This window comes from Pelobates fuscus, chromosome 7, assembly GCF_036172605.1.
Source record: "Pelobates fuscus isolate aPelFus1 chromosome 7, aPelFus1.pri, whole genome shotgun sequence".
NCBI classification, from domain to species: Eukaryota; Metazoa; Chordata; class Amphibia; order Anura; family Pelobatidae; genus Pelobates; species Pelobates fuscus.
In genome coordinates, this window is record NC_086323.1 from 13,454,027 (window position 1) to 13,598,205 (window position 144,179).

General features: G+C 46.8%; 1 long non-coding RNA gene across 1 annotated transcript; it reads right to left on the bottom strand.

Moving 5' to 3' along the window:
- Nucleotides 1-47,435: 47,435 nt before the first annotated feature.
- On the bottom strand, nt 47,436-112,494 carry LOC134568532 (uncharacterized). Its single transcript, XR_010084036.1, has 3 exons — nt 112,293-112,494; nt 111,197-111,347; nt 47,436-48,088 (listed from the first exon to the last, which is right to left on the bottom strand). It is a non-coding gene; the product is annotated as an uncharacterized LOC134568532 (long non-coding RNA).
- Between the last annotated feature and the right edge of the window lie 31,685 nt (nt 112,495-144,179).

The window sequence follows — 144,179 nt, forward strand, 5'->3', positions numbered from 1 at the left end:
TAGGTCCCCCCCTTATTCTAGTTTAGGGCCCCCCACCCACCGCTCAGGGGTGGGGGCCAGGGGGGAGGACATTAGGTTCCCCCCTTATTTTACTGTAGGGCCCCCACCCACCGTTCAGGGGTGGGGGCCGGGGGGAGGACAGTAGGTCCCCCCCCTTATTAGTATTTAGGGCCCCCACCCACCGCTCAGGGGTGGGGTCAGGGGGGAGGACATTAGGTCCCGCCCCTTATTAGTATTTAGGGCCCCCACGACCGCTCAGGGGTGGGAGCCAGGGGGGAGGACATTAGGTCCCCCCTTATTATAATTTAGGGCCCCCACCCACCGCTCAGGGGTGGGGGCCAGGGGGGAGGAAATTAGGTCCCCCCTTATTCTGATTTAGGGCCCCCACCCACCGCTCAGGGGTGGGGGCCCAGGGGGAGGACAATAGGTCCCCCCCCATTATTTTACATTAGGGCCCCCACCCACCGCTCAGGGGTGGGGTCAGGGGGGAGGACATTAGGTCCCCCTCCTTATTCTGATTTAGGGCCCCCACCCGCCGCTCCACATGCCCGGCCGGTTCCCCTGACTCCCGCCCCCCCCGGGACCCTCTCATCCCTTACTGTCCTCTTCTTACCCCCTACCCCCCTTTCAGCTCTTTGCCCCCCTCTTCCTCCTTTCCTGCCCCCCCTTCCTCCTTTCCTGCCCCCCCCCTCTTCCTCCTTTCCTGCCCTTCCCCCCTTTTCTGCCCTTCCCTCCCCTGGTGCCTATCCTACTCTATCTGTGTCCCCTCTGTGTCCCCTCTGTGCAATCTGGCCCCCTGAGTCCTTTCCGCTGGCTTCTAACTGTTTGCCGCTGCAGCAGGTTTGGGGATTTTGGGCCATTTGGGCTCTCGGTGGTGTGCTGCCTCTTGCCCATTACGCTGGCTCTGGCGGACTCTGGTGTTCTTGGAGGTTCCCCTTTCTGGTGGCATGGTAGGCATGGGGTACCCGGCTCACGAATAGGTGGGTGGTCTGATTATTCCCGATGTGATGGCCAATGCTCTGTCTTGTTCATTATAGAGCGTACTTCGGGCGGAGGTGTCGCAGGGTCGATTTATGAGGCAGTGGAGGTGTGGTCGCTTGGTCCAGCGGTCTGATGAAGCTGGTCCGTGGGTTGATCTCTGAGGCGGCGTGGGGCCCGCTCCAGTAAGGTGGGAGTGATCGGGACGGATGGGAACGTTTCCTTGGGGGTTCCGGGATTGGACTGCTCATCTACGTGTTTGGTTCCGTCTATTACGGGCGTTGGGGGCGATTTCTGCGATTAGCAGGGCTTGGCTTCCCGTTCATGTTACGGTCGTCGGCAAGTGGGAGGGTGTTTTGGTGGAGTTGAGTAAGAGTTGGAACGGACTTCCTTCGGGTTTCGCCGCTCGACGGCTGTTGTCGTTGGGACGGGTAAGTCGGTTTGCGGTTGGCTGATTCGTCGATAGAATCTGTGCAATTCTTGGATGTTGCGGGGTTGACTTTCTGCATCCTCTTGAGGTAGATGGAATGCACGGGGTACTGGTTGGGTTCCTACCATGATGTAGTGGGTTCCCAGGATAGTCTGAAATATACCGTTCCGATCGGAGATGGTGAATGGTCCCGTCATTTGCCTGTTTTTCATTGGGAGTGCTGTTCCGTCCCCTGGATTCTTCGGCCTCCTCACCCCTGTTTGATTCTCGGAGATGGGTTTTCTTCCGGCGTCCATTTCGTTGGGATGTTCCGCTTGGGGGCTCGAATTCCTGGATGAGGATGGTGGGGAGTTCAAAGGGCATTCATTCTGGTTGGGGGCGGCTATGGACGCAGCCAGGCTTGGTGTGCCTGCGCCCATGGTTCGGAGGGCTCGAATGGTGGGAGTCAGGGTGGTGGGTTCTTTAGGTTCACCCTGCTGGTCTCCGAATAGATTTATCTCCGCGATTACGGTCCCCCCCCCTCCCCCCGGAATGGGGATGGTGGGATTCTCGTATGTAATTTGGGCCAGGAGGCAGGGGCGAGTGGTTGGATCTTACGCCTTCGGGAGCGGAGGTTCGGTGGTCTGGTAACGGATACATGAAGGGGGTGTGGCTCTTCCTCATACGGGGTCAGCGGTCCCGCCTCCTAGGAGTACCAGGGGTTTTGTCATCTCTGGGTGGAATGACATGGGTTCGGTGACGGTTTAGGAATTGGGTGCTCTTCAATCTGGCCATGTTACGTATTCTGTTTCTTCCCAGAGGTTCTCAGGGGCTTGGCTGAGGCTATCGCCCGTTCCTGTTAGCAGTGCGCTCAGCAATGTGAGTGCCCTGGTGCGCTGCTGTCGGAATTCGGACGAGATGGGTTTCTAGGTTTGTCTTGGGGGATTCCAGTTCGCCTTAGGGTTTGGCCGGATGTGGCCTAGTTATCTCTAGGGGATGGGTGCGCTTTATAGAGGTCAGAATAGGCCTATGTTCATCTAGCGCTGCGAGAAGTGGTGGAACAGGCCATGGCTGGTTGTGGTGGGGTCTCCCGCTGATTTTAGGTGTAAAACAGCGGGGTTGTGGCGGGGGTATGTCCTTGCCAATTGAGTTTGAGGGGTTACGTTTAAGTATATGGAATGAGATGAACAAGTTTTTAAGGTCTCAACCTCCCCTGCTTCAAAGGTTTAACATTAGGTTGCCTGAGATCTCGTGCCCATCGAGCGTGGATAAGGTCGGCTGATGGCGGGCATTGGAAAGATATGATTTTTATGAGAGGATGTGGTGATTAGGAACCACTGGATGTTTATTGGCAAGGACGGTTGGGTCACTGTATAACACTATGGGTGGAGTTATATATGTATATATGTTAATTTATGCTTATTTATGTCTTACGTTTTGGTTACAGAAAAAGAAGAGATTTAATAAATAAAGTTATGGATGTGTTATGCAGTAATTTAGTTTGTGATAATAAATGCTGTGGCCTGTTTCATCCATACTAAGTGGTCTGTCGTTATTGGGGGGTTGAATGGGGCTGCATCGCGATTCCCCACTACGTACATACATGTGAATAAATCCCCTTTACAAAGCATCGGTAACATACTCCTCCATGTCTTGATTTTCTACAGACAGCTGGTAAATCTGGCCACGAGGTGGAATGCCATCAGGTTGGAGTTCGATAGCACAGTCATAAGGACGGTGTGGCGGCAGAATACATCTTAGAATTCCAGGTACTAAGCAGGCAACAAAGAGGCAGAAGATGTGCACAAAACGTTTACTAGTTTCCGGAGACAAGTAAATGTGCATTGCTGGGACCAAGAGAATATCTCAGATTTGTGCCAATCAACTGTGGGGTTATGCTTTTATAGTAATATGTGTAATATGGAGAGGAAATCACCTGGAGTTGGTTCATCTCGTGGTGGAGAGCCCTTACAGCCAAAGATATGGGCTCGGTTTCATTGGTTACGTGGTTAGGCTGTAGTGGTCTGCCATCGATGGCTTCGAAAGCTAGCGGAGAGGTGCGAGGCTGTAAGGGTATAGCGTGCTCTGATGCAAAGGCACTATCTATAAACAAGTCTGCAGCCCCAGAATTGAGTAATGCCTGGCATAGCAGGCTGGCCGGGTCTTGGGTCATAAACAACAGAAACAGTTCTTTCTTCCAATATGAGGGAAGCTTTGTTTAGCAATCAGGCCCCAATTGAGCCACAGCAAAACATGAAAACCAAAATAAACACCTACTCCACACTGGAGACTAACTAACATAGAGTACCCTGTCTATGCAGCTAAGCTGACCCCAGTAGTTAAACAAATAAAAATAAAAGGTTGCAAAATACCTTTTAGGCCCCAGGGAGAGTGCGCAGCTTAGCGGACAGGGGCACATGTATGAGTGTGGGATGGATAATGCATGACTGGCTATATGCTACATGTGGGAGTGTGAGATGTGAGGAAGTGGGTGGTGACAGATTAGACTGACCTCAGTGCCACTTAGGAGCCGGGCAAGCAACAAGTTTCCTGCCTCCTCCTGTTGCTGGGCTTGCTGGATTGTTGGCCTGGGGCCCTGGATGCTGGATCCTGGTTTTACAGCCATCCTGTCTGCCCTCAGGGCTGGTACGGCTGCTGCAGACGGTGGCCTCCAGCAGCCTGGCGGTGAGGTTCCCCTCCCCAGCGGTCTGGCTCCCTCCCTGGGCACCCTCCATGGCTCTCTCCATGGGCACCCACCCTGGGCACCCTGCCTGTGTCTCCCCTCCATGGGTCTCCCTCCCAGTGGCTCCCCATGGGCGCCCTGGTCACCCATCATGGGCACCCTGCCTGTGTCTCCCACCCTGGGCTCCCTCCCTGTGTCTCCCTCCATGGGCTCCCTGCCTGTGTCTCCCCTCCCAGTGGCTCCCTCCCAGTGGCTCCCTCCATGGGCTCTGTGCGCCCCAACTCTCCTCCTCGGGCAGGATCTGCAGCCCGAGTCTTGAAACTGGGCCGCGCGCCTGGACCACGTGGCGCGCGGCCTGCTCCGCGCCCGTCCTTCCGCCGCCCCTGCTGTCCGGGCGGCGGCATCTGATGGGGACCGCGCCCCCCCTGGAGGTAATGGGGGGGCGGAAGCACGGCAATCGACCCAAGCGGCGTGTGGGAATGCCGCCCGGGGTCCTCCCCTCTCGGCCGGCAGTGGTAAGTGGGCCCTCTGTGGGGCACGCGGGGTGGCTCTCAGCCACTGCCGCCGGGTGGGGAGGGGTCCTGGAGTATAGGGGCTATACTTGCTCCCTCCCCCTCCCCTCTATTATTATTGTGTCCCCCCTTTATTTCTGTCCCCCCCTTTATTTCTGTGTCCCCCTTTATTACTGTCCCCCCCTTTATTTCTGTGTCCCCCCCTTATTACTGTGTCCCCCCCTTATTACTGTGTCCCCCCTTTTTTCTTTGTTGTTCCCCCCCTCTATTATTGTCCCCCCCTCCTCCTTGCTGTCCTTCTTTGCCCCCCACCCCTCTCTCCTTCCCCCCACCCCCCCTCTCCTTACCTGTTTCGGCAGCCTCCTGTCCTGGAGCGTTGGCTCTTCATCTCTCCACTGCTGCTTCAGGCTTTGGGTGTGAAAGGGTTAATGCTGTCTTGGACTCAATTCCCTCAATTCTGTATCTCTCGGTCACCACATCAATTGACGGGAGAAACTTGCTCAGCAAATAACAGACACACGAAAGGTGCATGACAAGTTCTCAATTTGTATTACTGTGAATCGGGCATTTATACAATTGTATTTACATGTGTCATGAGATATGCCATTCAGAATATAAGATTGATTACTTCCTTAAATATCACATGTTAAATAGATAGATAAGACCTTCTTTGAATATGTCTGGATCCGAGGCCAGACATCCTGAGTATTTAGCATTGTCTTACATCCTATAGAATTGTAAGTCTGTCACACTCAATCATATTAGATCATCCTATACAATTGTATACTAAGCATAGTATCACATTGTCAGACATCCTAAAAGGAAAAATGTCATTGTCCAAGTTTTGCCACACTCAGCATATCTATGACGTACATTAAATTTTAGCATACAAAGCAAAAAGTAGTTTAACAAGTCAGCAATAATGATAATACATCTTATAAAATGATATGAGAAATTAACTAATATTTCTTACATTTCCCCTCTTTGAGCAAAAATAAAATTTGCTCATGTTATTGATAAAAATCTTACCAGGACAGAGAAACCTCCACATGGTATTTTCAGGGGTGCTAGTCACTCCCTGCGGGACTTTAATTAATTTCTTCACCTCGATTCCCATGTGGTAATTCCTAAGGCCCAGTTTTAAAGATGGGTTGATACCCTCCAGTGGCAGAGAGGAGAATTTCCAATTGTTTCTGTTCTGAATTAATTTCTGTATTCTCTTCCTCAATGTACAAATAAGGTGGCAGTTATAAAAATTCATACACAATAAAATCAGAACTACAATAACAAGCGGATAGAAGAATGATTTCATTATCTGGGATCCAGTATGGGACCAACCAGTGAAAGCGTCATACCATTGATGGGCTAAATCATTCTGAATTTGTGAACTCACCTTAAGGAGTTCTCCTTTTAAGATATGTGTGGCTACCTGTGTATGTAGGTGCCCACCAGGTTAAATTTCTGGCAAAGAGATCATAAACTGGTACTGGTAATGTGTTAAATTGACAAGCTAATTTAACATCCTTTGATGATGCATGATATAATGTAAAATAGCAAAAGCATGAAAAATATGAAACATCTGTGTGGTTAAGCATTCTTCTAATCTTCTCTAATTTAAGAATCATTAGTGTGTTTTCTAATGCCAATCCTTGTTGTTGCATCCATAAATACCTGATGGCACAAATACTCCAATTACTTAGACCTGTAGTGAATTTCATAGTTGCAACAGTTAAATTATCTAAATAATTATACATAGATTTATCTAAATCCAATCCTGTAACCTGTGATTTAACAACAGTTGGAGCCCAGTTTGCAGTAGCATGGAAACCAGTCCCTATATGCATGCTGGCTGTGTTTAACTTATTCTTGAGGGTCTCCATATCTATAACTATTTAGTATACCCATAGTGGTTCCAGCACCTCCTAACAGTGTGTCATACCATTCCCTTTTCTGCCTTTTGTTTGCTGTGTTACATAATGTTACAACATTTGTCCCCTTCTCCAATTAATGGTACCAGTTATATAATCATTATTAAAAGTAATACGGCCTGTCTGTTTATATTGATATGCAACCTTATTAATTTTCTTATAATATATATATATATCCCAAAACCTGTTTTTCTTCTTACCATCAGAACTTCTATTAAATAATGTGACACAGATCTTGGTGTAATTAGCAACCTTAACTATGCACATTTCTGCGTTATAAAATCTAACAATATTCCGTGAACCTTCAAACAAACATAATGCATCCGTTTCATTAGCTATGGACACATTCCATATGGGTAACTGGTACTTATAAGGGTTACTATTTGTCCAATTCATCCAAATGCGTTCAGTGAATGAATGATTGCATATTACATGCTGATAGAAAGGTGGTGGAGAAAGGTTCTTGAGGGAGCGTGTGTGACGAAAGCTAGATGAGGGGCTAAGGCCTAATTGGGCTGGGGGTATTGAAGAATTGTTCATCATGTCAAAGTCCTTTTCTCCAGAAACAAACAGGTTTCAAACTTGCCATTGACTTGTACTCATAATGGTATTCAAGGAACAATATCAGAGGGAGTATAACAACTCCAAAAAGCATAGCGAAAAACATAATCTTGGTCTCAGGTACGTATGATCCTCTCAATCTACGATACGGTGTAAAAGCCATGATGCTTCGCTAAAGGGAACTTCTTCTGTTTCCGAGCGAGGAGTGGTGTTGTCTTCCTTGGTTCCCCTCTTTGGACACAGCTTCACTCGGGATGCGTGAATCCAGATGTCATCGGAATCTGTGAGGACAGCGGTTCTGGATACAGCAATCACAGTAGCAGGTGGTCCAAAAGGGTATCCTCCTTTGCTGGTTCTGTTCAGCTGACGGATATACACCTTGTCACCGGGCTGGTATGGATGAGTAGGTTCCTGTGAAGGTAAGGGAAAACTACGAAGACACTTTGTCATACATACCATTCAGTTTTATCAACAATTCCTGTACATATTCTTGTATTAGCTGTAAATCCCCAGACATTATAACAAGCGGTTCCCTGGCCCAGGGTGTGGGAAAAGGTCATCCCATCAAAAATCTCAAAGGGAGATAATTTAGTCACCTTGTGGGGATTCATTCTTATATCAGCTAAAATAGCTGGTAGATATCTAGTCCAATTTACCCATGTTCCTGGGTAAATTCTGGGCTTTTCCTTAATAGTCCTATTCATCCTTTCAACTACCCCTGTACTCTGTGGATGATAAGGTATATGAAACTTCCAGGTAACTTGCAAGAATTTAGCAAGTTCCTTGGTAACCTTACTGGCAAAAACCGAGCCATTATGAGAGCCAATACTGCAGAGAGCCGCCATACCTGGGAATAATTTCAGCAACAATAATCTTCACTACAGTCCTAGCATCTTCCCTAGATGTCACAAAGGCCATCATGCCATCTACTAAACTGATCAACTATGACCAGTAAGTATTCTTACCAATTTTGGATACATGAATAAAATCAATCTGTAAGTGTGTAAAAAGAGCAGCTGGAGGGGGCAAATGTCCGTGCTGTGATTTGTGTGGAATATTAGGATGTGTTCTCATACATGGTTCACACTATCTTACAAAAGACTGTTTGCTTCAATTATGCCTATTCTCCCCTCTTTAGAGAACAGATCATTCTGATCTTTCTCTAAACCTTGTTTAATCCAAACATTATGGCTGCAACTTCCTTTTGCCACTTTGTCAGCCAAGGCATTTCCTCTGGAAATGTCATCACTAATTATGAGGCTTAGATGGTATAGACAGAGTCAGAAGCAGAAATGAGAATAGCATGCAAAACAAACAAGACCAGAATTAACAAGACTATAGACAATAGACAGATTCTGGGTATTAAGAAAAAGAATCTCATAACCACTTAAGCGCTGGGCTGTCATGTGTTGTGTAGTGAGATTTGTTATCAGCTGAGTGACCTGGTGACTGGCATGAAGTTTTGTAGGATGCCCTAGTGTGATAGTAGTAGCAGTTTCAACAGCCATTGCACATGCTGTCAATGCTCTGAGACAACCGGCATACCCTGTGCTCAAGCTACTTTGGAAAAGAATGCTATGGGACGCATACCGCCTCCTTGCTCTTATGCACAGACCGCGGCCATGGTTTTACAGTTTGTCCTGAGCATACAAATAAAATGATTTACAATAGACAGGTAGTCCTAAAGCCGGGGCTTGTACAATAGCAACCTTGAGGGCAATATATGCAGCTATCATGTCTGGTGACCAACAGACATTTTCAGGGCTGTCAGAACGTACAGCCTGCCTTAGGATTGAGTCATAATGGGAGCATTCAAGGATCCATTGGCAGCAGTAATTAATCATGCCGAGGAAGGTGAGCAACTCCTTCCGAGTAGTGGGTGTAGGAATCCTCTGAATGACCTCAATACGTTTTGGACTCAATTGTCTGGTGCCTGAAGCCAGAACAAAACCTAAGTATTCAACCTTTGATTTACACAATTGCATTTTGTGTTTAACAACCTTGTGACCCACAGTTGCTGACAGTATCCACAGTGCTTGCCTCATAGCTAGGGCTACATAATAAAAATCATCAAAATATTGCAAAAGGACGGAACCAAGACCGGGGTCCATGTTTTTTAGAGTATGTTGGAGTACCAACGAATAAACAGCTGGGGAATCCACATAGCCTTGGGTAAGCGTGTCCAGGTAAACTGACAGCCTTCAAAAATTAAAATAAAAACCATAAGTAGCTGTGTCTCTTGATCAATAGGTATAGAAAAAATGCATTACTTAAATCAATAACAGTGAAGCAAGTGGCATCATGTGAAATGGCTGTAATGAGGGATGTCACATCAGGGACAATGGGTGCAATGGGCACAATTAAACCATTCAGGGCTCTAAAGTCCTGAACTAAGCGATATGCTGGCCAGTGGTGTTGGGAGTGGGTCTGGTGTTATTCTTATCTACCGGGCATATTTTGAGAATTGTGGGGTTGTTGGGGTATCTGGGGTTTCCTGGGGTGTGGACACTCATTTCTCCAGTGGCCATACTGGCCACAGTTAAAACAAGTGTTCCTGTCTATTCCTCCTTGGTTACCCCTGGCACTATAACCCTGATTTCCCTGTCTCCATCCCCTTGCCCCTCTTTGACCACCCCATCCACGGGCGTTATGTGCTCCATCCCATGTTCGCTCTCAGCCTGTGTAGGTGGACAGTGTTGCAATCCCTGAGCATAATAAGCAACCTTACTTCCTAAAAACCTTCTTAAGTCAAAACAACCTGCATTTTCCTTTTCTATATCCTTGGTAAGAAAATCTTAGCCACCCAAATTGGCCCAGTCTGAAATCAATTATTTCACAAGCAAAGAATACTGTGGCAACATATTACCAAGGCATGACTGTATTTTAAGGAGATCCATATCATCTCCAGACATTAAACCTGCCTCATCCTTCCAACACAAATCATATTACCAATCTCTTCCTTCGCATCTTGCTTATATGCCAAAACAGTGAATATAGACTGCTTATTCTTCCATAATCTCAACATTTCAACTTCCACCTCATTCTACATTTTAGCACATCCTGCTGAAGTACTAAGCTCATAAACAACAATTAATTTAACAGTATCTTTGTAGAAACACATAATCGGTACCCAGCAGATATGCCAATACAGAAATCACATTTATGGGCACGCAACTACACACTCTGTCTCCCTCCTAGGAAACACGGATAGACACAATATAAAAGCAATCTTAAACTAACATCTCAAAATCTCCAATCCCATATAGCTATATCAGACCACAACTCCAACTATCCTCAGCCAAAACGCTAGTATTCAACAGCTAGTAAAACAGTTATTTGCTAGGTTATTTAGCTGGCATTCTTATCAGTATCACTAGACTGTAACAAACTGATTCACATATAATTTTAAAACAATACAGCAACATATAAATTAAACCACTTTCCAGTTAAACTTCACACTTCACACATTATCACAATCACCATTTACACAGAATAAACCGTTAACAGCTGTAATCACAACATATTTTTATGGTATACCAATATTAGATTAGATTCATTTTAGGGATTCTTATGTATACATTTTCTTAATTAACTTCATTACTTTACTCTACTATAGTATTGTATATAAAGAAAGGATCCATTTATATAGCGCGCTCATAACTCAACTATTTGTATAAAACTTCCATTAACTAATCTGAGATGCTTCTGCATCAACTTACATCTTATAGAAATTGAACAAACATCTGGATCAGATTACACAGACATGGTTTCACCAGAATCTTTCAGAACTCTCAGAGACTTAAAAAAAAATTATTCTATACCATGTTTAAAAGGCATGGCAAACCTTAGACCGGTCAGTCTCCAAGAGCCTTAGTACAACAGGTAGAAACCTTTGTCAATGATCTCTGATCCAGGCTATATACCACAATTTAAAATAACACATAATGTGAGACATAGAAGACACAAGCAGTAGTTATTGTACTGGATCATCTAAGGCATCTGTAGCAATAAAAAGGTTAACTTACAGCACAAAATAAAGCATGTGTTGGACCGCTGAAAATTTAAAATGTTACTCTGTTATTTTCAAACAAAAATCATATTTAGTATGGATCCTTTGCAACAAACACACAGGGCAGGGAAGATGTGCTGATTGGTGTTCTATACAATTAATCCCATATGGGGAATTAACTTTCAAATACTAATGAAGTGTCTCTTTTTTTTTGTCTCGGTATAAAATATACTGAGCTCATTATTTAAACAATTTAACACATTTACACTTATCCCACTCTCATAGAAAGTGTAGTGGGCTTATGGTATTTTAAAGCAACAATCATACCAGGCACACAGATCCCATGTGAAATAACTTACAATAAAACTTATACTTCTATGCGACAGAAAGAATAAAGCAAAAAGATTTAAGTAGGTCTATCAAGTACAACCTGTGAGTCATTTCTTTTCTAATACACAGTACTGCTATCTTGCAAAAAGATAAGTCCTGCGCTCACTCCCATCACTACTGGGCAGCAGCAAGGACTACAACACACATCAGCCCCAATATATCATAAAAACCAAAGAAAAACAAGTTACCTGCGTTCTCTCCTTAATCCCTATGTATTTTAAAAACCTCCATTTGTTTAAAAGTACTGCTATCTTATATATACACATATATATATATACACACATCTATACATATATACACACATATATACATACATACATATATACATACACACACATATACATGTACACATATTGGTCACTCAGGACCTGAACTCACATTTCCCATACTCAGAGTGGGGACACTACTAACTTACCAAAGTGTGTCCCCAATATAGACAAACAATCACCCACAAAGAACACTTAAGACAAACAAAGGTGACCGGGAGAAAGAGAAGTTTGGGTTATACTTATAGATCTATAAACCGTGCTCCTCAGAACACCTATAGTCTTAATAAACCGGAGACCTCTTATGGTCTCAAAAACCTGTATCTACCTGAGATACCCTGTATCTATCTTAGATACTAACCTGGGTTACCAAAACCCTATATATTTAGACCAAATGTCTAATAAACCGGAGACCTCTTATAGTCTCAATATAAACTGGAGACCTCTCATGGTCTCAATATAACTAGAGTCCTTACACCTTTCCTACTGGATACAGTCTTACTAAACCAAAGGGAATCATAGACAATCAGTGTCAATTAAGACACAAAAAGGCTACTTACCCAATGGTTTTGCTGTTTGCTGATCCCACTTCTAGACACCAAGCTGAAAGGGTTAATGCTGTCTTGGACTCAATTCCCTCAATTCTGTATCTCTCGGTCACCACATCAATTGACGGGAGAAACTTGCTCAGCAAATAACAGACACACGAAAGGTGCATGACAAGTTCTCAATTTGTATTACTGTGAATCGGGCATTTATACAATTGTATTTACATGTGTCATGAGATATGCCATTCAGAATATAAGATTGATTACTTCCTTAAATATCACATGTTAAATAGATAGATAAGACCTTCTTTGAATATGTCTGGATCCGAGGCCAGACATCCTGAGTATTTAGCATTGTCTTACATCCTATAGAATTGTAAGTCTGTCACACTCAATCATATTAGATCATCCTATACAATTGTATACTAAGCATAGTATCACATTGTCAGACATCCTAAAAGGAAAAATGTCATTGTCCAAGTTTTGCCACACTCAGCATATCTATGACGTACATTAAATTTTAGCATACAAAGCAAAAAGTAGTTTAACAAGTCAGCAATAATGATAATACATCTTATAAAATGATATGAGAAATTAACTAATATTTCTTACAGGGTGCAGTTGCCGGATCCGTCCAGCAGGTGGCGTCTGAAGCTCCAGTTGCCATGGGAACTGCGCTGCAGGTGATGGACTCCTTTTTTCATGCTGCTGTCTCTTCTATGGTGCCGCCAGCAGTTCCTGGGGTGCCGTCAGGTGAGTAATGTTTTCCTGTGCTGGCTGGGGCGCCTGCGCTATGCTGGTTCATGTTGGGTTTATTAAAATAGATAGATAAAAAAGTTAATTTTCTAAAACCTAAACAAAAAAAAAATCAAAGAGTAGCGGTCAGCCGCGCTCAGTGTAGTACTCTACTGGCGCGACGGTGCGTCCACCAGTGGGTGGGGGGCAGTGCGCTTGGTCCTCAGCGCGGCAATTGGAGGGGAGTTGGGCCTCTTCCTCATTGGGGGCTGCGCCACCTCTCCCCTGCGCACTTGCGCAAGGTATTCCCCTTTGGCCCTTGGGGGGGGGATGCTCTTCCCTTGGGGCACCAGGGGGGGTAGGACTCGGGCGGCAATGATCTATAGTTCCGTTATGGGAAATTCCTAATACATTGGGAATTGGGTTTGGGGTTCACTATTTTGGAGAGCGTGGTTGGGGAGCGGGCTGCGCGGCGTGGCGCTGTTTTGTTACCAGGACACCACGTGGGCTGCATGTCATACTTATGGTGGCCTGGGTTGGTGGCGCTATGAAAACCATTTCTTTAGCACCTTGCGGTTTTGCCCTCTGTAGCGTGGGATCAGATGGACTTAGGCCCCTGGCTCTCCATCGTAAGCCGCCTGGCGGCGCATAAAGGGGGTTTGTCCTCCCTCTGGTGGAGTTTAGTATCCCAACCGCCTTTCCGTGGAGGCTGAGGAATGTGTTCTATTCCCATGAAGCGTATTCCTGCTGAGGAATGATTATGGCAAAGATGTAAGTGTCTCGATATGGGGGTTTCGAGACGTCTCCTCACTGAGTTTACGAGGGACGCATATTGGATCTTTAAACTCCAAACCCTATCGCCACACGGTCTGAATGAGGGGTTTTCATATACCCCTTTCATTTAATGAACACTATTTAGTAACTTTACATGTTTTTTTGTGTTAATTATGATTAATAATCACTACTATCTAATAATTATTTTGGAGCTATTATTATTTTTTGGTTTGTTAAGTGTTTATTATTTAGGGACCATTAAGCTACATATACATCTCCTTAGATAACCTTAGTGATGCTACATTGGTTATTACTATTCATCTGACTGTTTGGAGTAAGGGATCCATTCAGGGGCGGACTGACAGAGGGAGGGGGATGACTAGTGGCAGAGGGATGGGGGGACTAGTGGCAGAGGGAGGGGGTGACAGACACATTGATAGAGGGAGGGGGTGACAGTGACAGGGGGTGACACATCGGTCATGGACCGAGGGCCCGAGGCAGCCAGGGGCCCGGCCGCACAGCCATGCTCCAGCTGGAGAGATCAGAGATCTCTCCAACTGGAATGGCAAAAAATAATAAAAAATAATTTCCTTTAATAGGTTGCTGGGGCCCCTGATGCAGCGCAGGGCCCCAGCAACCTACCGCTCTTTAAATCTCCCCCCCCCCCTTAAGACCTGGCAGCTTCACCAGCTCTCTGCCAGGTCTCCTTCTCACTGTCCCGTGCGGCTCTGTGTGATGAGGAGAGGGGGGCCAGGAAGTGACCTCACTTCCTGTACTCTCCTCTCACACAGAGCGATCAGCAGGGGAAGGAGCAGCAGCCAGGGAGACCAGAGGGAGCAGAAAGAAAGGTAGGTACTACTTACCCCCTTACCTCCCCCCCACTGTGTCACTACTCACCCTCCCTCTCTCTGTCAATGTGTCACCCCCCTCCCACTGTCACTGTCACCCCCTCCCTCTGTCACTGTCACCCCCTCCCTCTGTCACTGTCACCCCCTCCCTCTGTCACTGTCACCCCCTCCCTCTGTCACTGTCACCACCCTCTCTTTGTCACTGTCACCACCCTCCCTCTGTCACTAGTCACCCCCTCCCTCTGTCAATGTGTCACCCCCTGTCACTGTCACCCCCTCCCTCTATCAATGTGTCTGTCACCCCCTCCCTCTGCCACTAGTCCCCCCATCCCTCTGCCACTAGTCATCCCCCTCCCTCTGTCAATGTGTCACCCCCTCCCTCTGTCACTGTCACCCCCTCTCTCTGTCACTGTCACCCCTCCCTCTGTCACTAGTCACCCCCCCACTCTGTCACTACTCACCCCCTTTCTCTGCCACTAGTCCCCCCCTCCCTCTGCCACTAGTCATCCCCCTCCCTCTGTCAATGTGTCACCCCCTCCCTCTGTCACTGTCACCCCCTCTCTCTGTCACTGTCACCCCTCCCTCTGTCACTAGTCACCCCTCCCTCTGTCACTAGTCACCCCCCACTCTGTCACTACTCACCCCCTTTCTCTGTCACTAGTCACCCCCTCCCTCTGTCACTAGTCACCCCTCCCTCCCTCTGTCACTGTCACCAACCTCTCTTTGTCACTGTCACCCCTCCCTCCCTCTGTCACTGTGTCACCCTCTGTCACTAGTCACCCCCTCCCTCTGTCACTGTCACCCCCCCTCCCTCTGTCACTGTCACCAACCTCTTTGTCACTGTCACCCCCTCCCTCTGTCACTATTCACCCCCTCCCTCTGTCAATGTGTCACCCCCTCCCTCTGTCCCCCCTCCCTCTGTCAATGTGTCTGTCACCCCCTCGCTCTGTCACTGTGTCACCCCCACCCTCCCTCTCTCACTAGTCACCCCCTCCCTCTGTCACTAGTCAGCCCTCCCTCCCTCTGTCACTAGTCACCCCCTCTCTCTGTCACTGTCACCCCTCCCTCCCTCTGTCACTAGACACCCCTCCCTCTGTCACTGTGTCACCCCCTCCCTCTGTCACTAGTCACTCCCTCCCTCTGTAACTAGTCACCCCTTCTCTCAGTCACCCCTCCCTCCCTCTGTCACTAGTCACCCCCTCCCTCTGTCACTAGTCAACCGTCACTGTGTCACCACCTCCCTCACTGCCACTTGTCACCCCTCCCTCCGTCACTGTGTCACTAATCACTCCCTGTGTCACCCCCACCCTCCCTCTGTCACTGTCACCCCCCCTCCCTCTGTCACTGTCACCAACCTCTTTGTCACTGTCACCCCCCTCCCTCTGTCACTATTCACCCCCTCCCTCTGTCAATGTGTCACCCCCTCCCTCTGTCCCCCCTCCCTCTGTCAATGTGTCTGTCACCCCCTCGCTCTGTCACTGTGTCACCCCCACCCTCCCTCTCTCACTAGTCACCCCCTCCCTCTGTCACTAGTCAGCCCTCCCTCCCTCTGTCACTAGTCACCCCCTCTCTCTGTCACTGTCACCCCTCCCTCCCTCTGTCACTAGACACCCCTCCCTCTGTCACTGTGTCACCCCCTCCCTCTGTCACTAGTCACTCCCTCCCTCTGTAACTAGTCACCCCTTCTCTCAGTCACCCCTCCCTCCCTCTGTCACTAGTCACCCCCTCCCTCTGTCACTAGTCAACCGTCACTGTGTCACCACCTCCCTCACTGCCACTTGTCACCCCTCCCTCCGTCACTGTGTCACTAATCACTCCCTGTGTCACCCCCACCCTCCCTCTGTCACTGTGTCACTAGTCACCCCTCCCTGTGTCACCCCCTCCCTCTGTAATTGTGTTACCCCCTCCCTCTGTCATTAGTCACCCCTCCCTCTGTCACTAGTCACCCCACCCCTCCCTCTGTCACTGTGTCACCCCCTCCCTCCCTCACTTTGTCACTAGTCACCCCCTCACTCTAGTGACAGAGTGAGGGAGGGGGTGACTAGTAACAGAGAGAGGGAGGATGTGACTAGCCACGTGAGGGGGACCCTGAGGGTGGGGGCACCCTTAGGGCACTATAGTGTCAGGAAAACCGCTTTGTTTTCCTGACACTATAGTGATCCTTTAACATTTATTTAATGCACATATATTTGTGCATTCAAAGGGCCTGGGATCTAATTTTGCCCGGGGGCCCCAAAGGCTCTCAGTCCGCCCCTGGATCCATTATTGCTTTTTATATATCTGATACTTACTACATAGTAGGACTTTACATTTGAGTGTACTCTTTATACCATGGATGGATAACGGGTAAATGGGTGCGTTATGCACCCCAGTGTATCCATTCCCAAATTCTATGTATGTATGAGGAGTTTCTCTTCTTTTCTTAATGGACCCCGTTTTACCCTTATAACTACACATTAAGGTGTTACAACATTACAGCAGTGAATAGCCATTCATAGGTTACGATTTGGTCACCCTTAGATCTACTATCTAGGGATACATAAAGGGAATCAACACAGTAAAGGAGGAGACTATATTTAAAAGAAGAAAAACTACCACAACAAGAGGACATAGTCTTAAATTAGAGGGACAAAGGTTTAAAAATAATATCAGGAAGTATTACTTTACTGAGAGGGTAGTGGATGCATGGAATAGCCTTCCAGCTGAAGTGGTAGAGGTTAACACAGTAAAGGAGTTTAAGCATGCGTGGGATAGGCATAAGGCTATCCTAACTATAAGATAAGGCCAGGGACTAATGAAAGTATTTAGAAAACTGGGCAGACTAGATGGGCCGAATGGTTCTTATCTGCCGTCACATTCTATGTTTCTATGTTTCTATGATCAGAATGGCATTTATGTTCTGCCTGTCAATTTTCGTAACCTTCGTCAAACTCCTCCCCCTGTTGCACTTGTTGCGGACCGTTTTGCACACAAGGGGATAAAAACCGTTTAGGCGATAATCCCCTTTCCCATAGACCAGCAGCTACTGCAATCACCAACCTCCCGAACTGCAAACTGCCCGTATTCACCAACTCTCGAACAGCAGACACACGAACCCTGGAAGCAGCCGAACAGGAAAAGCAATACGAACAGCTTACACTCCTAGCAATCAGCATACAGTCAAATTCCCCCCAAGAATGAGACAACACTTCAGCTTCAGGGTTAAACAGCAACAACACTGATTTATTCACACACAGGCTTATATGGGATTCTCCCATGCAAGGGAGGGATTTACAATACACCAATCCAGTTTAAGGTACAACCCACACATCTCCTCCCTCTAACTTATCTGTTAACACAATTAACATGGACATAGTTTTACCCAAGTCTTGGATGTACCCTAAATCCAGTATCTGGGACTTTAAAGTATTGACCGACCGCACAGGCAAAGTAACCGAAAATAGTTCCATAAGGTTTGGCCTTGCGGTCGGTCTCTGTTAGTGTATTAAAAGTCCCGAACGGGGACTTCGTGCCATCCGCGGGTTTCTTTGGGTTCGTTGGATTCCCCATGTAAGAATTAGTCTTTCTACCGAACGGCGTCTCGTTCGGTAGTTGAGGCACAAATCCACGGAAGTCTGGAGGTCTCAGCGGTGTTTGCTTAGTCGAGTGTCCGATTTTAGTTCCAGACACTCGACGGCAAAACACTTCTGTTCGGGAGCTAAGATGGCCGCCGCCACGTGTTCGTTTGACGAACAAAGGCCACCCAGCGTTTGTCAATTAAGCTGCGGTTAACCGCAACTTCTGGGCGGTCAATTGACGGCACACTCCATCTCCTAGGTGGTCCCTCATTCGTTAGTTTGTTCGGTAGATAAAATCTACCGAACACCCCGTCAGAAAAGGCACGAATAAGCCTTTCTGCAGGGAAAATAAGTCTTTTAAAGTCTGGTCCATAGTCCAAAGGCAGCAGACGAGCAACCAGGCTTCTCCAGTTCACAGTGGCGAAGTTGGTTTCGCCACAGCACTGTACTCTCGGGCTGTGATAATCCCGCCCACCTAGTGACGTCTTTGGGACTCACTAGTGTCGTTAGTGATGGGGGTGTAGCAATAGCGGATGGTATCCGCCCCTTCCCCTCCCCGCCCATGTGACATAGCGTTTGACGCAATAGTCACGTGGGGTATGCGGAAGTGGGTCGGGCTGCAGTGGACACTATCGTATGGCAGGTGGGCGGAGTCTAGTCCGGACCAACGAGATGTGAGTGTCCATTATGGGAACCAGCTGGTAATAATGTTCAATCATGTATTGGACATTTAAGGAAGCGGGAGATGCTGGTAGCTTTTGTATTTTCCCCTGACGACGGCGTCTTGATACGCTGAAACGCGCGTCGGGCTTTTTCCTTTTTCCTTTTTTTATTTTAACTATGCACTTGGCTTGTGGGGGTTAGCACTTAATTATCTTTTTAGTCCCTCCATAGGACTGTCACCCCCTCCCTCTGTCTACGTATTAGTAGGCATTAGCTCTATGCTATGCTGAGGTAATAGGGATTCTACTCAGGTAGCATTTAGCTGTCAGTATGCAACAATAGCAAGAGAGGTTCCAGATGATCTATGGCTGTGTAGTGTATAAATGGAGTGTCTTTATGCCTGCTAGATACCTACAATGAGTCTCTGTTAGATCTCTTTACCTCACTCAGAGCAGGCTACATATACTTCTTTTTCATTTTTCCTTTGTGGATTATCCCTGTCTGTTACCTTTAGCTCTGGACATAGACATTTTTGACCTACTATACCTGTGTACCTAGCAGGCAGGAGACTAAGGTTTTTAGCTTTATTAATAAACTATGATATATATTTTTAATTATAAGCACATTTCTATAGGGTTGTACGTCTTTTTCCTGGCACAATACCTACTGAAGGGTTCTTCAATAATGGGAAGAGGGCATAACTTGGCTTTGTGGCGGTCACCTCGTTTGCCCACTCGCTGGCAAATGTCACATGAGTTGCAGTACTGCCTTTAGAGATCCCTGGCCAGAAAAAGGCGTGGGTCAACCGGTATCGGGTGCGTGTCATTCCCAGATGCCCAAACAAAGGAATGTCGTGAGCAATCCTAAGCAGTTCTTGCCTATACTTTTGGGGGACTACTAACTGTTAAGTCGTTACTGTGACCGATCCAGGGCCGGCCTTTGGGGTGTGCGAGCTGTGCAGCCGCACAGGGCGCCATGCCAGTAGGGGGCGCCATGCTGCTGACACAGCTCACACATGGCCCCAGTGAAAGATGTGAGTGAATGCTCAGAGTCAGAGCTCTCCCCTAATGCTGGTCACGCTGCACAGCAAAACCAGCATTATAGGAGTGCTCTGAGCACCCCTAACACAGCACCCGGATTTTATTATCCTCCACTCTGGTGTATTAGAGAGCCGGGGGCGGAGCTACACGACCGGCGGGGGCGGAGCTACACACACTGAACCATCTGCCTGGTAAGTGAGAGGGGGAAGCAGGAAGGAGTGCCTGCTCCCTCACATAGCTTCACACTGCCCTGCTCCCCCCCACCTACCCACTGGGCTCCTGCTCCCCCCCCAAACTATCCACTGTGCCCCTGCTCCCCCTTACCTACCCACTGGGCTCCTGCTCCCCCCCACCTACCCACTGTGCCCCTGCTCCCCTTTACCTACCCACTGGGCTCCTGCTCCCCCCCACCTACCCACTGTGCCCCTGCTCCCCCCACCTACCCACTGGGCTCCTGCTCCCCCCCACCTACCCACTGGGCTCCTGCTCCCCCCCACCTACCCACCGGGCTCCTGCTCCCCCCACCTACCCACTAGGCTCCTGCTCCCCCCACCTACCCACCACTGTGCCTCTGCCCCCCCTTACCTACCCACTGGGCTCCTGCTCCCACCTACCCACAGTTCCCCTGCTCCCCCCCACCTACCCACTGTGCCCCTGCTCCCCCCACCTACCCACTGGCCTCCTGCTCCCACCTACCCACTGTGCCCCTGCTCCCCCTTACCTACCCACTGGGCTCCTGCTCCCACCTAATCACTGTGCCCCTGCTCCCCCCCACCTACCCACTGTGCCTCTGCTCCCCCCCACCTACCCACTGTGCCCCTGCTCCCCCCACCTACCCACTGGGCTCCTGCTCCCACCTACCCACTGTGCCCCTGCTCCCCCTTACCTATCCACTGTACCCCTGGGACTGTGTGCAGCACAAATATCACACACATATATGACACAATACAACCATTACAAATATTACACACAACCTACACGCCTAACGCACACAGACACCACGTAAACTACATAATATTATTATGCACCTGGTAGAGGCGCTGACCAGATTCTTAGCATACTGAATCACCAGAGATCATCATGCCCCCCTCCCTACAAGGTAACAGGGAAGAGGGAATACATTTTTGTTTTTAAATAATTATTAATTTAATAAATATTATATATAAACATAACAAATATTGACATACACTACACATGGATGATGGGGTATGACTGGGGGGGGCGCATCACTTGTCGCAACTCCTCCATAGTGGTTGCTCGACTGGCCTGGGAGGCTTGATCCAGTTTGTGTGCCCACTCAGCGTGGGAGTCTTTTTCGGGTTTGCGCAATCCGCGAAACTTGCGCCGGTATGCCTCCGGGGTAATGGCGTAGCGTTCCAATATAGCCAGTTTTACCCGGGCATAATCTTTGCTGTCCTCCCTGGGTACAGCCCGATAGGACAGTTTGCCTGCTAATAACGGCACCCATACTGCCTGCTCCAAATCATGCAAATCACATAGCCTTTCAAAGTCTTGCAAATATACGTCAATCTCATCCTTATCCTCTCAAAACATTTTAAACGCATGGTATGGGATTTTAGGCTTTACCTGGTTGCTGACCGAAGCAGTAATGGATTCTGCTCTGGAGGGTGAATCCTGCGTCTGTGTGCCATCACATACTCCTGCACATCCGCCATCACTACGATCAGCATGTCCAGTGGTACAGGCTGGGGTAAAAATTCCAGCCTGATCCTCATTTCCCTCTGGTAGAGGGTCTCTTCCATGGCTGGTGGGGGTGTAACGTTGCGAGCTCTGTCTCCCTCCATCAGCTCGGCAATAAGCACAGCTTTTGATTTGTTGCTGGCTATCTTACCCCTGACTTTTAGCAGTTCCTTTAACGTCTGCCGCTTTAACCCCTTAAGGACACATGACATGTGGGACATGTCATGATTCCCTTTTATTCCAGAAGTTTGGTCCTTAAGGGGTTAAAGTAGTATAATCTGTCTCAATTCACTTCGGTATTCGGTTCTTTTGTTGCATTCCAATTGCCATTCCCTTTTCCTGTTCGGCAGTTTAGATTGCACGAATCACGCTTTTCGGCTGTAAGGTTGGATCCCGTCGCTTGCCACCAATTGTAGCGGAGCTGCAATATTATAATCCCAGGATCTCCGCTGGTACAGAAGGTAATCCACAGTCAAGCGCTGAAAAGTTAGGCAATGTCCCAAATCCCCCAGTAACCGGACGAAACACAGTTCTGGGAGTCAACTGAGGTCTTTATACACAGCTTCAGTATTTATGCAAGCCCCCATGCAAGGGGTTTCCTTACTGACATAGCAGGGGTAAAACAGTAGGGGACTACATGGGGGACTTAACATTCTGAGCATTTCTCCCATCAGGCACTGCTGGACGAGAGGGATACTCCCACTGGAATATACCGTTAAGTGGATTATTCCTCCGTGCAGCAGAACCAGCATTTTACTTTAAATCCACAACTTTAACAATAGTCACGTTATTTAGACGAACGGACGTTCGGTAGATAGCTGGGGTCTGAGTGCACATTTCGTGGGAATACCGCTCGGATCCCAGCTAAAACAACCGAACGCCGTACAAAATATACTTTGCCCTGGAGTTCGTCTAAAAGTACCGAACACCGATGGGGAACCACAATAGGGGAAGACCGGAGCTCCTGAACGGCCTGGAAGTCCAGCGGTGTTCGCGCCGTCGAGTAGCCGTTTTCAGTTCCACGCGCTCGACGACCAAACACCGCTGATGAGACAAAGGATCCAAGATGGCCGACCGCCGCGTGGTCGGTAGTCGAACAACGGCCACCCAGGAAAGCACTTAACTACCGATTGCAACAATGTTGCAATCCATTAATTGGTGCCACATGACCCTCAGTGTGTGGGCTCTGGTTCGGTACTTGGTTCGTTTCACGAACAGCCGGTAAAGTTGCTGTTTGTGAAACAACAATGTAAATGCTAGCGGCTTTCGGCTGCTAGCATACGAATGCTATAGTAATTACATGCAAACAGACATTTCAATACAGTAAGCGAAATACATTTTAAACATAATAATGCAGCAGTGTTCTGGACAACCTTTAAAGTCATAGCCATATAGTCTGAAGTGGCTAGGTTTGCCACAGTCTTCAAAGGTAATAATGACACACAAGTCCTTTGCTGGGTACAGGATTAACAGCACTGTACAAACAGTACATTATGGGACTTTACCAATAGCACTCCCACCAAAGAGCCTGATAGGGTTCATCTGGCAACAAGTGTGGACACCGGAGCAATAATGTACTTTAGTTCAGCTGATGAAAGTACCCCCAATGGCTCCAATAGATTTAGTAGACTCCCCCCCCCAAAGCCAGGGTAATATTCTGGCTCAACAAGATTGACTGGAAAGAAAACACAAGGAAACACAGGGCTTTCTCCCATGCCATTTATTATAACCCTAACTTAGGAGATCACAGTAGACATGTGCATCAGTGAAATTTTCATTTTGTACAAATGATTTCGTACTAGAAATGAAATTTGTTAAAAAAATATATTTGTTTTCGTCATTTATGGCGAAAATAACACTGCTCATGCACAAAACAAATAATAATAAAATAGCAAGGAGGGAGCCAGCAGCGCTACCAGCTCCCTCCGTGTAATAATATTAATTCCTCCCCCCACCCACTGCATTAAAACCTATGGGGTCCACTATGACCCCCATATTAATAAAAGATAAGTTAAATCCTCCAGCATGTCGCCTAAACAAATGTAAAACTACTAGTGACTGGGCAGCAAAAATTCCAAAGAACTTTTCCACGCTGTGTAAATGACTCAGAGCATTCTGATTGGTTGGATTCCAAGCCAACCAATCAGAGTGCTGTGACAGGTAAATGTAGAGACTTACCTGTCAGTCTCTTCATTTACTTGTCAGAGCTCTCTGATTGGTTGGCTTGTAATAAACCAATCAGAGTGCTCTAAGTCAAATTGTAGGGCATGTAAAGGCTTAATAAGCATCGTTGCAATACCCTTAGACTGGCTGGAAGCGATCATGATCGCTTCCAGGGCTCAAAGGTGCCACGGACATCCAGGGTACGTCAGCAGTCGTTAACAACTGTTTTTTGTCTGACGTAACCTGTATGTCCGCGGTCACTAAGGGGTTAAAAGGATCTGGGACAAAACCAGAAGAAAGAGAGCCGTTGAAGATGTTTGTTAACGATGGCACCAGACAAGGGGCTAGATATCTGATGAGATGTGACGGGATGGAATCAAGCAGACATATGGTGGGACGAGAGGAAAGGAGAAGCGCATCCACGTCCTGTTTAGTAGCTGGAGAGAAGCCTTTGAAGGTAGGGAAGGTACGGTCCCTGTGAGGTTGAGGTAGAGAGGGGAGAAATATGTTCTCATTCTTATATAAAATTTAATTGGTGTAAATATACTATTTATTATATTATCTTGTCAGTATATTTTTCTGTTTGTTTGTTATTTCCACTGCACTGTTTTGCGTAAAACATAGTTACATAGTTACATAGCTGAAAAGAGACTTGCGTCCATCAAGTTCAGCCTTCCTCACATTTGTTTTTTGCTGTTGATCCAAAAGAAGGCAAAAAAAACCCAGTTTGAAGCACAATTTTGCAACAAGCTAGGAAAAAAATTCCTTCTTGACCCCAGAATGGCAGTAATAGATAATCTGGCATGAGGATAAATATTACCATACGTGTAAAGCAATGTGATATGTATTTTTTTTAATTTTTTTTTTTATATTCTTTATTTTTGTTGTGCAGATAATTACAATGATGCCTGCCATACCACAACAGCAAAAACAGGCGCAGGAATTTCAACATGGTTAAACAAATGTGTAGCATTAGAGAAACAGCACAATTTTTTAAAGGTAGTGTTAAACAAGAAAACATGCATTTTAGGATACGTTAACCTCGATTTAAGAATTGCATAGCATGCCTATTCTGGTACCTGTGCTTTCACTGAGTGTTAGGCTTATACTAAACAGGCTATTCTAAGAGCTGACTGCTGCATAGCATACTATGGTTGTATATGAAGTTGAAGATCAACGTTTATCGTATATACTAGTTTAACAGGTTTATATGGGCTGATTGAGTTAGGTCAGCGCTGATATTGCCTGCTAGTCAAATTTAAAGGGGAACTTTCGTTCCTACAGGCAGTGGTGTATCCTGGTTTTGTGCTGCCCTAGGCAGGACAAAACTCAGGCGCCCCCCTCCCGCCCACGCCACCCCCACCCAACCCTTCCCCCGTCCCGCCTTCTAAATACACACACACACATTCACTGACAAATACGCATACACTAGGTAACAGAAACACACACACACACTAACACACACACTCACTAGCAGATACACACACACTCACACTAACAGACACACACACAGTCTAACAGACAAACACACTAACATACACACACACACACACTTACAGACACACACACACTAACACACACACTGACACACACACACACACACTAACAGACACACACACACACACACACAGACCCACACACTAACAGACACACACAGACACACTAACAGACATACACACACACTAACAAACACACACTTACAGACATACACACACACACTAACAGACACACACACACAGACATACACACACACTAACAGACACACACACACTAACAAACACACACACAGACACACTAACAGACATACAAACACACTCACTCACTCACATATTTAATACATTTTTTTTAAATTTAACCCCCCCAGCCTCCTTACCTTTGGGAATGCTGTGGGGGTATCTGTCTCCCTGGTGGTCCAGTGGCTGCTGGGCAGTGCGGGTGGGTGGGCGGGCGGCGAGGGAGCACTTCCTCTGAGCTGTCTGCTCAGCTCCCTCGCGCGCCGCAGAGTGATGCTGGGAGGCGGAGCCGGAATATGACGTCATATTCCGGCTCCCAGCCTCACTCTGCGGCGCGCGAGGGAGCTGAGCAGACAGCTCAGAGGAAGTGCTCCCTCGCCGCCCGCCCACCCACCCGCACTGCCCAGCAGCCCGCCGGCCGCCCAGCATGCCTTGTTAGCCGCAAGGCTAACAAGACATTTGCCTTGGGCATTTGGGGGCGGCTTTTTTTGCCGCCCCCTGAAAAATGCCGCCCAAGGCAAATGCCTTGTTAGCCTCGCGGCTAATACGCCCCTGCCTACAGGTGAGTTTTTATTGCTACAACAGCATAAACAATCAACACATTGTTTTGTAGTTTGGGACAGTAATATGGCAATTGTAGAGAGAACTATTGCGTTGACATATGGTGAGAGTATTAAGTGGATCAGTGTGCAATCTAACATGTCTGCAGCTAAAGAGAAGTTAAAACAGTAATGGTAGCTGTAACGGACCGTTTCCCTTACAAGAGGATAAAACCCAGTTTAGGCGATAATCCCCTTTCCAGATGCACAGGCAGCTACTGCAAACACCATTCTCCCGACTGGAACCACACGAACACTGGAACAGCTGAACAAGAAAAGCAGACATCGGCTTACACTCTTGGCAGTCAGCATACAATCCCATTCCCCCAAAGACCGAGACGACACATCGCTTTGAGGGTTAAGCAAGACTCTGGACTGGGACACCCAGTCTGGCTTTTATTACAAACAAGTACATACAGGACACTCCCAGGGGGAGGATGAATTTAACCAATCACATGGATGTACCTCCCACACATTTCCTCCCCTTAGATTAACACTTAACACAATTATACCGTACACCTCTTTCCCCAATTCCTGGATGTACCCCAAATACATAGGCTACACCTCTAAAACAGGTATCCCCTGATAGCCCTGATCTGGGTGAGCAACATACTCAAAAATCACCCAGATCGGACCAGGGGTTCGGGAGTTATGAGCAGGCAAAGTTTTGACCGACCGCATGGGTAAAGTATCCGAAAACAGTTCCATGCATTTTGGCCCTGCGGTCGGTCACAAACAAGGGAATGAAAACAGGCGAATTGCCTGTGTTATAGAGCCTGGAGAGGGTTTGAATGAATTCCCTTGTTTGAGGGGTTCTTTCTACCGAACGGCGGGCCATTCGGTAGTTTCTATACGAAATCCTGGAAGTCTGGAGGTCTCAGCGGTGTTTGCCTAGTCGAGTGTCCGATTTTAGTTCCAGACGCTCGACGGCAAAACACCGCTGTTCGGTAGTTTAAGATGGCCGCCGCCACGTGGTTGTTTCCCGAATGGCAGCCACCCAGAGGACACATAATACATTACATGGATTGCCAATTACCTGTTTGCAACATTGTTGCAAACGGTAATTGGAGGCACACTTAGTCCTGGGTGGTCTGGTTGTTCGGTAGTTTCCTCCATACAATGAATGGAGTGATTCTACCGAACAATCAGATGAATGCTGTACATATATATATAACCCAGGTTAACTGCATACAAAAATACATACATGACATGAAAGTATTAAAGGCAGGATTACTGTACTACGCTCCACAGTCTTAAAGGTACAGTAGTCCCAAAAGTTCCAATATGTCCATCGCTGCTTTTAAAAGGGCCAGCAGCAGCAATACAAATTATTACATGCCCAAATATAGTTTTTAAAGTGCAGCATGTCCAGGGGCCATAGTCAGCGGGCAGGAGGCTAGCAACCAGGCCTCTCCAGTTCACAGTGGCGAAGCTGGTTTCGCCACAGTAGCATACTTTGAATTTGTAACAGGCTTATCTCAACAGAAGAACTAATGGCATGCTGCCCCTAGGAGGCTCTAAGCAGGTTGCTTGGTTAGATAGGGAGTAAGTATAGAGGTGTAAGTGCCTAGTAGGTGAGTGGATATCTGCCAGAAAATGGTTACTGGTACTTGGGCTGTATTTGTGAGAGGCAGCCAGAGTGATGAGGAATAAGTCTACAGTCAACCTATGCCAATAGTTGGTAGATCAGAGTGCATGAGTATGCAGGGACACTTCAGGCTCTGGGACCCAGGTGAGAGTAAGCAGGTTTGATCAGAGACCGTGAGCAGGGCTCTCCACAACACCCTCGGCTTGTTGCTAGGTTCAGGCTTGGACTGGCATATCTGCGACCACCCTGCTGCTTTTAGTGCAGGTGAGTTCCGCCGCTTGCGTCTCCGCCATTTTGGGGCCCTCACTGCCGGTACTATTGTGGATGCCCGGTGGAGCTTTGATGCCCGGGGACTGTGTGGAGGACCCTGAACTCCTTTTCCTGGGGCTCTCCGATCAGTAGTGTGGCGGTAGCCGGTCTGCGGTGCTGTGACTGATGGTCGGGAATCCCTCTCTTGGGGTCTCTGACGCGCAGTTCGTTGTCTTTGCCGGTGTCGGGCCTTAGTCATCCCCAGTGGCCTCTTCCTCATTTGTGGTACCGGTCGGCTGTCCGTGCGGTGGGTCGCAGTTCGGCTGGGTAGTCGCAGGTTCCGCTCTGGGACGACGGCACTGAGTAGTGGGGCAGGTATGTGTAGCCTGCGCTCCAGTTCCCCCCAGAACCTTGCAAAGTGTTTGTCCAGCCTTGCTTGTATGTCGTCTGCCTCTTTGATGGGACGCTCGGTATCTGTAGCGTCAGCCATCTTAGCTGAAGCTTCGTGCTCATTTTCTTCCCCCAAGGCAGTCTGTGACACCTCAGCACGCCTGGGGTAGCCTCCGCTTGACGGACCGGGATCTCCCCCACCGGTCCATAGGGGGGGTGACGGGACTTGCTTGTGTTATGTGCTTCGTTGGAGTGCCTCCAGGTCGGGAGAGCGGCCGTCTCACCCGCCCGTTGCATGTTAGGCCTCACTATCGGTCCCGGTGTCAGCGGGCCTCTAGCGGGTCTCTCATCTTCCCCCTGCCCTTCCACTGTTGCAGGGTGTTTACTGTCGTGTGGTGGCGCCTTTTTTCTCCGCAGATGCAGCTTTCTGTCGCTTATTATATCAGCGTTAAGCAGGAGCTTTTGAGATGCACGTCTAGTCGCCATGATGGTTAGGCCCCGCCCCCCGTATTTTTTGTTTTTTTATGTAATATCTGTCTGTGAATGATAACGTTTTCCTTTAGAAACAAAAATATTTTTTTGGTAATAAAGAGTGTATGGTATTTATTCATTCATGACTGCGATATTATTGGTATATTTTGTTAGTTACTGATGTCTCCATGTTGCCCCAAAAGCAATGTCTCCTCCATACCTCCCAGCATTTCACATAGACAAATTGTTTCTTTGCTGAAAGAGATCAGACTTTCTGTGGCTGTCCAATCACAGGCTTCCCAATGCAGCTCAATAAGTCTTTGCAAGGCAGGTGCTCTGGGCAATTGCTATTTCTTGAGTTTATCTCCATTGAGACAAACAAACTAGGAAATAACATGCCGCTGTGACTGCCAGGTGAGTTAGGCAGCCGCCTTGGGGCACTAAAGCTCGGAGGGCACAGTGTCCAGGTGACCGGCAGTAGGGGAGCGCACAGCACAGTCCTCCCACCTGCTGGTTACAGCATGTAACATGGCCACGCTATTACCACAGTAGAGGAGCTTCTGGGGGAAAGAGGCACACAGGGATTGATGGTGGAGAAAGAGGCACATGGGGGCTGGGGGAGGGAGAAAAAGTCTCACAGGCTGGTAGGGGAGAAAGAGGCACACAGGGGCTGGTGGGAGGGGGAGAAAGAGGCCCACAGCGGCTGGTGGAGGGAGAAAGAGGCACAAAGGGGATGGTAGGGGAAAACCAGACACAAAGAGGGACTGGGAGAGAAAGCGACACAAAGAAGGGCTGAGGGAAGAAATATAGACACACAAAGTTGTCACGGACATCCAGGGTACGTCAGCAGTCGTTAACAACTGTTTTTTGTCTGACGTAACCTGTATGTCCGCGGTCACTAAGGGGTTAAAAGGATCTGGGACAAAACCAGAAGAAAGAGAGCCGTTGAAGATGTTTGTTAACGATGGCACCAGACAAGGGGCTAGATATCTGATGAGATGTGACGGGATGGAATCAAGCAGACATATGGTGGGACGAGAGGAAAGGAGAAGCGCATCCACCTCCTGTTTAGTAGCTGGAGAGAAGCCTTTGAAGGTAGGGAAGGTACGGTCCCTGTGAGGTTGAGGTAGAGAGGGGAGAAATATGTTCTCATTCTTATATAAAATTTAATTGGTGTAAATATACTATTTATTATATTATCTTGTCAGTATATTTTTCTGTTTGTTTGTTATTTCCACTGCACTGTTTTGCGTAAAACATAGTTACATAGTTACATAGCTGAAAAGAGACTTGCGTCCATCAAGTTCAGCCTTCCTCACATTTGTTTTTTGCTGTTGATCCAAAAGAAGGCAAAAAAAACCCAGTTTGAAGCACAATTTTGCAACAAGCTAGGAAAAAAATTCCTTCTTGACCCCAGAATGGCAGTAATAGATAATCTGGCATGAGGATAAATATTACCATACGTGTAAAGCAATGTGATATGTATTTTTTTTAATTTTTTTTTTTTATATTCTTTATTTTTGTTGTGCAGATAATTACAATGATGCCTGCCATACCACAACAGCAAAAACAGGCGCAGGAATTTCAACATGGTTAAACAAATGTGTAGCATTAGAGAAACAGCACAATTTTTTAAAGGTAGTGTTAAACAAGAAAACATGCATTTTAGGATACGTTAACCTCGATTTAAGAATTGCATAGCATGCCTATTCTGGTACCTGTGCTTTCACTGAGTGTTAGGCTTATACTAAACAGGCTATTCTAAGAGCTGACTGCTGCATAGCATACTATGGTTGTATATGAAGTTGAAGATCAACGTTTATCGTATATACTAGTTTAACAGGTTTATATGGGCTGATTGAGTTAGGTCAGCGCTGATATTGCCTGCTAGTCAAATTTAAAGGGGAACTTTCGTTCCTACAGGCAGTGGTGTATCCTGGTTTTGTGCTGCCCTAGGCAGGACAAAACTCAGGCGCCCCCCTCCCGCCCACGCCACCCCCACCCAACCCTTCCCCCGTCCCGCCTTCTAAATACACACACACACATTCACTGACAAATACGCATACACTAGGTAACAGAAACACACACACACACTAACACACACACTCACTAGCAGATACACACACACTCACACTAACAGACACACACACAGTCTAACAGACAAACACACTAACATACACACACACACACACTTACACACACACACTAACACACACACTGACACACACACACACACACTAACAGACACACACACACACACACACACACACAGACCCACACACTAACAGACACACACAGACACACTAACAGACATACACACACACTAACAAACACACACTTACAGACATACACACACACACTAACAGACACACACACACAGACATACACACACACTAACAGACACACACACACTAACAAACACACACACAGACACACTAACAGACATACAAACACACTCACTCACTCACATATTTAATACATTTTTTTTAAATTTAACCCCCCCAGCCTCCTTACCTTTGGGAATGCTGTGGGGGTATCTGTCTCCCTGGTGGTCCAGTGGCTGCTGGGCAGTGCGGGTGGGTGGGCGGGCGGCGAGGGAGCACTTCCTCTGAGCTGTCTGCTCAGCTCCCTCGCGCGCCGCAGAGTGATGCTGGGAGGCGGAGCCGGAATATGACGTCATATTCCGGCTCCCAGCCTCACTCTGCGGCGCGCGAGGGAGCTGAGCAGACAGCTCAGAGGAAGTGCTCCCTCGCCGCCCGCCCACCCACCCGCACTGCCCAGCAGCCCGCCGGCCGCCCAACATGCCTTGTTAGCCGCAAGGCTAACAAGACATTTGCCTTGGGCATTTGGGGGCGGCTTTTTTTGCCGCCCCCTGAAAAATGCCGCCCAAGGCAAATGCCTTGTTAGCCTCGCGGCTAATACGCCCCTGCCTACAGGTGAGTTTTTATTGCTACAACAGCATAAACAATCAACACATTGTTTTGTAGTTTGGGACAGTAATATGGCAATTGTAGAGAGAACTATTGCGTTGACATATGGTGAGAGTATTAAGTGGATCAGTGTGCAATCTAACATGTCTGCAGCTAAAGAGAAGTTAAAACAGTAATGGTAGCTGTAACGGACCGTTTCCCTTACAAGAGGATAAAACCCAGTTTAGGCGATAATCCCCTTTCCAGATGCACAGGCAGCTACTGCAAACACCATTCTCCCGACTGGAACCACACGAACACTGGAACAGCTGAACAAGAAAAGCAGACATCGGCTTACACTCTTGGCAGTCAGCATACAATCCCATTCCCCCAAAGACCGAGACGACACATCGCTTTGAGGGTTAAGCAAGACTCTGGACTGGGACACCCAGTCTGGCTTTTATTACAAACAAGTACATACAGGACACTCCCAGGGGGAGGATGAATTTAACCAATCACATGGATGTACCTCCCACACATTTCCTCCCCTTAGATTAACACTTAACACAATTATACCGTACACCTTTTTCCCCAATTCCTGGATGTACCCCAAATACATAGGCTACACCTCTAAAACAGGTATCCCCTGATAGCCCTGATCTGGGTGAGCAACATACTCAAAAATCACCCAGATCGGACCAGGGGTTCGGGAGTTATGAGCAGGCAAAGTTTTGACCGACCGCATGGGTAAAAACAGTTCCATGCATTTTGGCCCTGCGGTCGGTCACAAACAAGGGAATGAAAACAGGCGAATTGCCTGTGTTATAGAGCCTGGAGAGGGTTTGAATGAATTCCCTTGTTTGAGGGGTTCTTTCTACCGAACGGCGGGCCATTCGGTAGTTTCTATACGAAATCCTGGAAGTCTGGAGGTCTCAGCGGTGTTTGCCTAGTCGAGTGTCCGATTTTAGTTCCAGACGCTCGACGGCAAAACACCGCTGTTCGGTAGTTTAAGATGGCCGCCGCCACGTGGTTGTTTCCCGAATGGCGGCCACCCAGAGGACACATAATACATTACATGGATTGCCAATTACCTGTTTGCAACATTGTTGCAAACGGTAATTGGAGGCACACTTAGTCCTGGGTGGTCTGGTTGTTCGGTAGTTTCCTCCATACAATGAATGGAGTGATTCTACCGAACAATCAGATGAATGCTGTACATATATATATAACCCAGGTTAACTGCATACAAAAATACATACATGACATGAAAGTATTAAAGGCAGGATTACTGTACTACGCTCCACAGTCTTAAAGGTACAGTAGTCCCAAAAGTTCCAATATGTCCATCGCTGCTTTTAAATGGGCCAGCAGCAGCAATACAAATTATTACATGCCCAAATATAGTTTTTAAAGTGCAGCATGTCCAGGGGCCATAGTCAGCGGGCAGGAGGCTAGCAACCAGGCCTCTCCAGTTCACAGTGGCGAAGCTGGTTTCGCCACATTTCTCCCCTTTGCCAATTAGACTAACAGGGTACCTGACTTTCTGCCGGTCAGTGCCCTGGTTAGTCCAGCAACCCACCCACAAAACAGAAATAACAGAGCAGCCCACCCACACTAACCGGTTACTACATCTGGGTGAGGAAGAATTTTGTCCAGGTTCTGGTGTTTCACCGCTGCTGGGTGGGAGACTGGTAGGCTGCCTTGGTGGGTTGCTGAGGGGGCAGAGACCAGCGGTACTCTGTCCGGTTGCCAGCACTACCACGGGAGTAGTCTGGTGGGCGCCTGGTTGCTGGAGACTGACTGTCTCCCCTTTAGGTGCACAGCTCGACTGCCGGAGGGGGAGACCGACTGTCTCCCCTTTGGATCCATCACCCTGAGGCTGGGGAACAGGACCGACCGTCCCTATCCCTTGTGCTGTGAGTGCAGAGACTACAGTCCCATCTGCACAGTTGTGGGGCTTAACATCTCCCCTTGGTGGGTTAGGCTGCCGTGGGAGAGAGGGTATAACAAGCTCCTCTCTCTGGACGGTGAACTGCTGCTGGGGAGAGGGGTTAGCAGGCTCCTCTCCCTGCCACTCTCTCTGCTGGGGAAAAGGGAGACCAGCTGTTTCCCCTTTCATTCCCTTGTCCTGCGGTTGGGGTGCGAGACTGACTGTCTCTGCTCCCTGCAGGACACACTGCCGCTGGGGAGGAAGGACGGCACCTTCAGCTCCCTGGGGTACACACTGCCGCTGGGGAGGGAGGACGCTGCTCTCCTCTCCCTTCACTTCACACTGCCTTCCTGGCACATCACTTTGCTGCTGGGGGGCAGGAACAACAACCTCTGCCCCCTGTAACTCAGCCTGCCGCTGGGGAGGATAGACGACACCATCAGCTCCCGGAGACACACACTGCCGCTGGGGAGGGAGGACGCTGCTCTCCTCTCCCTTTACTTCACACTGCCTTCCTGGCATATCACTTTTCTGCTGGGGGGCAGGAACAACAACCTCTGCCCCCTGTAACTCAGCCTGCCGCTGGGGAGGAAGGACGACACCTTCATCTCCCTGGGGTACACACTGCCGCTGGGGAGGAAGGACGACACCTTCTGCTCCCTGGGGTACACACTGCCGCTGGGGAGGGAGGACGGTGCTCTCCTCTCCCTTCACTTCACACTGCCTTCCTGGCACATCGCTTTGCTGCTGGGGGGCAGGAACAACAACCTCTGCCCCCTGTAACTCAGCCTGCCGCTGGGGAGGAAGGACGACACCTTCATCTCCCTGGGGTTGCTCACAGGACCAGTCTAAGAACTCTGCTACCTCGGGTACTGCTGGTTGCTGTTGGGCGGGGGGACCGGTTGTCTCTTCCCAGGCCTCATTGATGAGTCGCAGGTAATCCCCCTCCAGGTTCCATTCCTTGGTGACCAAATATCGTAGGTCTGCCTCGAGGTCCACAGCGCCAAAGAGACCCAGCATGTTCTCCCGGATGCCGTACAGGTCCCAAAAACGATAGTCGGCATCTTCCCCAAAGTCCTCGTCACCACTATTATCCCAAAATAGACCGGGGCCAGTGTATTCTCCGCCTTCTGGGAACTCATACTCTGCCATCCTGGGGACACACTGAGCCGCGTACCACTGTAGCGCCTGGTATGCGTCGTCGAGCACCAGTTCTGCGTATACTAGAATCTCGAGTCTAGTCACCCACTTTTCTGTGGTCTGTTTTCTCAGGAGGGGCATCCGCTCTGCCATTCTAGCCAGAATTCGCTGCCTTCTGCTGCGGCGCTGATCCCCTCTTGAATACTGTACTTCCTCTAGGGCTTCGTCCCACAATCCGGCTCTGGCAGTCTCTCTGTACATCAACATGTCCTCTTCTGACATTGCTCTAGACCTCCGGAATATGGAACCGTACAATCTATCCTGCAACTTCTCCTCCATTTTCTGAGTTCCTTTGTAGATAGGGTCGCTGTACGGATACTAGCGTTGCCCTCAATTTGTAATCCAGAAATAGTGTTGTCTGTAGCTGTCCCTCTGGTTGTAGGAACGATCCCGCCGCTTGCCACCAATTGTAACGGACCGTTTCCCTTACAAGAGGATAAAACCCAGTTTAGGCGATAATCCCCTTTCCAGATGCACAGGCAGCTACTGCAAACACCATTCTCCCGACTGGAACCACACGAACACTGGAACAGCTGAACAAGAAAAGCAGACATCGGCTTACACTCTTGGCAGTCAGCATACAATCCCATTCCCCCAAAGACCGAGACGACACATCGCTTTGAGGGTTAAGCAAGACTCTGGACTGGGACACCCAGTCTGGCTTTTATTACAAACAAGTACATACAGGACACTCCCAGGGGGAGGATGAATTTAACCAATCACATGGATGTACCTCCCACACATTTCCTCCCCTTAGATTAACACTTAACACAATTATACCGTACACCTTTTTCCCCAATTCCTGGATGTACCCCAAATACATAGGCTACACCTCTAAAACAGGTATCCCCTGATAGCCCTGATCTGGGTGAGCAACATACTCAAAAATCACCCAGATCGGACCAGGGGTTCGGGAGTTATGAGCAGGCAAAGTTTTGACCGACCGCATGGGTAAAGTATCCGAAAACAGTTCCATGCATTTTGGCCCTGCGGTCGGTCACAAACAAGGGAATGAAAACAGGCGAATTGCCTGTGTTATAGAGCCTGGAGAGGGTTTGAATGAATTCCCTTGTTTGAGGGGTTCTTTCTACCGAACGGCGGGCCATTCGGTAGTTTCTATACGAAATCCTGGAAGTCTGGAGGTCTCAGCGGTGTTTGCCTAGTCGAGTGTCCGATTTTAGTTCCAGACGCTCGACGGCAAAACACCGCTGTTCGGTAGTTTAAGATGGCCGCCGCCACGTGGTTGTTTCCCGAATGGCGGCCACCCAGAGGACACATAATACATTACATGGATTGCCAATTACCTGTTTGCAACATTGTTGCAAACGGTAATTGGAGGCACACTTAGTCCTGGGTGGTCTGGTTGTTCGGTAGTTTCCTCCATACAATGAATGGAGTGATTCTACCGAACAATCAGATGAATGCTGTACATATATATATAACCCAGGTTAACTGCATACAAAAATACATACATGACATGAAAGTATTAAAGGCAGGATTACTGTACTACGCTCCACAGTCTTAAAGGTACAGTAGTCCCAAAAGTTCCAATATGTCCATCGCTGCTTTTAAAAGGGCCAGCAGCAGCAATACAAATTATTACATGCCCAAATATAGTTTTTAAAGTGCAGCATGTCCAGGGGCCATAGTCAGCGGGCAGGAGGCTAGCAACCAGGCCTCTCCAGTTCACAGTGGCGAAGCTGGTTTCGCCACAGTAGCATACTTTGAATTTGTAACAGGCTTATCTCAACAGAAGAACTAATGGCATGCTGCCCCTAGGAGGCTCTAAGCAGGTTGCTTGGTTAGATAGGGAGTAAGTATAGAGGTGTAAGTGCCTAGTAGGTGAGTGGATATCTGCCAGAAAATGGTTACTGGTACTTGGGCTGTATTTGTGAGAGGCAGCCAGAGTGATGAGGAATAAGTCTACAGTCAACCTATGCCAATAGTTGGTAGATCAGAGTGCATGAGTATGCAGGGACACTTCAGGCTCTGGGACCCAGGTGAGAGTAAGCAGGTTTGATCAGAGACCGTGAGCAGGGCTCTCCACAACACCCTCGGCTTGTTGCTAGGTTCAGGCTTGGACTGGCATATCTGCGACCACCCTGCTGCTTTTAGTGCAGGTGAGTTCCGCCGCTTGCGTCTCCGCCATTTTGGGGCCCTCACTGCCGGTACTATTGTGGATGCCCGGTGGAGCTTTGATGCCCGGGGACTGTGTGGAGGACCCTGAACTCCTTTTCCTGGGGCTCTCCGATCAGTAGTGTGGCGGTAGCCGGTTTGCGGTGCTGTGACTGATGGTCGGGAATCCCTCTCTTGGGGTCTCTGACGCGCAGTTCGTTGTCTTTGCCGGTGTCGGGCCTTAGTTATCCCCAGTGGCCTCTTCCTCATTTGTGGTACCGGTCGGCTGTCCGTGCGGTGGGTCGCAGTTCGGCTGGGTAGTCGCAGGTTCCGCTCTGGGACGACGGCACTGAGTAGTGGGGCAGGTATGTGTAGCCTGCGCTCCAGTTCCCCCCAGAACCTTGCAAAGTGTTTGTCCAGCCTTGCTTGTATGTCGTCTGCCTCTTTGATGGGACGCTCGGTATCTGTAGCGTCGGCCATCTTAGCTGAAGCTTCGTGCTCATTTTCTTCCCCCAAGGCAGTCTGTGACACCTCAGCACGCCTGGGGTAGCCTCCGCTGGACGGACCGGGATCTCCCCCACCGGTCCATAGGGGGGGGTGACGGGACTTGCTTGTGTTATGTGCTTCGTTGGAGTGCCTCCAGGTCGGGAGAGCGGCCGTCTCACCCGCCCGTTGCATGTTAGGCCTCACTATCGGTCCCGGTGTCAGCGGGCCTCTAGCGGGTCTCTCATCTTCCCCCTGCCCTTCCACTGTTGCAGGGTGTTTACTGTCGTGTGGTGGCGCCTTTTTTCTCCGCAGATGCAGCTTTCTGTCGCTTATTATATCAGCGTTAAGCAGGAGCTTTTGAGATGCACGTCTAGTCGCCATGATGGTTAGGCCCCGCCCCCCGTATTTTTTGTTTTTTTATGTAATATCTGTCTGTGAATTATAACGTTTTCCTTTAGAAACAAAAATATTTTTTTGGTAATAAAGAGTGTATGGTATTTATTCATTCATGACTGCGATATTATTGGTATATTTTGTTAGTTACTGATGTCTCCATGTTGCCCCAAAAGCAATGTCTCCTCCATACCTCCCAGCATTTCACATAGACAAATTGTTTCTTTGCTGAAAGAGATCAGACTTTCTGTGGCTGTCCAATCACAGGCTTCCCAATGCAGCTCAATAAGTCTTTGCAAGGCAGGTGCTCTGGGCAATTGCTGTTTCTTGAGTTTATCTCCATTGAGACAAACAAACTAGGAAATAACATGCCGCTGTGACTGCCAGGTGAGTTAGGCAGCCGCCTTGGGGCACTAAAGCTCGGAGGGCACAGTGTCCAGGTGACCGGCAGTAGGGGAGCGCACAGCACAGTCCTCCCACCTGCTGGTTACAGCATGTAACATGGCCACGCTATTACCACAGTAGAGGAGCTTCTGGGGGAAAGAGGCACACAGGGATTGATGGTGGAGAAAGAGGCACATGGGGGCTGGGGGAGGGAGAAAAAGTCTCACAGGCTGGTAGGGGAGAAAGAGGCACACAGGGGCTGGTGGGAGGGGGAGAAAGAGGCCCACAGCGGCTGGTGGAGGGAGAAAGAGGCACAAAGGGGATGGTAGGGGAAAACCAGACACAAAGAGGGACTGGGAGAGAAAGCGACACAAAGAAGGGCTGAGGGAAGAAATATAGACACACAAAGTTGTCACGGACATCCAGGGTACGTCAGCAGTCGTTAACAACTGTTTTTTGTCTGACGTAACCTGTATGTCCGCGGTCACTAAGGGGTTAAAAGGATCTGGGACAAAACCAGAAGAAAGAGAGCCGTTGAAGATGTTTGTTAACGATGGCACCAGACAAGGGGCTAGATATCTGATGAGATGTGACGGGATGGAATCAAGCAGACATATGGTGGGACGAGAGGAAAGGAGAAGCGCATCCACCTCCTGTTTAGTAGCTGGAGAGAAGCCTTTGAAGGTAGGGAAGGTACGGTCCCTGTGAGGTTGAGGTAGAGAGGGGAGAAATATGTTCTCATTCTTATATAAAATTTAATTGGTGTAAATATACTATTTATATGTGTCAATTTCTTTTGAAATCTGTACAATATATATAACGAAAAAAATAGGATACGCTTTTAACACATAAGGGGTTCTGGAGTTTCCATATAAAGGTCAGTATTTTTTCTTTTTTGTCACCATGATTTTTTTTTTCAGTTCGTTTTTTTATGCAATGTTTTAATAATTGGGGACAGTTCCTGCCTATTGTATCCCTTTTAGGGATGTGCATGGGCAAAAAAATCGGTTTGGTCTGGCGCTTCCGAAATTCGGGACTTTGGCAGTTCGGGACTTTGGCACTTTGGTTCGGTTCGGCAATCTGAAATTCGGCACTTCTGCAATTCCCTAAACCTAACCCTACCCCTAACCTCAACCCCAGCCATAACCCAAACCATAACCCTAACCCTACCCCAACCCTAACCCCAACACTAACCGTATCCCCAACCCTACCCCTACCCTAAGCCTACCCCTAACCCTAGTAGGGTTAGGGTTAGATTCCTGTCATCATTACCTTAATTTTCCCTCCCTCTCCTGTTTTGCCACTTTTCAGAAATCCAAAGCACTTCGGCATTTCCGAAACTCCCTACTTCGGCACTTCGGTTTGGTTTGGTACTTCTGAAATTTGTCACATCCAAAGTTCGTCAATTCGCCACTTCTGCAATTCGGACATTCGGAAGCATCCGAATTGTCGAAATTCAGCCTAATTTAAATTCTGTTTTGCCACTTTTCAGAAATCCAAAGCACTTCGGCATTTCCGAAATTTGGCACTTCGACAATTCGGTTTGATTCAGCACTTCCGAAATTCGTCACTTCAGCAATTCAGTTCGGTACTTTCAAAGTTCAGCAATTCGGCACTTCGGCAATTCGGAAGCATCTGTGTGGCGGAACCAACCTCGCCACTGTGCACTGGAGAAGCCTGGTTGCTCGCCTGCTCCCGTTAGACTATGGCCCCTGTTCTTTTTCCCTGCAGAAAGGCTGGTTTGTGCCTTTCTGCGGACTGTTAAAGCCATGCTACCCCAGATAGCTATGCCATGGAGCCCAGCCGTATACTGAAAGACTGTATGAAAGACTTTGGCTCCATGGCGATTGAACTGTATGTATGTGATCTGAGCGCCATCCAGTAATAATGTGCGCTCAGATCAAATCTATCTGGGGATAGGTAGAATGTCTGTATTTTATGTAATAAATGTAGCCTTGTGTATTTATTGTATTCTACTGTCTTTTTACAGCCATGTGCTTAATGGAGTTTTGAATCTGTCCTTGGAGATAATTGGATTACTTCTCAATTATCTCCTGGATAGAAGACTCTGTGATACTGGTTTTGGGCAGAAAAGCCATGCTTTATTTGGTCACAAAGGACTTCGATCTATCTTTTGAACCAATGGACCAATTTGGATGATTTTGACATATGTTTGTATTTGGAGTATGCTGATTCGGAAAATGTAAGTGTTTATGTGAATGTGATGCATACGTTCAAAGTTATGAATATTGTGTAAAAACTGTATTCCTCTGCCTGTGATAATGAGATTACCCATTGTGTTCAGTAATAGGCAGAGGGGAGGATTTTGTGTGGGAGTGTCTGTGTGTATTGTACTGATTGATTGGTTGTTCTGTAAAACCCTGTGGGCTGTACTATGTTTGTGGATTGGGAATAAAAGAGGCTGTATGTGCCAGTACAGTCAGTTCTGCTTGACCTCACAACGAAGTGTCGTCTCGTTATTGGGGGAATTGGATTGTATGCTGATTGCCAGGAGTGTAAGCTGATTGTATGCTTTTCCTGTTCAGCTGTTTCCAGTGTTCGTGTGTTTCCTGTTCGGGAGTTGGAGGATTCGTGTAGTTTGCAGTTCGGGAGATTGGTGCTTGCAGTAGCTGCCTGTGCATTGGAAAGGGGAATATTGCCTAAACGGTTTTTAACCTCTGGAGAGTGAAACGGTCCGTTACAATTGGTGGCAAGCGACGGGATCATTCCCACAGCCCAGAAGGACAGCTACAAGGTAACACCATTCCCTGGATTTACAAATTGAGGGCAATGTTAGTACCCGTACAGCGACCCTATCTACAAAAGAACCAACTTCAGCAGAGCAAGCATGGCGCCCAGCTACACTCAGGAGGAGTTTGACGATATGCTGAAAAGTCTGCTGGTTTACTTCGGACCCAATCCAGAAGAGAAATACGTACAGAACACGAGGAGAAGAGTGGCAGAGTACCTGCAGTTCAAAGCAGATGTGGCCAAAAAGGAGTTACAGGGAGCTGAAGGTGCCGTCCTTCCTCCTCAGCGGCAGAGTGAGTCCCAGGGAGCTGAAGGTGTCGTCCTTCCTCCCCAGCGGCAGTGTGTATCCCAGGGAGCTGAAGGTGCCGTCCTTCCTCCCCAGCGGCAGTGTGTATCCCAGGGAGCTGAAGGTGCCGTCCTTCCTCCCCAGTGGCAGTGTGTATCCCAGGGAGCTGAAGGTGCCGTCCTTCCTCCCCAGCGGCAGTGTGTATCCCAGGGAGCCAAAGGTGCCGTCCTTCCTCCCCAGCGGCAGTGTGTATCCCAGGGAGCTGAAGGTGTCGTCCTTCCTCCCCAGCGGCAGTGTGTATCCCAGGGAGCAGAAGGTGCCGTCCTTCCTCCCCAGCGGCAGTGTGTATCCCAGGGAGCTGAAGGTGCTGTCCTTCCTCCCCAGCGGCAGTGTGTATCCCAGGGAGCTGAAGGTGCCGTCCTTCCTCCCCAGCGGCAGTGTGTACCCCAGGGAGCTGAAGGTGTCGTCCTTCCTCCCCAGCGGCAGTGTGTATCCCAGGGAGCTGAAGGTGTCGTCCTTCCTCCCCAGCGGCAGTGTGTATCCCAGGGAGCCAAAGGTGCCGTCCTTCCTCCCCAGCGGCAGTGTGTATCCCAGGGAGCTGAAGGTGTCGTCCTTCCTCCCCAGCGGCAGTGTGTATCCCAGGGAGCGGAAGGTGCCGTCCTTCCTCCCCAGCGGCAGTGTGTATTCCAGTGAGCTGAAGGTACCGTCCTTCCTCCCTAGCGGCAGTGTGTATTACAGGGAGCTGAAGGTGCCGTCCTTCGCACCCCAGCCGCAGGACAAAATAGTGAAAGGGGAGACAGTCGGTCCCCCCCTTCACCAGCAGAGAGAGTGTCCGGGAGAGGAGCCTGCTACCCCCTCTCCCCAGCCGCTGAAAGGGTTCCAGGGAGAGAAGTCGGTGTCAGGCCCTACCTGCCGGCATCCGCTACCCTGAGACTTCCGGGTAGACGGAGCGCGGCCACACCCCCTTCTCTGACGCGGTCGTCCCCACGCTACATAGGGAGACCGCGCCAACGTCATAACGCTGGATTATTTTGAAAGCCTCCCGCGAAGTTCGAATCTACAAGAAATACTAACTTACCTTCTCTGTGTACCGGACCCGGACTGAATTAACGTTGACCCTCCTTCTCCTCTCCTCGACCACGGACTTGCCTTAGGATTTCTCTCTTGCCTTCAAAAGCTTCGTTCACTCTGGGAACAAAACCTCACAGAACCTGGACTACCACCCCTACAAAGCTAAGTAGTACTCATCTTCCTTAACTGGATTCTAACTGCTCTGCAATTCTGCCTACACTCTATTGCTTCAATATAACTAATTATCCTGCAGCCTATTTACTAATTCTACTTTGGATGTTCCTCTCTGCTATGGACTAACTAGTGCCTTCTCCTAAATTAACTGCAAGTTCTGCTGCTGCTTGTCTTCTGCAAACGAATTAAAGAGACGGTACAAGTACTAAGTAAATCTTTATTTCATTTTCTACCATTTAATTAAAATAATCAGTTATCTGCAGTTGTGTTCCATATTGTTACTGAGTAAGCATTACAGTCGGTGACCACCTCTCCCCAGCGGCAGCTTATTTCCCAAAGGGGAGACCCTATTCTCCCAGATGGGGCAGAGGAGGCAGTCAGCCTCGCCCCCCAGCAGCAGGACAAAATATTGAAAGGGGAGACCGCCTGTCGTGCCCTCTAGCAGCAATACTGGGTCCAGGGAGAGGAGCCTACTACCCCCTCTTCACAGCTGGGCTCCAACCAGACTACTCCAACTGAAGCGCTGGCATCAGGGCAGAGTACCGCTGGTCTCTGCCCACTCAGCAACCCACAGATCCAAAGTACCCGTACCCCACAAAGCCGTGATGGAGCCTTGGAGAAAAACTGGCTGCACGTTTACCCAGGTGCAGTAACTCTTTATTGTGGAAGGGCTGTACTGCTGATTGTGTTCTGTGGGTGGGTTGCTGGACCGACAGGAGATCAGATACCCTGTTAGTCTGGATGGTAAAAGGGAGAAATGTGGCGGAACCAACCTCGCCACTGTGCCCTGGAGAAGCCTGGTTGCTCGCCCGCTCCCTTTAGACTACGGCCCCTGTTCTTTTTCCCTGCAGAAAGGCTGGTTTGTGCCTTTCTGCGGACTGTTAAAGCCATGCTACCCCAGATAGCTATGCCATGGAGCCCAGCCGTATACTGAAAGACTGTATGAAAGACTTTGGCTCCATGGCGATTGAACTGTATGTATGTGATCTGAGCGCCATCCGGTAATAATGTGCGCTCAGATCTAAGCTATCTGGGGATAGGTAGAATGTCTGTATTTTATGTAATAAATGTAACCTTGTGTATTTATTGTATTTTACTGTCGTTTTACAGCCATGTGCTTAATGGAGTTTTGGCTCTGTCCTTGGAGATAATTGGATTACTTCTCAATTATCTCCAGGATAGAAGACTCTGTGAAAATGGTTTTGGGCAGAAAAGCCATGCTTCATTTGGTCACAAAGGACCTCAATCTATCTTTTGAACCAATGGACCAATTTGGATGATTTTGACATATGTTTGTATTTGGAGTATGTTGATTCGGAAAATGTAAGTGTGAATGTGATGCATACTTTCAAAGTTATGAATAATGTGGAAAAACTGTATTCCTCTGCCTGTGATAATTATATCACCCATTGTGTTCAATAATCATATCACAGGCAGAGGGGAGGATTTTGTGTGGGAGTGTCTGTGTGTATTGTACGGATTGATTGGTTGTTCTGTAAAACCCTGTGGGTAGTACTATGTTTGTGGATTGGGAATAAAAGAGGCTGTATGTGCCAGTACAATCAGATTCTGCTTAACCCTCAAAACGAAGTGTTGTCTCGTTCTTGGGGGGAATTGGATTGTATGCTGATTGCCAGGAGTGTAAGCTGATTGTATGCTTTTCCTGTTCAGCTGTTTCCAGTGTTCGTGTGTTTCCTGTTCGGGAGTTGGAGGATTCGTGTAGTTTGCAGTTAGGGAGATTGGTGCTTGCAGTAGCTGCCTGTGCATTGGAAAGGGGAATATCGCCTAAACGGTTTTTAACCTCTGGACAGTAAAACGGTCCGTGACAATCTGAATGTCCGAATTGCCGAAATTCGGCCAAATTTAAATTCGCACCGAAACGAATTGCACATGTCTAATCTCTTTATCTCTCTTTTACAGAGGAATTGTCACTTCTCTGGAAGTAACAGTTCCTTGATCCGCCTCCTAGTAAACTCTATTGCAGCATTTCTCAGGGGCAACAAAGTCACAGAGCTTAGTACATAAACACACATAACTTCACTTCGACTTTGTGGCGACTTTGCAACATCAAGATGTATTCATGCACACTGGAGTTGCTCTACGAACACATGCACACTCAGTACCGTACATGCGCATGTGTGGTGTATATGGCATTACGGGGTTACTCTCTTAACCCTTCCGACATTAACGCACTTAAAAACCATTTTGGAGTTGACCTTGCTCTCGTTGGCTATGAGCTTTTTGTTTCAAAGCCCAGCTAATCTCCCTTTTGCAATTTCTATTAAAGAGAACAAAAGGAAAAACATTTTTTACTTTAGTTAAATTCCCCCAAATACATTGAATACATTGTATATTATAGAGTTACATGATGTGAAATATTGCAATTTACTCAGCTCCATTCCAGCGCTGTGTTCGGAGGTTCATAGGTGTTAATCTTCTTATAACGCTGGTTCACCTTCACTCCAATAAACTGTATTGAGTGATTTGCCCTGCTAGCGGACACTTCCCCAAGCAGGACCATAAACACACTGTGTGTAATGCTGACTCGCTGGAGTGTCATATCATTCCTATAATCCCTAGTAGTGCAGTGATGTCTAGAGAGTTACCATAGCAACCACAGTGCATGCGCTGTGATTGCTATGCTTGGAAAGGACCTCTCGTGTGAGTCTATGCCGAAGATTTGACTGAGAAGTGGGAGAATGACCTATTTTTAGACAGGTTTTTCTCCTAATCCATACATTGCTAGAAAAAAACCATCACTTTGTATATACAGAATTCTCCGCTCTTTCAACAGAGCATAATTAAAAAATAGTGATTACAGGTGTCCTTTCATTTAATATAAACGCTACGGCTGACCGGGCATGTCAATTACAAAAAAAAGGATTTGTTTAAAAATTGACAGCACAACTAATAGCTAACTCTAAAACATAATATTTCACATCACAGTTTCAATGGGTTACCCAGGTGTAGCGGAGCAGCAATCCTAAGATACAATATCTCCGCTGGAATCCTCAGGAGCTGGAGGAAAGCGATGTTCAGTAATTATAGCCCATTCTCCCAGTAACTGGACGACACACAGTTCTTGGAGTCAACTGTTTTTTATTTGGCCACACACGGCTTTTTATGCATGGCCTCTAGCATGGGGTCTCCACAGCAACATTGCAAGGGTTTTTCCCAGGAGTCTCTAGGACTGAGAGATAATTGAGCTCTAAACCAGTAGCTCAATTATCTCTCAGTTACAGGAAATAACATATAATATTGAAAATCACCCAAAAACATAAGAAAATAGTATTGGAACCCCACAAGTCTTATATTCCCGAATAGCCCAACATATCCAAAAAAGCACTCAGATCGGTTTGGTGAGATGAAATCGCCATTCGGGAGAGGTTTTGACCAGCCGGCCACGAGGTGATACCCCAAAAGAGTTTCATAGATTCGGGAGTTCCTGTGCGAACACCGACGAACGTTCCCCCTGGCCCATAAGTAGCGAATGCTCCCCCCAGTCAGTAGATCATATATCCTGAAGTGGTTTGTTTAGTTGGTCAGGAAAGTATACAGGCAGCAGTACCATCTTCGCCGGGGTTCGCAAGAATGTGTAGCTGAAAGGAGTCCCACGAACTCGACGACCAACTACCGCTGCCTGTGTTCGGGAGACAAAATGGCAGCCACCCAGAGAAAGCACTCAAGTTAATCCTTTAATTGCGGTTAACAGCCAGGGGTGGTCGGTGTTCTGAGTCAATAAAGAGCATGACTGTGGCAAATCTAGCCACTTCTGGACTACATTCAGTACAGGTTGTCCGTAGGCTGAAGATATACTGTGTAACGTTAAATGTATATGTATTGTCCTATGGCCGTTCGCATGCTGGCAGCCGTATGCTGCCAGCATACAAAGCATTCATACGACGAAACACGGCTATCCTGGCCGTTCGCCGTACGAATGTGGACTCCCCAGGTAGACCACACACTCACAGGTCGTGTGGCACCAATTAACCGGTTGCAACATTGTTGCAATCGGTAATTAAGGGCTCTCCTAGGTGGCCGTCGTTCGACTACCGACCATGCGGCGGTCGGCCATCTTGGATCCTTTGTCTCTGCAGCGGTGTTCGGTCGTCGAGAGCCTGGAACTGAAAACGGCTACTCAATGATCCGAACACCGCTGGACTTCTAGAGCGTTCGGGAGTTCCGCGTTCGGTACATTATATGTCCCGTACTTATTCGGTACTTTTAAACCCACTTTAATGTTTAACTGTATTATGTGCGGCGTTCGGTCAATTCAGCTGGGATCGGAGCGGTATTCTCACAAAGTGTGCGCTCCGACCCCAGCTATCTACCGAACGTTCAATTATTCCGAAGTACCGAATATTGTGTGAATTATGGATTTTAATGTCAATTGTCGGTTTTGCTGCACGAGGGGATAATCCACTTAATCGTCCATTTTAGTGGGAGTATCCTTCTCGTGCAGCAATGCCTGTTGGGAAAGTCACAATGCATGTTGGGAGAAATCCCCTGGAATTACTGTATGGAAACCCCTTGCATGGGGAACTGTATAAATATGCTGCCTGTGAATAAACCGAGTTAGTTGACTCCCAAACTGTGTTTCGTCCGGTTATTGGGAGGATTGGGAATATTGCCGTGCTTTCTATTCTGACTGTGGATTTCCTGAATGTACCAACGGATATCGTATGCTGTTACACTGCATTCCGTTACAATGACCACAGAAGTTCTGCTTGGTTCCCGAACAGGGGGATACAGGTCTGTTCGGCAGAACTAAATATAGGTTTGGGCAACCCCACGGAATGATACCAGGTCCGCCAAACCAGGATATACAGAATTCCAGAGCGGTTCAGGTATATTGTAGGGCAGAGTTCCATAGACCTGCCATTTAAATAATCAGAACAGAGCCCATCGGCTCTCAGAGACAAGTTTTAACAAGCGGCGAGTTAGATCTCTATTTATTTTGTTTTCATATTGGTTGATGTCTAAATACATGATGGTATGTTTTACTCTGATACAATCGCACACGGCCAGAGATCGGAAAGTGCGGTGTCGTTCAGACACAGTGATTTGACACACCTTGATAATAATCGTCAGGATGTTTTTGTTTTACTTCAGCCGGTTGAAAATTCTGAGAATCTCTCTAGAACACTTCGGAACACTCTGCCCCTCTGAGTGTTCTCACCATTCTCATTATAGTGGGCAAAACACTTTGTTACAAACTACAGGTGCAGGAGAATTCTTCAAATAGACAACATTTACTAGAGCAATTCGGCTTCAATATTGGGATAGAGCCCATTATCATACATTAGTGGAAGGGTTTTGGATTATGAAGCCAAATATCTTCTCTCGTTATCATGAAACATGCCCCCAAAAATCTATGACAATTTACAAATCAAATATAAAATGTTCATATAAATAGAGTAAAGTAAAACCTTTTTTTTAGTGTGCTCCAACTTTTTGCATTAAACTTACTGCCCAGAAGGGGGAGCTGTAGTTCTACAAACTAGTAATACTGAGCACAATGGTTAATTGTCCCTGGAGTAGCTTGTTTGAGTGATTTATCCATTATATTCTTCGAACTTCCTTTTCACCAATGTCTGAAAAAAGCATAAAATTAAAATATAATATCAGAAATTCCCAACAGGGTGCATATAATATCAATACAATGAGAGCAAACATGTATAATTATACCTTACATGATGTGATATTAGACCTACGTGATGAATATGTCATAAAACATAAATTTAGAAGATGTTAAAACGTACCATAAAATCAAATAAAAAAATTTCATTATAAGTAATGTTTTTCTTGTACATCTGACATACGATTCAAAGGAAGTTTACGGGTCAGTGGTGTTATGGTGAGGATCTAAAATCTGATTTCATAACGGAGTCAATGCATGCGAACGGGATCCAAAATGGGTCTCTGGGAATTTATTGAAAGGAGGAAGTAATGTAAATGTTCAGAAATGATTCTACGCTTAGTCAGGTAACTAAACCACAGGGTTTTTGTTTGCAACTATTGTGATGCTGCAACACTAAACAAATTATTATTTTGTTTGCTATTCATTTTTATTTTGTTTATCAAACATAGGCCTGAATTTTACATTTTTGGATAAGCTTTCCAAATGATTTTTAATATTTTTGGATAAATAAAAAAAAAATATTTTTTTTCAAAACTTTAAAATATAAAAAAAAATACTTATTTTCTGTTTATATATTTTTCTCGCATTTAATGAGGATTTAGTTGGGGCATTTGTTATAAGAATGTGAATTTAGCAAACATTGCAGCACGTAGTCCTAGGTATCTGCACATCATATGATATGACCGGCACGAAACAAACAAATGAAATGACAAATGACAAAAAAATGACAAGAACAGATCTGTAAAATGCAGTGGGAGAGGAGGTGTCGGGGGGGGGGGGGGGGGAGGGGAAGGAGGGAGGGAAAGAGTTGTTTGATAAACATAAATAGGTGTTTAGCAATATGTAGGATCTAAGGTTACACACAATGACACAATGACACAAGACGGGGGGAGGGGGGGGGGGTCAGGTGTAAAGAGACATGAGATCCCCATCAAGTCAAAACGTTGGGACTTTTTCTCTGTGTACCAAAGATAACATTTATGGGTTTATAATTAAAACATGTCTGCTTTTCTATAAATCGTTATTTTAACGGAATTCAGCGACCAACAACCCCGACCCGCGACGTATGCAGGCTACCGGAGCCGGGGAGAGGCTTGCTCTTGGAGTTCCAGTCCCCCGGAGGAGGGTTCCCTGCAGCACCAAGCGAGATCCAACCTGGCGGTGAGTGGAGTGGACGGCCGCCACTCCACTATCCTGCCCAACGGAGCCTGACAAGCACATGGCACATCGGCAAGTCTGGTCCTGTTCCCCCCCCTCTCCAGACCGGGGGGGTGATCCCGGTCCATGCCCCAAAATTACACTCAGAGGCACAACTAGACCACCATGCTGGCCCAAGGCCCGCGACCAAGATGGCGGAGGCCACGTGTGCGGGGACCGAACTGCAGACCCTGAGGCAGATAGCAGATACAACCTGGCATGGAGCACAAGGCTGCAAACATATAATGACCCACACCATAAAGCGGCACCCAAGTCCGGAGACACATCGGGCGCAAGGCACTAAAGACCCCGCACAACGCACTACTCACGTGTACGGAGCTGCTCATGAGACCGCTCGCCCTTCTTCTGGGCTGGGCGCTCACCAGGAGGAACCCCTCTGCAGCCTGCCATACTCCTTGGGAGACGACCGAGACCCGGCAGAACCCAGGGCCCACGATCCTGCTGATGGGATCAATGGCGAAAGGGCACGAGCGCCTGCTAAGGCCTCAGGCTGAAGGCTGGTGGCCCACGGTAGCGGTACCACAGCAACACCGGGAAAACTTAAAATCAAGCAATATTCATCTCGAGACGCAAGAGCACACCCGGCGGAGTATGAAGACGAGCAATGGGAGAATAAACGGACACACTAGCCACTGCCACGCGGACTTACAACATGCTTATCCAGGACTTGGGCCAAAAACCCTTGAAACTGCAGCCCGGTACATATTTGTAAGCTGCTTTGACCTGTCTGGTCGACTAGCCGCACACACTTTGGGGCTCAGCGGGCAGGGCCTGTACACATCGGGGCACAGCTGGCATACTCCTTTGGGCAGCATGCAGTAACAGGCGGGACATAACTAATCGATGTAGTTATCTTGTACACTGTGTTCTCTGCTTGTGTGACATAACATATGTCTTCTTAATGTGTCCAGTCATGCATGAATACTCCTTGGCCCATACTAAACAGCAGTATCTTAATTTTGATCATATTGTTTTCGCTAGGTTAACTGTATCAGTGTTATCTGTTAGGCCCACAGCCCACATGCCTCCTACTGTTAATTACCATAATGAGTTAACATATCCAAAGGCTAGTCGGGCTGCAACCATAACGCTTCATATAAGCTGAGAGCCAAGACTGGGGATGGCAAACTAGCATGTTAACTTGCCGCTGATACCTATCCCTGCAATCAACCCCAGTCTGGCTGACATATGCTACTGTTGAAAAGACATACCATGACTTAGCAACATGAGGCACTAAATTGGGTAATGTAAACTGTACTGACCTACCTGTTAACTGTTAACACTACTAAACTGTATAGCTTGTTATGCCCAGTTAGACCAACAAGAAGGCTTACTTTGCCTGCCTAGCAACTACTACGTGCATGATGCTAAATTCTGATGAGCTAGTTTAAATCAATGCTATTTTAGTCTTCACAGATAAGCCTTAGCTCATATCACTCAACCTGATGGTTCTATTTTCTACTGGAAAGTTTACACTCGCTGTATGGCATCTTAATTTAGCCTGTTTAAAACTTGTTTCCATTAAGCGACTTACAAAATATAAAAACAAGGCACTATTATCCTGGAAATGTAACTAACAACGTATTCGATGTATTAACCCCAATATGTGCATTACCCATGCATTTCCCTTTCTCTATTCTGTATCCCTCATATGTGCCTTAATAAAAGAAAGATTTACAAAAAAAAAAAATGTCTGCTTTTATTTGCATTGATATTTCTATTGTGTAACGTTTGTCATTATATGTAGTGATATTTTCACAATAGGTAAAACCAGTGCTCCACTCCTGTTACAAAATGCATTTTGTAACTGTTCCTTTAAATGACAAATTGCCCTGCTTCCCTGGATTATAGAGGAACATTTTTGCCAGCCTCCTCCCCCATGACTATGGACCGGGTGTGTATGGCCCTTTAAGAACAGTCTGTGAGCATATTGGGGCTTATGGACTTTTTATGGGACTGGTGCTGGCCCTTTAAGCACCTTTTTGGGACATAGAGAAAATTGGGACAGTGCCCCTTTAAGACAGTGTCCCCAGACTTGTTTGGGACACTGCCCCTTTAAGCCTGTGTCCCCAGTGTCCCCCGACTTGGTTAAAACCCTTTGTTCCTGGCTATTTCCCACTTGGTTCAGTAAATGAGGCTTCCAGAACCAAGTACCACACAGGCGGACCACCCAGAAGTGGAAGTGTGCAGTCAATTTACCTCCCAGGTTGTGGGATTGCTGTAGGTAAATGGCCGAACGCTGGGTGGCCGCAGTTCGTGCAAATGAACACATGGCGGCGGCCATCTTTGTTCATGCGAACGAGGTCAGCGGTATGTGTAGCCAAATTCATGGAACTGAAATCGGCTACACATTTCTGCGAACACCGCTGACCTGTACCTTCTCCCATGCTGAACTTTCAGCCGCAGAGACGAAGTCCCGTTCGAAGATTCGAGCACACGTTCGAATGGGACTTAGTCATTTTTTCAGCCTGAAATAGACCGACTGCACAGCCCAAATCTATGGAACTGTTTTGGGCATGAAAATGTGCTTGCGGTCGGTCATAAAGGACTTCCGTCTAACTTTTGATCTACTGAACGGAGTTTTATGATTTTTGAGTATGTTTATTTTTAAAGGATGCTGATTAATAATATGAAGATTGGATCTATGGTTTTAAAGTTATAGTACTGTGATGTAATTCCAGTAAAATACAAGTTTAGCAGGCTAAGATTGCCACAAGGCATATGTATGTATATGTGTTTGTAGTATCAGTTAGTTAATTACACGTAGCTAAGATACTGTCATCACTGTACTGACCAGGTGCAGGAATGTAAGAACTGGAATTACGCGTCCCTCTCCTTTGTATCAGATGAGCCACGTGGTTAGACCGGATGGATGAGTTTAGACTCTATTCATTAAATAGGTTAAGGGTATGTGTGGGTGTAGTTAATTGTGGGAGGAGCTACAGTGCTATATAAGGAATGTACTCTATGTATTCAGGACTCAGACTTTGCTGTATTTTGGTGACGCTAGTCCCTCTGAGTCCCGATCGGTGATCCAATAAAGAATCTCTTCCTTCCTGAAGAAACCTGTGTCCATCTCTCTGTGCTTGGCTTCCGTCAGTTTCTCCGGTATCATTTGGTGCATTGGCCGGGAAGCTCATCGTTCAACGGTAGCTGAGAGGCAGAGGCGTGAGACGGTCTATCTTTGCCCACGTTCTCTACGGCTGCACCCCTGAACTTCTGCGTGGACCTCCCTTCGTCTCGGCGCCACTGGTCTGTTGTCCAGGAGATCATCGGCCTCTACGTGAGAAGTGCTGGGGTGTCCCCGTCGATGAGTGTGAACTCAGGTTCAGGAACGAGGAGGTAAGACAACTGCTGTTTTAGACGGCAGGACCCACTAGGGGTATACCGATTGTGCGGTAGGCCCAAAGGGGTTTTGAATCTGTGTATCTGCCCCCTCTGTCGGAGGGAAGGAGCGAAGGCGCACCGCTCGATCGAACGCTCTTTAGTCAGACCGTTTGATTTGGTTAGTCAGGCGGGGTCCTGGTGTAAATAGCCCTAGCCGGACACCGGTGTCTTGTCTAGACTAGCGTTCTAGGGTGTATATTACGTTCGCTAGGTCGGAGGGACCGGGAGACTAAGCGGCGCCTGTGTAAATTCGGTTCGCTAGTTCTCATCCTATCTGGGCTAAGTGGGAAGGCGTGTAAATTTGGAACCCACTAGACTTTTGATAGTACGACTAAGAGGCGCCTGTGTAAATTCGGTTCTCTAGCTCGTTGTATAGTGCGACTAAGAGGCGTCTGTGTAAATTCGGTTCTCTAGCTCGCTATATATGTGGTGATTGGGCAGTGTGGCTAACCAAAACGGGTGTATATAGTTTTAGGTAGTCCATTCAAGGTACTGGCCAATAGTTTAGTTGGGAATTGTAAATGTGTTAACGATTGTTTTAGTAAAGTGTATATCTTGTTAGATAGCGCGAGCTCAGCCGTCTAGCGAGAGTGTTAATAGTGTGTTGCTGTATTATAGTGCACGGTACCATAACCCTGTATATTTACTGACATTATATAATAAGTACTAATCATTGTCGTCCATTGCATGTTTAACACCATAACCACTAATAATTGTATTGTGACCTTAACTTGTGCTTTGACCTATGCTAACCGTACTGTAACCGCTATTTGTAAAAGACGATGTTACTGGGGTGTGTTATAGACGGGTAATTCGTATATAGAGAATTATAGCGTGGGTGACTGTATAGTTACGCCAAAGGGCATAATATTGATTATATAGTGACTGGTGTAACAGCTGTGTGTGTACGGGAATTCCCTGAGTGTTTATTGTTATTGTGTACGTTTCACTTGGTAACCGTACCACGTGGTGCTGTTGCCAGAGGAAACGGGTGTGACTGTTGAATAGTACGCGTGTATAGTATTCGTTGTCGACGACGTTCCATTGTTAAGTATGGGTGCGTCGCAGTCAACGATTCCGGATCCCTTAGGATGTATGGTTAAGAATTTTAAAAAGGGATTCAAAGTTTGTGATTTTGGGGTAAAGATGTCTCCTGTACGTTTGGTCACTTTGTGTACTAGGGAGTGGCCTACTTTGGTTGCGGCATGGCCGCCACGTGGCAGTTTGGATCTAACTCTGGTACAGCGCTTACACGTGGCTGTATCGGGTAGGCCTGAACTTTACGGCCAGTTTCCTTATATTGACTGTTGGAGACAGGCCGTAAATGACTCGCCAAAATGGCTCCAGACATGCCACGAGGAGCAGTGTCGCCTCATGGTAGCTAGGACTTGCTCGTTCACTAGGACTGGTGTTAGGCCCATTTTGGACACGCCCCCTGAGTCCGAGATCCCTTTGCCGCCCCCTTACTTTCCGTTAAGAAGAAGTGACGCAAACGCAGGAAGTCCTGCACCCCTCCCCTCATTACCCTCATCCACTTCCGCTTCCTCCTCCAGTACAGGATCCACCCCCCCTCGTACTAAATCTCCCCTTCCGGAACCAGAATCCACCCCCATTAGAAACGAATATCCTGATTTGGCGCCACTTCAGACTTCCGGTCAAGCTTCATCTAGCTCGGCCCGAAGTGTTCTATTCACTACCTTTTCCCAAAACCAACCTCCCACATCCCCATACCCTATATCTCCCCGACCGGAACCCATGACTGACGCTTCCCTACGTAGCCCCATCCAAACCCGACAGTTGACTGGTGCCCAACAATTAAAGCACTATCAGATGCCTCTTCGCTTAAATCCCGGGTCAGCTTATATCGATGCCGCAGGTCAAATGGCACACGCTGACCCTGTCTTCGTATATGTCCCTTTCACCACTACCGACCTTTTAAACTGGAAGACCCATAATTCCTCGTATACTGAGAAACCACAAGCCATGACTGATCTGTTCACCTCAATAGTACAGACGCATAATCCGACATGGGCTGATTGCCAGCAGTTACTAATGACTTTATTTAACAATGAGGAAAGGACAAGAATAAATCAAGCCGCCATTAAAGCATTAGAGGATAGAGCCCGTGCTTTGAACCAAGCTAATCCAGCAGCATGGGCCGCAACACACTATCCCAACACTGATCCCGATTGGAACGTAAATGGTGCTGATATGGTTCAACTCAGAGCCTATAGAGACGCTATAATTGCTGGCATGAAAGCCGGAGGAAAGAAAGCCATTAACATGTCGAAGACAGTTGAGGTGATCCAGAAAAGCGATGAAGCGCCCAGTGTCTTTTATGACCGATTATTGGAGGCGTACCGCTTGTACACCCCCTTTAATCCGGAAGACGCAGACAATTCCCGAATGGTTAACTCCGCCTTTGTCAGCCAAGCTTACGGAGATATTAAGCGCAAGCTACAAAAGTTAGAAGGGTTTGCAGGTATGTCAATCTCCCAACTAATGGAGGTAGCTAATAAGGTCTATATGAATAGGGAAACAGAAAGCAAGAAAGAGGAGGAGCGCAAGATGCGTAAAAAGGCTGATATGCTAGCGGTAGCGATCGCAGGCGTAGATAAACGGGGCCCAGATAGAGGCAATAATAGATGGAGTAGGGAGCCTTTGAGTAGGGATCAGTGTGCGTATTGCAAGGAAGAAGGGCATTGGAGGAACGAATGTCCGCAAAGAGAGCAGTACGAGAGAGACCAACCCAGGGCAGGCTACGGAAACTTTAGAGGCAGAGCGAGAGGTAGAGGAGGTCCCGGAGAGAGTAATGGTTATAGAGGGAGTAATGGGAACAGAGGAAGTGTTAGGGAAGACAGGTATATTCCAGCAGCGCAAAGGTCTCGCGATAGAGAAGGTAGGGACTTTGTAGGATTGGCTGACACGGTCATGGAGGACTATTGATACCGACCGGGCTCCATCCCCCTTGGTCGAGCGGAGCCTATGGTCGATGTATCAATAGGGGGGAAAAGGAGTGCGTTCATGATCGACACTGGTGCTGAACATTCAGTGGTGACTAATCTAGTTGCTCCTCCATCTGGAAGGACTATTACTGTGATAGGAGCAACTGGAAGAAGTGCTGAAAAACCGGTTCTTAAAAGTCGACTCTGTACATTGGGAGGCCACGTAGTAAAACACCAATTCCTTTATATGCCTGAATGTCCAGTCCAATTGCTGGGACGTGATATGCTATCAAAATTACAAGCGCAGATTACGTTCCTACCAAATGGAACAACATCCTTAAAGTTTAATGGACCTTCAGGTATTATGACTTTATCCGTACCAAAGGAAGAAGAGTGGCGACTTTATACAGTGTTGACTAGCCAAAACCCTAGGAGTGATGAGACATTGTTTAACATACCAGGAGTTTGGGCAGAGAACAACCCACCAGGACTGGCCCGCAATATTCCACCAATAAAAATTGAACTGAAACATGGGGTTTATCCAGTGAGCCTAAGACAATATCACATTCCGCAGAAGGCTAAGAAGAACATCCAATCCTATCTGGATAAGTTCATACGGTATGGTATCCTAAAATTCTGTACTTCCCCCTGGAACACCCCATTGCTGCCTGTTCAAAAGCCCGGTACAGATGAGTATCGACCTGTACAGGACTTAAGAGCAGTCAATGATGCGGTTGTTAGCATACATCCAGTTGTACCCAATCCATATAACCTGCTTGCTTTAATTCCGGGCGGGGCTACTTACTTCACAGTCTTAGATCTCAAAGATGCCTTCTTTTGCCTCCGAATTGCCGCAGAAAGCCAATGTATTTTCGCTTTCCAATGGGAGAACGCTGTAACGGGCTCAAAACGCCAAATGACTTGGACAAGACTGCCCCAAGGGTTTAAAAATTCACCTACCCTATTTGGTTCAGCCCTAAGTCAAGATCTATTGGATTTCGAGTCCATCCCAGGAGAGTGTGTATTGTTACAATATGTAGATGACTTGTTGATAGCAGCAGTTACAAAAGAAATCTGTCAGCAAGCAACGCACGATCTACTACACATTCTCTGGAAGGCAGGATACAAGGTGTCCAGGAAGAAGGCTCAGTTGTGTTTGCCAACTGTCAAGTATCTGGGATTCCATATCTCTGAAGGTCAAAGGATTATGGGGCCAGAGAGAAAAGAAGCTGTCTGCCAAATACCAATACCCAAGAATAGAAGACAAGTGCGAGAATTCTTGGGGGCAGCAGGCTTCTGTAGGATATGGATTCCCAGCTATGCGATACTAGCAAAACCTCTGTACGCAGCTATCAAAGGTACAGAGCACGACCCCTTCTTATGGACCCAAGAACAACAAACGGCATTTGAAGATGTGAAGAAGGCTTTGATGAGTGCCCCAGCATTAGGTCTACCTGATCACACACGACCATTCTACTTATATGTACACGAGCAAAGAAGAATGGCTGTGGGAGTATTGACACAGTACTTGGGATCATGGCAAAGACCTGTTGCCTACATGTCTAAGCAACTGGATGCAGTGGCCAGCGGACTTCCACCTTGTCTAAGAGCCGTAGCTGCAGCCGCCCTGCTAGTAGCTGAAGCCGATAAACTCACTCTGGGTCAAGAACTTTATGTACGAGTCCCACATGCAGTACAGACGTTGTTGGATTACAAAGGAAATCATTGGTTTAGTAATAGCCGTATGACCAAGTATCAAGCAATGTTGTGTGAAAACCCAAGAGTGCATTTAGAGACTGTAAACACCTTAAATCCAGCTACCCTTTTGCCACAACCTACTGAAAGTCAACATGATTGTTTGGAAGTAATGGATGAAGTATTCTCAAGTAGACCAGATCTTCGTGATTTTCCCATCCAGAACCCCGATGTTCAATATTACACCGACGGCAGTAGTTATGTGAAAGAAGGGATCCGCTATGCAGGATATGCAGTGACAACAATAGACAAGGTGATAGAAGCTCGGCCACTGGCGAAAGGAACATCAGCACAAAAGGCAGAATTAATAGCACTAACACGAGCGTTACAATTGGCTGAAGGTTTTAGAGTAAATATCTATACGGACTCTAAGTATGCGTTTTTAACCACTCATGCCCACGGAGCTTTGTATAAAGAAAGAGGACTACTGAATTCAGAAGGCAAAGAAATCAAGTACGCAGCTGAAATCCTACAACTATTGGAAGCAGTGTGGGAGCCGAAAGAAGTCGGTATCATACATTGTCGAGCGCATCTGAGAGGAGATGGTGATGTAACCAAGGGAAATCGGATGGCAGATAGTGCAGCTAAGCGTGCTGCTGAATCAGGAAGACAGGAGTATGTAGGGCATATAGCTGCTCTTATACCAACTCCACTGTCCCAATGGACTCCAGTTTATACAGCTCAAGAAGAGGAGTGGTTAAAGACTGAACCGGGAAAGTATTTGGAGAACAAGTGGTATCAGCTAGAAGATGGAAGAATAGTCATACCAGCATCACTAGCGGTAGAAATTGTCCAAAATTATCACAACGGGACACATTCTGGGAGAGACAGTACTGAAGAATCTCTCAGGAAACATTTCTACATACCAAGATTGTCCAACTTGACTCAGGCCATTGTACGCAGATGTGTAACGTGTGCTAAGAATAATGCAAGACAAGGACCAGTAAAGCCACCAGGAGTCCAGTTTATGGGGGGACTCCCCATGTCCGATCTACAAATAGACTTTACAGTGATGCCTAAATCGGGTGGACATCGTTACCTGCTGGTAATTGTGTGCACCTATTCAGGCTGGGTAGAAGCATGTCCTACTCGTACAGAGAAAGCAGGAGAAGTTGTGAGATTCCTGCTACGAGAAATAATACCCCGATATGGACTACCCTGTTCTATAGGATCGGACAATGGTCCAGCTTTTGTTCACCAGTGCCTACAACAACTGACTCATATGCTTGGTATAAAGTGGAGGCTTCATACTGCATATAGACCCCAGAGTTCTGGTAAGGTAGAGAGAATGAATAGAACTATAAAGAACCAGTTGGCTAAAATGTGTCAGGAAACCCAACTTAAGTGGAACGTTCTCTTACCCATAGCTTTATTGCGAATCCGCAGTACCCCTACCAGAAGGATGGGCCTCTCTCCTTTTGAAATCATGTATGGGCGACCACCTCCCGTACTTGGTAACTTAAGGGGGGACTTGAGTCAGTTGGGAGAAGGAATTACCCGGCAGCAGGTTGTAGAGTTGGGTAAGACTATGGAGGAGGTACAGAAATGGGTACAAGATAGATTACCTGTGAATATTTATCCCCCTGTTCATAGTTATCATCCAGGAGACCAAGTGTGGATTAAAGAGTGGAATAATGTACCGTTAGGGCCCAAGTGGAGAGGTCCTTATGTTGTTCTTTTGTCTACCCCTACAGCGATAAAAGTAGCCGAAGTAACTCCGTGGATACATCACTCCAGGGTTAAACCAGCAGCAGTCGATTCTTGGCAAATTACAGCAGATCCAGAGAATCCCTGCAAGATCCGGTTGAAACGCACTACTCAGTCGGAGTAACGAGGAATTATTGTGGATTACAAATTTTATTGTTACAGGTGTGAGTGAGAAGGCCATAATAAAGCCTGTCCGCTTACCATCACATAGTGTATAAGCCAGGAAAGTCTCGAAGGGACACCTGTGAAGATGAGCAGAACTCCATTCCCTGCAGCCCCTCACATCCTGGAAGCTGAGGCGCCATCGCACGGACGAAGACTGAGGATGACGGCGAAAGATGTGCTTTTGATAGTGTTTATTTATATGTGTTTTTATATTCAGGAAGGTAGAGGTACCGACACTCCTAGCTGTGAGGTATGCATTAAGACTACGAGAACAGGTAACCATATTTCCCAAACCCTAATTTGGCATTCACAATACGAATGTAAAGGAGATGTATCGAGATGTAGATACTTAAATATAGATTATAGTGTGTGCCATTTAGGAGTAGGAGAACCTAAGTGCTTCAGTCCGGAGTATCAGCCTCGTACAATTTGGTTGACTCTCAGGAATGGAGATCCTCAGGGGACCCTAATTAATAAAACGGTGTTAGAATCCGTACATTCTTCGGGTGTTCTGCTATTTGATGCGTGTAAAGCGATATCGAGTGGTAGAAAGCCGTGGAATGTATGTGGGGATCTTAGATGGGAGAGGACGTATGGGTCTAATGATAAATATATTTGTCCCAGTAGTAAAAATAAATATGTGAGTCCTAGATGCCCAAATAAAGACTATAACTTTTGTCCATATTGGTCTTGTGTGGGGTGGGCGACTTGGGGACAGACAGTAGATAAAGACATGATAGTGACTAAGTTGCCGACTAGCCCTTATTGTAAGTCTATGGAATGCAACCCAGTCCATATACTTATTAATAACCCCGACAAGTTCCTAGATAAGTATGGAAATTTATTTGGGTTTCAGATATACGGGACGGGTTTAGATCCTGGGACATTATTGTTTATAGGAATAGAGACTGATACGGTATCCTCCCAGACTCATCAAGTATACCATTCCTTTTATGAAGAGATGAGTATAGATAATAAGATCCCCCATAACGCTAAAAACCTGTTCATTGACCTAGCTGAAAGTATTGCCGGTAGTCTTAATGTTACCAACTGCTATGTGTGTGGAGGTACTAACATGGGAGACCAATGGCCTTGGGAAGCAAAGGAGGTAATGTCCGGTTCTGAGGCAGTTGACCAATTAATATCTACACAAGCCGATTATCATATGAGTGTTAGAGGTAAATCTGAGTGGAGATTAAAGACCTCCATCATAGGTTATGTTTGCATAGCAAGGAAAGGAATAATGTATAATACTTCTGTAGGAGAATTAACTTGTCTAGGGCAAAAAGCTTATGATGATGATACTAAAAATACAACTTGGTGGTCGGCTTCAAATGTCTCAGAACCATCTAACCCGTTTGCTAGATATGCCAGTTTAAAGGATGTGTGGTTTGATCTATCCATCACATCTACTTGGAGAGCCCCAGCAAATTTGTACTGGATCTGTGGTAAGAAAGCCTATTCGGAGCTGCCACAGGACTGGGAAGGGGCATGTGTGTTGGGTATGCTCAAACCATCCTTCTTCTTGTTACCGATTGAAACAGGTGAGACTTTAGGTGTTAAAGTGTATGATGTGAATCATAGGAAGAAAAGGGGACCCATAGAGATAGGCGCCTGGGAAGATGATGAATGGCCTCCCCAGCGTATTATAGATTATTATGGGCCAGCCACGTGGGCAGAAGATGGTACCTTTGGTTATAGAACCCCAATTTATATGCTCAACCGTATTATAAGATTACAGGCGGTGGTTGAGATTATTACTAATGAGACCTCACAAGCACTCAATCTTCTAGCGAAGCATAATACCAGGATGAGGACAGCAGTGTACCAAAATAGATTAGCCTTGGATTACCTTTTGGCAGTAGAGGGAGGTGTATGTGGGAAGTTTAACCTGAGCAATTGCTGTCTTCAAATAGATGACGAAGGGCAAGCAATAGCTGAGCTTACTAGCCATATGGTTAAACTAGCGCATGTGCCTACTCAGGTATGGAAAGGGTACAATCCAAGTAGTTGGTTTGGTAGCTGGTATGAGTGGTTTGGAGGGCTTAAGGCAGTGGTAGGTGGAGTCCTACTGATTTTACTGTTGTGTCTACTCCTACCGTGTCTTATACCCTTAGTAGTTAGGTCTGTGCAAAGCCTGATAGGAAGTATAGCAGAGAGGAAGGCTGCTGCACAGATAATGGCGATATATAAGTATAAGGCTCTAGATCAGGGAGAACCAATGCAAGAAGATGAATGTTGAAGATTCACATCATAAGATAAGTCTGGTCTGGTTCATGGTAACCTGAGGTATATGCAAACCAAGGTTAAGTGATGCCTCAAGTAATTGTGAAATATCAGAGGCATCAAAGGGGGGAATGTGATGTAATTCCAGTAAAATACAAGTTTAGCAGGCTAAGATTGCCACAAGGCATATGTATGTATATGTGTTTGTAGTATCAGTTAGTTAATTACACGTAGCTAAGATACTGTCATCACTGTACTGACCAGGTGCAGGAATGTAAGAACTGGAATTACGCGTCCCTCTCCTTTGTATCAGATGAGCCACGTGGTTAGACCGGATGGATGAGTTTAGACTCTATTCATTAAATAGGTTAAGGGTATGTGTGGGTGTAGTTAATTGTGGGAGGAGCTACAGTGCTATATAAGGAATGTACTCTATGTATTCAGGACTCAGACTTTGCTGTATTTTGGTGACGCTAGTCCCTCTGAGTCCCGATCGGTGATCCAATAAAGAATCTCTTCCTTCCTGAAGAAACCTGTGTCCATCTCTCTGTGCTTGGCTTCCGTCAGTTTCTCCGGTATCAGTACATGTATAAAAACTGTATTTTTCCTGCTTGTGATAATTATGTTAACAATTGTGTACCATAATTATATCACAGGCAGAGGGGAGGATTTTGTGGGTAATTGCTGGGAGTGTTTTCTGTAATGTACGTGTGTTATTGGTTGTTCTGTAAAACCCTGTGGGTGGTCCTATGTAAGGAAAACCTGCATAAAAGAAGGCCCTTTGGTGCCAATTAAACAGAATGACTTGTCCCCCTATCTTGCAGCCTTGACTCATGTTTGTAGGAGACAGCTATAATCACTACAGGGATTGCTATGTTCTTCATACTCCCTTTGCCACTGAGCTCCTGTAAGAGCTCTTGTTCCTGATCCTGCTTCGTTCTACAGAAGGAAGAGGTTCACCTACTGGAACCTGGAGCCTGGTCATAGGTCCAGGGTGGATAGCAGACGGCGAGATCCTAGCCCAGCAGCGGCGGTTCGTGGAGTCTGCAGTGCTCATAGTGTCTACGGTGCTGATGGTCCTTTGGTGAGCGCAAGGAGCATCCTTTCTACGGTCCAACTTCCAGCCAGCCTGGAGCCAACCGTAACAGCTCCCTTCAACGGCCCGCGACGAGTGGGTGCTAATGCGCGTTAGACCTCCACATTGGAAAGGATTGAATCAATGCTTTCCTATGGGGAAAAATCAGATGCTGGAGGTCCTCATGCAGAGGGTGAGCACATCCAGCATCAGATACTGGACCAAAGGTGCGTTTCGATTCAGGGAGCCCTCTAGTGGTTGTCTGGTAGACAGGGCTGCAGTGTAAATATTGCAGTATCTCTGGAACTGCAATTTTAAAAAAAAAAAAGTTTATTTTAGGTGTGAAGAGATTAGACAAGCAGGTTGACACTGCCACAACAGCTAGGGCAAACAGATATTTAGACATTTTATAACAGTAGTATGGCATCAAGAACATTGCACATTTATTATGAAGGAAGTAAACAGGTTTAAATCGTAAGTCTACATGACACAGCAATAAAGAGACAATACTGGTATACGTGATGGGTAGCATGTAGGTGTGAGGAGCTGAAGCTATCTTTGCCTACAGTGTCCCTTTAACCCCACGCAGTTGAGCGCTTTCTAAATTAAAGGGACACTATCGTCACCAGAACACATACAGATTAATGCAGTTATTCTGGTGAGTATAGTCAGTCCCTGCAGGCATTTTTATGTAAACACTCAGGAAAATGCAGTGTTTACATTGCTGGATAGTTACACCTCCGGTGGCCGTCACAGCGATGTATTGATTGAATGCATTTCTATGATAAAATGCTAATTGGACATCAAGGCCATTTTTGCCATTTCGCGTGTGCAATAGCCTCCCAATGCTTTTCTATGGGAAAGCGTTGGCTTAGCTGAGATTGTCAAAATTGAGCTCAACCACGGAGGGGGACCAAGGCGGGGCCAGCTTCGGCAAAAATGGCGCGGCGCTGGAAAAAAGTGAACAAAATCACAGTTTTAAAGTAAAGAGACGGAGCTAGGGGGTTATTTTACCCCTACAGTGTACGGAATGTTTATAGATTTGCGTTCCTGACACTAGAGTTTCTCTTTAATTACACATAGAACCAGATTCCCGATTCCACAAAGTGTAAATAAAAACATTTCATACTTACAACACGAGGAATGATGTTAAATAGGTCAAGAAATGCTAGTTTAAAATGTACAAATCGTTTGAGTTCCTTCAGACGACATAACGATTCTGTTCATATAATTATCCTGCACCGACAGCGATGCAGGCAGACTGCATTCCCACATCCGAGCATTCATATTCATCTGCTTCGAAATAAGGTCAGACCTAAAATGACAGAAATCAAAATAGTTATGTAATTATATAAGGCAAGAAAACATTCTTTAGATATTCTCTGCCAGCTGGATTCTTATTACATGATTAGAGAACTATTTCAAGAGACATTCCTGCATAGATCCCTGTCTCCCTGCACACAGTGTATAATAACTGCAGCTATAAGGTTATGGTGTAAGGAGGTCCCCTGTCTCCCCGCACACAGTGTATTATAACTGCAGCTATAAGGTTATGGTGTAAGGAGGTCCCCTGTCTCCCCGCACACAGTGTATTATAACTGCAGCTATAAGGTTATGGTGTAAGGAGGTCCCCTGTCTCCCCGCACACAGTGTATTATAACTGCAGCTATAAGGTTATGGTGTAAGGAGGTCCCCTGTCTCCCTGCACACAGTGTATTATAACTGCATCTATAAGGTTATGGTGTAATTAGGTCCCCTGTCTCCCCGCACACAGTGTATTATAACTGCAGCTATAAGGTTATGGTGTAAGGAGGTCCCCTGTCTCCCCGTACACAGTGTATTATAACTGCAGCTATAAGGTTATGGTGTAAGGAGGTCTCGCTGTCTCCCTGCACACAGTGTAGTATAACTGCAGCTATAAGGTTATGGTGTAAGGAGGTCCCCTGTCTCCCCGTACACAGTGTATAATAACTGCAGCTATAAGGTTATGGTGTAAGGAGGTCTCGCTGTCTCCCTGCACACAGTGTATTATAACTGCATCTATAAGGTCAGTAGTGGGGAAAGTGATGGAAACCATGTTAAAGGATAGGATTGTTGAACATCTAAAAACACATGGATTTCAAGATCAGAGACAACATGGGTTTACTTCAGGGAGATCATGCCAAACTAATCTTATTGATTTTTTTGATTGGGTAACTAAAATTATAGATAAGGGTGGTGCAGTAGACATTGCTTACCTAGATTTCAGTAAGGCTTTTGACACTGTTGATCAGAAAGAAGGCTTATCAATAAACTGCAATCTTTGAGTTTGGATTCCAATATTGTTGAATGGGTAAGGCAGTGGCTGAGTGACAGGCAACAGAGGGTTGTAGTCAATGGAGTATATTCGAAGCTTGGGCTTGTCACCAGTGGGGTACCTCAGGGATCTGTACTTGGACCCATTCTCTTTAATATTTTTATTAGTGATATTGCAGAAGGTCTTGATGGTAAGGTGTGTCTTTTTGCGGATGATACTAAGATATGTAACAGGGTTGATGTTCCAGGAGGGATAAGCCAAATGGCAAATGATTTAGGTAAACTAGAAAAATGGTCAGACTTGTGGCAACTGACATTTAATGTGGATAAGTGCAAGATAATGCATCTTGGCCGTAAAAACCCAAGGGCAGAGTACAGAATATTTGATAGAGTCCTAACCTCAACATCTGAGGAAAGGGATTTAGGGGTGATTATTTCTGAGGACTTAAAGGTAGGCAGACAATGTAATTGTAACGGATCACCTGGCACCCCGACTTGGTACCTCCGTTAATGGATGCTCCTAGTGCTTCCTGAGGACTCCAAGCACTCTGGCAGACACCACAATCACCGAATCCGAGAAACCTTTAAATTCTCCCAAGCATATGAATGCTGTAGACCATTGAATAGGAACCATACGAATAGGCTTGTACTCCTAGCAGTCAACTGGAACAGCATGCAATAAATCCTTCCCCCCAATAATGAGACGACACATCACTTTGAGGGTAAAACAGGAACTCTCGACTGGCTCATCCAGCCCGGCTTTTATTATAATAATACACATACAGTCCACACCCAGGGGGAGGCATAAAATATCCAATCACATACATGGTTCAGCCCACACATCCCCTCCCCTCAGATAACATTAAACCCAATTATCCGGTACACTTTTTCAGCCAAGTTCTGGATGTACCCCAAAACCCGGGGGTACACCTTTAAATCCAGCATCGCTGGATAGCCCTTATTCAGGGGGACAACATATCCAAAATTCAAGTAATTCGGATGAATGGTTCGTGAGATATGGGGTTCCAAAGATTTGACCGACCGCATGGGTAAAGTATCCGAAAACAGTTCCATGCATTTTGGCCCTGCGGTCGGTCACAAACAAGGGAATGAAAACAGGCGAATTGCCTGTGTTATAGAGCCTGGAGAGGGTTTGAATGAATTCCCTTGTTTATGGGGTTCTTTCTACCGAACGGCGGGTCATTCGGTAGTTTCCATACGAATTTCTGGAAGTATGGAGGTCTCAGCGGTGTTTGCCTAGTCAAGTGTCCGATTTTAGTTCCAGACACTCGACGGCAAAACACCGCTGTTCGGTAGTTTAAGATGGCCGCCGCCACGTGTTTGTTTCCCGAATGGCGGCCACCCAGAGGACAAAGAATACATTACACTGATTGCCAATTACCCGTTTGCAACATTGTTGCAAACTGTAATTGGAGGCACACTTATTCCTGGGTGGTCTGGTTGTTCGGTAGTTTCACTCAATATAATAAATGGAGTGATTCTACCGAACAATCAGATGAATGCTGCATACATATCCCAGGTTAAACTTAACACACAAATACACATATAATATTACAGGCAGTACACTAGAATATGTATCACAGTCTTAAAGGGACAGTAGTCCCAAAAGTCCCAATATGTCCATAGATGCTGTTAAAAGGGCCAGTAGCAGCAATATACAGTACAATATGCCCCAAATAACCCAGGGGCCATAGTCAGCAGGTAGGAGGCTAGCAAACAGGCTTCTCCAGGGCCCAGTGGCGAGGTTGGTTTCGCCACATTTCTCCCCTTTTCCAAACAGACTAACAGGGTACCTGACCTCTTGCCGGTCAGTGCCCTTGTTAGTCCAGCAGCCCACCCACAAAACAGAAACAGCAGTACAGCCCACCCACAATAAATGGTTACTACACCTGAGTAAGAGAAAAACTTGTCCAGGTCCAGGTGCCTCACCATGGCTGTGTGGGGGACTGGTAGGCTGTTTTGGTGGGTTGCTGAGTGGGCAGAGCCCAGCGGTACTCTGCCCTGGTGCCAGCACTACCCCGGGAGTAGTCTGGTTGGAGCCTTGCTGGAGACCGACTGCCTCCCCTTTAGCTGCGCAGCTCTGCTGCTGGAGACCGACTGTCTCCCCTTTAGTTACACAGCTCTGCTGCTGGAGACAGACTGTCTCCCCTTTGGCTAAACAGCCCTGTTGTGGGGGGGCAGGACCGACCGTCCCTACCCCCTGTGCTGGAAGTGCAGAGACCACGGTCCCATCTGCACAGGTGTGGGGCTTACAGTCTCCCCCTGGTACATTAAGCTGTCGCTGGGGAGAGGTGGTAACCAGCTCCTCTCCCATTAGAACACTCTGCCCATCGATGATCCGTTGCTGGGGAGAGGTGGTAACAATCTCCTCTCCCATGCCTACTTTCAGTCTTTGTGGAGGGAGACCGACTGTCTCTCCTCCCAATTCAGTGTCCTGCTGCTGGGGAATAGAGACTGGGCTCTCTATTCCCAAACAATCATGCTGCTGCTGGGGGGTAGGACCAACTACCTCTGCCCCCTGTAACTCAGCCTTCCGCTGGGGAGGGAGGACGCTGCTCTCCTCTCCCTGCACTTCACACTGCCTTCCCGGCATATCACTCTGCTGCTGGGGGGAAGGACCAACTACCTCTGCCCCCTGTAACTCAGCCTGCCGCTGGGGAATGGAGACTGGGCTCCCAATTCCCTGTGATTCACACTGCCGCTGGGGAATGGAGACTGGGCTCCCAATTCCCAACAAATCACACTGCCGCTGGGGAGGGAGGACGGCCCCTTCAGCTCCCTGTAACTTGGGCGCAGAGACCACGGTCCCATCTGCGCTGGTGTGGGGCTTACTGTCTCCCCTTGGTGTGCTAAGCTGCCGCTGGGGAGAGGGGGTAACAAACTCCTCTCCCTTACACACTTTCAGCCGCTGGGGAGCAGGGCTGACCCTCTGTACTCCCTGTAGGCAGGGCGCAGAGACCACGGTCCCATCTGCGCTGGTGAGGGGCTTACTGTCTCCCCTTGGTGAGCTGTGCTGCCGCTGGGGAGAGGGAATAACAAACTCCTCTCCCTTACACACCTTCAACCGCTGGGGAGAGGGGATAACAGGCTCCTCTCCCTGCACCGTAGACTGCCGCTGGGGAGCAAGAACGACACCTTCCGCTCCCTGTAACGCACACTGCCGCTGGGGATCTGGGCCGACTGCCCAGCATCCCTGTAGGGCCGGTAGAGAGACCGCAGTCCCATCTCCACCTGCCATCGGTGGGTCTTCCCAGGACCAATCCGTGAGGCCCCTCAACATTTGTGAGTAAGGGCCACCTGCTTCCCCACCTGGCAACTCTGGCTGCTGCTGGGGATCTGGGCCGGCTGCCCAGCATCCCGGTGGAGTGACCTTGGTCCCATCTCTACCTGCCTGTTGTGGTTCCTCACAGGACCAGTCTATGAGGACCCCCACTTCGGGTTCCTCCCGCCGCCTCAGGGAAAGACAGCTAACCTCCTCGGATGCAGCCTCTACCCGGCTGCTGTAACGCTCCTGCTGCTGAGCATACTTCCTCTCTTTTGCCAACCGGAATTCTCGGTCCAGCCTTGTGTTTCGCTCGGCCATGACCTGGTTCCAGATCACCCGGCGTGTCTCCATGGGTATATCATCCCCATACTCAGCCACTCGCTGCCTCACCTCGGCCAGCCAATCATCTCCAGAGCCAGAACCTTCCATACTTGTCTGCTCCCAGGGGCGCTGCACGACTGCTAGCGTTGCCCTCAATTTGTAAATCCAAACGAACTGTGTCTCCGAGCTGCTTTACCTCACACTAGGACGCCATCCCACCGCTGCCACCAATGTAACGGATCACCTGGCACCCCGACTTGGTACCTCCGTTAATGGATGCTCCTAGTGCTTCCTGAGGACTCCAAGCACTCTGGCAGACACCACAATCACCGAATCCGAGAAACCTTTAAATTCTCCCAAGCATATGAATGCTGTAGACCATTGAATAGGAACCATACGAATAGGCTTGTACTCCTAGCAGTCAACTGGAACAGCATGCAATAAATCCTTCCCCCAATAATGAGACGACACATCACTTTGAGGGTAAAACAGGAACTCTCGACTGGCTCATCCAGCCCGGCTTTTATTACAATAATACACATACAGTCCACACCCAGGGGGAGGCATAAAATATCCAATCACATACATGGTTCAGCCCACACATCCCCTCCCCTCAGATAACATTAAACCCAATTATCCGGTACACTTTTTCAGCCAAGTTCTGGATGTACCCCAAAACCCGGGGGTACACCTTTAAATCCAGCATCGCTGGATAGCCCTTATTCAGGGGGACAACATATCCAAAATTCAAGTAATTCGGATGAATGGTTCGTGAGATATGGGGTTCCAAAGATTTGACCGACCGCATGGGTAAAGTATCCGAAAACAGTTCCATGCATTTTGGCCCTGCGGTCGGTCACAAACAAGGGAATGAAAACAGGCGAATTGCCTGTGTTATAGAGCCTGGAGAGGGTTTGAATGAATTCCCTTGTTTATGGGGTTCTTTCTACCGAACGGCGGGTCATTCGGTAGTTTCCATACGAATTTCTGGAAGTATGGAGGTCTCAGTGGTGTTTGCCTAGTCAAGTGTCCGATTTTAGTTCCAGACACTCGACGGCAAAACACCGCTGTTCGGTAGTTTAAGATGGCCGCCGCCACGTGTTTGTTTCCCGAATGGCGGCCACCCAGAGGACAAAGAATACATTACACTGATTGCCAATTACCCGTTTGCAACATTGTTGCAAACTGTAATTGGAGGCACACTTATTCCTGGGTGGTCTGGTTGTTCGGTAGTTTCACTCAATATAATAAATGGAGTGATTCTACCGAACAATCAGTGAATGCTGCATACATATCCCAGGTTAAACTTAACACACAAATACACATATAATATTACAGGCAGTACACTAGAATATGTATCACAGTCTTAAAGGGACAGTAGTCCCAAAAGTCCCAATATGTCCATAGATGCTGTTAAAAGGGCCAGTAGCAGCAATATACAGTACAATATGCCCCAAATAACCCAGGGGCCATAGTCAGCAGGTAGGAGGCTAGCAAACAGGCTTCTCCAGGGCCCAGTGGCGAGGTTGGTTTCGCCACAGTAATAGAGCAGCAGGAAATGCTAGCAGAATGCTTGGTTGTATAGGGAGAGGTATTAGCAGTAGAAAGAGGGAAGTGCTCATGCCATTGTACAGAACACTGGTGAGACCTCACTTGGAGTACTGTACACAGTACTGGAGACCATATCTTCAGAAGGATATTGATACCTTAGAGAGAGTTCAAAGAAGGGCTACTAAACTTGTTCATGGATTGCAGGATAAAACTTACCAGGAAAGGTTAAAGGATCTTAACATGTATAGCTTGGAGGAAAGACGAGACAGGGGGGATATGATAGAAACATTTAAATACATAAAGGGAATCAACACAGTAAAGGAGGAGACTATATTTAAAAGAAGAAAAACTACCACAACCAGAGGACATAGTCTAAAATTAGAAGGATAAAGGTTTAAAAATAATATCAGGAAGTATTACTTTACTGAGAGGGTAGTGGATGCATGGAATAGCCTTCCAGCTGAAGTGGTAGAGGTTAACACAGTAAAGGAGTTTAAGCATGCGTGGGATAGGCATAAGGCTATCCTAACTATAAGATAATGCCAGGGACTAATGAAAGTATTTAGAAAACTGGGCAGACTAGATGGGCCGAATGGTTCTTATCTGCCGTCACATTCTATGTTTCTATGTTTCTATGTAAGGAGGTCCCCTGTCTCCCTGCACACAGTGTATTATAACTGCAGCTATAAGGTTATGGTGTAAGGAGGTTCCCTGTCTCCCCGCACACAGTGTATTATAACTGCAGCTATAAGGTTATAGTGTAAGGAGGTCCCCTGTCTCCCTGCACACAGTGTATTATAACTGCAGCTATAAGGTTATGGTGTAAGGAGGTCCCCTGTCTCCTCGCACACAGTGTATTAGAACTGCAGCTATAAGGTTATGGTGTAAGGAGGTCCCCTGTTTCCCCGCACACAGTGTATTATAACTGTAGCTATAAGGTTATGGTGTAAGGAGGTCCCCTGTCTCCCCGCACACAGTGTATTATAACTGCATCTATAGGGTTATGGTGTAAGGAGGTCCCCTGTCTCCCCGCACACAGTGTGTTATAACTGCAGCTATAAGGTTATGGTGTAAGGAGGTCCCCTGTCTCCCGGCACACAGTGTATTATAACTGCAGCTATAAGGTTACGGTGTAAGGAGGTCCCCTGTCTCCCCGCACACAGTGTATTATAACTGCATCTATAAGGTTATGGTGTAATTAGGTCCCCTGTCTCCCCGCACACAGTGTATTATAACTGCAGCTATAAGGTTATGGTGTAAGGAGGTCCCCTGTCTCCCCGCACTTAGTGTATTATAACTGCAGCTATAAGGTTATGGTGTAAGGAGGCCCCCTGTCTCCCCGCACACAGTGTATTATAACTGCAGCTATAAGGTTATGGTGTGAGGAGGTCTCCTGTCTCCCCGCACAGTGTATTATAACTGCAGCTATAAGGTTATGGTGTAAGGAGGACCCCTGTCTCCCCGCACAGTGTATTATAACTGCAGCTATAAGGTTATGGTGTAAGGAGGTCCTCTGTCTCCCCGCACACAGTGTATTATAACTGCAGCTATAAGGTTATGGTGTAAGGAGGACCCCTGTCTCCCCGCACAGTGTATTATAACTGCAGCTATAAGGTTATGGTGTAAGGAGGTCCTCTGTCTCCCCGCACACAGTGTATTATAACTGCAGCTATAAGGTTATGGTGTAAGGAGGTCCCCTGTCTCCCAGCACACAGTGTATTATAACTGCAGCTATAAGGTTATGGTGTAAGGAGGTCCTCTGTCTCCCCGCACACAGTGTATTATAACTGCAGCTATAAGGTTATGGTGTAAGGAGGTCCCCTGTCTCCCCGCACACAGTGTATTATAACTGCAGCTATAAGGTTATGGTGTAAGGAGGTCCCCTGTCTCCCCGCACACAGTGTATTATAACTGCAGCTATAAGGTTATGGTGTAAGGAGGCCCCCTGTCTCCCCGCACACAGTGTATTATAACTGCAGCTATAAGGTTATGGTGTAAGGAGGTCCCCTGTCTCCCCGCACACCGTGTATTATAACTGCAGCTATAAGGTTATGGTGTAAGGAGGTCCCCTGTCTCCCCGCACACAGTGTATTATAACTGCAGCTATAAGGTTATGGTGTAAGGAGGTCCTCTGTCTCCCCGCACACAGTGTATTATAACTGCAGCTATAAGGTTATGGTGTAAGGAGGTCCCCTGTCTCCCCGCACACAGTGTATTATAACTGCAGCTATAAGGTTATGGTGTAAGGAGGTCCCCTGTCTCCCCGCACACAGTGTATTATAACTGCAGCTATAAGGTTATGGTGTAAGGAGGCCCCCTGTCTCCCCGCACACAGTGTATTATAACTGCAGCTATAAGGTTATGGTGTAAGGAGGTCCCCTGTCTCCCCGCACACCGTGTATTATAAGTACAGCTATAAGGTTATGGTGTAAGGAGGTCCCCTGTCTCCCCGCACACAGTGTATTATAACTGCAGCTATAAGGTTATGGTGTAAGGAGGTCCTCTGTCTCCCCGCACACAGTGTATTATAACTGCAGCTATAAGGTTATGGTGTAAGGAGGTCCCCTGTCTCCCCGCACACAGTGTATTATAACTGCAGCTATAAGGTTATGGTGTAAGGAGGCCCCCTGTCTCCCCGCACACCGTGTATTATAACTACAGCTATAAGGTTATGGTGTAAGGAGGTCCCCTGTCTCCCCGCACACAGTGTATTATAACTGCAGCTATAAGGTTATGGTGTAAGGAGGTCCTCTGTCTCCCCGCACACAGTGTATTATAACTGCAGCTATAAGGTTATGGTGTAAGGAGGTCCCCTGTCTCCATGCACACAGTGTATTATAACTGCAGCTATAAGGTTATGGTGTAAGATATCGCAAGGAACCACAAGAAAACCTGGAATCAAGAATGGAATGCACCACATATTCCAGGTGACCATCAACAGCAACTGGATGAGGGACAGGGACACGTTTAGTATACCTGTGTGGTGAAACCAACCTCGCCACTGGGCATTGGAGAAGCCTGTTTGCCCACCTCCTGCCTGCTGACTATGGCCCCTGGGAGATTTGGCCCTTTAAATACAGTATTTGGGCATATTGTATTTTATTATGCTGCTGCTGGCCCTTTAAGAACCATCTGGGGACATACTGTGACTTTTGGGAACAATGCCCCTTTAAGACTATGCCCCCTGGAAGATATTGCCTGTTAAAGACTATTTTAGCAGATTGGATTTTAAAAGACTTGCTGCCCCTTTAAATTGTATTGGAGCAGTTCTGCAGCTTTAAATTGGCACTTCGGATGCAGCCGAAGTGCCGAAGTAGTCAAAGTGGCCGCCATTCGACAAACGAACACGTGACGAGGTCAGCGGTATGTGTAGCCAAATCCATGGAACTGAAATCGGCTACACATTTCAACGAACACCGCTGACCTTTACCTTCTCCTACACTCAGTTCTCAGCTGCAGAGACTAAGTCCCGTTCAGCAGTTTGAACTCACTGCTATACTAAGCTAAATGCACGAACGGCCCCGTTCGTGCATTCAAATGGGACTTACTCATTTTTCTGTGTAAAATAGACCGACCGCACAGCCCAAATCTATGGAACTGTTTTGGGCAGGAAAATGTGCTTCCGGTCGGTCATAAAGGACTCCCAGCTAACTTTTGATCTACTGGATGGATTTGTCTGATTTGAGTGTTTATGTTTAAAGTGTGCTGATTCTGAATATGTCGTTATGAAGATTGGATGTATATTTTTAAAGTTATAGTACATGTATAAAAACTGCATTTTTCCTGCTTGTGATAATTATGTTAACCCATTGTGTACCATAATTATATCACAGGCAGAGGGGAGGATTTTGTGTACAACTGCTGGGAGTGTTTTCTGTAATGTACGTGTGTTATTGGCTGCTCTGTAAAACCCTGTGGGCAGTACTATGTTTGTGGATTGTGAATAAAAGAGGCTGTATGTGCCAGTACAGTCAGTTCTACTTGACCTCAAAACGAAGTGTCGTCTCGTTATTGGGGAATTGGATTGTATGCTGATTGCCAGGAGTGTAAGCTGATTGTATGCTTTTCCTGTTCAGCTGTTTACAGCATTCATATGCTTGAGAGCATTTGTATGCTTCTCCGGTTCGGTGGTTGTGGTGTCTGCTGCAGTGCTTGGAGTCCTCAGGAAGCTCTAGGGGCATCCTTCAATGGAGGTACCCAGTCGGGGTGCCCGTCGATCCGTTACAACCTGTAACAGCTTAGGGGTTTCAGAAGAGACTTATAGAAGGTATTGGGTATACGCAAAGAAGGAGGAAGGTCAAATGACTAAGCCACAGGACTAATGTGTTTAAGGATCTTGTAGGGACCAATTAACATGGGAGCGAATTTCATCGAAGGGACCCGCAGACATATGTGTGGGTCATGAGTGATAAGAGGAGTACGTAGTGGTCTACCATCTATGGCCTCAACGCCAAGAGTGTGGCCTTTAGAAGGACAGGAACAGCAGAATCAGCAACTAAAGTAGAATGTATGAAATTATCTGCTGCTCCTGAATTTATCAAGGATTTAACAAGGAGGTTCTTCTCTTTGATTTTAAAACTAACTGACAGTATTTACCTAGATGTTTCAGGTTAAGGGGACAAAGTCATTACACGTGAGAGTTTTCCGGACGGCTGGGACATTCTTTCCTAAGATGACCCTTCTGTCCAAATCAAAGACAAAGTCCCTCTCTTTTTCTGAAAGCCTTCTCAGCCTCGGATAACTTTGTCACACCTAATTGCATGGGTTCTGGGACTGGGGCAGGTAATGCTAGCACCTCTCGAACCGGAGGATGTAGGGCAGGACTCATGACCATTCTCCTTTGTATCTCCTTTTGTGAGCATCTATCTCTGAGTCGATAATCTATATGTATGCAATAATCGATTAGATCATTTAAATCAGGAGGCAAGTCTTTGGCCGCTATTTGATCCTGAATGTTATCCGCTAAACCCTCTTGGAAAGCCATAACCAAACCACTATTACTCCAGACCACCTCGGAAGCTAACATTCTAAATTCTATAGCATATTCTGCCACTGACCGAGATTCCTGTCTTATTCTCATCAAAGACTTTCCGGCATAATGAGCATGACCTGGCGCATCAAAAGTCAGCGCAGCTATGGAGAACAAGTAAATCAGACTCCCATTAAGGGTTAGCCCAAGCTAGTGCCTTATCAGCTAAATGATTGACTAGAAATGTAATCTTTGCTCTACCCATGGAAAAACGGCGAGGATTCATGTAAAAATGGATGCTAACCTGGTTGATGAAAGCTCAACAATTCAACAGATTTCTAATATACTGTGAGGATGTTTCATATGAGCAGGAGGAGCATAGTGACTAGTCTCATAGGCAGAGGACGTAATAGCTGACCCCGGTGGCAGATTGTGTCTCGGGCTGCAGATGAGCTGTACGTTGCAGTATAGTCTGAAGGGCTTGGGCAAATTGAACCATACGCTGATCAAGCCCCGTCCATTCTTGCTCCTTGTACCTCCATCTGCTGAGACAGGTCTGTAGGGTCGATAATGGCCCTGTTGTACTGTCATGACTAAAACACACAGGCCCTAATCTGCTAAAGGAGAGGTATAACGTATTACCGGGCCTTTGAATGGCCGGATTTAATGTAAAGAGTAGTCAGGAATAAAGCCAAAGTCAACTGTAGCAACATAGCAAACGTAAAGCGCACTCTTGGGTATACAGGATCCACAACAAGGCAACTTGCTACTGAAAAGCCCTGGCTTATAAAGCCAGGGAACCGATACCACTGGTTTGCATCACTGAAGAGTGCATAAAGACCCAAATTTGGGAGTTTCTGTTTGTGTGAATCGTTCAGTTCGGCATTTCGAGTCACGCCATTAAGACGTCGGCATGACTTTGAACAAACAGATGCGCACGCAGAGTACGCAGAGTCTGTTCCGCCGCCGGATCATGGAGCTCTGGAACAAGTAAGTATGACACTATCATTGCTTGCCCTGGATGCATGCTCCTACTTACGAATCACATTATGTTCATTCAGTGACATAAGATGATGGGTAATTATTTTAAGCAGGGTCTTAAATGCTTTTCAGAACTCCCTGTGCAATTAAGAAGATCGTGATTGGCATCATTCATCCTGGGAGAGATGTACAATTTGATTGTAACTGTATGCATTGAATCTATGATTCCATTTGGACACAACATATAAAAGGTGTGATGACTTCATTAAAGTTAGTTGTGTAAGAATAAATGTGCATTTGCAAAGTCAACATGGCAACCTATAACTGCTATTCTTAGTTTCAGTGCGTACGTTGTGTTCTCTGGGATAACTGATTGAAAGAAATACGAATATTTACGTATGTGGCAATCTGACACATCAGTTTGTTTTAATTTTGTTTGATCTTAGAAATGTAGCAAGAATGTAAAACCCTGTAATCACTGATTCATATTACAGTATGTTAGTGACTCAGTACCCTTAGGGCACAGAGTGGTGCCACCTCACTACTTAGCTATGCCACAAGCATGTGTGGGGTCTCTGCCAGCCTCTATCGGTTTCTTAACATGTTAGAAAAACAGGTTTGATTTGATATTATGAGGTTGGTGGCCTTCTGATCTTGCTAAACAAAAGACAGAGGGGCATTCCCTGGGCATCTCTGTACATGACTGATTACCCAAAATATATGATTGTCCCTGTGGCCAAACAGAAAGAGAAGTTGTTCTTGTTTTTTTCAATTAGATTGTATTTTTGGCTGTTCTGGCATAGTCTGAGCATTCCGTGTGAATGAAGTAAACCCTTGTGGTGCAGTACGTGCAATGTGGAATGAACCATTAAGTGTACTTATACGTCACTTCTACGCAGAATGAGCACGTCCAGAGTAGCACGAACAGTGCAATAACATCACGCAAAACAGTGCAGTGCTGTGGACAAGGCATACATCAGACATTTTGGGATCCCTAACACAGCTCAATGGGCCCCTAGGGCCCCCCCTGAGCCTGTCCACAGGGCCGCCACTCATTCCACCATTATCATGCAGACACTAAGAGCTGCAGTAGGTGATGTAATGTGTGTGTTTGTAGGGGATGTAATATGTGTGTTTAGGGAACCCTGTGTGTGTAGGGGATGTTGTGTATAGTGTATGTAGTGTGTGTAGTGTGTGTGTAAGGAATGCAGTGTGTGCAGTGTTTGTATATAGTGCGTACAGTGTCTGTGTGTATAGTGTATGCAGTGTGTGTGTAAGGAATACAGAGTGTGCAGTGAGTATATAGTGTATGCAGTACCTGTGTGTATAGTGGATGTGGATAGTGGGGAATGTAGTGTGTGCAGTGTATGGAGTGTTTGTATATAATGTATCCAGTGTATGTGTAAGGAATGCTGTTTGTGCAATAGATGCAGTGTTTGTATATAGTGCATGCAGTGTCTGTGTGTATAGTTCATGCAGTGTTTGTGTGGTGGATGCAGTGTGTGCACATTGTGGATACAGTGTTGGTGTGGTGGATGCAGTGTGTATAGTGTATGCAGTGTTAATGTGGTGGATGCAGTGTGTGTATAGTGGATGCAGTGTTAATGTGGTGGATGCAGTGTGTGTATAGTGGATGCAGTGTTGGTGTGGTGGATGTAGTGTGTGTATAGTGGATGCAGTGTTAATGTGGTAGATGCAGTGTGTGTATAGTGAATGCAGTGTGTATGGATGCCCCTACATCCCCTGATAGCCCTGATCTAGGTGAGCAACATATCCAAAAATCACCCAGATCAGTTCAGGGGTTCAGGAATTCTATGGAAGTTATTTATTTGACCAACCGCACGCATGGTACCATGCCCAAAACAGTTCCAGAGAATCAGGGCTTGCGGTCGGTTTAGAACAGGGGGGAAGAGTCAGCGCTAGATAACAAACTGAAGGGCAGCAACCCAAGGCTAATAACAATAGTCTATAACAGTGATGGCGAACCTATGGCACGCGTGCCACAGGTGGCACGCCGGGCCCCCTCTGTGGGCATGCGGCCATAGGTTCTCCATCAATCAGAGTAGGTACCTGCCTGCCCGAAACGGCAGGCGCCTACTCTGCTTCCGGGTCAGGAGGCAGGGGGAGGGATCTGTAAATCAGCTTCCCTGTCCTCCCGCGCGATGCTGTGTGGAGTGTTGCCGAGCGTTACCATGGCAACGCTTCACACAGCATCGCGCGGAACGACAGGGGAGCTGATTCACAGATCCCTCCCCCTGCAGTGCTTACCACCACCGGACCACCAGGGATGGCTGTGCCGCCGCCCCCCCCACTTCATTAAAGGTGTGAAGCGTTGCCATGGTAACTGGGGGAGGGGGGGGATACTGACACACAGCACCCCTATTCCCCCAGCAGTACCCCTACCACCCCCAGCAGTACCCCTACCCCCCAGCACCCCTATCCCCCCAGCAGTACCCCTACCACCCAGCAGTACACCTACCCCCACACAAAGTACCCCTACCCCCCGCAGTACCCCTACCCCCCCAGCAGTACCCCTACCCCCCACAGCAGTACCCCTACCCCCCACAGCAGTACCCCCCACAACAGTACACCTACCCCCCCACACACAGCATCCCTACCCCACCACACAGTACCCCTATCCCCCCACACAGTACCCCTACCCCCACAGCAGTACCCCTACCCCCACAGCACTTTTACCCCCCCACAGCACCCTTACCCCCGCCCAGCACCCCTACCCCCCACACAGCACCCCTCTCACACACACATTACCCCTCATACACACACACACACACAGCACCCCTCTCACACACACAGCACCCCCCCACACACACACACAGCACCCCCCCACACACACACAGCACCCCCCCCACACACACAGCACCCCCCACACACTTACACTGCACCCCCCACACACTTACACAGCACCCCTCATACACACACACACACACAACACCCCCCCCCCCCCCCACACACAGCACCCCCACACACACACGCAATTGCCGTGTTGGCACTTTAAGGAAAAAAATGTTGGCATGTATTGCGGTTTGGGCACTCGGGCTCAAAAAGGTTTGCCATCACTGGTCTATAAGAATAAGAACCAGACCAAATGGTCTAAATGAAAATACAGCAAACAAATAAACCTATGTTGATAATAAAAGAACAGTGGAGAATAAAAAGTCCCAATAAAACAACAGAATAAAATAAAATAAAATAAAAGGGGGTAATCCTCAAAAGTTAGTCCGTCCGGATAATAAAATATTCATAAAAAGTCACATAAAAAGTCTCACTAATATATCAGGGGGGTGCAATGCTCCGGAGTTGATCCGTCCGGATGGTTAAAATATCCGTATATGTGGATAGACAAACGGAAAACGACAAAATAGCCGATAGTCCAATATAGCCAGGATCCAGTAAAAAATAAATAAAATGAAGGCAATACACTCACATTTGAGAGAGCTCTAGCCAGCTCTGGGATCAAGGGCGTGTAGCGGTATGATCCCCGCTAAAGGATATAGTGGAAAGGTGCGTCCGTCAATCCAGTCTGATTTTGCAGTGCTCCAGGATATATATAAAAAACAGCGATAGTGCTCTCCGTATATAATGAAAGAGTAGTAAAATATGTAAAATGTACTTACAAGTATAAAGCATACTATAAAGTATACTATAAAGTATACAGCGTTGGTGGAATAATCCCCACCTCGGATTGCTTGAGTACAGGATACAGTAAAAATAGAATAAAATTGCCAGGGAAAGTAAAACAAGTGCATATAAAATACAATAAAAAGAGAATTGGTACAAAAAAGTAGTAACCAAAAAACTTTTATTGTTTAAAATACACAATTAAGACCATTAACGCGTTTCAACTTAAAGGACCACTCTAGTGCCAGGAAAACATACTCGTTTTCCTGGCACTAGAGTGCCCTGAGGGTGCCCCCACCCTCAGGGTCCCCCTCCCGCCCGGCTCTGGAAAGGGGAAAGGGGTAAAAACTTACCTTTTTCCAGCGGTGGGCGGAGAGCTCTCCTCCTCCGATCCTCCTCTTCTCCTCCCCGTCGGCTGAATGCGCACGCGCGGCAAGAGCTGCGCGCGCATTCAGCCGGTCACATAGGAAAGCATTCATAATGCTTTCCTATGGACGCTTGCGTGCTCTCACTGTGATTTTCACAGTGAGAATCACGCAAGCGCCTCTAGCGGCTGTCAGTGAGACAGCCACTAGAGGAAATAGGGGAAGGCTTAACCCATTCACAAACATAGCAGTTTCTCTGAAACTGCTATGTTTATGAAAAAATGGGTTAACCCTAGAAGGACCTGGCACCCAGACCACTTCATTAAGCTGAAGTGGTCTGGGTGCCTAGAGTGGTCCTTTAAGAGGCTTTATCAAAATGGTATAGACCATCACTACCTGGCATACAAAGTTTTAATAGGGATGTGTGAGTTTTAAATTGGTGCCAAAAATTGGGTCAGCCAATCAAAAAGCAAATAGTAAAAAACACAATATAACATATACAAATAGATAAAACCTATTTGGCTTAGTAAAATAGGCAACTACCAGCTCCAATAATAGACACTTGTCCCCCAAACCCCAAAGTTCACGATACATCAATGACCATAAAGAATACCCCAGATAACCTACCATTCCCCATCACCAAAACAGATACCAACTATTATCAATTGATTCTGAATTTGAAAATGAAGACCATATTTTAGAAATCCGCACCCATCCCAACACACTAGTCCAGACCCCCCACCCATCACGATCACAAAAACTAATTTTAAGCTTAGAGGAAGAATAAGTGGCAGACGTAAGCAAGAGAGAAAGATTAGAAAGGCAATATCTACCCAAAATGACCAATGCAGTTGCCTTTTAATCTCTCACAAAAAACCTTAACCATTGCACAAATATCAGTTTTAAAGAAAGGTCTTAAATTTGCCTCAACCAACCCTTTTACACCCTTTGAAGCTTTTATTGACGTCAATAAGTTTGTCCGCAAAGCCACTCTTTTTTATTGAAAAAACGAAGAAACCTCTACTCAACCCGCTTCCCCACTTCCTGATAAACAAATTCTCATCACACATTTTAAAGAAAAATCTAAGTTTTATCTTGCTTTTATGAAATCAGCCCCACTCACAATGTTCGAAAAATTTGTCATAAAAGACCTCGACAAATTACAGACTAATAAATATTACCCACACAATCTTACAAATGCAGAAAGGAAGGCACTTAAAGAATTACAAGACGATACTGATGTAGTGATAAAACCAGATGATAAAGGAGGAGGGGTAGTCATCTTACCCAGCACAATGTATATAGAAGAAGCACACAGACAACTGAATAACACCAATGTTTATGAAAGACTTTTATCAGATCCTACCACTACTATACACATAATTTTATCCTGTTTTTTTTTTTTTTTTTTTTAAAAAGGCTTAGACTTAAGAATTTTAAACAAACATGAGTTTAATTTTCTGAACAAATAATTTCCTAAAATTCCCGTCATTTATTTTCTTCCGAAAATACATAAAAACAAAAAGACACCTCCTGGTAGACCAATAGTGTCAGGCATAGGCTCGCTTCTTTGCAATCTTTTGCAATATATAGATACCCTCCTCCAATCCTCTGTCAAAAAAATGAAGTCATATTTACAAGATTCAATGTCACTTTTAATTTTTTTTTTAATAATTTTAATTGGGATCCAAATTTTATACTAGTCACCTGTGACGTACAATCCTTTTATACTATTATACCTCACGATATAGGATATAAAGCTATTAAAGATATTTTAATGAAAGAAAAAAGAATCCCCGACATAGAAATAGATTTTAGAATAGAGGGTATAAATATTATTTCTAAAAAACAATTATTTTGGGTTTTTTAATTCCTTTTACCTACAAAAAAGAGGGACTACTATGGGCACTAGGTTTGTCCATAGCTATGCCAATTTGTTCATGGCTGACTGGGAATCCACAGCTATTTTTAATGCACACGCTTGGAAGGCAAACCTAGTCTTATATTTTAGATACATTGATGATCTCTTTTTTTATTTGGAACGGATCAGAAGAAAGTCTTATCTCTTTTATTAACAATCTGAATACTAATGACAGAGGTATAATTTTAACACACAAATTCAGTAGGGAACAAGCTAACTTTTTAGATTTAAACATATTTATTAAAAATGGGCAAATATACACAAAAACGTTCTTCAAAAAAGTCTGTGTTAATACGGCTATTGACAGATCAAGTTGCCACTATAAACCTTGGCTTGACAGTACCCCACAGAGCCAGCTTTTACGCTTACGCAAGAATTGCACTGAACTAGAAGATTTTAACGAACAAGCGGAAATCTTAAAAAATACATTTATTGAAAAAACTATCCAGAAACGGATGTACCAGACACTATTAACAAAACCAAACTCAGAAATAGGAATGAGCTTTTAACATACAAGCCAAAAACAAATAACAAATCTATAACTCTCACTATTGCTTTTAACTATAACAAAAGTGGTGCAATGAAAAAGATTATTAAAAAAACATTGGCACATTTTAAGACATGATGACAAACTTAGCCAAATTTTAACTGAAAAGCTTAATATAGTTTTCATAAGAGCTCCAAATTTTAGATCAAATTTTACCAAAGAAATCACGCCAAAAAAACTCAGCATCATTTTTTTCCCCAAGTGAAAGGTTTTTACAAATATAAAACATGTATTGTATGCAAAACCACTGATTGTACTGTGATGCAAAAAAATATAGATAGTGTAGCGCTTATTATAAATATGCAGTAAAGAATGGTAATTACCTAAAAGGTGGATGGTAGTCTACACCCAAAATACAGACTTATGCGTGTGATAGGTCAAATAGGATCGGGTTCTGTAACAATGTAAAAGATATCCACATAGTGTAAAATCGTACTAATATAGACTTAATCTGAAAGTAAACATAGGAACACTCACAAACATAGAGCTATTAAACCTAGCTCTGGTGTGGATGGCTTCGGGTCCATTTAGGCGACCCACCCCTATATAGGAATGTAGGACCACATACAACATTCCTATATAGGGGTGGGTCGCCTAAACGGACCCGAAGCCATCCACACCAGAGCTAGGTTTAATAGCTCTATGTTTGTGAGTGTTCCTATGTTTACTTTCAGATTAAGTCTATATTAGTACGATTTTACACTATGTGGATATCTTTTACATTGTTACAGAACCCGATCCTATTTGACCTATCACACGCATAAGTCTGTATTTTGGGTGTAGACTACCATCCACCTTTTAGGTAATTACCATTCTTTACTGCATATTTATAATAAGCGCTACACTATCTATATTTTTTTGCATCATTCTTACTGTATCGTATGGGAAGTTACTTTATCTAGTGTTTAGCAGCTGATCTTCATATCTCCATTGTATATACACCTTGTTAATATTTGTCACATATACAAGCGCTGGTACCTATTCTCCTTTTTTGTACTGATTGTACTGTATCGTCAAAAACAACACCATTTACCTCAAATAGGCAGGGCCAGATTAAGAGCCCGATGGGCCTGGTGCTGACAGTTATGATGGGCCTAATTACAGAATCTTATCGACCAAAAACACTAAAACAGTCATACCTCCCAAGCGTCACGTATCTGATGGAGATGGTGTTGGAGGGAAACTCAAAGGATGCAACTATACGAAAACACATACTCTTTGCTAATCTCTCTCTAATTTATGCTTTCATCTTTCAAGTAAATCCATACCCACTAACAGCAGTGTGCAGTGAAGCAGGCAGTCTATGGGCAGGGTAAAAGTGCGCGAATCACGTGACCAGACCTGTCAAAAGGGTTGAACATGCCCAAAAAGGGGACATGTCTGTCCAAAGAATTGGAAGACCAGCCTGGCATGAATGCATGTCAGGCTGCCTGCCAATCATGCATGCTGTCCAACTAAGGGCATACTATGCAGGCAGCACCCTGAGCTTGGCATAAATGCATCAAATGATGCGCCTACTCCACGCTTTCTACGGACTGTCCCCTAGCACTCACATATCCACTTGTCTCCTTACCTCCTTACTAGCAGGCAGAAGGTCCTGGTATATAGTCTGGGACAGAGAAAAGGTGTATGTAGTGAGTGTAGAAGAAAGGGGGCATGCCACAGTGTTAGAGAGACCAAAGTCTGCATTACCTTAAAGGGACACTATAATCACCTGAACAACTACAGCTTAATGTAGTTGTTCAGGTGAGATCTATAGCTCCCTGCAGGCAATCTAATGTAAACACTGTATTTTCAGAGAAAATACAGTATTTACATTGATTGATAGGAATACCTCCAGTGGCCGTCACTCAGAAAAAAGCCATGTACACGTCAGACATATTTAAATACGTCTGACCTGTGCAGGAGAGAGAAGGCACCATGTTGCGCGCCTTCTCTCTCCTGCCTGTCAGCAGAGGAGAGGGGGTGGGCAAAGACCGCGAGCTGAGTTGTCAGTCGGTAGTGCACTCAGGACTTCATAGGGCGGCATGAATGCCGCCCTATGAAGTATGTGCGCATGTGTGGCGAAGCCGCGCATGCGCACAAGGGAGCAATGATGCTTCCGAATGGAAGCATCTGATTGCTCCCTGCTCGCGCCCGCCTATTTCGTCATTTTGACGAAATAGGGGGCGCAGCTTCACAAGGCTCCCGACGCTAGAACGAGGTGAGTAAAAAGGGCAGCCTGGAGTGTCCCTTTAACTAATTTTATTGTCAGCCAGTCCACACCAGTTTTGTTCCCATACATACCTCTTAAGCTTCCAAATTTAAAGGGACACTATAGTCACCAAAACAACTACAGCTTTTTGTATTTTCTCTGGTAAGTAGAATCATTACCTTCAGGCTTTTTGCAGTAAACACTGTCTTTTCAGAGAAAATAGCTCCACTGGCCACTCCTTAGATGGCTGCTAGAGGTGCTTCCTGGGGCAGTACAGCCATTCAGTGCCTCCACCCTCTGCATGCAGACACTGAACTTTCCTCATAGAGATGCATTGATTCAATTTATCTCTATGAGGAGATGCTGATTTGCCAGGGCTATGTTTGACTTGTGCTGGCTCTGCCCCTGATCTGCCTAGTTGACAGTCTCAGCCAATCCTATGGGGAAGCATTGTAATTTGCTCAGACCACCACTTCTGATGATGTCAGCAGACCAAGTCAGTTCAGAGGCAGAGCCAGCAGCTGCAGACTTAAATACAAATAAGATGTTACTATATTTAGGGAGCCAAGAGGGGCCAGATGGGGGTTTTAACAAAAAAGGGTCAGAAATACATGATTGTGTTCCTGACCCTATAGTGTTCCTTTAAGCGAGAGTATGTGAAGAGTAGTTAGGGGTAAGGTTGCCACCTTTCTTGGAAAAAATACCGGCCTTAATCATTTGTATAATTAATTAGTTATGCGTGACATCACATGTAAATCACAAGGACTGACATAAGAGAAAATTCTGTAAAATCACCAACAAACTACTCACCGTTTGATTATGCTGTATAGATGAATTCCTACCAGTGTCTCCCTATCTCAGTCTTTCAAGTCCCCCAGTGTCTCTATGTATCACAGTGTCAGTGTCCCCATGTCGCCCAGTCCCCTAGTCTCCCAGTGTCTCAGTGTCCCCATTTCTTCCAGTGTCCCCATGTCTCAGTGTGTCCCCATGTCACTAGGATACTAGGGGACACAGTGAGACATGGGGACACTGAGAGACCAGGGGACACTGAGACACTTGGGGATACTGAGAGACATGGGGGCACTGGGAGACAAAGGGGCACTTGTGGATACAGACATTTGGGGACACTGGGAGAAATGAGGACACTGAGACACTAGGGACACTGAGAGACATTGGAACACAGACACTGGGAGATTAGGGGAGACTGGGAAACATGGGGACACTGAGACATGGGAACACTGGGAGACTAGGCACACTGGCTGGGAGACAGACATTTGGAGACACTGGGAGACATGGGGACACTTGTGGACATAGACATGGGGACACTGGGAGACATGAGGACACTGAGACATTTGGGGACACTGGGAGATATGGGGACACTAGGCACACTAGGGACACAGACACTGGGAGACTTGGGGACACTGGGAGACATGTGGACATTAGGGACACTGGCTGGGGGACATGGGGATACTGGGAGACATGGGGACACTTTTTCCCTAGTGTCTCCGTGTCCCAATATCTCAGTGTCTCCCAGCGTCCCCATGTGTCTCAGCGTCCCCATGTCTCACAGTGTTCCCAGTGCCTAAGTGTCCCCATGTTTTCCAGTGTCCCCAGGTCTCCCAGTGTCCCCTAGTGTCTGTGTCCCCATGTGTCCCCTAGTGTCTCAGTGTCCCCATGTGTCCCCTTGTGTCTCAGTGTCCCCATGTCTCCCTGCTGTCTTTCCCCCCATCCCTCACTTACCTGAGCTGTAGAGCTGCTGTCTGGACTCTCTGTGCTGTGTAGCTGCTCCCCCGCACGGATCAGTGAGTAGTAGAGAGAGGTAGGGATATGCTGTAACTTCCTATCCCTGCATCTTTCCACACACAATTGTATAATTAATTAGTTATGCGTGACAACACATGATGTAAATCACAAGGACTGACATAAGAGAAAATTCTGTAAAATCACCAACAAACTACTCACCGTTTGATTATGCTGTATAGATGGATTCCTACCAGTGTCTCCCTATCTCAGTCTTTCAAGTCCCCCAGTGTCTCTATGTATCACAGTGTCAGTGTCCCCATGTCGCCCAGTCCCCTAGTCTCCCAGTGTCTCAGTGTCCCCATTTCTTCCAGTGTCCCCATGTCTCAGTGTGTCCCCATGTCACTAGGATACTAGGGGACACAGTGAGACATGGGGACACTGAGAGACCAGGGGACACTGAGACACTTGGGGATACTGAGAGACATGGGGGCACTGGGAGACAAAGGGGCACTTGTGGATACAGACATTTGGGGACACTGGGAGAAATGAGGACACTGAGACACTAGGGACACTGAGAGACATTGGAACACAGACACTGGGAGATTAGGGGAGACTGGGAAACATGGGGACACTGAGACATGAGAACACTGGGAGACTAGGCACACTGGCTGGGAGACAGACATTTGGAGACACTGGGAGACATGGGGACACTTGTGGACATAGACATGGGGACACTGGGAGACATGAGGACACTGAGACATTTGGGGACACTGGGAGATATGGGGACACTAGGCACACTGGGGACACAGACACTGGGAGACTTGGTGACACTGGGAGACATGAGGACACTAGGGACACTGGCTGGGGGACATGGGGATACTGGGAGACATGGGGACACTTTTTCCCTAGTGTCTCCGTGTCCTAATATCTCAGTGTCTCCCAGCGTCCCCATGTGTCTCAGCGTCCCCATGTCTCACAGTGTTCCCAGTGTCTGTGTCCCCATGTTTTCCAGTGTCCCCAAGTGTCTCAGTGTCCCCAGGTCTCCCAGTGTCCCCTAGTGTCTGTGTCCCCATGTGTCCCCTAGTGTCTCAGTGTCCCCATTTGTCCCCTTGTGTCTCAGTGTCCCCATGTCTCCCTGCTGTCTTTCCCCCCATCCCTCACTTACCTGAGCTGTAGAGCTGCTGTCTGGACTCTCTGTGCTGTGTAGCTGCTCCCCCGCACGGATCAGTGAGTAGTAGAGAGAGGTAGGGATATGCTGTAACTTCCTATCCCTGCCTCTTTCCACACACAGTGACTCACAGTTACTGACAGCTGTGCCAGTAAAATACCAGTCAGGTGGCAAAACTAAGAGTAGTGTGTTTTTATAAAATGGGCCTATTCCATGGGCCTGGGCCTGGAGCTGCAGCTCCATCAGCCCCTATGTTAATCCGGCCCTGTGTCTACTGTATATATGTAATGGGGTAGATATAATCGCTATATTGGTGCTCCTTTTCAAATTAATTTGTACCAATAAAGCATTTTGTGTTGTACTCCCAGAGCTGTGTGTCGTCCAGTTACTGGGGGGAATGAAGGTCTGCTTAGTTTAATGTTTCCAAAGTGGCTGAAGGAAGGAATTAGCGGAGGGTTACCCGGGGTCCGCTACACTAACCATTTTATATATTTTATTATTATATTTTCTTTGTTACTTGATCCAATATTTCAATTGATACACACACACATACACACACACAATGTGGCTCAAGGACTTGTGGGGCTGGCATTCATCTTTTTTCCTTGCTGCTTTGTATTTCCAGTACAGCCCTGGATAGATAGATAGTGTGGCGAAACCAACCTCGCCACTGGGCCCTGGAGAAGCCTGTTTGCTAGCCTCCTACCTGCTGACTATGGCCCCTGGGTTATTTGGGGCATATTGTACTGTATATTGCTGCTACTGGCCCTTTTAACAGCATCTATGGACATATTGGGACTTTTGGGACTACTGTCCCTTTAAGACTGTGATACATATTCTAGTGTACTGCCTGTAATATTATATGTGTATTAAGTTTAACCTGGGATATGTATGCAGCATTCACTGATTGTTCGGTAGAATCACTCCATTTATTATATTGAGTGAAACTACCGAACAACCAGACCACCCAGGAATAAGTGTGCCTCCAATTACAGTTTGCAACAATGTTGCAAACGGGTAATTGGCAATCTATGTAATGTATTCTTTGTCCTCTGGGTGGCCGCCATTCGGGAAACAAACACGTGGCGGCGGCCATCTTAAACTACCGAACAGCTGTGTTTTGCCGTCGAGTGTCTGGAACTAAAATCGGACACTTGACTAGGCAAACACCGCTGAGACCTCCATACTTCCAGAAATTCGTATGGAAACTACCGAATGACCCGCCATTCGGTAGAAAGAACCCCATAAACAAGGGAATTCATTCAAACCCTCTCCAGGCTCTATAACACAGGCAATTCGCCTGTTTTCATTCCCTTGTTTGTGACCGACCGCAGGGCCAAAATGCATGGAACTGTTTTCGGATACTTTACCCATGCGGTCGGTCAAATCTTTGGAACCCCATATCTCACGAACCATTCATCCGAATTACTTGAATTTTGGATATGTTGTCCCCCTGAATAAGGGCTATCCAGCGATGCTGGATTTAAAGGTGTACCCCCGGGTTTTGGGGTACATCCAGAACTTGGCTGAAAAAGTGTACCGGATAATTGAGTTTAATGTTATCTGAGGGGAGGGGATGTGTGGGCTGAACCATGTATGTGATTGGTTATTTTATGCCTCCCCCTGGGTGTGGCCTGTATGTGGATTAGTGTAATAAAAGCCAGGCTGGATGAGCCAGTCCAGAGTTCCTGTTTTAACCTCAAAGTGATGTGTCGTCTCATTATTGGGGGAAGGATTTATTGTATGCTGTTCCAGTTGACTGCTAGGGGTACAAGCCTATTCGTATGGTTCCTATTCAATGGTCTACAGCATTCATATGCTTGGGAGAATTTAAAGGTTTCTTGGATTCGGTGATTATGGTGTCTGCCAGAGTGCTTGGAGTCCTCTGGAAGCACTAGGAGCATCCATTAACGGAGGTACCCAGTCGGGGTGCCAGGCGATCCGTTACAGATAGATAGACAGACAGACAGACAGATATATATATATATATATATATATATATATAGAGAGAGAGAAATAGTTAGATAGATAGATAGATAGATAGATTGATTGATTGGTTGTATTGATCCTGAAGAAAGTCCAGTTTGTTGGACTGAAACGTTGATCTCATTTTTTAACATGAAATAATAAAGATTAGAGTTTTTATATTCCGTGAGTGCTGCTACCTCGTTGGATATTTTGGATAACCAAGCCCTGGCTTAGCACCCGGCACATAAGGTGGATAATAGCGTGAGTGCAAGAATTTTTCCTCTTTTTCTTTAGATAGATAGATAGAGATATATATCGATGATCTGTTTATTGTATGGAATAATACAGCTGAAGAAGCACAGAGAATGGTCCAGGATCTTAATTCACTCCAGACACCTATCACGCTCACACTCACAGCAAACATTAGCACAGAAAAGGTGCACTATTTGGACTTGGAAATCACTGTGGGGCCCACATCTCTTCAGTACTCAAAAATTACTTAGTATTAGTAAATTGTGCCCCTACTCGCTATACCACGAGTAGGGGCATGTCTATTAAACAGTGAGCAGCCTGTGGCTGCTCACTGTTAAAAAAAAAAAAAGGGTCCCCCCTCCCTGAGCGGGTGGGGGCCCTAAAGTAAAAAAAGGGGGGAGGACCTATTGTCCTCCCCACCGGCCCCCACCCCTGAGTGGCGGTGGGGGCCCTAAATAAAAATTGGGGGGGGAACCTAATGTCCTCCCCCCTGGCCCCCACCCCTGAACGGTGGGTGGGGGCCCTTAACAAGAATAAGGGGGGGACCTAATGTCCTCCCCCCTGCCCCCCACCCCTGAGCGGCAGGTGGGGCCCTAAATACAAACTGGGGGGGGGACCTATGGTCCTCCCCCCTGGCCCCCACCCCTGAGTGGTGGGTGGGGGCCCTAAATAATAAAAATACCCCCCCCCTCCCCGGGTGACTAGGGGTCCCCAAACCCCTAGTCATCCCCCTCCCCCCCAATGTGGTAAATAATAGTTACATAGTTACATAGTTACATAGTTACCTAGCTGAAAAGAGACTTGCGTCCATCAAGTTCAGCCTTCCTCACATATGCTTTTGCTGTTGATCCAAAAGAAGGCAAAAAACCCAGTCTGAAGCGCTTCCAATTTTGCAACAAACTAGGAAAAAATTCCTTCTTGACCCCAAAATAGCAGTCAGATGTCTCCTTGGATCAAGCAGCTATTATCCCACTAATTAGAAATTGTATCCCTGTATGTTATGTTTTTGCAAGTATTTATCCAATTGCAATTTAAACATCTGTATAGACTCTGACAAAACCACCTCTTCCGGCAATGAATTCCATATCCTTGCTCTTACTGTAAAAAAACCTTTTCTTTGCCTTAGATGAAATCTCCTTTCTTCAAGCCTAAATGTGTGACCTCGTGTCCTATGTATAGCCCTGTTTATGAATAGATTTCCAGATAATGGTTTGTACTGGCCCCGAATATATTTGTATAATGTTATCATATCCCCTCTAAGGCGCCGTTTTTCCAAACTGAAGAGATTTAAATGTTTTAACCTTTCTTCATAACTAAAATGCTCCATTCCTTTTATCAATTTTGTAGCTCGTCTCTGCACTTTTTCTAGTGCCATGATATCCTTCTTTAGAACAGGTGCCCAAAATTGCACAGCATATTCAAGGTGTGGTCTTACCAGCGATTTATAAAGAGGCAAAATTATATTTTCATCTCGAGAATTTATGCCCCTATTTATACATGACAAAACCTTACTGGCCTTAGCAACGGCAGATTGACATTGCATATTGCTACCTAATTTATCGTCTATAACAATTCCCAAATCCTTCTCGTGTGTGGTTATCCCTAGTTCACTACCAGTATTAACCCCTTGGTCACCTTTGTTGTGTTCAATGTAGTAGATATAATTGTAAATATTGCCAATATCTTTAGTTTTTCTACGGTTGCACATTATTATTAATTGCATGTCTGGCACTTTATTGGCACTTTATAATATTGGCACTTTATCTCCCTATATATATTGCTTTCAGCATATGATAGATGAGTCTTATGATTATTTTTTTCACCTTATTTATTTTTACCAGGTACATCATCACATACAGTCCAAGTAGAAAGGGTAGGTTAGCGCTAATAATATAGTGGATAGGCAGCGACCTTACAGAGGGTAACCCTCTAACCCTCTATATAGAAACATAGAAACAGAATGTGACGGCAGATAAGAACCATTCGGCACCTCTAGTACCCAGTTTTCTAAATACTTTCATTAGTCCCTGGCATTATTTTATAGTTAGGATAGCCTTATGCCTATCCCACGCATGCTTAAACTCCTTTACTGTGTTAACCTCTACCACTTCAGCTGGAAGGCTATTCCATGCATCCACTACCCTCTCAGTAAAGTAATACTTCCTGATATTATTTTTAAACCTTTGTCCCTCTAATTTTAGACTATGTCCTCTGGTTGTGGTAGTTTTTCTTCTTTTAAATATAGTCTCCTCCTTTACTGTGTTGATTCCCTTTATGTATTTAAATGTTTCTATCATATCCCCCCTGTCTCGTCTTTCCACCAAGCTATACATGTTAAGATCCTTTAACCTTTCCTGGTAAGTTTTATCCTGCAATCCATGAACCAGTTTAGTAGCCCTTCTTTGAACTTTCTCTAAGGTATCAATATCCTTCTGAAGATATGGTCTCCAGTACTGTGTACAGTACTCCAAGTGAGGTCTCACCAGTGTTCTGTACAATGGCATGAGCACTTCCCTCTTTCTACTGCTAATACCTCTCCCTATACAACCAAGCATTCTGCTAGCATTTCTTGCTGCTCTATTACATTGTCTGCCTACCTTTAAGTCCTCAGAAATAATCACCCCTAAATCCCTTTCCTCAGATGTTGAGGTTAGGACTCTATCAAATATTCTGTACTCTGCCCTTGGGTTTTTACGTCCAAGATGCATTATCTTGCACTTATCCACATTAAATGTCAGTTGCCACAACTTTGACCATTTTTCTAGTTTACCTAAATCATTTGCCATTTGGCTTATCCCTCCTGGAACATCAACCCTGTTACATATCTTAGTATCATCCGCAAAAAGACAGACCTTACCATCAAGACCTTCTGCAATATCACTAATAAAAATATTAAAGAGAATGGGTCCAAGTACAGATCCCTGAGGTAACCCACTGGTGACAAGCCCAGGCTTCGAATATACTCCATTGACTACAACCCTCTGTTGCCTGTCACTCAGCCACTGCCTTACCCATTCAACAATATTGGAATCCAAACTCAAAGATTGCAGTTTATTGATAAGCCTTCTATGTGCAACAGTGTCAAAAGCCTTACTGAAATCTAGGTAAGCAATGTCTACTGCACCACCCTGATCTATAATTTTAGTTACCCAATCAAAAAAATCAATAAGATTAGTTTGGCATGATCTCCGTGAAGTAAACCCATGTTGTCTCTGATCTTGAAATCCATGTGTTTTTAGATGTTCAACAATCCTATCCTTTAACATGGTTTCCATCACTTTCACACTACTGAAGTAAGGCTTACTTATAGTTGCCCGACTCCTCCCTATTACCTTTCTTGTGAATGGGCACAACATTTGCTAACTTCCAATCTTCTGGGACTACTCCTGTTAACAATGATTGGTTAAATAAATCTGTTAATGGTTTTGCTAGTACACCACTAAGCTCTTTTAATAGCTTTGGGTGTATTCCATCAGGTCCCATTGACTTATGTGTCTTTACTTTTGACAGTTGAAATAGAACCTCTTTCTCTGTAAACTCACGTGTAATAAATGACTCATTTATCCTTTTTTTTAACAGAGGTCCCTTTCCTTCATTTTCAGCTGTAAATACCGAACAAAAATATTCATTGAGGCAGTCAGCTAGACCTTTATCCTCATCTACATACCTTCCTTCTTTTGTTTTTAATCTAACTAATTCTTGTTTTACTTTTCTTTTCTCATTTATGTATCTAAAAAAAGTTTTGTCCCCCATTTTTACTGACTGTGCTATTTTCTCTTCTGTGTGTGATTTGGAAGCTCTTATAACTTGCTTAGCCTCTTTCTGCCTAATCTTATAGGTCATTCTGTCTTCCTCACTCTGGGTTTTTTTATAATTACTAAATGCTAACTTTTTGTTTTTTACTATTTTGGCCACATCTGCGGAGTACCACAGTGGTTTCTTGAATTTTTTGCTTTTACTGACAAGCCTAATGCAATTTTCTGTTGCCTTCAGTAGTGCAGCTTTTAAATAATCCCATTTCTTTTGGACTCCATTTAAGTTGCTCCAGTCTGACTCCTTTACACATATTCTAATTTTAGAAAAGTCTGTTTTTCTAAAGTCTAAAACTTTTGTTTTTGTGTGGTGTGACTCAGTCACTGTTCTTATATTAAACCACACTGACTGATGATCACTGGATCCTAAACTTTCACCTACAGTAATATCTGATACCAAATCTCCATTTGTTAACACTAAATCTAGTATGGCCTCTTTACGAGTTGGCTCCTCAACGACTTGTTTTAGAGACAATCCCAGTAGGGAGTTTAGAATATGTGTGCTTCTGGCACAAGTAGCTATTTTTGTTTTCCAATTCACATCAGGAAGATTAAAGTCACCCATGGTGATAACTTCCCCCTTCATTGTCATTTTAGCTATTTCTTCAACTAGTAGATTATCTAACTCTTCAATTTGTCCTGGGGGCCTATAAATCACACCTACACGAATTACTGTGTGATTACCAAATTCTAACGTAACCCAAATGGACTCTATGTTCGTCTCACTAACCTTTATTAGGCTAGATTTTATGCTATCCTTCACATACAGGGCCACCCCTCCTCCTTTCTTGCCTTCCCTGTCTTTTCTATATAAAGAGTACCCTGGTATTGCTATGTCCCAGTAATTTTTTTCATTATACGATGTCTCAGTAACAGCGACTAAATCTACACTATCAGTTGCCATTATTGCCACAAGTTCATGGATCTTATTCCCTAAACTGCGAGCATTTGTAGACATGACTCTAAGCTTATCATTTTTTAACACACTTGCTACAGGTACCTTCTGTCCTTGTTTTGGGGGACAATTGGATTGATGTTTTATCACCCTTTTGCCCCCCCCTCCTAGTTTAAATACATCCTAGCAAAACCTCTGAACTGCTCACTGAGAACATTTGTTCCCTTTTGAGAAAGATGTAAACCATCTTTTTTGTACAGTTTATTTCCATTCCAAACAGAGCTACCATGAGCAATAAAGCCAAATCCTTGCTCCCGACACCATTCACCAAGCCACAAGTTAAAGTCCCTAATACGCATCCGCCTGTCATTCTGAGTGTTATGCACAGGCAGAACTTCAGAGAATGACAGTGTGGAAGCAACCTGCCGTATATCATTGGCAAAAACACTAAAAACTTCCTTAACCTCTGAAACCTCATTGCAAGCCAAGTCATTTGTCCCTAAATGGACAAGTACATCCAATTCCCCTTCCTGCTTTGCTTGCTTAACAATATTACAGATACGTCTCCTGTCTCTGTGAGCAGTAGCTCCGGGAAGACACCTCACAAGACCACCATTGTCCATCTCCACACCTCTTATGATGGAATCCCCCAACAACAACTGCTTTCTATTAGGCCTCACCATAGTCTTCAAGCCTCTCTGCACACCACCACTAGCCTCAGTGCCTCTCTGCACAACACCACTGGCCTCAATGCCTCTCTCCACAACAGCACTAGCCTCAGTGCCTCTCTCCACAACACCTCTAGCCTCAGTGCCTCTCTCCACAACACCTCTAGCCTCAGTGCCTCTCTGCACAACACCTCTAGCCTCAGTGCCTCTCTCCACAACACCTCTAGCCTCAGTGCCTCTCTGCACAACACCTCTAGCCTCAGTGCCTCTCTGCACAACATCACTAGCCTCAGTGCCTCTCTGCACAACACCACTAGCCTCAGTGCCTCTCTGCACAACACCACTAGCCTCAGTGCCTCTCTGCACAACACCACTAGCCTCAGTGCCTCTCTGCACAACACCACTAGCCTCAGTGCCTCTCTGCACAACACCACTAGCCTCAGTGCCTCTCTGCACAACACCACTAGCCTCAGTGCCTCTCTACACAACACCACTAGCCTCAGTGCCTCTCTGCACAACACCACTAGCCTCAGTGCCTCTCTGCACAACACCACTAGCCTCAGTGCCTGTCTCCATGACACCATTTGTAACGGATCACCTGGCACCCCGACTTGGTACCTCCGTTAATGGATGCTCCTAGTGCTTCCTGAGGACTCCAAGCACTCTGGCAGACACCACAATCACCGAATCCGAGAAACTTTTAAATTCTCCCAAGCATATGAATGCTGTAGACCATTGAATAGGAACCATACGAATAGGCTTGTACTCCTAGCAGTCAACTGGAACAGCATGCAATAAATCCTTCCCCCAATAATGAGACGACACATCACTTTGAGGGTAAAACAGGAACTCTGGACTGGCTCATCCAGCCTGGCTTTTATTACAATAATACACACACAGTCCCCACCCAGGGGGAGGCATAACATACCCAATCACATACATGGTTCAGCCCACACATCTCCTCCCCTTAGATAATACTTAACCCAATTATACAGTACACACTTTTCCCCAATTCCTGGATGTACCCCAAAAACAGGGGGTACACCTTTAAATCCAGCATCGCTGGATAGCCCTTATTCAGGGGGGAAACATATCCAAAATTCAAGTCATTCGGATGAACAGTTCGGGAGATATGGGGGTCCAAAGATTTGACCGACCGCATGGGTAAAGTATCCGAAAACAGTTCCATGCATTTTGGCCCTGCGGTCGGTCACAGAAAAGGGAATGAAACAGACGAATTACTGGTGTTATAGAGACTAAGGGGGATTCGCATGAATCCCCTAGTTCGTGAGTTTCTTTCTACCGAACGGCGGGCCGTTCGGTAGTTTCCCCACGAAATCCTGGAAGTCTGGAGGTCTCAGCGGTGTTTGCCTAGTCGAGTGTCCGATTTTAGTTCCAGACGCTCGACGGCAAAACACCGCTGTTCGGTAGTTTAAGATGGCCGCCGCCACGTGTTCGGCTCCCGAATGGCGGCCACCCAGAGGACACAGACCACACTGCACTGATTGCCAATTACCCGTTTGCAACATTGTTGCAAACGGTAATTGGAGGCACACTCATTCCTGGGTGGTCTGGTTGTTCGATAGTTTCACTCAATATACTGAATGGAGTGATTCTACCGAACAATCAGATGAATGCTGCATACAAATCACCCAGGATAAACTTAACACATATATAAATACATATATAATATTACAGGCAGTACACTCGAATATGCTTCACAGTCTTAAAGGGACAGTAGTCCCAAAAGTCCCAATGTGTCCATAGATGCTGTTAAAAGGGCCAGTAGCAGCAATATACAGTATAACATTTAAATCTTTAAATGTACCAGTTTTCCAGGGGCCATAGTCAGCGGGTAAGTGGCAGGCAGCCAGGCCCCTCCAATGTCCAGTGGCGAGGTGGGTTCCGCCACACCATTACACTCTGAAAGTGCAGAAAACGAATTATGTAGAGCAACAGACTGTGCAATATGCCTTTTATCCACAACTCTAAGTCTACCAGATCCTACAGTAATCCATCTGCCATTCCTAGTATGTCTCTGTGGCAGTGGCTTTGCAGCAGTTCCAGCCTGAGTTTGTTTACCAGATAATTTACAAATCTCAGACTTCAAAAATACAATCTCCTGCCGCAAGATAGAGAACTGTCTACAGATTAGACAACAACTAAACCTCCAAAAAGTGGAACGCGAAACAAATGCATAGCAACTATTACACTGAACTAAGTCTGCCATTCCAATGAGATCAATTATTTAAATCAAACGAATCTTAACTTTTTATTTATCCTCCTGAATACCTCAGATTACCTCCAGAATATCTCCAACCACAGACACTTAGAAGCAACACTTAGATGAAGCAACCAAGCTCTATTAGCCAAGCTAATGACAACAGCCCTTATATACTCCTAAAATCACCTCCCACTAGGAATGTTTAACACCTGGGTAGGCCTCTGCTTATTAGCAAACAATAGCTAATTTACACAGCAATCAATAGCAAGTAGCTACCTAATCCAATCAAATGCCTTATAATTACCAACAGGAAATCAAACCTTGTGCAATCAGTAACCTTTTCCTACAGATGAATCTTACCTGTAACAGTAAAAAAGAAAACTCTTAGCACAACTCTTAGACAGTTGAAGCTTCTGTAAAACTCTCCAGAATATCTCCAACCACAGACACTTAGAAGCAACACTTAGATGAAGCAACCAAGCTCTATTAGCCAAGCTAATGTACAACAAGGAAAAGAAAGGCTGCGCCAAAAAAAATATATTATAGTTTTTAAATTATACATACTTTTATTTATTGTTTTATTTGCAATTGTAAATTCGATTTTGTATGTGTATAATGCATGATTCTGATTGGCCACTGACTAATGATGTCATTTTGGCGCCATTTTTAAAGTACTAATGTACCTATATATACTCTTTATGTGCCAGGTTTTATATTATTCCATTTTGATAAAGCCCCAGTGGTGAAACGCGTTAATGGTTTTAAAATATTGTGTAATTTATATAATAAATGTAAATATTTGTACCACTATCCTTTTACACACTATTTTTATGTTTTCCTGGCATTTTACTCTCCGCAGGAATTGTAGTGACCTCTCTGATTTTAAAATAAAAGCACAGCAACTCAGAGCCTACTTTAAAGCAAAAGGCTACCCGAATCGTTGCCTCAAGAAAGCATACAAAAGGGCACTTGAGACTCAGAGAGATGCACTTTTGAGGGATCGTCCTGAAACTGAGGGGACTAGAGGGGCTGGAACAATTCGCATGATTGCGACGTATGACGCTGGTTGGTCCGAAGTCAAAAGGTCCCTGGATAGGTTTTGGCCCATCTTATTGAACGATACACATCTCAAGAATGTCTTAGGCTCACATATTGATATCACGGCCAGAAGAGGACGTAATATCCGGGACATGTTGGTACCCAGTCACTTCTCTATCAGGCCACCTTCCCGAGCTACTTGGTTGGGTACCCCGCCTTGTGGCTCATATGGCTGCGGAAGGTGTGTAGCCTGTAGATACATATCTAGAGGGTCCAAAACTGTGAGTGACAGTGCAGGACAAGGTTCAATTGAGATAAAGAATTTCTTTAACTGTAACACCAAGGGCCTTGTGTACCTACTGTCATGCTCCTGTGGAGTTAAATACGTGGGCAAGACTTTAGGGCATTTAAGGTTAGAATCATGGAGCATGTACGGTCTCCAAGAAATCGCCTTGAAACACCTGTCTCGAGACACCTGAAAGAACACCATCATGGTGACTCCAATAATCTGAGGTTCTGTGGCTTGGAACTAGTTAAGAGGAACCTAAGACGGGGAGACTTCGACAGAGTCCTGAGACAGAGAGAGTCAAAATGGATATATAGACTAAAAACACTCCAACCTCGGGGTCTGAATGAAGGCTTCTCTTTTGCCCCATTTATTTGACCTCATTACTATTATATCCTTTTAAGTGTCCTACCTTGGGTTATCTAGCTCTATTTACTTTACTCTATTTTATTTTATTTTATTTTACTTCATCCCACTTATTTACTTTATCTATTTATGTACTTATTTCTTATTTCTTTTTTGCCTTATTATAATTATTCCCTTGTTTACATGAGGGTCTTACTTACCAGGCCTATGTTCTACTATATATACTACACCACTCTGTTTTTCAATCCATCGATCTGCTATTCCTTCTGACTTATGAAACATTTATTTATTTATTTTTCACTTTGTTTCCTTTCTTCTGAGGTTAATTCTCTCCACTCCTATTAACCCTCCCTTGACATGTGCACAGTCGTCCTTGTCGGCATATGCACAAAACCCCCCACCACATGCTTAGTTATAATAATGACACTGACACCTGGGTTTTGGCAAAATTATATCACAGCTTTTATTTATTAATTAACATAGAATTATAAAGGTCATTGTCACACAACAGGCCCACGTTGGCCTGCACAGTTTACCACATTATTTTACAATTTAACCCCTTGACAATGACCCACCCCAACGTAACATCATAACATAATACACCAACATTGTAACACATTAGCTTAACCTGAAACATGACCATTGCCACCGAAGGGCATCAACCATTGCCACCAAGGGCACCATCCATTGCCACCAAAGGGCACCACCAGTGTAGGGGCATACCGAGACACCCCTACACACCCTGGTTCGGAGCTACCTACGAGCTCGAACCTACCAAACCAGTCCAAAGGCCTACCTATTAGCCCTGAACTCCAAACTGTCCCCCCTCTCACTCTTTTCTCCCCCCAACTTTACTCTCCATCCCCCGCCACAGCTCAGAGCTCGACTCCTCGAGTTCCTGAGCGACACCCCCCCCCCCCCATGGAAATGATTGCCGGCTGGAGGCCCTCCTGGAAACCTAGCAGGAGAAAATCTAAGCCCACGTCTGAGAGGTGAACCCCATCCCGCCTGAAATAGCCTGGCAGCATATCCTCCAACTGTCTGTGCCTAACTACGACCCCCCCCACTCGCCTCACATATGCCGCCATGATTTTGTTGACCTTACCCTTAATTTTCGCCACCGCGGAGGGGTTCCGCGCGTGCCGCCAATAAAACCTCGGAACCATTTCCGACCACACCACTATAACCCCTGGCACTAACTCCTGCAACTTGTCTACATCCCTCTTCATACTTTCTAACAAAACTTTCTGCGGCAATGCCCCCACATCATTGCCTCCTGCATGCAGTACCACAATGTCCGGGACCTGGCCCAACAAAATTTTTTGAAATACCTCCCCACAAATAGCATTCCAACCCCAACCCCGGTATCCAAACCACCGGAGTTGCACCACAGATCTTGGAAAGCCCAGCTGTAGACCCCGATGTCGAACTGCAGCTCTCCGATGTGCCCAGTAAATATATGAGTGGCCAACCACCCATGCCGTCCAACCTGTAAAACATAAAACACAATTCCAACCGTGACACAACATTTACATAACAAGCCCTCTGAACCACCCATAGGCCTCACACTAACTTGTCTGGCCTAACATACGACCTGAACCGCAGGGACTCCCACCTGCCGATCCTTTTCACCCTATCATCACCCAACCCCAGCCTCGCCGCTTCCGTAGCCGCACCAATCCTGAAGGAATGGGTCCCAAACTGCCTTGGGTCCACTCCCAACTTGTCCAAAACCTTCCGCATCACTTTGAGGAACTGGAACTTCGACAGCGAAGAACCATCCTCGTGTCGAAAATACGAACCTCCGGCCGTTGCCCGGACTCCGTGGAAGGCCGTGGCGCACTTGACTGGGCACGTGCCCCCACCCGGGAGCTCCCGCAGCGTAACCAAGGTCCCCTTACCCATCATGTCCGTTTTGGACCGCCTCAGATTGATCACCACCTTGTCACTCCACACCTCCACATCCGCTGCCTGAAGCCCCCCCGCCCCTTGGCGGTTGCTGCTGACCAGCTCGCTGATCCGAAACGCCCCGAAAAAGGCGAAACTAAAAACCACTGAGAACAACAGAACTTCGTAACTCGAAAAACATACACCGGGCAAGGCCCCCACAATCCGTTGCAGCAGCGCAAACGACACCGGCCTCCTGGAGTCCACCGACACTTTCCCCCTCCTGAGCCCTTTCAGTGCCTGCCTCACCAGAAAGTGTTTCGTGGCGTCCTCCCAACCATTGAATTTAAACAAGAAAGCTAACGCAGCCAGCTTGCGCCCTATCACCGCTGCTGAAGATCCTTTTGCAACCGATCTACACACAAGCCACAACAGCGTGTCCAACCGGCCCTCCCGCGAGGGCTGGCCCCCCGACTGTTGCACCAAGTCCTCCCATTCCCCCCACACATTACTGTAAGCCGTCCATGTAGCGGGGGCCAGGGAGTCCCGTATCAGTCCACCAAGCATGATGTCCCGAGCCGCCACATCTCTTCCGGGCAAGACATCCCCTCCTCCTGTGTGCCCGGCGCCGCCTGCCGAAACCTCTGCGAACGAGATAACGCATCGGCAATCACATTCAACAGACCGGGCACATGCCGGGCCCTAAAAACAATATTGAAATGCATACACAATAATACGAAACGGCGGAGAAGCCGAACCACCGGGATAGAGGACGCTGACAGCCCATTCACTGCGTCCACCACTGCCATATTGTCCGAAAAGAAAACGACCTTCTTGTCCCTCAACTGCGGACCCCATAGTGACAGTGCTACGACCAGCGGGAATAACTCGAGGAACGCCAAGTTGCGGATCAGCGGGCTGACCCTCCACTCCATTGGCCAAGTCCCCGCGCACCATTGCCCGGAGAAGTAGGCCCCAAACCCAACGCTACCTGAAGCGTCCGTGAACAGCTCCAGTTCCTGAGAGGAAGCCACCGGCTCCCGAAAAAACACCTTCCCATTAAACTCCCGCAAGAATTCACCCCAGACCTCCAGGTCGGCCTTCATGGCCGCCGAGACCCGGATAAGGTGGTGCGGGAACGCCACCCCCGCTGTCGCCCGGGCCAGGAACCTGTTAAATACCCTGCCGACTGGGATCACCCGACAGGCGAAGTTAAGCCGGCCCAGCAGCGACTGAAGCGCCCGGAGCGTGACCTTCTTTGCTCCTCGCACCTCCGCCACTGCCTGCCGCAGCGCCACCAACTTATCCTGCGGCAGCCTACACTCCCCTTTGATCGAGTCGATCTCCAAGCCCAAGAAGCTCAAGCACGTCGTGGGACCCACCGTTTTGTCACCCGCCAGGGGGACTCCAATAACATGCGCCACCCATTCCAGAGTCCTCAATCCCCTCCTGCACTCCTCCGAACCGGGAGGCCCGACGCACAGGAAGTCATCCAGGTAATGGACCACCATCCTAGTGCCCGCTTCCAATTTCACCACCCATTCAAGGAACGTGCTAAACTTCTCAAAGTATGCGCACGATATCGAGCACCCCATGGGTAAACACAAGTCCACATAGTAAGCCCCCTCAAAATGACAACCCAGCAGGTGATGGCACTGCGGATGGATTGGTAAAAGGCGGAAAGCCGCCTCAATGTCCGCCTTAGCCAACAACGCCCCCCGTCCCGCTCGCTGCACCAGACTCACCGCCTGATCGAACGAAGCGTACGAAACCGAACAGAGGGCCTTGTCGATGTCGTCGTTGACCGACGACCCCTTGGGGTAGGACAGGTGATGTATCAAGCGGTACTTGCCGGGCTCCTTCTTAGGAACCACCCCCAACGGTGAAACCCGCAAATTAGGTAAGGGGGGCTCGCTGAACGGCCCCGCTACCCTTCCCAACTGCACCTCCTTAAGCAACTTTTCCCTAACCCCCCCGGGAAATTCCCCGGCCGACTTCAGATTGCGAAGCCGTGGCACCCCGTCCCGATCCCGGAACGGGATTACAAACCCCTTAGAGAACCCCTCTTCCAACAACCCAGCATCCGCCCTGTTAGCGTATTGCTTTAGCCAGGGCAGCATCGCGCCGACTTTCACTGGCGTTGCTCCCAGTGGCAGGGGACGCGGCCGAACCTCCGCCCGCTGCGGGAGCGGGCTTCCCCTTCTTAAAGCATCTGTGGAGGCCGTGAGTCCCTCCGCACCCTGAGCACTCGTGCTTAAAGCGACAGGTGGCCCCCCACTTACACTGCCCCTCGTTGAATGACCAACAGTAGCCCCGTTTTTGGTTGGCCGACACGGCGGTAGAAGCGCCCGTGCCGGCCCCGGACTGAAAGGGGGACGCTTTTTGCGCCATCATCAATTTAATCCAGAGCGGTAGGTCCATCTGGTCCCACCGCATCCCCGGATTAGCGGCCAAGCGCTGACGAAATTGCTCGTCGTACCGCCACCATGCTAGGCCCCCGTACGTCCTATACGCTTCCCAAACCCCGTCCAGGTAACAGAAGAGCTGCGAACAGCGCTCCGCCGCCTTCTCGCCCATCACGCTGGCCAAGATGCAAAAGGCTCTGAGCCAGTTCCCAAACGTTTTGGGAATCTTCCTGTACCTCCGTTTCTTTTCTTCCTCCTCCTTTTTTGCGTCTTTTTTATCCTCCTCCTTGAGGTCAATGTATTCCTCAAGGGGGAGAAGCGAAAAGAGCTCCACAAATTCACCTTTCCAGATCCTCTCCTTCACCTCGGGCTTGAGGTGACAGCCTAAAGGACCCGCAAACGAAACGTGGACGTTCTGTCTCGCCGCCTCAGGGACCCCCCCAAACAGATTCTCACCCTCGGTCCCTACACTGGAAGCCTCCGCCGCGGGGGTCACGCCCCCGCCCCCGTCTACACCGCCCCCGACCCCGGAAATCCCGGCTGGACTAGCCCCGAGGACCTTCCCTTGTGGAGCCCAAACCTGACTAAAATCCCCTTCCTTCCTATTCCCCTCACCCCAGGAATCAATCAACTGTCTAATGCCTTCTAAAAGCTCCCCCGACTGCTGAAATGACAGTGTCTCACCTTCCGAACCCCTTGCCGCCGAGGGCCGTGGAGTTGTCATCCGGCTCTGTGCGACCTGCCCCAAGCGTTCAGCTGCTCCGGGCCGTAGGCCTGTGGCGCTGGGTCTCACCCGGTCCACGGGCGACCTTGACGACTCCTGTCCTGCTGCCCGGTCCGCCTCGCCCGCCGGCGACCGTCTGGAAGTCCTCGCTGCGTAGGGTCGCGCCCCCTTGGCGGGTGACCGTCTGCGAGACCTGCAAGGAGAAGACGACATTTTGGGTAGGCTGGTCGTAGGAACCCTGCCCCGTCCTCCCTCCTCCTGGGACCAGTCACCCGACTCCCTTCTATTCGTCCGCCTTCGAGGGTTAAGAGCCTGCGCCGCAGTCCGCACTCCCTCCGAGGAACTCCCACTCTTGGAACTATCGTCCTGCAGCGTCCGCCCCCTACGCCTGGCGGGGGCAACCCACGCCGCCCTCGGGTGTGGACCTCCCCGCAGGGGCCCCTGCCGTCCGACTCTGATCCCCTCCGGTGGTCGCTCCGCGACCTGTGTCTCCTAGCTGCTTGCGCTCTGGCCCTGCGGGCCTGCCCTTTAGCGGGCGCCGATCTCCAGCGCTGTCCCTCGCTGGCGCTACCGTCCGTCAAGTCTCCGCTTTCCCGACCAGCCTGACTACGCCCCCGGCCTAGTCGCACGGGAGACCCTGGCGAAGCGCTGCGCTCCTGCCCTCTGACTGGGGACCCCCCATGGCGTCTCGCAGCGGTGGATCTGTCCTGTTCCCTCCGGGCCCTAGCAGTCCCCTGCTTACCACCTGCCACCCTACCGTCACCAACCATGCCAGTACCGGGACCCACCCCCGGGGTAGCCCGTGGGCTAGGAACTGAGGGGGCAGTAGCGTTGGAGGGCGACTCACCCGGGCGATGTGCAACCGTGGCTCCTGCTCCTCCAGCAGCACTTCCAGCACTCCCGGAACCAGCTGCCAAGCCTGCCGTACCGCTCCTCTTCCGCCCGCTGGCCTGCGCCTGCAATGGCCGCTTCCTCGAACTCCTGGCAACATCCAACACTTCTCCGCCCCTTCCTGTAAAAGAGGACACAAAAACCGAACGTTCGGCAGGTTTGCTGCCCCCACGTTCGGCAGCCGAACGGCCGGCAGTAGAGCTACCTCCACGCTCAACCCCCGAACGTTCGGCAGTGGACTCGCCTCCCCGTTCGGGAAACGACTGTTCGGCAGTATCAGCACCTCCACCTTCGTCTCCCGAACGTTCGGCAGTTTCGGCCCATTCGCCAGATCTCCTACCTCCACGTTCATCTCCCGAACGTTCGGCAGTTTCCGTCCGAACAGCGATCCGCCCACCTCCACGTTCGCTCCCTGAACGTTCGGCAGTTTCCGACTCGGTACCTGAACCCGCGGCCTGCGACTCCGGCCTCGCCTGACGGCCGTTTCGAGCTGCCGTACCGCGACGACGTCCGCGGCCGGTTCCACCTGCGGCCTGCCCTCCAATCGCCTCACTGCCGCCCCGACGGCCTCTGGATGGGCTCCTCGGACGCCGGGAAGCTGGAACCACGCTGGGGCTCAGCCTCTGCGGAGGCCTCGTTCTCCTCACCGGCCTCTGACCCTGGGAGCTACCAGATCCGGACGGCAGAGCATCACCAAGACGGTCCCTCAGCCACTCGAGACCCCTCTCCTGCACAGCAGCCCTGACTCCTTCCAGCCAATCTTCCATCGTCCTGACAACCTGCAGAGGAGACAAAAGAAAACAAAGCCACACAAATCCTGCTACAACGAACAGGTAAGTGTAACTTTGGATTAACAGTGCCGTTAAACCTAAAATGGCCGCTACTTATACCCCCTTAGTAACTCCTCCCCACTCCATGTCCTTAGACCGGCCCCCAACTACTGACAACTAGCTGCCTGCCTCCTGGCAATGTCAAGGCCCATTCCCCTTAGCTGCGCTGCTCCATGGGCTTCATATCCTCCCACATGTGTTGATATGCCATTAACAGAAAAACTTGTGGAATTGTAAAAAAATGAGACTTCCCCCCCCCTCCACAAACTAGTGCCACTTATGGGTAGTGTGGATGGGAGTACCATTACACTACATATATACAGTGGCCCCTTATATTAATTTGCTGTGGATATGCCATCAATAAAAATAAAAATAAAAATATCTGTGGACAGTACAAAATGAGAATTCTTTTTACATATATACAGTGGCTCCTCATATTAAAATGGATGAAGGGTAATTCCCTCCAGTAATATACTGTTGGATGGAGGCATGTGTATATATATTTTGGTATACATATTTTTCTAATGGAAAGGGGGTTTCGTGTATGTATATATACATACACCACTGCCCACAAAAATTCAATTGGGGCTATAATCTATACCTAAGACTCATTGTAGAGTCAATTCCAAAGCTAAACTACCCTTCTACGAAGAGGAATCACGTCCTGAATTCTACTAAGCACAAATCCTAAGTGTGTGCGCATGCGCAAGCAATTTGCTACGGTCATGCGCACTTCATTCATGGACAGTGATTACACTCCTCGCTCAGCCGGGATCAGCTGTTTGGCGGAACACGTTCGAATCCCTCCTCCCGTGGACAGGTAGGAGGGTCCTTAGTGGTGTGGGTATTTAAGGAGCTAAGGGAGGCTGTCACACTGCCAGCTACCTGCCCTTGAGAAAGGCGGTTTTACCGCCGAAACGCGCGTTGGGCGACCTGAGCAGGACGACCTGTATTCACATCACCATTATTATTTGGCTATGACTTAATGTTTTTGGTCATGGCTTCTACTGACTGAGACTACAGCTAGCAGGATACCCCCACAAGAGATCTTTAACTTTAAACTATACTAAAGGGATTTATGACATATGTCAAGTGTAGTGACTGAGTCTGTTTTCTGTACAATGGACTCGGTTTAGACAGCACTTTCTTTAACCGATTTGTTTCCTCTATCTCTCATCTCCCTATCCTTTCGATTTAACTTCTACTAGACTTAATATCAGGAGGTTTTTCTCCTTACTACTGGAAGTCAATGTTCAATTAGGGATCTGTTGGAAGAGTTTTTCTGTGCTTATGTCATTTATTTAATTATTATTATTTTTTATTTCCTTTTTTCCCTACTTGATCCATGCAAAGGGGAGATCTCCTGCTATATATTATAATTAACCACTAACAGGCTGGTTTTCCTTGATACACAATTTTTTGTCAGTGTGCTCAATTGTCTCACTTAATTATACAAGAGTGGTACTACTCTGATATACTGTGACATATTTGTATTGAGCTGCACTGCTCTGATATATTGTGACTTATCTGCTTACACAAGGAAAATGCTTGAATACTTTACCAGTTAGATGTTTAGTCTCTAGTCTTTGTTTTATTTTTCACCACTTATGGTATATGAGGGTGTGTGTTGTTCACCAATTTTTGTGAGTGTGGTGGAGATTTATATTATTATTATCATAATTATTATTTTTTTTTTTTTGTTTCAATAAAGGTTGTCAGTTTTTAAGCTTGTACTATTGGATATCTATCAAGGGGTAGTAGTGGTGAGGTGGAGCACCCCGGTAATACGAGGAGCTCTCCTCATTACTTCTCCTGTCCATTTTACTCAATTTATCCTGAGGTGGGGATTATACCACCAACGCTACTTCCAGAGTGCAGTGTGGTCTGCACTCTATTCGTGAGTATATTTTATTCTATTTTATTCACTATCACATTATATCATCAGAGAGCACTATTTGCTGTTTTTATCTCCCTCTTCTCCTGAGAATTGGACAAACCCCCTGAGGACAAGCATCGACATATCCTTTAGGCGGGGATTATTACGCTGTATGCCTATTATACCTGAGCTGGCCATAGCTCATCTAAATGTGAGTGTAATACATATATTTTAATTTATGTTATATTTACTTTATACACTCCGCACGATTGGTCCTCTCTTCTTGTGTCTTCCATATCACGAGACGGTTTGAACTACTATAAACAAGAGAAGATACTCTACCAGCGGAATCAGTGACTATATCCATTTTACCTTCTGATATTTATTGGAACTTACCTATTTTTATACTTATTTTTAATTGATTCATTTTTATTCTTCCTATAATATATTTTTTATATTTTATTTATTTTTTATTTTTATTTTTGGCGCATCCTTTCTTTTCCTTGTTGTACATCATCACATACACTTTAAGTACATATATAGCATTCACAGCTATTATGCCATGTCACAGATTTCCTTATTTTTTCGCAATACTATATAAGTAGTGTATGGTGTATGCTATTATATGTAAGCATTCACATATATTTATGTTTGTGTATAGCGTCGCCATGGTAACGACGTTGTTTTCATGTTGCCTCGTCATGATAATGGGAGGAGCTATCTTCACACAGGTGCCCATACTTTGGCAAGCTGCCTGTAGTAAATATATAAATATATAAGTCATGCCGATATAGGCTGCTGCCCACAGTTTGAATGTGGCAATAACCTTACTACAAGGTATGGAGATAGTTTATCTCCCCACACGGCTAAATTGCGAATTCAACTTCAAAACGGGTTACCATGGTTATGGTGGGACACAAGCGCAACGACATCACGTAAGTGGGAGGAGCTTACTTTGCACATGCGCACAGTATCTGGCAGGACGCCGATCTATACACACAACACCTGGGGTGAGTTCATTTACACTTTATTGCAATTGATTGTTTCTTATAAATGCAATGTTATTTTTAAGTCTGTATTAGTCTGATGAAAGTCCACAAGAGGTACTGAGATAGTTAGATACCGTATATACTCGAGTATAAGACAAGTTTTTCGGCACATTTTTTGTGCTGAAAAAGCCCCACTCGACTTATACTCAAGTCAATGTCTGTATTATGGAAACTTACATTGCCATAATACAGACCAGGACTGCCGGGCTCATTACAAGCCCGGCGGTCCTGTTGGGGGCTGGCAGAGAGCTGTAACTTACCTTTCCTGCAGCTCCTGTCAGCTCCCTTCTCCTGCGTTCCGGTCAGCTCCCCTGTCAGCTCCCACTGTAAGTCTCGCGAGAGCTGCGGGGTCAGAGCGTTGCCACGGGTTACCGTGGCAACGCTCTGCGCTGCAGTCACACTGCGAGACTTACAGTGGAGGAGAAGGGAGCTGACCGGAACGGAGAAGAAGGGAGCTGACAGGAGCTGCAGGAAAGGTAAGTTACAGCTTGCTGCCAGCCCCCCTCCTACACAGCCCATCCACTGGACCACCAGGGAATGAAAGCCCCCTCCCTGGCCAGCTAACAAGCAGGGAGGGGGGACGAAAATAAATAAATAAAAATTTAAATAATACAAAATAAAATAAAAATATTAATAATATAAAAAATTATAATAATAATAATTAAAAAAAAATTATCAGTAGCTGCTGCATTTCCCACCCTAGTCTTATACTCGAGTCAATAAGTTTTCCCACTTTTTGGGGGTAAAATCTCGACTTATATTTGGGTCGACTTATACTCGAGTATATATGGTAGATAGATAGCTGGATAGATAGATAGGTACCCAGACAGAGACTCAGTCAGACAGACATAGATACATATATAGACATACAGATGTGCTCAAAAGTTTGAACACCCTGGCAGAACTGTGACATTTTGGCATTGCTTTTGAAAATATGACTGATCATGAAAAAATGTCTTTCACTGAAGGATAGTGATCATATGACGCCATTTATTATCACATAGTTGTATGGCTCCTTTTTAAATCATAATGATAACAGAAATCACTCAAATTGCCCTGTTCAAAAGTTTACATATCCTTGAATGTTTGGCCTTGTTACAGACACACAAGGTTAAAATGTCAATAAGAGGTTAATTTCTACACCTGTGGCTTTTTAAATTGCTATTAGTGTCTGTGTATAAACTGTCAATAATTTTGTTAGCTCTCGCGTGGATGCACTGAGCAGGCTAGATACTGAGCCATGGGGAGCAACTGTCAAAAGACCTGCATAACAAGGTAATGGAACTTTATACAGATGTAAAAGGATATAAAAAGATATCTAAAGCCTTGAAAATGCCTGCCAGTACTGTTCAATCCCTTATTAAGAAGTGGAAAATTCAGGGATCTCTTGATACCAAACCAAACTTAGGTAGACCAAGAAAGATTTCAGCCACAACTGCCAGAAGAATTGTTCGGGATACAAAGAAAAACTCACAGGTAACCTCAGGAGAAATACAGACTGCTCTGGAAAAAGACGGTGTGGTTGTTTCAAGGAGCACGATATGCTGATACTTGAAAAAAATTAGCTGCATGGTTGAGCTGCCAGAAAGAAGCCTTTACTATGGCAATGCCACAAAAAAGCCTGGTTACAATATGCCCGACAATACCTTGATATGCCTCACAGCTTCGAGCACTCTGTAATTTGGAGTGAAGAGACCAAAATAGAGATTTATGGTCACAACAATAAGCGCTATGTTTGGAGAGGGGTCAACAAGGTCTATAGTGAAAAGAATACCATCCCCACTGTGAAGCATTTGGGGTTGTGTGAGCTCTAAAGGCACAAGGAATCTTGTGAAAATTTATGCCAAAATGAATGCAGCATGTTATCAGAAAATGCTGGCAGACAATTTGCATTCTTCTGCACGAAGGCTGCGCATGGGTCGCTCTTCGACTTTCCAGCATTACAATGACCCTAAGCACAAGGCCAAGTTGACCCTCCAGTGGTTACAGCAAAAAAGGAGACGGTTCTGGAGTGACCGTCACATTTTCCTGACCTTAATATCATCGAGCCAGTCTGGGGAGATCTCAAACATGTGGTTCATGCAAGACGACCGAAGACTTTGCATGTCCTGGAGGCATTTTGCCAAGACGAATAGGCAGCTATATCACCTGCAAGAATTTGGGGCCTCAAAGACAACTATTACAAAAGACTGCACGCTGTCATTGATGCTAAAGGGGGCAATACACAGTATTGAGTACCAAGGGTATTCAGACTTTTAAAAAGGGGTAATTTCATTTTTTTCTTTGTTGCCATGTTTAGGCCCTGGGGAGATAGCGCAGCTAAGCGGACAAGGGCACATGTAGGAGTGTGGGGATAGATGCATGGGATTAGTTGGGAAAGAGTGTGTGGGTGGGATTATGTTCTGTGTAAGTTAGTGTGGGGGAGGTCTTACCTCAGTGCCACTTGGCATTCGGGCCAGCAAACAGCTTCCTGTCCTCCTGCTCCTGTTTGCCTGGGCCTGCAGATTTACACAGCTTGAGGGATGGAGGTTGAGGCTTTCTGGCTTCCCTCAGGGCTGCTGCAGCGTGGATGGTGGCCGGCAACTGTGGGGGAGATTTGGGCACATTAATGGCTACCGCTGTGGGCCCCCCCCGCGGCCTACCTTCCCCTGGAGCACCCCCTGTGGTCTCCCCTGCGCTTCCCCTGAGGTCCCTGCCCCTGGGGGCCGCTCCAGCACTGGCTGGCGTTCCCGCCGGCCTGCCAGGCTCTCCCCAGGTCATACTCCTCAGGCCCGGTTGAGGACTTGGAGCCCCAGACACGCGGCCTACCACTAGTGGCCATGATTTGCGGCCTTCTGTGGCCGCGCGCATGGCACGGCCTTCTGCCATGAGGCCTGCCACTGCTGCGCGGCCTGCAGCCTCCTTTGCCTTCCACAGCCGCGCGGCCTAATACTACAAGGCCGGGGATGCGGCCTGGTACCGCCGCACGGCCTCCTAGTGCGGCTGCGCGTGGCCTACCCATGTTTCACCATCCACCCCGGCCGCCGGCGCTGGATCTCGGGCCGGGCGGTGGGCAGCGGACGCAGCTCTCCGGGCGGCGGGTGGCCATCCGGCAATGGTCCAGGTCCCCCCGTGGCCGGAGGGGATGTAGGGCGGTGAGTAGGCCCTCGTGGGCCGCGCGGGGTACCATGGTACCGCCATTGGGGGTCTGGGAGGGGGGTCCCCTTGCCCGTCGGGAGCCTCCTCTGCCAGTGAGGAAGCTACCCAGGGCTCTTTCTCCCCTCTTTCCCCATGCTCGTTTGTTTTCTTCTTCCAAGCTTACCCTGTCCTGGGCCCCCTGGTACCCATCCTCCTGCCCGGTTTCTGTTTCCCCCCCCTTCCCCCTCTCTGGTGGGCCTCCCCCTCCTCTCCCATCCTTTTCTCCACCTCCTGTCTTTTCTCCCCCCCCCCCCGGGTCTCCATCCCTTCCTGTCTGCCCCCCCTATGTTCTCCCCACCCCCCTCTACCTAGCATGGACCTCCCCCCCCCCCCCCCCTGCAGGTCACTTACCTCGGCCATCTCCTTTTGGGTGTGGGCTCTCCTCTTCTCCACTGCTCTCTTCTCAGGCATCTGCTGCAGTTCATGGACCCGTCCAGCAGGTGGTGCCTGGACCACAGTTGATGTCTTCTGTGGATGCTGGTACTGCTGTTTCTTTGCCTCAGCCTTCTGTGAGCGCAGTGCCGGGCTTGGATCGCCAGGCTGGTGAGTACACTTCCCCCCTCTTTTTTAGCGCTTTGTGTGTGTACTTTGTTCCTTCTTTTATTCGGTCTAGTCCTCTTAGCACAAAAAAAATAAATAAATGAAAAAAAAAAAGTAACTTACAGAACAGATACATTTTGTAAATTACCAAATGGAATGGATTACATAAAAAAAAAAATATATATATATATATAAAAATAAATAAATAAATGTTAAAGCGTGAATACAATGTCAAGTACAAGGAGAAGAATAAACAAAGCAAAAAAAAAAATAAAGAAAAAAGAAAGAAAACAGAACTAAACTGAAATAGAATCCCCCCCCCAAAAAATTAAACTAAATTGGGTACATGGACGCCGCTTCCCCCCCCCTTCATTTTCAGTATGTATCATATGTTTAAGTACGCTTTCCTGCAGCGTCCGGCGCAGCTGATAGCGCCGGCGATGCCTCCCAGGTTCACGTGACTCTGGGTGTTGCTGAGCTAATATGGCCCGCTTGACTTGCGCGCAATACTAGGGAGCAGATGGGGGAAGAGGCTTTTATTGCGGGTATGTTCCCTCCTGCCATGGGGGTCCCTTCACTAGGAAGGAAATTGGGGGCTCCGGGTGGGTCGTGGGGAGCATGCTGTGGTCGGTTACACCCCATGGCGCATATTCGGTTGCGCCCCGTGTTCTGGATAGCATGGTCGGTGAGAGGGCTCCCCGAGGATGCGCGGGGTGGTTCTGCGATCGGGACGCATATCGTCCCTGGGAGGAGCTGGGCTGGTGGAAGTACGTTTTGCACTTTCGTCCACGGTTGGCAGTACGACCCTTCTTGGCCTGGGACCGGATGGGCTTCGGCCTCTGGTTTTACTTGGGGCTCGCCTGGCGCCTCAGCACGGTGCGTTTTCGATCTCTCTGCAATCTGTCGTCCAGTTTACCAAGAACGCTTGATAAGCTTACTTCCCGACCATTTAGTATGCCCCTGAAGTCCGCTCTGCGGATCCCCCTTTTGGGATATGGTGCCCATGGGGGAGCGGGGTCAATATCGCCAGATTCCTTCTTTACTCAGTTGTCGTTTCCTTCCAGGGGCTGGGTTTGAGATGGTGGCTCGGTGCAGCAGTCTGCGTGGGTGGGGCTGCGGGGCCCTGGGGCCTTGCTGACGAAGGCGGCTGTGGGATCGGTTTTCCGGCTGCTGCCGGTACGCCCGTCGGGTTATTGTTTCCGGGCTGTGTTTCTGTTCAGGATTAAGTGGCTATGTGCCTCCACGTGAGTTGCTTCCGATGTCGCTTATGTGTGGGGCCGTCAGTGTTGCGTGTCCGCATTCTGCTGCTGCAGTGTCTCTTGGGGTAGTGTTTTGGAGTTTCGTAGTTCCGTGGCCCAGGCCTTATCCGTGGGTCGGGATACGTGCTGTAGTCTCTTGGATAGTGGATCGATTCCTGCAAGGGGGACGTCTGTTGCCCCTGACTGCGGTTTGGGACGTCAGGCAGGAGGCGTCGATGGTTTTGAGGGGTGTTGTGGGTTTCGGCTACGCTACCCGTGGGCTCTCCTGGGTACGCTGGGCTTTGCCTGTTGGGGTTCCCCTTGGGACTGTATGGGGTTCCTTCTGGGCCTCCTTTAACGTTGGCTTGTGCAATCTGGCCCCCTAAGTCCTTTCCGCTGACTTCCATCTGTTTGCCGCTGCAGCAGGTTTGGAGGTTTTGGGCAATTTGGGCTCTCGGTGGTGTGCTGACTCTTGCCCATTACGCTGGCTCTGGCGGACTTTGGTGTTCTTGGAGCTTCCCCTTTCTGGTGGCATGGTAGGCATGGGATACCCAGCTCCCGAACAAGTGGGTCGTTTTTCCTTGGGGACCATCGGGGGGTGGTGCTGGCTGTCTTTATCATGTGACGGTAACCTCTACCCCGGTGGTACTCTGGTACTCTGGCTGCGTCACTTGGCTCGGCGTGGTTTGAGTCTAGGGGCGGCTGGTCAGGGTTTTTTTTGTCCGGTTATTCCCATTGTGATGGCCGATGTTTATTATAGGGAGTACTTGGGTCGGAGGTGTCGCGGGGTCGATTTATAAGGCAGTGTTGGTGTGGTCGCTTGGTCCACCGGTCTCATGAGGCTGGTCCGTGGGTCGATCTCTTAAGCGGCGTGTGGCCCGCTCTGGTAAGGTGGGAGCGATTGGGACGGGTGGGATAATCTACTAGTTGAAGAAATAGCTAAAATGACAATGAAGGGGGAAGTTATCACCATGGGTGACTTTAATCTTCCTGATGTGAATTGGAAAACAAAAATAGCTACTTGTGCCAGAAGCACACATATTCTAAACTCCCTACTGGGATTGTCTCTAAAACAAGTCGTTGAGGAGCCAACTCGTAAAGAGGCCATACTAGATTTAGTGTTAACAAATGGAGATTTGGTATCAGATATTACTGTAGGTGAAAGTTTAGGATCCAGTGATCATCAGTCAGTGTGGTTTAATATAAGAACAGTGACTGAGTCACACCACACAAAAACAAAAGTTTTAGACTTTAGAAAAACAGACTTTTCTAAAATTAGAATATGTGTAAAGGAGTCATTATCAGACTGGAGCAATTTAAATGGAGTCCAAAATAAATGGGATTATTTAAAAGCTGCACTACTGAAGGCAACAGAAAATTGCATTAGGCTTGTCAGTAAAAGCAAAAAATTCAAGAAACCACTGTGGTACTCCGCAGATGTGGCCAAAATAGTAAAAAACAAAAAGTTAGCATTTAGTAATTATAAAAAAACCCAGAGTGAGGAAGACAGAATGACCTATAAGATTAGGCAGAAAGAGGCTAAGCAAGTTATAAGAGCTTCCAAATCACACACAGAAGAGAAAATAGCACAGTCAGTAAAAAAGGGGGGCAAAACTTTTTTAGATACATAAATGAGAAAAGAAAAGTAAAACAAGGATTAGTTAGATTAAAAACAAAAGAAGGAAGGTATGTAGATGAGGATAAAGGTCTAGCTGACTGCCTCAATTAATATTTTTGTTCGGTATTTACAGCTGAAAATGAAGGAAAGGGACCTCTGTTAAAAAAAAGGATAAATGAGTCATTTATTACACATGAGTTTACAGAGGAAGAGGTTCTATTTCAACTGTCAAAAGTAAAGACACATAAGTCAATGGGACCTGATGGAATACACCCAAAACTATTAAAAGAGCTTAGTGGTGTACTAGCAAAACCATTAACAGATTTATTTAACCAATCATTTTTAACAGGAGTAGTCCCAGAAGATTGGAAGTTAGCGAATGTTGTGCCCATTCACAAGAAAGGTAATAGGGAGGAGTCGGGCAACTATAGGCCAGTAAGCCTTACTTCAGTAGTGGGGAAAGTGATGGAAACCATGTTAAAGGATAGGATTGTTGAACATCTAAAAACACATGGATTTCAAGATCAGAGACAGCATGGGTTTACTTCAGGGAGATCATGCCAAACTAATCTTATTGATTTTTTTGATTGGGTAACTAAAATTATAGATCAGGGTGGTGCAGTAGACATTGCTTACCTAGATTTCAGTAAGGCTTTTGACACTGTTGCACATAGAAGGCTTATCAATAAACTGCAATCTTTGAGTTTGGATTCCAATATTGTTGAATGGGTAAGGCAGTGGCTGAGTGACAGGCAACAGAGGGTTGTAGTCAATGGAGTATATTCGAAGCTTGGGCTTGTCACCAGTGGGGTACCTCAGGGATCTGTACTTGGACCCATTCTCTTTAATATTTTTATTAGTGATATTGCAGAAGGTCTTGATGGTAAGGTGTGTCTTTTTGCGGATGATACTAAGATATGTAACAGGGTTGATGTTCCAGGAGGGATAAGCCAAATGGCAAATGATTTAGGTAAACTAGAAAAATGGTCAGAGTTGTGGCAACTGACATTTAATGTGGATAAGTGCAAGATAATGCATCTTGGACGTAAAAACCCAAGGGCAGAGTACAGAATATTTGATAGAGTCCTAACCTCAACATCTGAGGAAAGGGATTTAGGGGTGATTATTTCTGAGGACTTAAAGGTAGGCAGACAATGTAATAGAGCAGCAGGAAATGCTAGCAGAATGCTTGGTTGTATAGGGAGAGGTATTAGCAGTAGAAAGAGGGAAGTGCTCATGCCATTGTACAGAACACTGGTGAGACCTCACTTGGAGTACTGTACACAGTACTGGAGACCATATCTTCAGAAGGATATTGATACCTTAGAGAGAGTTCAAAGAAGGGCTACTAAACTGGTTCATGGATTGCAGGATAAAACTTACCAGGAAAGGTTAAAGGATCTTAACATGTATAGCTTGGTGGAAAGACGAGACAGGGGGGATATGATAGAAACATTTAAATACATAAAGGGAATCAACACAGTAAAGGAGGAGACTATATTTAAAAGAAGAAAAACTACCACAACCAGAGGACATAGTCTAAAATTAGAAGGACAAAGGTTTAAAAATAATATCAGGAAGTATTACTTTACTGAGAGGGTAGTGGATGCATGGAATAGCCTTCCAGCTGAAGTGGTAGAGGTTAACACAGTAAAGGAGTTTAAGCATGCGTGGGATAGGCATAAGGCTATCCTAACTATAAGATAATGCCAGGGACTAATGAAAGTATTTAGAAAACTGGGCAGACTAGATGGGCCGAATGGTTCTTATCTGCCTGTCAGGGTACCTGTCGTCTCTACCTCTGAGGAGGTGAGACACTTGGACGTTCTTCCTCCCAAAAGGGTTGAATCACTCATTCCTCGCGGTTCTCCCGGTCGTTTACACGCCGGCCGCGAGGTATCCACTTCCTTTTATGACGCGGCGCTCAGTAGCCGACGTCATGATGACAACCCGTCCCGACCTGTCAATCAAGTCCTGAGCACGAATGAGGACTCGTCGGGGGCGTGATTACCTATCTGGAACCAGGGTATAAAGTAGGGCTTTCTACATTTGTTCATTGCCCTTTTGTGGTTCTAGCTTGTCTAGTCACTCAGTGCTCTTGTTATATTCTGTCTCTTTGGTTTTGACCCGGCTTGTTTGTTATACCTCGCTTACCTCTATTACCCTTGACTCGGCTTGTCTCTCGCTTACCTGCTCTCTCGTTCCTTCGACCTCGGCTTGTCTCTAGACCATTCTTTACTTTCACCTACGTTAGTCCGGCCATTCTAAGGTCCGGTATACGTACCTATTACCTGTTTGTACTCTGCGTGTTGGATCCCTGTCCCGATCCTGACATTACGACAGGGCCATGGATCCTGCAGGTACAAACACTCAGGTTGGTTCTTCCGACTCTAGGTTTGACGCCATGGATCACAGAATGGACCAGATGGCTCTAGCGCTGCAGGCCTTATTATCTCGTTCTAGTAATCCACCAGAGGAGATGCGAGCTACGTCCATCTCTCCTGTAAGTTCAGGTCTAGAAGTAGCCACTGTAGGTGCTTCTTCCCGTATTACCCCTCCTGTACGTTATGGGGGTTCCCCGGAGAAGTGTCGTGGTTTCTTAAACCAAATTGGTATTCATTTTGAATTACAACCCCGCTCCTACCCTACAGATAGGGCGAAGGTTGGATTTATTATCACTCTACTCATTGATAAAGCTCTGAGATGGGCCAATCCTCTGTGGGAGAATGATAACCCGTTAGTCTATAATTATAATGCTTTTGTCGCTGCTTTTAGAAGAACGTTTGACCCTCCAGGTAGAAGGGTCAATGCAGCTAGATTACTGTTGCGCCTTAGACAAGATAACCGAACCCTTGTGGATTATGCACTAGAGTTCAGGTCATTGGCGGCAGAAGTTAAGTGGAATGAACAGGCTTATATAGACGTATTTTTAAACGGATTATCAGATGTAATTCTAGACGAGGTTGCTACTAGAGAGCTCCCTGAAAATTTAGAGGATTTAATTTCTTTCATTTCTCGTATTGATGAACGTTTAAGAGAGAGACAGAACACTCGAGATAGTACTCGTAGATCTTCCTTTAAACTTGCTCCCTTATTTCAAAATTCTCAATCCACAATTCCAGTTTTTTCAGAACCTATGCAGATAGGCAATACTCGCCTCTCAGAAGAGGAGAGACAGTACAGGAGAAGGGAGGGGTTGTGTATGTATTGTGGAGTAAGAGGGCATCTACGCCTAAATTGTCCTAATCACCCGGGAAACGCTCGCACCTAAGTTTCTCTAGAGGACAGGCCTTGGGTGTTTCTATTTTGTCCTCTATACACAATTATAAAGAGCACAGACTTTTGCTACCTGTTTCTTTAGCTTGGGAGAAGGGAGTACTAAAAACTATGGCATTGATAGATTCCGGAGCTGCTGAGAGCTTTATCGACCAAGTTTTTGTTACTAAACACTCTATCCCATCCCAGCTAAGGGACACTCCTTTGGCCGTTGAGGCTATTGATGGTAGACCATTGTCTGAACCTGTTATTTCTCGTGAGACCATACCTGTTAACTTGACTGTTGGTATCTTACACGAGGAGGTTATATCTCTTATGCTTATCTCGTCTCCTTCTGTTCCTATAGTCCTGGGGTATCCATGGTTAAAGAAACATAACCCTATTATTGATTGGGAACTAGGGGAGATAACCTCATGGGGTCAGGGTTGCCAGAGCAGTTGCTTACAGAAAGTCTCACCACTTTGCTTAGTTAATACACCGGTTAATTCTACCCAGTCTACATTTAAGGGCAGTTTTTGACAAGAAGAATGCTGATACTTTACCTCCACACAGGTCCTTTGATTGTAAGATTAACCTTCTACCTGGTACTATGGCTCCGAGGGGCAATGTATATCCTTTATCCACTAAAGAGAACTTAGTCTTAGAGGAGTATATCCGTGAGAACCTAGACAAAGGATTCATTAGGAGATCCTCCTCCCCTGCCGGGGCAGGTTTTTTTTTGTGAATAAGAAGGATGGCACGTTAAGACCTTGCATTGATTATCGAGGTTTGAATAAAATAACTATTAGAAATGCATACCCGATTCCTCTGATTACTGAGCTCTTTGATCGTTTAAAGGGTTCCAAGATTTTCACCAAGTTAGATCTCAGAGGGGCGTATAACTTGGTGAGAATTCAGCAGGGAGACGAGTGGAAAACAGCGTTCAATACCCGTTATGGGCATTATGAGTACACGGTAATGCCTTTTGGGCTTTGTAATGCACCGGCTGTATTTCAGGATCTGATCAATGAAGTTCTTAGGGAATTTCAACATGATTGTGTTATTGTATATTTGGATGATATACTAATACACTCTAGAGAAATTGAGACCCACCACAGACAAGTCAGAAGGGTATTGTGCAAACTCCTACAACATGGGTTGTACTGCAAATTGGAGAAATGTAGTTTTGACCAATCTCAGATAAACTTTCTTGGTTACGTGATTTCTGGGGAAGGCTTTAAGATGGATCCGGATAAACTCCAATCTATTTTAGATTGGCCATTACCCAGGGGTCTCAAGGCCATTCAGAGGTTTATTGGATTCTCCAATTATTATAGGCGCTTCATTAAAGGATACTCTTCTATTATTGCTCCTATTACTAATATGACCAAACAGGGGGTTGACACTAAGAATTGGTCTACTGAAGCTCTCGTTGCTTTCAAAACACTCAAGGAACTTTTTGCTTCTGCACCAATTTTAGTTCACCCCGATACGACTTTGCCTTTTCTACTCGAAGTAGACGCCTCAGAGACAGGTATAGGTGCTATCTTGTCTCAAAGGTTAGGTGTGGATAAACCGTTACATCCATGTGGATTTTTTTCCAAGAAATTATCTGGGCCTGAAAGCAGATATGACATCGGTGACAGGGAACTACTAGCTGTTATCATGGCTTTGAAGGAGTGGAGACATTTATTGGAAGGGACTTTACATCCTGTTACTATTTTGACGGATCACAAGAACTTGTCCTATATTGGGGAGGCTAAACGCTTGTCCGCCAGGCAAGCTCGTTGGTCCTTGTTCCTCACTCATTTCAATTGCGTGCTCACTTATAGACCTGGTTCTAAGAACTCTAAGGCCGATGCTTTGTCTCGCCAACATGAGCCTTCTACTATATCTGAGACGGTTTTGTCTTCTATAGTTCCCAAGTGTAATATTATCGCCAACACGAGCCTCAGGATTCATGCCGAGATCATGAAGTTACAACATCTGGCTCCTAGACAGGGTCCCGGGGCACGGTATTTTGTTCCTCCTGAACTACAACGGGAGCTATTAGAATGCTTTCACAACAGTAAGGTGGCTGGGCATCCTGGCATTCGCAAGACGTGTTCCCTAATATCTAAAGATTTCTGGTGGCCTTCATTACGTAAAGATATTAGGGATTTTGTTGAAGCATGTGAGGTCTGTATGAAGACTAAACGACCTCAGACACTTCCATGTGGGTTTTTGCATCCCTTGGAAATCCCCAAGAAACCATGGACCTGTTTGGCCATGGACTTCATTGCAGATTTACCTGTTTCTAAAAAACAGACTGTGATGATCAGGTTTACTAAGATGGCTCATTTCGTGCCCTTACCTAAACTTCCATCTTCCCCTGAATTGGCTGAGATATTCGCAAGAGAGATTTTTCGGTTACATGGGATACCTTCCGAAATTGTTTCCGATAGAGGTTCCCAATTTATTTCCCGTTTTTGGAAATCATTCTGTTCTCAAATGGGTATCAAATTGAATTTCTCTTCTGCCTATCATCCTCAGTCTAACGGAGCTGCTGAACGCACCAACCAAAAGATTGAACAATATTTGCGTTGTTTTGTTTCCGAACACCAGGACGATTGGGTTGGTCTGATTCCTTGGGCAGAGTTTGCACACAACAATCTCGTTTGTGATTCTACTCGTTCTAGCCCCTTTTTCATGAATTATGGCTTTCATCCTTCCATTCTTCCCTCGGTTTCTCCTTCCCAAGGGGTACCGTCGGTTGATGTTCATGTTGCCAATTTGAGGAAGTTGTGGGATCAGACTCGACAAATTCTTCTGCATAACTCTATGTTGTTCAAGAAACACGCTGATAAGCATAGAAGGGCGGCTCCAGTCTTTGTTCCAGGTGATAGAGTATGGTTGAGTACCAAAAACATTCGCTTAAAGGTTCCTTCTATGAAGTTCGCTCCTCGTTACATTGGTCCTTACAAGGTTCTGACTCGAATTAACCCAGTTGCGTATCGTCTGGCTCTTCCATCTGCCTTACGCATTCCTAACTCCTTTCATGTTTCCTTGTTGAAACCTTTAGTATGTAACAAGTTTTCCTCCACTGTATCCTCCCCTCGCCCTGTTCAGGTTGAGGGACAGGAGGAATATGAAATTAACTCCATCATCGATTCTCGAATCTCTAGGGGGAAGTTACAATATCTGGTTGATTGGAAAGGATATGGACCTGAGGAGAGGTCTTGGGTACCTCAGGAGGATGTGCATGCGCCTCGCCTCCGCAGGGCTTTTCACTCCCGTTTTCCATCTCGTCCCGGTTCCTTCCGCCCGGTGGGCGTTTATGAGAGGGGGGGTACTGTCAGGGTACCTGTCGTCTCTACCTCTGAGGAGGTGAGACACTTGGACGTTCTTCCTCCCAAAAGGGTTGAATCACTCATTCCTCGCGGTTCTCCCGGTCGTTTACACGCCGGCCGCGAGGTATCCACTTCCTTTTATGACGCGGCGCTCAGTAGCCGACGTCATGACGACAACCCGTCCCGACCTGTCAATCAAGTCCTGAGCACGAATGAGGACTCGTCGGGGGCGTGATTACCTATCTGGAACCAGGGTATAAAGTAGGGCTTTCTACATTTGTTCATTGCCCTGTCGTGGTTCTAGCTTGTCTAGTCACTCAGTGCTCTTGTTATATTCTGTCTCTTTGGTTTTGACCCGGCTTGTTTGTTATACCTCGCTTACCTCTATTACCCTTGACTCGGCTTGTCTCTCGCTTACCTGCTCTCTCGTTCCTTTGACCTCGGCTTGTCTCTAGACCATTCTTTACTTTCACCTACGTTAGTCCGGCCATTCTAAGGTCCGGTATACGTACCTATTACCTGTTTGTACTCTGCGTGTTGGATCCCTGTCCCGATCCTGACACTGCCGTCACATTCTATGTTTCTATGTTTCTATGTTTCTATGAGGCTGGTCCGTGGGTCGATCTCTGAAGCGGCGTGTGGCCCGCTCTGGTAAGGTGTGAGCGATTGGGACGGGTGGGAACGTTTCCTTGTGGGTTCTGGGATTGGACTGCTCATCTACATGTTTAGTTCCATCTATTACGGGCATTGGGGGCGATTTCTGTGATTAGCAGGGCTCGGCTTCCCGTTCATGTTACGGTCGTCGGCAAGTGGGTGTTTTGGTGGAGTTGAGTAAGCGTTGGGGCGGACTTCCTTCAGGTTTCGACGCTCGACGGCTGTTGTCGTTGGGAAGGGTAAGTCGATTGCGGTTGGCTGATTCGTCGATAGAATCTGTGCAATTCTTGGATGTTGCGGGGTTGACTTTCTGCATCCTCCTGAGGTAGATGGAATGCACAGGGTAATGGTTGGGCTCCTACCATGAGGTAGTGGGTTCCCAGGATAGTCTGAAATATACCGTTCCGATCGGGGGCGGTGCAGGGTTCCGTCATTTGCCTGTTTTCATTGGGAGTGCTGTTCGGTCCCCTGGATTATTCGGCCTCCTCGCCCCTGTTTGGTTCTCGGAGATGGGTTTTCGCCCCTGCGTCCATTTAGTTGGGGTGTTCCACTTGGGGGGCTCAAATTCCTGGATAAGGATGGTGGGGAGTTCAAGGGGCATTAATTCTGGTTGGGGGCGGTTACGGACGCCGCCAGGCTTGGCGTGCCTGCGCCAATGGTTCAGAGGGCTCGAATGGTGGGAGTCAGGGTGGTGGGTTCCTTAGGTTCACCCTGCTGGTCTCCGACTGGATTTATCTCCATGGTCACGGTCCCCCCCCACCCCCCCGCACTGGGGATGGTGGGATTTTCGTATGTAATTTGGGCCAGGAGGCAGGGGCGAGTGGTTGGATCTTACACCTTCGAGAGCGGAGGTTTGGTGGTCTGGCACCAGATACATGAAGGGGGTGTGGCTCCTCCTGATACGGGGTCAGCTGTCTCGCCTCATGGGGGTACCAGAAGGTTTGTCATCTCTGGCCATACAAAAAATTAAAAATAAATAATAAAAAAAACGGTTTAGGACTTGGGTGCTCTTCAATCTGGACATGTTACGCATTCTGTTTCTTCCCCGAGGTTCTCAGGGGCTAGGCTGAGGCTATCGCCTTTTCCTGTTGGCAGTGCGCTCTGCAATGTGAGTGCCCTAATGCGCTGCCGTCGGACATCGGACTAGATGGGTTTCTAGGTTTGTCGTGGGGGTTTGGGGGATTCCAGTTCGCCTTTAGGGTTTGGCCAGATGTGGCCTAGTTATCTCGAGGGGATGGGTGCGCTTGCTGGAGGTCGGACTTGGCCTCTGTTAATCTAGCGCTGCAAGAAGTGCGGGAACAGGCCATGGCTGGTTGTGGTGGGGTCCCCCGCTGATTTTAGGTGTAAAACAGCGGGGTTGTGGCAGGGGTATGTCTTTGCCAATTGAGTTTGAGGGGTTACGTTTAAGTATATGGAATGAGATGAACAAGTTTTTTAAGGTCTCAACCTCCCCTGCTTCAAAGGTTAAAGATTAGGTTGCCTTTGGTCTCGTGCCCATCGAGCGTGGATAAGGTCGGCTGATGGCGGGCATTGGAAGATATGATTTTTATGACGAGGGGGGAGGTGAGAGGAAGTGGTGATTAGGAACCACTCTATGTTTATTGGCAAGGACGGTTGGGTCACTGTATAACACTATGTGTGGAGTTATATATGTATATATGTTAATTTATGCTTATTTATGTCTAACGTTTTGGTTACAGAAAAAGAAGAGATTTAATAAATAAAGTTATGGATGTGTTATGCAGTAATTTAGTTTGTGATAATAAATGCTGTGGCCTGTTTCATCCATACTAAGTGGTCTGTCGTTATTGGGCAGTTGAATGGAGTTAGATTTTGTTCTAGGCTGCATCGCGATTCCCCACTACGTACATACATGTTTTATGGTTGTGCCATTCTGTTATAACCTGCAGTTGAATATGAATCCCATAAGAAATAAAATAAATGTGTTTTGCCTGCTTACTCATGTTTTCTTTACAAATGGTACATATCTTACCAATTCTCCAAGGGTATGGAAACTTTTGAGCACAACTATATATTAGAATATTTTCTTATATGCACCTCTCATATGCCCAGTGAATTGTACATGTAGGCTCCTAGTGCATTCACACAGCCATATATGGTTAGCCTTGAGTACAGCTGTAACGGAATGCAGTGTAATAGCATACGATATCCGTTGGTATATCCAGGAAATCCACAGTCAGAATAGAAAGCACGGCAATATTCCCAATCCTCCCAATAACCGGACGAAACACAGTTTGGGAGTCAACTAACTCGGTTTATTCACAGGCAGCATATTTATACAGTTCCCCATGCAAGGGGTTTCCAGACAGTAATTCCAGGGGATTTCTCCCACCATGCACTGTGACTTTCCCAACAGGCCTTGCTGCACGAGAAAGATACTCCCACTAAAATGGACGACTAAGTGGATTATCTCCTCGTGCAGCAAAACCGACAATTGACATTAAAATACAGAAATTACACAATATTCGGTACTTTGCAATAGTTGAACGTTCGGTAGATAGCTGAGGTCGGAGCGCACACTTTGTGAGAATACCGCTCCGATCCCAGCTGAATTGACCGAACGCCGCACATAATACAATAAAACATTAAAGTGAGTTTAAAAGTACCGAATAAGTACGGGACATACAATGTACCGAACGCGGGACTCCCGAACGCTCTGGAAGTCCAGCGGCGTTCAAATCATCGAGTAGCCGTTTTCAGTTCCAGGCTCTCGACGACCGAACACCGCTGCAGGGACAAAGGATCCAAGATGGCCGACCGCCGCATGGTCGGTAGTGGATCGACGGCCACCTCGGAGAGCCCTTACTTACCGATTGCAACAATGTTGCAATCGGTGAATTGGTACCACACAACTTGGGAATGTGTGGTCGACCTGGGGAGCCCGTATTCGTACGGCGAACGGCCAGGATAGCCGTGTTTCGTCGTATGAATGCTTGGTGTGCTGGCAGCATACGGCTGCCAGCATGCGAACGGCCACAATACGGTACATACACAGGTTAAAATACACAATACATATTCAGCCTACGGACAACCTTTAATAACTACAGTCCAGAAGTGGCTAGTTTTGCCACAATGCTCCCCCAGAACCAAGCCGGCATACACAGTCTGATCCCAACGGATCGGCTTGGGGATGTCCGGGAGAGTACTCACAGATCACTTCTCGAGTTCAGTCTGTCTGGATAACCCGTCAGCGTTACCGTTTTGTTTTCCTGGCCGGTAATGGATAGTAAAGTCAAAGGGCTGCAGCGCCAAGCTCCAGCGCAGCAGCCTGGCATTGTCTCCAGACACACGGTTTAGCCACACTAACGGGTTGTGATCTGTGAGTAAGGAAAAAGGTTGTCCGTACAAATAGGGCTGTAACTTTTTAAGGGCCCACACCACGGCCAGGCATTCTTTCTCGATGGCGGCGTAGCTCACTTCACGAGGCAGCAATTTGCGGCTTAAATAGGCTACGGGGTGTTCTCCGCCATCGGCTCCCACTTGGCTCAGTACTGCCCCCAATCCAAACATTGAAGCGTCTGTGTGAACAAGAAATCTTTTAGTTGGATCAGGAGCAGTTAACACAGGAGCATTGGTGAGAGCAGTCTTGAGTTGTTGAAATGCCTGCTCACACTCTGGGGCCCAGACAACGGAAGGTTCTTTTTCGTCAGGTCGGTTAGGGGTTTGGCGAGGGTGCTATAGTCAGGGACAAATTTTCTGTAATAGCCGGCTGTCCCTAAGAACGCCAGCACCTGGGTCTTAGTCCTGGGGGTAGGCCACTTGGCTACGGCCTCAATCTTGGCTGGCTCGGGTCTCTGCTGCCCACACCCTACACGGTGGCCCAGATACTGTACCTCGGCCATACCTATGTGGCACTTGCTAGGTTTTAGGGTTAACCCAGCCTCCCCAATGCGATCTAGGATCGCCCCTATGTGGTGTATGTGGTCTTCCCAGGTCTGACTAAAAATGGCTATATCATCTAGATAGGCACAGGCATACTCCTGAAAACCATCCAGTAGCCGATCTACCATCCGCTGAAAGGTAGCCGGAGCGTTTTTCATTCCGAAAGGCATGACCTTGAACTGGTACAGGCCAAACGGAGTGACAAACGCCGACTTGGGGATGGCATCATCGGCTAGGGGAATTTGCCAGTATCCCTTACACAAGTCAATGGTAGTGAGATACTGGCCCCGTGCCATCTTGTCTAACAGCTCGTCTATCCGGGGCATCGGGTAGGCGTCAGACACCGTCTTGTCATTTAGCCTCCGGTAGTCAACACAGAATCGGGTGGTGCCATCCTTTTTAGGTACCAGGACTACCGGCGATGCCCAGGGGCTATCGGAGGGTTCGATAACCCCTAGCTGCAACATTTCGTCTAGCTCGGCTTTCATATGGGTACGGACGGATTCTGGAACCCGATATGGAGCCTGGCGCATAGGAAGCTGCCCTGGGGTCTCCACTCGGTGGGTGGCTAGCGGAGTGTACCCAGGTAAATTGGAGAAGGTAGTCCCCTTTGCGACAATCAGCGCCTGTACCTGGGCACGCTCCTGGGGGCTTAGCCGCTCCCCCAGCTGAACTCCCCGGGAGGGCTCTATCTGCTCCTCGGGTTCTAGTAGGTCGGGTAAGGGTAAATTTTCCTGATCCTCTAAGGAGGAGGCACAGATTGCCGTCACATCCTCTATCCTCTCATGGTAGGGCTTGAGCATGTTCACGTGAAGCATGCGTCTCTTCCCTACCCCTGAGCAGGGGCCGATCACATAGGTAGTGTCGCATCGCTGCTCCACTACCTGGTATGGGCCTTGCCAGATGGCCTGCAGCTTATCTGTGCGGACGGGTTTTAAGATCAAAACCTTCTGTCCCACCTGAAAGCTGCGGTCCCTGGCTCCCCTATCGTACCAGCGTCGCTGGCGTTGCTGGGCCGCCTGGAGGTTGGTGTGTACAGCCTGAGTCAGCGCCTCCAGACGGTCCCGGAACTCCAGGACGTATGATACGATAGGGGTTTCGTTAGGGGTACTCTCTCCCTCCCAGTGTTCCCTAATCAAGTTCAAGGGTCCTCGCACCCTCCTCCCAAACAGTAGCTCAAACGGGGAGAAGCCTGTCGACTCCTGGGGGACCTCTCTATAGGCAAAGAGTAGGTGAGGCAGAAACCTCTCCCAGTCCTTGTGGGTTTCCCCGAACGTCCGAAGCATCTGCTTCAGCGTCCCGTTGAACCGCTCACATAGTCCATTGGACTGGGGGTGGTAGGCGGAATTAACTATTGGCTTAATGCCACACACCTTCCACATATGTTGAGTAACTTCGTCCGTAAATTGGGTACCTCGGTCCGAGATTATCTCTTGGGGAAAACCTACTCGGGAAAATACCTTCATTAATGCTTCGGCTACGGTCTCAGCGTGAATATTAGAGAGGGCCACGGCTTCGGGGTATCTGGTGGCGTAGTCCACTACAGTTAGGATATACCTTTTGCCAGAGGGGCTGGGTTTTGGCAGGGGACCTACGATATCCACTGCTACTCGGCTGAAGGGTTCGGCTATGATGGGCAGGGGGCATAGTCTGGCTTTGTGGCGATCCCCTCGTTTACCTACCCGCTGGCAGACGTCGCAGGAGGTGCAATATTGGCGCACGTCCTGAGAGATCCCGGGCCAGAAGAAGGCATGGGTCAAACGGTATCGGGTACGGGTCATCCCTAAGTGTCCTGACAAGGGGATGTCATGAGAAATTCGCAGCAGCTCCAGTCTATACTTCTGGGGTACCACTTGTTGTTTATTAGTTAAGGTGACAGACCCCCCCACATCTTTGGCCGTGACACGGTATAGCAGCTCTCTCTCCCAGATGAACCGCTCCCCCTCTAACCCTGCTTGGTCGGTTTGTGCCCGGTCCCTATATACTTGGAGAGTGGGATCGGTCTGGACTTCGGTCGCAAAGGTAGTCGGGGTATCCCAGGACATGGGGGTCAGTTGGGGAACATGGTCTCTTACCTGAGCCTCAGAGTGCGTTGGTGTAGCCATGGTGCGAGCCTGTTGCCGGGTGGTTACGGGAAGGGCCTCCTGGTACGGAGTCTGGGGAATAAAAGCGGAAGTCATTTGGCCCAAGTCATTCCCCAGTACAACATCGGCAGGTAAATTCTGCATCAGCCCTACTTCTACGGTCCCCTCTCCCACACCCCAATCCAAATGAACTTTGGCAGTAGGTAGCCGGTATACTGCTCCCCCGGCCACCCGTACTGCCACGGAGCCGCCAGTGTGGGTTGCGCCTGTTACCAAATGGGGTGCAACCAAAGTTAAAGTGGCTCCCGAATCCCGGAGCCCTTGCACCTCCTTTCCCTCCAGGGTCACTAGCTGCCGATGGTGCTGTCGGTTGTCGGTGGCTCGGACTGACATTACTTCGTGCAGGACCCCTAGAGGCTCCTCAATTTGAGCGCTCAGCACGTCTTGGGTGGCGGGTGCTACCTGATAATGGTGCGCAGCAGCCCTGGGTGCCAAATTTTGTCGCACCTGATTCCAAGCTTGCCGGCTCCGGTTTTGGGTGCACTCTCGAGAAATGTGCCCCCACTGCTTGCAGGTGTGACACTGAATGTTAGCCCTGCCGTTGTATCGGGAGGGGGCTGGTGGAGTATTCAGTGCCGGCCTGTGCAGGGGTGCGGTGGGGCCGGTAGGGGTAAAATTATTGGGTGGCCCTGTAATCCGAGGGAGAGTCTTATTTTGGGCCCCGTGATGTCTCCTGGCATCAAAATGTTGATCCGCCAATTTAGCGGCTTCAGGTAGGGTGAGTGGTTTTCGGTCTCTCACCCATTCTTGTGCTTCTGGGGACAAACCATTAAAAAATTGTTCCAGCAGCATTAACTGCCTCAACTCCTCCATGTTAGTGGCGTTGCTGGCCTGTATCCAGCCTAGCGATGCTTGGTCCAGCTTGTGCGCCCATTCTGCATGAGAATCTTTCTCAGGCTTGCGCAAGCCCCGGAATTTCCGCCGGTATGCCTCTGGGGTAATAGCATACCTCTCCAAGATTGCCCTCTTTACTTTAGGGTAATCCTTACTGTCCTCTCGGGGTACAGCACGGTAGGCTTCAGCTGCCCTACCCGATAATTTGCCTGCCAGCAGCGGCACCCATACTGCGGGCTCCAAATCGTGCAGATCGCACAGCCGCTCAAAGTCCTTCAAATACCCATCGATTTCGTCCTTTTCTTCACAAAACGCTTTAAAGGCGTGATGTGGGACTTTGGGCTTGACCTGTCCGTAGGTGGAGGCAGTAACAGACTCTGCCCTAGGCGGGGTTGCTGGTGTGCTGGTCGCCATCAGATAATCCTGTACATCTGATACCATCACGGTCAGTATTTCCAGCGGTACTGGTTGCGGTAAAAACTCCAACCTGGTTCGCAGCTCTTTTTGGAATGGGGTCTCTTCCTTGGCTGGTGGGGGTGTAGCGCTGCGGGCTCGGTCTCCCTCCATCAGTTCAGCGATCAGCACAGCCTTAGACTTGTTGCTGGCTATCTTACCCCTGGCTTCCAGTAGCTCTTTTAAAGTTTGTCGTTTTAGTATGGTATAATCAATCTCCATACGAATTGCCCTTGCTTTCCTTGTTCGGTCGTTCCAGTTTCCACGAACGCTGCTTTTTCGGCTGTAAGGTTCGGATCCCGTCGCTTGCCACCAATTGTAACGGAATGCAGTGTAATAGCATACGATATCCGTTGGTATATCCAGGAAATCCACAGTCAGAATAGAAAGCACGGCAATATTCCCAATCCTCCCAATAACCGGACGAAACACAGTTTGGGAGTCAACTAACTCGGTTTATTCACAGGCAGCATATTTATACAGTTCCCCATGCAAGGGGTTTCCAGACAGTAATTCCAGGGGATTTCTCCCACCATGCACTGTGACTTTCCCAACAGGCCTTGCTGCACGAGAAAGATACTCCCACTAAAATGGACGACTAAGTGGATTATCTCCTCGTGCAGCAAAACCGACAATTGACATTAAAATACAGAAATTACACAATATTCGGTACTTTGCAATAGTTGAACGTTCGGTAGATAGCTGAGGTCGGAGCGCACACTTTGTGAGAATACCGCTCCGATCCCAGCTGAATTGACCGAACGCCGCACATAATACAATAAAACATTAAAGTGAGTTTAAAAGTACCGAATAAGTACGGGACATACAATGTACCGAACGCGGGACTCCCGAACGCTCTGGAAGTCCAGCGGCGTTCAAATCATCGAGTAGCCGTTTTCAGTTCCAGGCTCTCGACGACCGAACACCGCTGCAGGGACAAAGGATCCAAGATGGCCGACCGCCGCATGGTCGGTAGTGGATCGACGGCCACCTCGGAGAGCCCTTACTTACCGATTGCAACAATGTTGCAATCGGTGAATTGGTACCACACGACTTGGGAATGTGTGGTCGACCTGGGGAGCCCGTATTCGTACGGCGAACGGCCAGGATAGCCGTGTTTCGTCGTATGAATGCTTGGTGTGCTGGCAGCATACGGCTGCCAGCATGCGAACGGCCACAATACGGTACATACACAGGTTAAAATACACAATACATATTCAGCCTACGGACAACCTTTAATAACTACAGTCCAGAAGTGGCTAGTTTTGCCACAACAGCCTCCACTGTATGCTCGTTTAACATAGTTGTCTCCTTGCAAATTGTTCTTCCTACTGATGAGAATCCAGATTGTTGTCTAACTTACAGTACTCTTGAATGTTTTAGCCTGACAATTTAATCATCTAATGAGGGTCTACGATGTTACATAGCCTACTGACTCCCTATTTTGATAGTTTAACTAGATGGGCACTGTTTATGGTTATACTCTGTTCATGCTACACAGACATTACCTTCAGACACTCGTGCACCTCACCATTGGGTCCAGCAGTAATACAATATCAATATCGCTACCTGTCTTGTGCCTGTATCTGTTCTGACTCTTGGGTTTCTTTCAATTGTGAGTATACTGTCTAACCTTGAGTCACCTGAGGTCTGATTATTATAATGATTTAGCTAGTTACTAACCGGATCTTACGGTCCATAGCCTGTATTTACAAACTACAGATTTACATCAAAAATTAAAAAATGAGGCATCGCAATTCTGGCAACATACTCTGATATCTTTGATTGTTGTATCAACCCTATGCTGTAAACCTCTTGAATGTTTCCCCCAATTTCTCTTCTGTACCCCATTCTACATGCCTTAATAAAAGAAAGATTGACAAAAAAAAAAAAAAAAGAATATTTTCTTAGTAAACTGTGTTTCACAATTTTGTTTGCAAAATCTCACTATGGTATAATAACCCTGAAGCCAGGTATAAATTATCCTTATCTTACAATCTATAAACTACTAGAGACATATCACAATCTAAAACTTTCAGACTTTTACTGACACATATTAAAATCTACACATTTTTAGAGATTTACAGATTTTTGTGTTTTAGGAACCCGTTTCACAACACGTTATAATTGACACGTTTGTTGTGACAAACAGTTTAATTCTAGAACATTTTGTCCTTATCTAGTTTGATAAAGATTAACCAGTCAGTGCAGTAAGAAAGATACAAGATAGTCTTAACAGAAGAGGAGAACTGTAAGGGTGCAGTAAGCGTCTTGGATCCGACCCACCAAGGCATCCAGAGTCAAAATGGCTTCATGTCCCCCTGCACGAGAGGTACAAAACCATTGACTATTGTTTGGGATTCCTTTCTATCACCAGATGAGCTGACACCCCCCAGGTCTACATCTGGATTAATTACCCTTTAGACATGGATATTTCTTCCCGTCACCCAAACTCAACCTTTTCCGACAATAAAAACTACATTTCTCTTCCAGACTGAACCTAGGATGGATTTACCACGAAGGTTTGTCCATGCAGGATCTGCTAGAATGTTAATAAATAACTAAATGATAATAAAATCAATTATTATTCAGTTATATAGTCCTCTCTATCCTCCCAGTGTGATACGTATTTACTGAAAACATCAACTTATCTAAACCATAAATAGCAATAACCCCCTATGTACTTGGGTTCTTGGGTTCAGGGCCGCCATTGTGGAGGTACAACCCTTAAACTTGTAAAGGGCCTGGCTGTGCTCTGGGTCATTCAAGGTCCCTGTAATACAATCAGGCCATATTGTGGATTTGTGACGGCACTGGCCCCTTACAAGTTAAGACTCTCTCCATTCATCTTACGCACAGCCACCCTGGGAGGAAGTAATGTCCTTTTACTTTCTTCCAAACATTTAAAGGAAACTCCGCAGGAGGAGAGGAACAGCCCAGAACAGCTCGGAGCTGGATCCCTGCTGGACCACAGGAAAACCATTCCCCTGACAAATGGCTTTAAATGGCTAAAACATCTTAAATTTGTGTGTTTCTGTCAGAGTGTATGTGAGCTTGTCAATGTGTGTGTGTGTCTGGCAGTGTGTATTGTTATCAGTATGTGTGTCTCTTGCACTGTGTATTGGTATCGTTGTGTGTCTGTCTGGCAGTGTGTATTGGTATAAGTTCGTGTGTGTCTGTCTGGCAGTGCGTATTGGTATAAGTGCGTGTGTGTCTGTCTGGCAGTGTGTATTGGTATCGGTGTGTGTGTATGTCTCTGGAAGTGTGTATTGGTATCAGTGTGTGTATGTCTGGCAGTGTGTATTGGTATCAGTGTGTGTGTGTGTGTGTCTATCTGGCATGGTATCAATGTGTGTGTCTGTCCGGCAGTATGTATTGGTATCAGTGTGTGTGTATGTTTGTCTATCTGGCAGTGTGTACTGGTATCAGTGTGTGTGTATGTCTGGCAGTGTGTATTGATAGCGGTGTGTGTGTGTGTGTCTGGCAGTGTGTATTGGTATCAGTGTGTGTGTGTGTCTATCTGGCAGTGTATATTGGTATCAATGTGTGTGTGTCTGTCTGGCAGTGTGTATTGGTATCAGTGTGTGTGTATGTTTGTCTATCTGGCAGTGTGTATTGGTATCAGTGTGTGTGTATGTCTGGCAGTGTGTATTGGTAGCGGTGTGTGTGTCTCTCTGGCAGTGTGTATTGGTATCAGTGTGTGTGTGTATATCTGTCTGGTAGTGTCTATTGGTATCAGTGTTTGTGTTTGTGTGTAGCGGAATGGGTATGTGCAAGTTACTTTTATTGCACTAAATTGGCTGTCCGTATCTGTCCCCCCTGTTATTTCGTGTATTTTGCCGGTTATTTTGTGTGTTTTTTCTTTGGCCATTCGGGCGACTTCATACGAACATAATCCATTTGTCTCCCGAACAAGGACCACCCCTGTACCCCATTAGAACGTTAGCACCAAAGACTTAAGTGCGAAACCGCAAGGGAAACAATTAATGAATGCTCGCCTGGGTGGCTGCCATTTCGTATAACTGAACACGTGGCTCCCTAACAAGGGCAGCAGTACTTGGTCATCGGGTGCCTAGAACTATTTTTGGCTTGGCACTCACGCGAGCACCGGTAAACTGTCAACGCTGTGGTTCCTGAACACCTACACGAACGGCGTTTGTGAGATATAAAGTACCGAACATGGAGAGCATTCATATTGTGAAAGCAAGAGATACCCTTGTATGGTTTTTGCATGGGAACCTAATGAACAGAGACCAGCCAGAGCAACTATTCTCCTGCAATTATTTTCAGATACCACCTCGTGTCTGGCCGGTCAAATCTTCCACACAATGCTGTTCTCATTCTACCGAACCGATCTGAGTGATTCTTGAATATGTTGGTCACTCAGATCGGGGCTATCAGGGAATGTACTTTTTGTGGAGTTACTATGTATGGTTGAGGGACTTTTGGGGTACAGGATATTTTTGTGACTTTTTGTGCTTGTGAGATAATTAAATTGGAGGAGTTTACACAGATAATTATCTCTCAGGCTCAAAGGATCCTGAGATTGAAACCCTTGCATTTTCTGCCTGTGAAACCCTTTGCATAGGAGATGGCATAAAAGCCGTGTATGTGACAATAGAAATCAGTTATAGCCCAAGAGCTGAGTGTCGTCCAGTTGTTGGGGATGAGGTGGGAGATTCCTGGATTATTTTACTGTGTTGGCTGTTCCATTGGATTGTGTTGCTTGTTCCTGAGTGTACCTTGGAGTACCTAGCGGAGGAGAGTCCCTTCTCGGACTAGTGCTCAACTACAGTATGTCTTGCAGTGTGTATTGGTATCAGTGTGTGTGTGTCTATCTGGCAGTGTGTATTGGTATCAGTGCCTATGTGTGTCTGTCTGGTAGTGTGCATTGGTATCAGTGTGTGTGTGTGTCTGGCAGTGTGTAGTGGTATCAGTGTGTATGTGTGGCAGTGTGTATTCGTATCAGTGTGTGTGTCTGTCTGTCAGTGTAAATTGGTATCAGTGTGTGTGTCTGTCTGGAAGTGTGTACTGATATCAGTGTGTGTGTGTGTCTATCTGGCAGTTTATATTGGTATCAATGTGTGTTTCTGTCTGGCAGTGTGTTTTGGTATCAGTGTCTATGTGTGTCTGTCTGGCAGTGTGTATTGGTATCAGTGTGTGTATGTCTGTCTGTCTGACAGCGTGTATTGGTATCAGTGTGTGTGTCTGTCTGGCAGTGTGTATTGATATCTGTGTGTGTGTGTCTGGCAGTTTGTATTGGTATCAATGTGTGTGTGTGTATGTGTCTATGTGTGTCTGTCTGGCAGTATGTATTGGTATCAGCGTGTGTCTGTTTGTCTGGCAGCGTGTATTGGTATCAGTGTGTGTCTGTCTATTGGTGTCTATGTATGTCACTGTTAAACATTGGATATCCTTGTGTTCATGTCTGACTGGCAGTTTGTATCTAGGTATGTGTGTGTATCTGTGAGTGTGTCTGGAGAGTTTATCGGGTTGCATGTGTGTGACTATGAGTGCGTGGGTGGGTGCAGGCTCAGTCCTTGGGTTAGTATGGGGCCTCAATTGTTAGGAGATAGTGGCAGGCATAAATGGCCCAAAATACTCAAGGTTATCCTTTGCACTCCAGATGTTTCTGAACTACACTTCCAATGACCCCCATCTGGTTAGGTTGTACTTTTTAGAATTCTAACAAAACAGGAACAAGAGATGCCATAGAGTTTCGAGACCGAGACTTGTGCTGTTGCATAGCAATTCTGAACAATAAAAATCCCAGCATGTTTATTAAAATAAATCAAAGTTGAGATTACCACAATTTATAGCTAACGTTTAGAGTTCTATTTGGTTTTACATACAAAAAATATCTCCCCAGTGACAGATTCTTTATAATCCTGGCACTGTATTTGTTATAATACACTGGCAGCCTGGCACGGTCCTGGCACTGTATTTGTTATAATACACTGGCAGCCTGGCGCGGTCCTGGCACTGTATTTGTTATAATACACTGGCAGCCGGGCGCGGTCCTGGAACTGTATTTGTTATAATACACTGGCAGCCTGGTGCGGTCCTGGCACTGTATTTGTTATAATACACCGGCAGCCTGGCACGGTCCTGGCACTGTATTTGTTATAATACACTGGCAGCCTGGCGCGGTCCTGGCACTGTATTTGTTATAATACACCGGCAGCCTGGCGCGGTCCTGGCACTGTATTTGTTATAATACACTGGCAGCCTGGCACGGTCCTGGCACTGTATTTGTTATAATACACTGGCAGCCTGGCGCGGTCCTGGCACTGTATTTGTTATAATACACTGGCAGCCTGGCGCGGTCCTGGAACTGTATTTGTTATAATACACTGGCAGCCAGGCACAGTCCTGGCACTGTATTTGTTATAATACACTGGCAGCCTGGCACGGTCCTGGCACTGTATTTGTTATAATACACCGGCAGCCTGGCACGGTCCTGGCACTGTATTTGTTATAATACACTGGCAGCCTGGCACGGTCCTGGCACTGTATTTGTTATAATACACTGGCAGCCTGGCGCGGTCCTGGCACTGTATTTGTTATAATACACTGGCAGCCTGGCATGGTCCTGGCACTGTATTTGTTATAATACACCGGCAGCCTGGCACAGTCCTGGCACTGTATTTGTTATAATACACTGGCAGCCTGGCTCGGTCCTGGCATTGTATTTGTTATAATACACTGGCAGCCTGGCACGGTCCTGGCACTGTATTTGTTATAATACACTGGCAGCCTGGCGCGGTCCTGGCACTGTATTTGTTATAATACACTGGCAGCCAGGCACAGTCCTGGCACTGTATTTGTTATAATACACTGGCAGCCTGGCGCGGTCCTGGCACTGTATTTGTTATAATACACTGTGTAACGGACCGTTTCAGCAGACAAGGGGATAAAAAACGTTTAGGCGATAATCCCCTTTAGAAAGACCAGCAGCTACTGTAAGCACCAATTTCCCGAACTCCCAAACTGCACGGATTCACCAACTCTCGAACAGCAGACACACGAACCCTGGAAGCAGCCGAACAGGAAAAGCAATACGAACAGCTTACACTCCTGGCAGTCGGCATACAGTCAAATTCCCCCCCAAGAACGAGACAACACTTCAGCTTCAGGGTTAACCCAAAAATAGAAAATGTAGATTCACCTCCTAGTGAATAAGACACGCTCTTAGTGGGTAATGGTGAACAACAAGAAAACAATTACCCTTGTACTAAATGTATAGTAGATAAGGACTCCTCCGGGTCCTCAATAGATATGGACAAAATTGAATCTACAATACAATAATAACAGACATAGCATAATACTGTTGATATATAAGAAAGAGTGGAAGTATAAATAGTAGTTCACACTCACAAACCAAATTTGATTGTAGGCATATCTTATCAAACGATGTAAATCTCAAAGTTGGTGGACCATCATAGGATACATAGAAGGGAATAAGAAAGCAAAATAGTGCAGAGTATCTTGGTAAAAAATTACACTTTAATAATAAGGCACACTTACAGTGTTGTAGTGGCAAACAGGCATATAAAATCTACCGGTCTCAGGATCAGATGATAATTTCAAAGATCAAATTCACCCGGTCAGAAGTAAAAAATAATAAAACAGCCTAATCTAAACAATAAAAACTCTAACACTATCAATCAGCCCTACGCGTTTCGTCCAAACGTCCTTGGACTTCCTCAGGGGCAAAAACGTCCTTCTGTGTGTAGGTATAAAATTCCTTATGATGCTGGTGGCTCTTTTAAATCCGTCCGGTTTGGCGCGCCCGGAGTGTCCTCCAATCGTCCGCTCGCTTCCGGGTTCGTCCGTCCATAGTACTTCCGGGTGCGAGCCGATGACGTAACCGGATATGCGTCTCACGTCTCTCTTCCGGATTTGATGCGTTCCACCTGATGTGCGTTCCACCGCTCATTCATAGAGCGGAGAATAGCCGCAAATAAAAAATAAATGAAACGATATGCAACAGTAATAGACTCTTAAGCATTATGGTATTTTCTAAGAACTCAACTTAGAAAACTATTTACAACTATTTACAAAACCCTTAATAACTATACAAAATATAGTATAGAGATAGAAATTTAAATGAAAGTATATTATATTATACAGAAGCCATATGTTTAGTTTAACCACATTATCACAACATGTTATTGTCATTATTGAGGTGAGAGATAAAAAAGAAAAAAGTAACTGTGGCGAAACCAACCTCGCCACTATGGGCTGGAGAAGCCTGGTTGCTCGCCTGCTTCCTTTGGACTATGGACCAGACTTTAAAAAGCTTTATTTTACCTGCAGAAAGGCATATTCGTGCCTTTCAGCCGGGGTGTTCAGTAGATTCCAGCTACCGAACAAACTACCGTATGAGGGACCACCTAGGAGATGGAGTGTGCCGTCAATTAACCGCCTAGAAGCTGCGGTTAACCGCAGCTTAATTGATGAACGCTGGGTGGCCTTTGTTCGTTTGCCGACCACGAGGTAGCGGCCATTTTAATCGTGCGAAAGACCAGCGGTGTTCGGCGAGGATTCTATGGAACTATAAACGGACACTTAATTGCACGAACACCGCTGAGCCGTCTGTCGCCTGGGTCCTATCGTACAAGGTTAACCGAACACTGGAATTCGGTATTTCTATGGGAATTGTAGTAACCCAGATAGCTATACCATGGAGCCTATTTGTGTGATTAAAGACTTTGGCTCCATGGCGATTAAACTGTATTCGTGTAGTCTGGGTGCCAGTCACTTAATAATGTGCACCCAGACCTGAGCTATCTGGGGATATGTAACATGTCTGTGTTGGGTGGAATAAAAGTGACTTTATATATTTTAAAGCATAATACTGTATTTAGATCCCCACATGTGTAATGGAGTCTTGTCTTTGTCCTGAGAGGTAATTGGATTACCTCTACAATTATCTCCAGGGCAGAAGAGAGGAAACCAGGATGCATTGTGGGAATGTTTACTGCTGTGTGTCTGTAATTGGTTTATGTCTGTCCTTTGTTACAGTCTTCCATTTGGTCCCCTAGGGGAGTGTCCACCAGGTGGGAGACCTGCATAAATACTGGGCAGGTAGCCCTGAGTAAAGTTGTTGTTGCTGTTTAACCCTGAAGCTGGAGTGTGTCTCTTTCTTGGGGGGAAGGGGACTGTATGCCGACTGCCAGGAGTGTAAGCTGTCCATATTGCTTTTCCTGTTCGGCTGCTTCCAGGGTTCGTGTGTCTGCTGTTCGAGAGTTGGTGAATTCGTGCAGTTTGGGAGTTCGGGAAGTTGGTGCTTATGGTAGCTGCTGGTCTATGGAAAAGGGGATTATCGCCTAAACGCATTTTTCCCCTTTTATGCTGAAACGGTCCGTTACAATTGGTGGCAAGCGGCGGGATCGTTCCTACAACCAGAGGGACAGCTACAGACAACACCATTCCTGGATTACAAAGTGAGGGCAACGCCAGTACCCGTACAGCGCCCCTATCTACAAGGAACCAACTGCAGCAGAGCAAGCATGGCACCCAGCTACACGCAGGAGGAGTTTGACAAAGAGCTGAGATCACGACTGATTTTCTTCGGACCCAACCCCCCGGAGAAATGCGTGCGGCTTGTGAGTGGACATGTAGATGAGTACCTGCGGTTCATGGCAGATCCAGCCAAGGGTATCGGTCGCCCTATCCGGCGGCAGAGTGCGTTTCGGGGACTCAAAGGTGTACCCCAGGGAGATGATGGTGTCGTCCATCCTCCCCAGCAGCCGTGTGTGTCCCAGGGAGCCGAAGGTGCAGTCCTTCCTCCCCAGCGGCAGGCTGAGTTACAGGGGGCAGAGGTTGTTGTTCCTGCCCCCCAGCAGCAAAGTGATATGCCAAGAAGGCAGTGTGAAGCGAAGGGAGAGGAGAGCAGCGTCCTCCCTCCCCAGTGGCAGTGTGTGCCCCAGGGAGCTGATGGTGTCGTCCATCCTCCCCAGCAGCCGTGTGTGTCCCAGGGAGCCGAAGGTGCAGTCCTTCCTCCCCAGCGGCAGGCTGAGTTACAGGGGGCAGAGGTTGTTGTTCCTGCCCCCCAGCAGCAAAGTGATATGCCAAGAAGGCAGTGTGAAGCGAAGGGAGAGGAGAGCAGCGTCCTCCCTCCCCAGCGGCAGTGTGTGCCCCAGGGAGCTGATGGTGTCGTCCATCCTCCCCAGCAGCCGTGTGTGTCCCAGGGAGCCGAAGGTGCAGTCCTTCCTCCCCAGCAGCAGGCTGAGTTACAGGGGGCAGAGGTTGTTGTTCCTGCCCCCCAGCAGCAAAGTGAGATGACAAGAAGGCAGTGTGAAGTGAAGGGAGAGGAGAGCAGCGTCCTCCCTCCCCAGCGGCCGTGTGTGCCCCAGGGAGCTGATGGTGTCGTCCATCCTCCCCAGCAGCCGTGTGTGTCCCAGGGAGCCGAAGGTGCAGTCCTTCCTCCCCAGCGGCAGGCTGAGTTACAGGGGGCAGAGGTTGTTGTTCCTGCCCCCCAGCAGCAAAGTGATATGCCAAGAAGGCAGTGTGAAGCGAAGGGAGGGGAGAGCAGCGTCCTCCCTCCCCAGCGGCAGTGTGTGCCCCAGGGAGCTGATGGTGTCGTCCATCCTCCCCAGCGGCAGTGTCTGTCCCAGGGAGCAGAAGGTGCAGTCCTTCCCCCCCAGCGGCAGTGTGTGTCCCAGGGAGCAGAAGGTGTCGCCCTTCCTCCCCAGCGGCAGTGTGTACCCCAGGGAGCTGATGGTGTCGTCCATCCTCCCCAGCGGCAGTGTGTCCTGCCGGGAGCAGAGACAGTCAGTCTCGCACCCCAGCAGCCGGACAAGAGAATGAAAGGGGAGACAGCTGGTCCCCCTTTCCACCAGCAGAGAGAGTGGCAGGGAGAGGAGCCTGCTACCCCCTCTCCCCAGCGGCAGTTTACCGTCCAGAGAGAGGAGCTTGTTACACCCTCTCTCCAGCGGCAGCCTAACCCACCAAGGGGAGATGTTAAGCCCCACGACTGTGCAGATGGGACCGTAGTCTCTGTACTTACAGCCCAAGGGGTAGGGACGGTCGGTCCTGTCCCCCAGCCACAGAGCGATGTATCCAAAGGGGAGACAGTCGGTCTCCAGCAACCAGGCTCCAACCAGACTACTTCCGTGGTAGTGCTGGCACCAGGACAGAATACCGCTGGTCTCTGCCCCCTCAGCAACCCACCAAGGCAGCCTAACTGTTCCCCACACAGTCATGGTGAGACACCTGGACCTGGACAAGTTTGTAATTTTTTCAGGTGTAGTACCCAGTTATTGTGGGGGGGCTGTACTAATAGTTGTGTTTTGTGGGTGGGTTGCTGGACTAACCAGGGCACTGACCGGCAGGAGGTCAGGTACCCTGTTAGTCTAACCAAAAAAGTTTAAGCGCACACACACACCAAACAGGAGTGATTACCTGGGGTATAGCAAAATAGGTATCTCCTCCTTAGTACACAATGATAGGGTTTGACAAATGGAAAATCCCTATATAAAAAATATAAATACAGAGAAGAACATAGTGCAACCTGTATAATATATATACTTTAAAGTAAAGATTTGAGATGGAATCACTCACACTTTTTTGAGCCGTTTCAAAGTAGGCTCAGGACTTATACAGCTTTCATGTCACTTAAATGGGACATGCACATTTGTTTGAATCCTCAGGCCAGTTCCCCTTAGGTCTCTATGATCATCAAGTTTGGAGTCAGGAGTCAGGAGCCAGGAGCCAGGAGCCAGGAGTATCAGGATAGTAGTTTATTTTAACAAATAGTTAAAAGATAAGTAATAAAAAGCAATATTGCACACACAACGCGTTTCAACCAACTGAATGTGGTCTTCCTCAGGTGCTCTTCTAAATTACAATGGATATACCACAGTTTATATAGGGGAATCATTACCTACTTAATTGATCAATTCACAACACTTGTATATGTAATTAGCCTAATATGGTCCGGACCGGATGTGGTCTGCCACCTCCAATATGGCTACACATCCGGTTCGGAAGGGCATATAAATAAATCAATATACAATATACAGAAAATAAGCAGTATAAACAATCAATATATCCTATCCCCATCACAGTCAGCCACCATGATACAACAAAATCATGTGTGACTGTGAAAATAGGTATATCCAAGGTCCTCTCGGTGTTCCGTTTCGTCACTTCCGGTGACGTGTCCGAAAATGGAGTCCGCCCGTCGCGTCACTTCCGGTGACGCGTATATCAGCCGAGACCATCGATATTACTTCGGGTTACATAATGAGGAGGCAGAACCACTCTCTTCATTCTCCTGAGAGTATAGGAGTGTCCGTTTAAAATTGAGGGCAAGGTGGCCATCTTAAGAGTGGGCAATCAGTCCTCTTATGAATGTTTCCATACGTAAGGCACATATTGCATATAAGTAAAGAAAACACAAAATATACATATATTAATAACAACAACCACTATGCAAATATAAATGCAACCCATTCTATGACTCATAGATACAGATAATAAATGTACTGCATTCTTAAGGGTGCATTAGTCTGACAATATTAAATAAACCTTATATAAAAAATCCTATACAAGGAAAACTAAAATATAGAAAATAGCTGTCCATGAATAGCCTGATCTCAACCGACTAGACCAGAAAAGATATAGGATAAAATAATTATAAATAGTAAAATTAAATAAAACATCCTAAAAAGGACCATTATAAAAATAGAAAAAATATATACTAAAAAATCCTCGTAAGTGAGTCCTCGGATACCATCAATTATAACAATTTATTGATCTCAAAATCAATGTTGAGACCTTTTGGGGCCAGAGAGCGTAATTCGAAAATCCACTTGGATTCTTTTAAACTCAGGGCTTTCGATATATCTCCACCTCTCCAGTGTCCCACTACTTTTTCAATAGCAAAAAAGCTAAGGAACTTAGGGTCCGAGCCATGATGTTGTAAAAAGTGTCTCGATACACTATGGTTCGGAAACCCTTTTTGAATATTTCTCAGATGTTCACTAAGCCTAATTTTGAGTTGGCGAGACGTTTTCCCCACATATTGATATCCACAACTACATTGTAAAAGATAGATGACATAAGTAGAGTGACAAGTAATTAAAGTTTTAATGTGATATTCTTTTTTAGTCACTGTAGAATGGAATTTCTCTACCTTCTTATTATTCAGTTTTAGGGTGTTGCAGCAGGCTCTGCACGACCCACAGACTGTCCAGTCACTCAAAAAGTTTCTTGGTACTTCGGTTTTAATGAAACTGGAAGTTACCATTTGTTTAAGGTTTCTTGCACCCCTGAATATAAATTTGGGCTTTTTGCCTACAAATTGTAAATAAATTTGAAGTTTTTCTTGATCTCAACCGCTATACCAGGAAGTTATGTTTAAAGAAATTTTTTAATAAACAAGATCCTATCATACCAGATACATTGGTTAATTTAGCTCCAGTGAGTGGTAACTTGGGAGTTATCCACACTGATTTAAAGAAAAAATCAGATTTTTTTCCCACTTTTCTTAAAACAGATAATATTAAGGTCTTTGAAAATTCTTGTTTGACTGACATACATAACATAAAGCCCCTTACTAAGTTTGAACATAACATCTCTTTTCAAGAGAGAAAAGCTATAGACTCAATTAAAAAGGATATATCTATAGTTGTTAAACCAGCAGACAAGGGGGGAGGAATAGTTGTCCTTGATAAAAGTTGGTATATACGGGAAATATACAGACAACTGAATGACATAACTACATATGTAAAACTTAAGAATAATCCCCTAGAAGGAATTAGAAAGAATTTAAAAATATTCTTGGAGAAAGGTTTGGAGGATAATATTTTAGATAAGAAAGAATTTTCCTTCCTACTCCCTGAACATCCGAGAGTTCCTGTCATATATATATTGCCCAAAATTCACAAGGACATAACCAACCCCCCAGGGCGCCCCATTGTCTCTGGGATAGACTCGGTTTTATCTGCACTCTCTCAATATATCGATCATCACCTACAACCTTTGGTTAAAAAGACTCCAGCATTTTTACAAGACTCTATGAGTCTATTGAATATCTTAAAAAATTTTAGTTGGCAAGAGGATTATCTACTTGCAACATGCGATGTATCTAGCCTCTATACAATCATCCAACATGATATAGGGTGTAAAGCCGTCGAATTTTATCTCGAGGCCACTGAGGCATATGGAGACCCCCAAAAATCGTTTATTTTGGAGGGAATTCGCATGATCCTACAGAACAACTATTTTTGGTTTGAGGAGGAGTTCTTTATGCAAATTAA